The 144,179-nt window shown below is 44.1% G+C and overlaps 1 protein-coding gene and 1 long non-coding RNA gene across 3 annotated transcripts; one reads left to right on the top strand and one right to left on the bottom strand.

The window, feature by feature from the left end:
* Window positions 1-42,885: 42,885 nt before the first annotated feature.
* On the bottom strand, window positions 42,886-114,008 carry LOC141089428 (uncharacterized). 2 transcript variants are annotated; one of them, XR_012232282.1, is made up of 4 exons: window positions 113,787-114,008; window positions 55,736-55,835; window positions 53,223-54,250; window positions 42,886-43,431 (listed from the first exon to the last, which is right to left on the bottom strand). It is a non-coding gene; the product is annotated as an uncharacterized lncRNA (long non-coding RNA). The 2 variants fall into 2 exon arrangements; XR_012232281.1 differs by lacking the exon at window positions 42,886-43,431 and having other exon boundaries at window positions 52,803-54,250; window positions 113,787-114,006.
* Window positions 49,662-52,736, top strand: CCN2 (cellular communication network factor 2). Its single transcript, XM_073575823.1, has 5 exons — window positions 49,662-49,894; window positions 50,041-50,260; window positions 50,571-50,822; window positions 51,027-51,238; window positions 51,446-52,736. Exons 1-5 carry the CDS (start codon window positions 49,844-49,846, stop codon window positions 51,740-51,742), a joined length of 1,032 nt encoding a protein of 343 aa, XP_073431924.1. The 5' UTR covers window positions 49,662-49,843; the 3' UTR covers window positions 51,743-52,736.
* Window positions 114,009-144,179: the final 30,171 nt, after the last annotated feature.

Below are 144,179 nucleotides of genomic sequence, written 5' to 3'. Positions count from 1 at the left end.
AAGGGTGGGGTAAAGGGAAAGCGATCTCCTCACCAGCAGCTTCATGTAATGTAGGCGGCCACGATGCTCCTGTGCTGGTGGATGGGACAGATGGGTCGAATGTGTGGGAAGGCTGGGAAGGTGCAGATGTACCGGGGCGGTCGAAGTGTCCCTCGGTGCCGGTCTCCTCAGGGATCGCCTCAGAAGGGTCCAATCGTGCCGGCTCCCGAGTGCTGCTCACCGTGCTGTGGAATAAAGAGAAAAAAAAAACAATTAAAATACTGACATGGTATGGCCCTGGCTGAAAAAAAAATTTACATATAACATTTTTTTTCACATGTGGTGTGTAATATTTACCTTCTGGTGACCATTGTTTCCCGGAGGAACGACAGGGCTTCTGCGTACTTGTACTTGCTCCTGCGTCCTCCAGATCCACTCGGGGCCCGCATCTCTTTATTGAACTCCTTCTTGAAACGATCTCTCACAGACCGCCACCGATTCACAATTCTGTTCCCTGAAACGAGAAAGGAGTGGTTAGTATACAACATCAGTGTTTCCAAAACTCCAGTCCTCATGGTCCCCAGGGGTCATGTTTTCAGGATTTCCATAGTAAATAGAAATCTTGAACACATGATCCGTGGGGACCACGAGGACTGGAGTTCGGGAAACACTGGTTTACATCAAGCAACCGGTACTGTATATACTTACGCTCTTTAATCTGGGCCCGAGCTTCGAGGTCCTCCCAGCGGCCCACAAGGAGCGAACAGATTTCCTCCCAGAGTCGTCGGGTAACGATCAGGTCAGCGTGGCGGCGGTCAGCCATATTCCAGAGCGGCTCCCTTTCTCTGACGAGATCGATGAGGTGGTCCACATCAATCCCTCCATCCTCACCGTCAGAGTCGGGAGCACGCTGTGAAGGCTGTTAAAGAAAAAGACAAAAATAACATAATTAGCCTCCACAAAAGAAATGAAATAAAAAGTGCAAAAAAACAAAGCAAAAATATTTATACTTACACGCTGGTGACCGCCACGTTGCTGTCGCCGATGACCCTGGGAGGCACTGCGAGGACCTCTTGGCCAAGCACCAGATTGGGAAGACTAGAGAAGAAAACAAAAAATGTTATGTCTTTGGATGTAGGCATTTGTTTGCTGTGTGTGGTCTGCAGAACATTGTTTTCTATGTGTTGTGTGTAGTGTGATGTTGTGTTTCTGCGTTTGATGCAAAAAACTTACCAATTGTGAGCCCACTCCAGGTGTCTGTCCACCCCTTCCTTCTTCTTCTGGGAGCTCCTCTTCATCTTGTGATTCCTGTTTTGAAATAAAAGGCAATGAATAGACATATATTACAGAGAAGATGGATTTTGGAAATAAAAACTTACCGTCAAATGCTGACGATGCGAGGGAGGGCTCCCAGAAGATGATGTGCTGTCTTCCTGGTGGCCACACTCCATGCCTGTGGGTGGTGTTCCAGCTGCTGCCATTGCTGCTGCTGCTGCTGCTGCTGCATCTATTGGGCGGCTGTTGAATAAAGAGAAACAAAGGGCCAATGAATATCTTGATATTCAATAGCCCTAGTTTGGAGGAATGGGTTATTTGATAATTACCGTCTCTCATCTGCTGCTGGCCTCCCCTCCTCAGCATGTTCTATTTGCTGCTCCATTTGGGGTGGTGGTGGTGCGGATGGTGCTGCAGTGGTCTCCTGCCTTCTCCTGCGCCTGGTTGCTGTCTTGGGTGGCATGTTGGGTGTGGCTGTGGGTCCCACTGTCTTGCTTTTATATATGTCTTGTGGGCAGAGCTACTGAGCATGCTCAGACCAAAAAAACGGATCCGGCGCATTGCGGCGCTCATAGGCTTTCATTGTGTGAAAAAGCCGGACGCGCCGCATCCGGCGTGTCCGGCTTTTTCGCCGGAGACAAAAAACGTTAGTCACCGTTTTTTCCAGACGCCGGATCGCGACACATTGCCGGATCCGGCGAAAACCGGATGAAACGCATGGCCATCCGGCGCGATCCGGCGCAAATGCAAGTCAATGGGGGGGAAACCGGATCCGGCATTGCATTTCGCCGGATCCGGTTTCTGTCAAAAGCGCCGGATCGCGCCTGACGGCGAAAACCTGATGTGTGAAAGAGGCCTAACCCCCACTGCTTCTCCCTGCGAGGAGATACTATCTCTTGTAAATAAAAACTTTAACTTTTGGTCTATCTCTGATCCGTGGTGACATCCTCAGCTCCTGCTCAGTTATTACACCTGCACCAGTGACCCTATCCCCTCACAACTCCTCCAGTCCCTCTAACTGGCTGTCACTAGCCAACTAACTAAAATATTTAACCTCTCTCTTTTGTCCAGTATCTTTCCCTCCTCCTCCAATGTGAATACTTTTCTGCCCAGTGATGACAAAGGTATTTTCAGAATGATACCTTTATTGGCTAACCAGAAAATAATGTTTGCAAGCTTTCAGAGCACAGAGGCTTCTTCTTCAGGCAGGATTACAAATGGATTAATAAGAAAAAAAGCACAACGTTTAAGGGATGCTACAGTGTGATGCATCCTAAAGATAAGCCAAGGAAATCCTCCAAAAATGCAGTCGTAACACCTGTACTAAAAAATATGTCTTCCAGACCTGTTTCCAACCTATCCTTCATTTCTATGCTCCTGGAATGCTTGGTCTGCTCTAAAATTCCCTATTATTTAGAGAACCATCTTCTTGATCCTTTACAATTTGGTTTCCACTCTACTAACAGCTAAATCTAATGGCCACTACTCCTTTTTGATTCTCCTGGATCCCTCTGCAGCATTTGACATTGTGTATCACGAGCTACTCGTCACTATGCTCTGTTCTATGCTCTGTTCTATCAGACTTAAGGACACTGTTCTTTTGGTACTCATCCTACCTGTTTGATGGCTCCTTCAGTGTTTCTTCTAGTGGCTATTCTTCCTTTCTTTTCCCCTCCCTGTTGAGGTTCCAAGGGTTACAGCCCAAGTTTCCCTAGTCATTTCTCTGTACAACACACCTATTTCACACATCAGCTGAATTGGATTTTTAGTACATCTCGATACTGATGACACCCAAGCTTACACATCTTGTCCAGACATCACACCTGCATTGCGGCAAAAATACCAGTGAGTGTCTGTCCACTGGCTTTAACATCATTTCCTCCCTCTATATGAAAGTGAATATGTCCAAAACTGAACTTCTTGTGTTTTCTACCTCTACTCACTTATCTAAACCTGAAATTTCCTTTTTGTGGCTAATTCTACCATAACATCCAAGCAGCATGCTTGCTGTCATGGGATTATATTTGACTCAGAGCTTTCCTTCAACCCCTGTATCCAACCAGTCATTCACTCATGTTACCTGTAACTCAACATCCAACCTTTTCTAACTTTTTAACCTGCAAAAACTGTTATTGTTCATCTGATTAATTCACACCTGGACTATTGCAACTCTGTTAATTGGTCTCATCTTACTAAACCCCTTCTTCATTCTATCCTGAATGAAGCAGCCAGTGTAAAGTTTCTCTGTAGCCACTACAACGATGCCTCCACCTTGTGCTAGTCATTGCATCAGTTGACCATCCACTACAGAATACAATGCAAACTTATCACTCTCACCCAAAATGCTCTCCACAGGTCTGCACCAACCTACATCTACCAACCTACTCATGATTCCAATTCTGCTAGTGATCTAAGACTAACAGCCTCTATAATCCAAACATCACCCTCCCATCTCTTGTGCTGTGTAAGTTCTCTTGAATGCACTTGGATCGCCCCACGGGGCCTTGGGGTACTTGGTACCGGGCCCGTCGACTTCCATGGGGGACGGTGTCACGGCGGTGGCGACCCGGTCCGTGGCCCAGAGGCGTCCGGTAATAAAATAGGGGAAAGTTGTGTGGTATTTATTTGGTAAAAATGAAAATAAAGTTATTAGATGGTGAAATACGTGATGCCACCTGTGGTATTCTGGTCAGAGGTGACCAGCGCTGCGGTGTTGCTTCTCTGGGATGGATGTTGGGCGCAGCTATGATGTTGTAGCCCTCCACAGGTAGGGCTGTAGTCCCAGGGCAAAGATGTTTAATAAATAGTAAAAGTGGCTGTAAACGTTGGGGTGCAGATAAATGAGAGAGAGACACAGAGAGGTGCAGTTTCTTTACCTTTTACTGGTAATAGGTTGCAGTCCGGAGTACCACATACAGGTGATGTAATGAGTCCGGCTCGCCTGGAGGCATTCAGGGGATCCACCTTGCCAGGTGGGGATTTAGGACCTTCCTTTCTGCGCTTTGTGTGTGGGTCTCCGCTGTATATAACTATGCTGCAACCATCTATTCGTGATGGTTTCACTAACCTGTATGGCTGTCAGCGTGAGCCTATTCCACGGGTACCGTTCTCTTCATCGTCGGCCCCGGGCTCCTTATCCACTGCCGTGCCCTCAGGTGATCAATGTGAACAGGAATTTACAATCCCCTGTACTTTCAGATTCGGCTATCAGGGCGTACAGTTCCTGTCAGCCTATGACTCTGATGTCCCTTTTCTCTTTATCAGCGCTTCACTCAAGGGTCAGCTATATGCAATATTTTAGGTTCCCTAGAATCTCTTAGTCTCTGCTCGTGTCCATTTCCTCTTGTCAGATCAGCTACCTGTCTTCGTCTGACGGGATCTTCCAGAAAGATCTCTTTACCTCACATTTAACTGTCATTATCATTTCTCCTCACAGCTCACAGCTGTTTCGTTTCCATGACAACCCCTCAGCTGATTTCTAGCTGACTCACCAACCCCCTCTGCTGGCCAGAATTTATAAGGCATCTCCCTTTTCTGACTTGCAGCAGGAAATTGTGATTTAATGTATTACCTGGCATGGGGGCCCCTTTCTGCCTCCAAGCATGACTTTACCCATTAGAGGGAGGTAATGTCACTGTGACAACCGGACTCTGGGGTGTCACACACTACCCCAGAAAATCCAGTTAATTTCCAGTATTCACAGTTTTAAGCCTGTTCTAAAATCACATTTCTTTATACTAGCCTACTATATCATCTCACTAATGTAATTATTCCATGTTCTCAGTTCCTGACATTTCATCAGAATCTAGACCCTTCTATTATTTGTTCCTCCCATCCTCCTTGCACTCAATAGCACTTTGTAACTATAATTATATAGAAGTTGACTAATAACTGGGTTATGTAGCTTTATTTGAATACCCCCATTTATTATATTGATGACTGGAATATATATGAAAATAACTTATTAACCTTTTTTGTTCCCCCTATTTCCTCATAGATTGTAAGCTTGCAAGCAGAGCCCTCACTGTTCTTGTTTAAATTGTTGAATAATATACTGCTGTGTAATGTTTTATATAGTTTGTACAAGTCCCCTCTGATTTGTAAAGTGCTGGAGATTATGTTGGCATCGTAGAAATAAAATTGTTATTAATGGATGAACTTGTGCAGTGGGTTCAAACGATTTCCAATAGAGCTTGTAAGCACTGCTTTGAAGATGACAAGATAATTGGAGCATTCTGTTAGCTCTCAATGAAATCAGCTTCAGTGCAACTGCGATTCTCCGATGCTACTACAGTGTTTCCCCAAAAATAAGCCACAGCATAATTTTACAGTATTTTTGGAGTATGCTTGAAAAATATGCCTTAGGCTAGTTTCACACTTGCTTTTTTTTGCAGCACGTTTTTCCTGCAAAAAAACGCATTGAAAAAACGCATACAAAAGCATACAATTGCTGCGTTTTTTTCAAGCATTTTTATGAGCACGCATGAAAAAAACGCAGCGTTTTTATGCGTTTGTATGCATTTTTAGTGCGTTTTTACCGCGTTTGCGTTTTTTTCCAACATTAGGTGGCCCCTCACACTAACCCAAACCATGACTTTACTAACCCTAACCCTGACCCTGACCCTGACCCTGACCCTGACCCTAACCCTGACCCTGACCCTAACCCTTAACCAAACCATACTTAACCCTAACCCTGACCCTAACCCTTAACCAAACCATACTTAACCCTAACCCTAACCCTGACCCTGACCCTAACCCTGACCCTAACCTTAACCCTTAACCAAACCATACCCTGACCCTAACCCTTAACCAAACCATACCCTGACCCTGACCCTGACCCTGACCCTAACCCTTAACCAAACCATACTTAACCCTGACCCTAACCCTGACCCTGACCCTAACCCTAACCCCCTTAACTAACCCTAACTCTAACCCAAACCCCTAAATTCCATTGTCTAAACTAATGGTAAAAAAAAAAAACGCATGTGCAAAAAAACGCATACATAAGCATGCCAATGCGCACATATGCTCACCATAGACTTATAATGGGTGTCTTGCTGTAAAAAAACGCATTGCGCGCGCATGCATTTTTTTGAGGCAAGTCGGACGCTCAAAAAATGCAACAGGTTGCATTTTGTGCGCCCGAGCGCATACCGCAAAAAAAAACGCATGCGCGGTAAAACGCGTACAAACTCATGTGTATGCGCACATAAGTGCATCCCATGCAAAGTATAGGAAAAAAAAACGCATGCGCTATTTAGCGCTAAAATACCGCGAAAAAAAACGCAAATGTGAAACCAGCCTTACTCCAAAAATAAGCCAACAGACCAATATGAAGGTGAAGGTGCCACTCTCTTAAGGTGCCCCAGCATTTGTATTCAGAGATTAAGCCTGCTTAAGGCAATGTGACCATGATGTCACCAAATATGTACATGTGTGTGTGTGTGTGTGTGTATGTATGTGTGTATACTGTACATGTGTATGTGCAGTGTGTGATGACATGATTATATCCGCCTGAACAAATGTTTTTTGTTCAAGAATAAATGTGGATTGATGTTCACGTGGAAACAAGTAAGACATACCCTGAAAATAAGCCCTAAGCCAACTTTTGGTGCCAAAAATAATGACCCTGTCTTATTTTCTTGGAAACATATATAAGGCAACTTTCCTTCTGCAGCTTCAGAGGAACGCAAAATTTCAGTCAGCAATGCAAAAAATGATGCTGTCCTGTACTGTAATTCAAGCAGGTGTGCACGGCCTACCATCAAGCAGAAGACCTGGATGCTGGTGAGAAGTGCCCTCCTACTTGAGAAGATAAGACAACCCTTTTCACTGGGTAACACAAAAAAATCATCAGCAACGGTAATATGTCTGTTTTATGGAGTTTGATGTGATTCCAAAAATACGTTTAGTTTTGCTATATCACATAAAGTTTCTGAAATAGAAGTAATTTGGTTATTTATGTTATTTCTGAATTTTCAATGGATGTGGTTTTTCCTATGTTATTCCCATTCCTTTGCTTGTCTTATTTAATTGTGAATTTTGTTACAGGGACAACATCAGTAAAGGTTTTAGTGAGTTTTATGGGAAGGAGTATTGATAGTGCAGTCAACCAATGACTGCTTCTCGGAAAGTCACGTTATGGGGAGGATCTAACTGTTATGAGGCGATAAGATTTGAGTCAGTCAGAAAAGGATGGTGATGGCAGCAAGAACTGGAATGTGAGACTCTGAGAGGAGACATGCTTCTACAGGGATCTGAGCCCTGCCGCCGGGAGATAGAAGGGAAGGCAGTGGACAGCCTCCATTGTGAGAGGATTTTTAATGCATTTCTGGGAGGGCAAGTCTCCTCAGAGGGAAGAAAACAGCTCAGTCACTGAGGTGTAACTGAGTGAGGGTCTCCACAGAGAGAGAACCTGAAACCAGCTAATATCACACTGAGAAACTGCCTGTCTGCAAATGTTCATCTGTAAGGAATAGGCCGACCCGTTTACCTCACAACTGTATGTAGTTATCTACCAGATTACTTCCAGTAAAATCCGTTCTAAATACAAGCTGCCTCTGTGATCTCTGGGGAAATGTCTACATATAGTCGGTTGGCTCATCTTCTTTTTTTTTTTTTTTTTAGTTTGTCACCACCACTGAACTGAACTTTTTACACCAAAAGGCCAAGTATGTGCAATCACTCATGATATTAAAAAGATGTACCAGATGTACTTAAGTGTCCACTTGGTGATCAAGACAAAAGCCAGGACCCTCATGAAATATGCTCAAGTTGTTCAAATGGTCTTCGTGGCTGGGTGAATGAGGAAAGTGGCTATGCCATTTGCTGCTCCCAAGATTTGGAGAGAATCCAAACATCATAGTGATGACTGCTACTTTTGTTTTGTCAAACTGAAGGGCTTTTCTACAAAGAACAAACATAAGATTAATTACCCTGAACTTGAGTCTGCGATTAGGCCAGTTCCACATGATGGTACATTGCCAGTTCTTATGCCACCGATGTCTGGATTGGATGAACATGAAGTAGAATATGAAGACTATGGAGCTGAAGCTAGTGGCAAAGACCTAAAGTCAAGATGAGTATGTACCTGATGTAGCAGCCAAGCAGCCAGAATTCTTTGCTCAACATTGATGAGATCATTTAACATTTAATTAGAGACCTTTCATTGTCAAAAAATAAAGCTGAACTTTTTGCATCTAGGTTGAAACAGAAGAATCTTCTTCATGATGATGTCAAAGTGTGTTATTACCGAAACAGAAGTAACACTAACACAATTTTTCACAGTTGATGAACTAATGGTGTACTGTAACAATGTGAATGGCCTATTTGAAGAACTGAATCAAGAGTATTTTGTTGCAGATTGGCAACTGTTTATTGACTCATCCCAGAGAAGTTTGAAAGTAGTGTTGCTTCACAATGGAAATATGAAACCATCAATCCCTATTGCTCACTCATGTCATCTAAAGGAAAGTTATGAAAATCTGTCTGTTTTGGATGCTACACAATATAAGCATCCTCAATGGAATATTTGTGGAGATTTGAAAGTACTAATGGGAATGCAAGGAGGTTTCACAAAATATTGTTGCTGCTTGTGTTTATGGGACAGTAGAAATACAGTAGAGCATTATGTTCGTCATCATTGTGGACAAAGAAACATCTATGCTCCAGGCAGAGACAATGTTCAGCATAATCCTTTAGTAGCTTCAACATAAATCTTTCTTCCTCCACTACATATTAAGTTGGGATTGATTAAAAACTGTGTGAAAGCCATGGCAAAGACAAATTCACAAGGGTTCCAGAAATTCTCCATCATTTCACCAGCAAAACTGAAAGAAGGGGTATTTGTTGGTCCTCAGATAAGAGAGCTTATGAGAGATTATGTGTTTGAAGGAACTCTTAATGATACATAATTAAGATCTTGGAAAAGCTTCAAGTGGATCTGTGAAAACTTCTTAGGAAAACAAAAATCTCCATAATATTTTGAGGGTATTGAGGAACTGCTAAATGCATACCAGTGTCTTGGATGTGGAATGACTCTGAAAATGCACTTTTTGCATTCACATTTAGATTTCTTCCCTCAAAATCTTGGGGATGTAACCGATGAACAAGGCGAGAGGTTTCACCAGGACATTAAAGTAATGGAACACCGCTACCAGGGTTTTTGGAATGACTCAATGATGGCAGATTACTGTTGGATGTTATATAGGAACAACCCTGAAAAATCGTATCAACAACAGTCTAATGTCTAGCACTTTTAATTTCTGCTCATATTTTGGTTTCTATTTTACATGTGAAATTATTTTGGCTCAATAAAAATTGTTTTGAAAAATATTCAGAATGGAGAGTCCTCAGTGGTTGATACCATTTAATGGCTAACTGAAAAGATGGTAACACATTGCAAGCTTTCGAGACTACTCAGGTCTCTTCATCAGGCATTGACTAATACAAAATCTGAAGAGTCATATCCTTAGGCACAGCACAGAAAAAATGCAATAGATAAGACAAGTGACGTGAAGCAGAACTATCATTATGGGAGAGGGAGAAAGAGAAAAATATTGGACCAGTTCATAGATAAGGAATCTGGATGTTTTACTGTCCTCTGATTGGGGTCTCCTAATGTGTTGTGATGCCCCCACAAGGTCTTAGGAGCAAATTCCTTAATTGATGTAAAAAGACATAAATCCATGCGACACATTCATTCCAGCATTGAGAGTGTCAAAGGTCATCATGAGCTTGTACTCCCAGACCCTTCTCTCTCTCTGAGATGTGAAGTTACTTTTCAATACCAGTAATTTCATATCCATGGTGTTGTGATCAGGCATACAAAAATGTTTTACCTCAGGTAGATCCATTTTTTTTCTCTTAGTGTGTGATGATGAGAAATAATCCTTGTTCTAAGCTTTTGCCCTGTCTCCCCCACATACAGACCCCCAGTTGGACATTTAGTACAAATAATTAAGTACACCACATTAGATGTGATGCAGCTGAAAGTACCTGAGATCTTGTAGTCCTGATGTGAATTGGGGATCTTTATCTTGTCCGTGGTCATTATAAATGGACAGGTTTTACATTTTTTCTGGTTGCAAGGAAAGGTTACTGCAGCTGTTGGAGAGGACAGGGAGCTTCTGACAGTGATGCTTTTTAGATTTGGGGGCGTCTGGAAAAATGGATTGTAATCAGGCATCTTTTTGTAGTAAAGGTTGTAATTTTCATGCAGCTCCCCTTAGCACTTCCAGATTTGGGTTGAAGGTGACTACTAGAGGCACCCGGTTATTTTCTTCTTTAACTTTGTAATGTAGCAGGTGATTCCTTGACATTCTGCTGGCTTTTGTAATTTGGTTTTCAATTGTTCTTGGATGGTAGCCCTGATTCAAAAAGGTCTTTTTGAGGCAACCAAGGAGTTCATCTCTATCCATGGGTTTGGAACATAAATGATTGTATCTGATGACTTGGCTATAGATAATAGTTTTTTTCTGTGTTTTGGATGGTATGTTGGACGGTCGATTGGCTTCTGATACAGGTATGTCTCCATTTCATTGTTTTTTAGCTTAATGATGGTGTCCAAAAAGTTAATCTCAGTGTTGGAGTAGTTGAGTGTTAAGTTGATGTTGGGATGAAATTGATTAAACTGTTCGTGGAACGTCTGTAGCTGTTGCTCAGATTCCGTCCAGATGATTAAAATATCATCAATGAAGCGGTAGTAGGCCAGAGGCCTGATGGGACATGAGGACAAAAAGTCACTTTCAAGCTTGGCCATGAAAAGATTTGCATATTGTGGAGCCATTTTACTTCCCATAGCTGTGCCAGTCTCCTGTAGAAGATCTATTTTTCTATCTACTGGCTAACACGGTACAAAGATAAACATCTTTCCTGTAAAAACTGTTTTGCAAGGTGAAGCATTTTTTTCTGATGTGTACAGGGTGGGCCATTTATATGGATACACCTAAATAAAATGGGAATGATTGGTGACCCAGATCGGCGCAATAAATTTGCAGAATGGGCAAATTAAAAATTGGAACAGAACCCTCAGTTTACACAGGAGATTATGTTCAGTGATGAGGCAAACTTTTTTGGGTGGGCCATTTATATGGATACACCTAAATAAAATGGGAATGATGACCCTTTTCTTGCGTAGGGTGTCTTGCATTAAAATCTGCTGTAATGACCCGGGTACTTCGTTTGTAGGGTCGGTGGGGCGAGCTGGGGGGGTGGTCCCTCTTCTTACCGCGCAGAGATAAAAACAGAGACACGACGGAGGCAGATTCTGGGTGCAACAGGTCCAAGTTTATTCTCTGGCCGTCCACCTGACAGCCTTCACAGTACACCGCACTTCCAAGCGATACACTTTCCCTTGTCGGCCCTCCATTTCCAGAGCCGCTTCTCACATCGTACTTTATGCTGGGGACGTGTCTGCACACACCGTCCCCTCCTCACTCGTCGATGCTCTTGACGGGTCCGTCACTGTGGCCGCCTTAGGCCTGTAAACCAACAGCGCTTCCACTAATCAGTCGTCGTGTCAAATACGGTGTCTCACACCCAGTGCTTCGTCCCTTCTGCGGTTCTTCCTGTCAGGACCACCCCCCTGAGGTTCTCTCTCCTCAGTCCCCCTGGTCTGGATTCACCTCACAGCGCACAGACTGTCGCAGTCCTCCTGTCACTGGAGCTCCCCCTGGGGACTGGAACCTTCTGGAACCCTCCCTCAGTATTTATAGCTCTCCCGGTCCCCTGTCACTGTAACCCCGCCCCCCATGACCAACGGTTTCTAAAGCCCTAAGCTGATGTCAAGTCCTTTGCTCACACTCCTCCCTGCCATCTAATGGTCAACCCAAGGTACTGCACGTCCACTACACTTTCCTAGCTGTTTCCCCACTGTAATAACTGACACCAACCTACACTGTGCAAACCTTTCCTTCTTCACTCTGACTAGCCCGTCCGTCCGTCAGGTCACCTTCCCTACACGTTCAGCAGACATCAACACAATTTCTATCCGCTCCTCACGTGTTAACCTCTGCGACATGTCAATAGCTGTAAACAAAGAGAAACTTGTAATTAACTCATGAAAGAATAAAGTTATGTTAAAACCAAGCACACCATTGTTTTTATTGTGAAATTCTCAATAAGTTTGATGTGTCACATGACCCTTTTCCCTTTGGAAAAAAAAAGTTGGATCCAAAATGAACAACATCAAAATGGCAGCCATGGTCACCACCCATCTTAAAAAGTTTCCCCCCTCCCGTATACTAATGTGCCACAAACAGGAAGTTGATCTCATCAACCATTCCCATTTTATTTACATGTATCCATATAAATGACCGACCCTGTAGATTACTGTTTTCTTCATGTCGCCTGTATATTTCCTATACCTTATAATAATGATGCTGCTCCATGGAAACTATACATGCTACAGAAAAACTATATACATTTTTGAAATTAGGACAAAAAGATGATTCAGAAAATTACAAAGTCACCTGCGATGATTACAAAAAATATTTTTTTCTAGACCTGTGATTTGTCTAACTGTATGTCTACAGCATATGTTTGTACAAAAGCAAAATACCCAATGTGTCATATAGGAAGATCCATTTATTATCTGGTGACAATATTGTCCATTCAAAGAATAAAAAGCCAAGGCATAATATTTTCTTTTTTCTTCTTTTTTTTTTTTTTTTTTTAAATCTCGTATACATTTACACATTCTCCATACTGAAGACTTCCCATAAAGAAAGCCACAAGAATGCTGTAATCAGTGCTTGGTTTTTCCACTAAGAATACCACCATGAAGCACAAGTGTCTGCTCTGCAATACACAATGTTTTGCCTTTCACATAAACTACTTTCCTTTACAGGAACATCTGGTTTTTCTTGTATTTACTGGAGAACACCTTGTTCCAACCATACAGTGACTTAGGCTTGTATGTTATTCTAGTTCTGGTCACGTCATAAAATAATACTTGGCGAACTAAACTTAACTTTAGGAATTCAAAAATTTAGTACGACTCTTCCTGTGTAAAGTGATGGTGTTTCCTATGGTTGTTTTGCATGACGTACCAAATGGAAAAGTCCATTAAAAAAAAAGACAAGATAAAATAGTGCAGCGCTATGTGAAATGTTGGAACTTCAAAAGATCAGTAACATTAATTTTAGCTATCTTGGTTGTTTTTATAGCAACGTGCTAGTCATCTGAGTGTCATCTGTGCAATGGTTACCATCAGTCCTTGTCCTATGATACAAGTTTGATGAAATTTAAAAAAAAAAATATTAAACGTTCCTGCTTAATTATTTTATTTTTTTATTAAATCATGACGATTTGGTAGGGCATAAGTAGATTAGCTATTGACCAGTAGCATCTCTGACCTGCCGGCTCACACCGCAAGTAACTACTTACTTTTTAAAGGGGTTTGTTCCCTTTCAGTTAATCTACGTTCCTGGGTGCAGTTTGGTATAAAAGAATAATAAATAATAAAAAAAAAACGCTGTTCTCCCTGTCCCCGGCCCCACTGCAGCTCACGATCTCCAGCACTGACTGCGGTGCGGAAGTAATGTCGACTAAGCAGCAACTAATCAGTGAGATTTATGCTTTATAATATTCTATACATCATTTTTTCTGCTAAGAACTTTTTGATAATGCAAATTCTGTTCCTATGCTTCCTAAATTGGGCACAAAACAACTAAAGGAAGTGTCTGTGTTCACTTTCCCTTAAGCCACATGCAGTAGCAGATTTAGAATACTCTCTGATAAGGGAGAACACAGACGCATAGCTGCTATAATGTTATGACCTCATACTCTTCGTGCAGTGTTGGAGGTCAATACCTTGGAGTTAATAGCCATAACGTTGTAAACTTCCTTCCATGGCTCTATTTTTACCCTGGGTTGGTTTTGTGTATACAGTTAGTTTTAACCTGACCTGTCATTCTCCATAAATAATCACTGAAAGACACATGTTTTACAAATTGCTAAAATTGTTGTTTTAAGTGCAAGGCACCCTCAAAAAAGATTATGCATTTTTATAAGTATCTTGCATTGTCACAGGTGACTCACCGACAGTTAAAGAATCGGTACTATGAATATTTTTCTTTATTATATGTGTGTATATGTGTATGGTGGGTATCTCTTCAGGATCCAGCACTGTTCAGCTCCTTTTCTCAGTGATGTCACAACTCTGCAGTTTGGCCAGGTCTTGTGTGACCCAGAAGTGGCTTTTTCAATGTAAGCCTAGGGACCAACAGAACAAGATTCCATAGATTTACATTGTAAAAGAGACTTCCAGTTCATGCACAGAGCTTAAAGTGGGCTGGCTAGATGCAATTGTGATGGCATCACTGAAGAGGAGCAGAACAGAGATGGATCCAGGAGAAAGTTGTGGTAGGTGAGCATATTAATACACTCAAACTTCACACCACATACATGTACACGTCTTTAATGTAATCGAATATTCATGCGAGTGCTAATTTAAGCATCTGAATACACAATGGACTTTAAGATATAGTAATCATAAAGTAAATGCATATGTCTCACTGCAATACTGTCACGGGTGTGTCAGAGGCTGCAGACCGCTGCACTGCATCTGACTGCAGAAGGTCTCAGCAGTTTACTTTCTAGACTTCTTCCTGGTCCTTCTGTCTCTAGGACCCAGTGGCAACCTTCCTTCTACTCTAATGGACACATCTGAGACCGGGTGTTTATAACTCCCAGCTTGCTGTTGGAAGTTGCCAGTGATATTTCCATTTCCATTTACCCCTGTTGAGGTTTGGAGCTGTAGCAGTTGACTATCTTCCTCTTAGGCTTGTTGGAGGACGTCTGTGTTTCTCTCGGAGTCTACTCAATATATGTGTTTCCCTTGATTGTCAACTCCAGCTGTCTTTAGTGGTAGTGGGATTGACTGGTGGCTATCCTGTCCTTCCCTATGAAGGGCTTATTGCCAGGTTGAGGCAGGGATTAGGTATCCTGCTCGGCGATAGGTGCAGAACCTATATAGGGATGATAGGGCAGACAGGGTGACATTAGATCTGCCTAGGGGTCTCCACTCCCCACTAGCCTAGTATTTGGGCTCCCTTCCCCTTAACCCTTTGTGTTGCAATTAGTCTTTCCTACACCATACTTGACAAATACTAATTGCATTAAAGAATATACCGTATTTAAAGTAATGTACACATTGTTCTAATTGAAAAGACTATTTCCAGTGTACAGAAACTAATCAGGAGATATATTTTTGTAAGGTATGATCATGCTGACAAAAAATTCACAACTTACGGTACATGATTTACACATAATTATCTCATAGAGTGGAAACATGATTACATTTCATCAACTTACATTCCTGATGCATTTTCTTTAACTTGTCTTTCTTCGAGATCGACTTTATATTTTATTTTTATTCAAAAACAAAAATCACCTGAAAATTCTACACTGGTAGGCAGGTTTTGCTGCAGGAAAATCACAAGAGGATGAGTTTTTTACTGACACATATCTACACTCTGTGTCTTGTTCAGATTTTTTGCTAATTATTGAATAAAGTCATTCATTATTTTATTTGGCTTGTGGGAGCTGGAAGTTTCATTTTTTAAGGCCTTCCCATTACAGTCAACTGTTTTTTTGCTTTCGCTCTTTTCTTCTGCATCTTTGAAGAGCCAGAACTTTTTTATTTTCCCATCGACATATCCTTACAAGGGCTTGTTTTTGTTGAATGATTTGTAGCTTTATATAATAAATTTAAAAAGGGAAAAAAATGTACTTGAGATGAAGTGGTGAAAAAAAAAACAATTCTTTTTGGGGCTTTGATTTTACAGCACTCAGTGTGAAGTAAAATTAACCTAGTAAACTGATTCCAAGAGCCAGTAGCAGTACAATTATAGTACTATCAAACATATATTTTTTATAAATACAGAAGTTTTTTCAGAGGTAACATTTTTATATTAAATGAAGCTGTGTGAGGGGTTTTTTTGCAAGGAAAGCAGTAGTTTTATTATTAGCATCTTTTTGTAGAGGTAAGGTGATCAAAATGTTTTCTCTCTACAGGGTTTATCATATAGGTTAAATAGTTTTAGATTTTGACAGATTGGGTTTTTACTGATGCCAGATATGTTTGTTGTTTATGGTTATTTTATATAATATTTTTTAAATTACACTTTAAACTGCTTTTTATGTATTTTGTTTTATTAATCACCCAGGGTGACTTAAAATGGAGATCACTTGATTGCTAGAATAATACTTTTGTATTGTAAACTATTGTAATTTTAGTGATCTGCATGAGGAACCTAATTACTATAACAACCCAATAACACTTTTCAATCACATCACAGGGAAATTGTAATCTGGTCTATTTAAGACTAGGTTCACATTGTGTTAGGGGTATCCATTTAATAGAGCATCTGTTTAACGAATCCAATGCAGATGTCATTTTTGACATATGTGACTATAGCGCTAATGTATGCGCTAACGCATGGTAGCAGCTCTTTACCATGTGTTACCGTGCATTAGCCCATACAGGTCTATGCACAGCGAACACGTCCGTTCGCTATGCGCTAGACCCAACGCACCCCCGAATACTGCAGACTGCGTTCGAGGGTGCGACATGAATTAACTCATCATCGCTAATGCATGCCGATTTTGGCATGCGTTAGGATGCGCTACTGCTATTGCGGGCAATGGATGCATTAATGCATTCGTTACGTAGCGTTAGTGCCGCTATGTAACGGATCCCGTCAGCGCATTGCCCACAACGCAATGTGATTCCAGCCTAAGACAAGTTGGTACTGTAATCTAGTCTATTTGCTAAGATGTCACAGTAGCTATTGGGCTCTGAATCTAAAGGGTTAAACTGCTTTGATCACCACTGTACACGTCATGACATTTACAGTATAGTACCAGCAGACACCCATCATGTATAGAGTGGGCTCAGCACCTGAGCCTGCTCTATACACACAACATCCATCAAAAAGGATGTTATTTTACAAGCTTTAGTGGCAAGGGGATAGAAGTTTAATTTTGAATGTAAGAGAACTGAATTTGGCAAAGTTAGGCTGCATCTTTGTACTTATTGCAGTGGTAGATCAGAATAAAATTGCTCGTACATTGACAACTTAATATGAAAGCTTTTACCAGGTTTTTTCTCAGTGTGTGAGTATTATGGGAAAGGCTATGAATATGTTAAGTTGATGCCAATTTCAAGTTCTTGGAAGACCATATTGTAAGTCAACAATCCACAGAACATATAAAAAAAAACACCACAAGTAAATTTAACATAGCATTTGATTTTTTACTCATAAGTAGAGTTGAGCGAAACAGGTCGGTCAGATTCACAAATCGCCGACTTTCACCAAAGTCAGATTTCGCCGATTGAAACCCAACCCTAGCGTGAGGTCGGCCATGAGGTCGCCAATCAGCACGCCAAAGTCACGTTTCAAATTATGCTTTCAGCGCCTTTTCTCACCCAATGATGGAGGACGCACACTGTGGGCAATGCAGCAGCCAGCACCATCTTAGAGAAGGGCATTGAAGTGATTGGCTGGCTTTGTGTGGCATCACAGGGGGTATAAAAGGCTGTGAACGCCGACCGCCATCTTACTTCTGCCGATCTTACAATAGGGAGAGGTGCTGCTGCTGATTCTGAACAGGGAGAGCGTTAGGCAGGGAAGAAGAAAAAAAACTGCTTCTGCTGATAGCGCTTTTCACTGTACAGTTAGTGTGCAGTGAAAGGGAAGGATTTTTGTTGTGTGCAGCAGCGCCGGTGGTGATTAGGCTGCCTTTTAAGGCTACCTGCTAGCTGCATTGCTGTGTGCACACTGCTGTTCAAACTGCTTTTTTCAAAGCACTCCAAATTTTATTATTTTGTCCTGGTTAGTTACTGAGCATTCATTTTTTTCACACACCATCTAGCGGTGTACGCTCCTCACACACTACCATGTACCGGCTGGTATCACGGACAAATAGAAGCTATCTGAGTGTGACTCTGGAAGAAAAAGCCAAGGAGTTTGTCCATTTTTCCACACCTACACCTTAGAGTCGTGTCCATTTTTCAAACAGTTTCATATATCTGCTGTTTGGTTACAGTCAAAACTAGACAGACAGCGTGTGTCACTCCCTATCCAAATACACGGAGCTTGACAATTTTACATACACACACCGTCTAGCGGTGTACGCTCCTCACACACTACTGTGTACCGCCTTCTAGCACGGAAAAATAGAAACTACCTGTGTGTGACTCTGGAAAAAAAAACCAAGGAGTTTTTCCGTTTTTCCAGACCTACCCCTTAGAGTTGTGTCCGTTTTTCAAACAGTTCCGTATATCTGCTTGTTGGATTACGGTCCAATACATACAGTGATCGTATCCCTGGAATGCGGGACCAATGGTCAGGTAATCCACCGTCAGGAGCTCAAGGGGTGCTGAAGTCACAATTGTCTGTGTTGTGGCTCGCTGAGCGGGCGGTTTGGCCAATTCACATAAGCGGCATGTCCGGCAAACTTCGTCCACAACATTCGGCAAGCATGGGTGATAAGCTTTCTGTTGCAACCATTGCAAAGTCTTTTTAGCTCCAAAGTGGGCCCCTTTCTCGTGAGCCTCTCGAGCCAGTTGGTGTAGATGAGCTCCGGGCGTAACCACCAGCCAAACCGTCATTGAGGTTGTTTGCGATGTTACTTTACGGTACAATAATCCCTTTCGGATAACCAACCTCTCCCATTGTCGCAGCATAAGCAACAGGTCTTGAGTCAAATTTTGCCGTTGAGAGTCAGTGGGTAATTGCCCAGCGGCGACCCATGTCCTGAGAAGGCCAACCTCTTCATCTTCTTGTTGCTGTTGTATCCACTTATCCCGGGATTGTTCCAATATGTCCCTTGGGGTGTCAGAGGAAGATTTTTTTTATTGTCAGTTGTAAGTACGGCAGCAGTGAGACCGAGCGTTATTTCCTCTCCTTCTAATTCTTCGTCTCGATTCTGTCCTTGAGTTGTATGTCGAATCCTGGAGAGGGCGTCTGCATGGACATTCTCGGCCCCTCTTTTGTATATAATCTTATAATTGTACTTCGCCATCCGGGCCACCCATCGCTATTCCAGAGCCCCCAATTTGGCGTTTTCCAAATGAGCCAGTGGGTTGTTGTCAGTTTGCACTACCACCTCGGAGCCCGCTAGGTTCTTTGCGAATCTCTCCGTCATAACCCACACCACTGCGAGGAGCTCGAGCTTAAAGGAGCTGTAATTGTCAGGGTTACGCTCGGAGTCATGGAGTGAGCGACTTCCATATGCAATCACCCTCTCCCGGCCATCCTGAACCTGTGACAACACAGCCCCCAGCCCGTGAAGACTCCCGTCAGTGTGCAAGATGAACGGTTGAGAGAAATCCGTGTAAGCCAACACTGGGGAATCCGAGAGCGCAGCCTTGAGGTCTCGGAAGGCCTCTTCCTGAGGGTGTTGCCACTGGATTTTTCGCCCATTGGCCCCAGCGGGAGCACCCTTCAGCAGGACGTGCAGGGCTCAAGCTCGACATGCAAAATTCTTTACGAAGCGACGGTAATATCCGGCAAACCCCAGAAAAGCCCGCACATCTTTCACCGTCTCGGGGGTAGGCCATTCCTGGATAGCAGCCACCTTCTCCCGGGATGGCCTCACACCCTCTGCCGAAACGACATGACCCAGATACTCAATCTGAGAGCGAAATAGGTGGCATTTCTAAGGCTTCACCTTCAACCCGTACTTCTGCAACCGGCTGAGTACCTGTCTCAACCGCTTCAGGTGGTCCTCAAAGGTGGCGACATAGACGATGATGTCGTCCAGATAGATCAACGTAGCCTCAAATTTGAGATCTCCCAGACACCGCTTCATCAGTTGCTGAAAGGTCCCGGGGGCATTTGCCAGCCCGAACGGCATCCGATTAAACTCAAACAGTCCCATGGGCAATATGAACGCCGTCTTGGCTCTATCTTCTTCTGACATGGGCACCTGCCAGTACCCACTGGCCAAGTCCAGGGTTGAAAAATATGTTGCTTTTCCCAAGGCTGACAGGGATTCTTCTATGCGGGGCAGTGGATATGAGTCTTTAATATTCCAAGCATTCAGTTTACAATAATCCACACAGAATCATAGTGTACCATCTTTCTTCCGGACCTACACGATTGGGGCTGCTCGGGGGCTTTGACTTTCCCGTATCACCCCTTTTCGCAGCATTTGGGCCAGTAAAGGTTTCACCTCTTGATAGAGTTGTGGCGGAATCTGTCGATATCATTCCCGGATAGGGGCCGCTCCTGCTGTGGGAATTTCATGAATGATGGCGGTGGTACACCCAAAATCATCCTCATGACTAGAAAATACTTCATGGTACTGTCCCAGCAATGTTTTTATCTGTGAGAGTGGGGCTGCAGTTAATCCAGAAAGCTCAGCCCGCATCTGCTCCAAAATATTTCGGCCAGTCAAGGTGATGAATAAGTGGAACAGGCTGCCACGAGAGATAGTGAGTTCTCCTTCAATTGAAGTCTTCAGACAGAGGCTGGACAGACATCTGACTGCATCACTGGTAATATATTGGATGGGAGATATGTTTCATTGAGGCTATTTGCTTCAGTGATATGAACTTTTAAGTTTGCTCCAGCATGTTATTTGCTGAGACGGGTTAATCAGCCATGACAGGGCCAGGTTTTTGGTGAACAGCTAAAGTACAGTGCGGGACAGCTGTTCACCATAGCTCCACCCTAGGAAGTCATCCAGAAGATAAAAGCTTAACCTCTGGACCCATTCAGAATTTTGTTTGCTCTGAAAGTGAGCTGACCTCCAGAGCTATGCTTTTGCTAAAAGAGCTGAACCCAATTTTCTGAGCTGGTGTAACCCTCAGTTATGTGGACTGTAATGAGTCCTGTTACTTTATACCAACAAGACTGAATATGTCTATTTTGTTAAGGACTGGTTTATGAAGCATGTTTTAGAAACCAGTTGAAGATTTAAACTGAAAGCATTTCACTGACTACCTTCTTAAGCAGCCATGTGAACCAATCTACAACAGTTGGTGTTAGAACTGCGAGCAAGATCCCCAGGTAGCAAGTGTGATGGCTGTGGACAAACTACATGTCCTGGGTGAAATCAGCTATAAGGATAGAAGAGCGGTCAGACAAAGTGGAGGAACTGATCAAGCACCTGGTCCAAGTCCAGCAACAACAGTAGCAGCAGCAGCAATCTAGCAACAGCAACACCTAGCATAACAGGAAATGAATAAGCTGCTGCTGCAGCAGCTCCAGCAACAGCATCAGTAGCAGCGGCAGCAACAAAAGGTGCTTATGAGGCAGCTTGAACTCCTCCAAGATGCAGTCCATGGCAGGGTAACCACCCCACCCCCAAGTCCAGGTGTTGACTCCCACTGGCTGTGTGTCTGTTAGCTGGGTCTCAGTCTTTCTCAGCCATTATTCACATTAAATCTCTTGATATATGGTAAGGTTTTAATACTAGAGGTTTGAACAGCCCTGAATAGGGCCACCATGACATGGTGTGATGGTTTTTATGTTTTTTTAATCAAAATTATGTTAGCTAAGTACTGTACCCTATATTATTTTCATGCACTATTGCTATTTATTTATTTACTGCAGGGTAGTTGCTCATTTTGTTTTTATATTAGGTTTTCACCCTAATGGGCATGTGACAACTATTTCATTCTGACTTGACAAATCGTTGGATCTTTTACATGGACTGAAATCTCAGATCACTGAGAGCAGAACATGGAAATCAGACCTAATTTAACTCAGGGGTTCCAGGGAAAGAGCAATTCACACTTATAGGACATATTATATTTGACAAAAAAATACACAATCCAGTCATGCTGGGAATTTCGCTTAACTTTGAGCTACCCATTCATGTAATGGCATGTCTTTGATTTCTACTAGTAGGTTTTCTTCAAGGAGACAAGCAACAAGGTGAAATAAAGTAATCCTAGGGTAACTTAACAGCTCATAAAACAATAAGCAAAGGCTTCATAAAGCTTTAAAAACTCTGCTTCATTGTCTTGAAGTGTCTTCCTTGTCGTAATATTTTGATATAATATGTAATAGATAGCGGTAAATAAAAGTGTCCTTGTTGCCTCTAGTACCAAAACACGTTTCAACTCTGATTGCTGTTGGCAAAAAGGCCGCTCTGTCAGTTGTATGCATTATCCTCATGTTTTCACGTAAACCGCAATATCTGCACTTTAGAGTTTGCACTCTTTTTCATGCAGTGATTTATGTCCAAGGCCCACACATGAAGTGATACAAGTAGGCATGTGCCAGAAAAGTAGATCCATGGTGTTACTGTATGTGCCAATGTCTCCAGTAGACTTTAATCCAAACATTGGCAGATGCCAACTAAAGTTCTGGCTAGAGAAAAAAGTTGCTTTTGACTTTTTATATGCCTTCCTTTAATGCAGCTATCAACATTTGCCTTAAATCCCTATTTTCCTGAAGCATGTTAATTAATGGTTTAATAATTTTACCACAGTAAACTGGAGGCTTTATACCAAGAAACGACTGAATTGGAGAGTTGTCCTTGTAGAAAGTAAATAACCCCATGAACCATTAAAATCCTACTAACTTCCTTCAGGTATATGTTGTGTGATACTTCATCTAGCCTAGAAACATTCGCTTCCAGCTTGACATAATGGGATAAATATGTTGAGACTGAGTAAATAATATATTTGGCAATCGTCATCATTTTACAATTCCTATAATCTACATGACAAACTGAGTAAACCTGTAGAGACTTTCACTTACTGTATGTTAGCTGTGAATTATTATCGTCCCCCTATTGCCTCATGTAATGCGATGGGGCAGGTAGTGCTTCCTGCATAATATACAGCCGGCAAACAACAAATGCAAGTTTGGGGCAAGAATTGATCTAGCAAAAAAATTGGAAGTTTCAGCTCAGAAATTAGCAGCAATAAAAATTCCAAAAGACCTTAAGTCAGGATCAATCAAAGATTATGTAATGCAATTCATCCTCTCTATTCAGACAATTTTCTGAAGAGCTTCATTCTCTGGACCAGTGAAGGTCCAACTAGTTGACCCCTATGCAATTGTTACATTATCTCCTATACTCTATAACAGGGGTGAGGAATCCTTTTTTCTGCCAAGGGCTGTTTGGATTTTTGTCATTCATGTGCATACAGAATGATAATAAAAATTGGCTGGCTTTATTTGGTCAAGCATTTAATTGACCCCTCATGTTATGGCTTGTTTTTGCTGAGGCATGTGATGTTAGGTTGCATTGATTATGTTACTACTTGCAACTGCTTTTCCAGGTTTCCATCGGTATGGACTCAGTCGACTTTTTGCAGTGGTAAGTTTTGAAAGAAACTGCTAATGGCAATAAGTAATTCAGAACACAGATGCATATTTCAATGCATATCTCCTCAAAGTGAGAAATTCAACACTGCTCACATAATGTATATAGAAGTCAAGCAGTCTGAGTTCTGTTGTGCATATCACATAGGATACACAGAGACTGCTGTAAATACATCACAACTGAGACTGCTGTAAGCACATCACATACGAGACACTGAGACTGCTGTCTATACATCACATAGGATACACCAAGGCTACTGTGTACATTATACAGTATATGATTCAGAGAGACTGCTTTATATACATCACATAGGATATACTGCAACGGCTGTGTATTCACCACATAAATCACACTGAGAGTCTGCTGTATATACTTAAGATAGAATCATAGAATCGTAGAGTTGGAAGGGACCTCCTGGGCCATCTAGTCCAACCCCCTGCTCAAAGCAGGATTCGCTAAATCATCCCCATAGGATATACTGCGACTACTGTATATACATCACATATGAGACACTGTGACTGCTTAATTGCATCACATAGTATTCACTGAGACTGATGTGTATATATATCACCTAGGATTCACAGTTATACATACATCACTTACAAATACACTGTTATACATATATCACATAGGAGACACTGATACTGATGTATAGACATCACATAGGAGACATTGAGACTGCTGTGTAGACAACATATAGGAGACAGTGAAACTGTTGTATACATGTCATGTAGAAAAAACTGAAGCTGCTGTATATACATAAATTATGATACACTGAGGCACATAAGAGACACTAACATTGCTGTATATACATCATCACATAGGAAACGGCGTGACTGCTGCATACATCACATAGGCAAAACCCAAGAGAAAAACATAATGATAAAATACCCAGCAGTAAATAAATTAGAACAGTGCATGTAAATAATATAGGATACTTGGTTAACATATTCTTGATAAAAAAAAACATAAAAGCCATCCCACCATGTCACTGTGACCCTCTTTGTGACTGTCTTAACTTCTAGTATTAAAACCTTACCATGTGTCTAATGATATCTACCCGAAAAGAGACTAAGAGTATCTACCAGATTATAAAAAGTGTGAAATTTTATTAACAATGACAAGGTACAATAAAATAGCATAGAAAAATAATAGTACAAAGGCAAAGGCATATGGTATCAGGACACTACCTATAAGTGTGCAAAGCCGTAGAATGGGAACTAACATATAATCTAGGTACAAGTATAGCATATAATACTGCTTGATTATAATATGACCCAGATGTCAAAAATTCTAATAAAAAGAGAAGGTACACCCAATATAGGGTAATGGTAACAACCATCAAATATAAATGTGTAGCTTCATCTTTGATCATAAAGCAGTAAATAGCGAAGGTATCTTACCCATAGTAACCTTGGTGCACAGATGTAGGTAGGAGCAGCCCAATTATTTTGGGTGTTTAACATATTTCAACATTTCTATAAAGGAAAGGAAAGGCCCTACTCGCAAGCTGCTTGTATAGTAATCTAGTAGACTTACCACGTTAGCACTGGTCTACTTGGATTAACTGTTTGTTGTTTGTGTGTGGTAAAAAAACTTTCTTGCTACAGCTCTAGAGAGAGGAAACCCAGTGTAAAACCTTCCAAAGTGCTCCATTTACTTAAATGGCCAATTTTGGGCAAATTGTTCCAGTTGTTTTGCTGTAAATATATATCTGGGTCGTATTTTTTTTTTAGTTTTTTTGTAAAAATGTTGAAAATGGTGCATTCTAAACAGATGAAATCTGATATCAAAGGTTTGGAAACCCCTTTTTCACCTATATGCCAAATTTTATACACATTGGTTCAGTTGTTTGGCTATAAATTAATAGTCGCTTTCGGAATCCATTTTTTCAGCAAATATCTAGAAAAGTGGTAGGACCCAAAGATCTAAAACCCAGTGTAAAGCCTTCCAAAGTGCACACCTGTGTGACAGATTTGAAACAAGTTGGTCCAGTCCCTTAGCTGTACACTGATATTTGTGTTTCATTTTTTTCTGTTGAATATCTGGAGAATGATAGATGTGAAATCTTCCAGAGTGCCTGATTTACCTAAGTGGTAAATTTTGGGTAGAATTAGTCCAGTCTTTTGGTCATAAAATATTAGCATTTCTGTTCTATTTTTGAGCAAATATCTTGAGAACACTAGATCCGAGAAAGCTGAAAAGCCTAATTCACTTTTGTGAGAAATTTGGTGCGAATTGGTCTAGTCGTTTGGCCATTCATAAAGAACAGACATCAGAAAACAGGCGTCAGACACAAAGCAATGGAAATATCGGACACGTTAGAAGAAGAAGAAGGAAACAAAAGAAGTTCAGTTTTGGAAAAATTCAGGTGCAGAAAGGCAGGACATGAGGTTAGAAGCAGTCAATAGAGATGAGAAAATTGATTTGAAGCAAATAAAATTTCTATAAAATTTTTAGAAGTTTACTTAACCTAGCGACTTTGAACAATTTAATTTGATTTTTGCTTCCCTAGAATTTTCTAAAATAGCCATCACTATAGTTGAGCAAACTTGTTTGGGTTCCCTCTTATTCGGCAAGCTATAACGCTTACCGAATAAGCTGCAGAGGGAACCCGGCTTCCTGGATTGCGCCAGCTGATCAGCTGATCAGCTCCGCAACTGCATGTGTCGCAGCTAGGTCACAGTCACAGCACATGCATGGAGAACCCAACAAACAAACAACGCAGGAGAGGCTTTCTTCTACTGACTATTCCTTAAAGGCCATATTTGTGTAGGTATCAGGAACAGTAGAACAATGAACTTCAAAGTCTGCTAAATCTTTCTGATGGTCTTCTGTAGACAAGCGGAGGTTGTGATTTGCCGCCACTGGCGGATGAAGACAGAAAAGGGCCCCTGTGCAAGAGCAATATGTTGGCCCTTTACAGCCCAAGAGTTCCTAAAAAATGCAAAATTGTACCAGCTTTAGAAGTAGAAATGGGCCCTCTTACCTCTTGGGCCCTTATGCAGCCGCACAGGTTGCACCAATGATATGTCCACCCCTGTTTGCCTCTGTAACAATCCTACGAGCAGCTGTCACTGAAACTTTGCTTGGTCTTCCAGACCTTATCTTGACCTCCACAGTTCTTGTTAGCTGCAATTTCTTAATTACATTTCAAACTCAGGAAAGGGCAACTTGAAACCACTTTGATATATTTTTATAGCCTTGTCTTGCCTCGTGGGACTCCACCATTTTAATTTTCAGAGTGCTAGGTAGCTGCTTAGAAGAACCCATGGCTGCTGCTTTTTGACACAAGGTTAGTGGAGGCTGGATTTTTTTAAGGCTGGGAAATATGCATCACCTGGCCTTTTCTAACAATGACAGTGAACAAGCCATAACCCTAACAGGCTAATTAAGGTCTGCAACCTTGGTCAAAGTTATCTGAGCACACAAGTCTTTAAGGGTGCCCAAACTTTGCATCAGCCCATTTTCCTTTCTGTAATTTTTAAAAATGTAAAAAATGACTACATATATAATATATTTACATTTTTAACCTTTGACCAAGGTTTCAAACCTTAATTAGCCTGTTAGGATTATGACTTGTTCACTGTCATCGTCTAAAATACAAAGGAAATGTGTCATTTTTAACTTTATTTTAAAAATTTAGAGATCATTTCATCTTTAACTGTTCATAATAATATTAATTTTGACCAGGGGTGCACAAATTTTTACATGCCACTGTTAAAGGATTTGTCCAATGCTCAGACAACCCTTTCTAAATCCATATGTTTCCTACCAGTAAAATAATAACACTTAGGGTATGTGCACACATTGTGGATTCTACTGCGGATTTTTCTGCACAAAATCCACTGCATGCATTTTTGCTGCCGTTTTGCCGCGGATTTGATGTGGTTTTGCCTGCGTTTTTGTAAGCAAAATAAAGATATGTTATTTAACAAAAAAAAGATTTGCGATGTCATTTCTGTCCAACCTCCTCTTTTACATTTGTCCTACCCACACTCCATTACACACACACACACAGATAGATAGATAGATAAATATGGGATAGATAGATATATCTAGCTATCCCATATCTATCGATATATCCATAGATATATCCATGTTTATTAATGAACAATATTTTTGTTTAAAAAAAAAAAAAAATGTCTGAGAAGGGGGTAATACCCAGGGCCCCTTCCCAGGCTATGAATATCAGCCCGCAGCTGTCTGCATAGCCTTAACTGGCTATTAAAATAGGTGGACCGCCAAAATAAATGACGTAGGGTCCCCCTATATTTTATAGCCAGAAAGGCTGTGCAGACAGCTGCGGGCTGATATTCATAGCCTAGGAAGGGGCCATGGATATTGGGCCCCCTGGCTACAAATACCAGCCCTCAGCCGCGCCAGAAATGGCGCATCTATAAGATGCACCAATTCTGGCACTTAGCCCCTCTCTTCCCACTCCTGTGTAGCGGTGGAATATGAGGTAATAAGGGGTTAATGTCACCTTGCTATTGTAAGGTGACATTAAGCCTGGCTAATAATGGAAAGGCATCAATAAGACACCTATCCATCATTAATCTTATAGTAGTATAGGGTTAAAAAACACACATAAGAATAAAGTATTTCAATGAAATAAAACACAACACTGTTTTCATATTTTTATTGCATGCCCAGATCCAAGCGACGCCCTCGGTCTCCTATAATAAAAAGTAAAAAAATAAACCAACCGCATACTCCCTGTCCAGTGCAATCCAATTAATAACGAGTGTCCCACGACGATCTCCCCTATAGAACAGTGACATCATGTGATGTCACTGCTCTATAGGGCCTCCCAGTGATGAACTGACAGGAGAAAATGCCTCCTGCAGTGCATCACTGAGGTTACCTGAGTTCAGGGTCTCACTTTACAGCAATGCTGCGTGAGAATTAAGGTTAGGGTAAGGGTTATAGTTAGGGTTACGGGACCTCTTTCCTGGCAGCTGAGGGATACACAGCGGAGGATTACCTCCGCCTGTCATTTCATCGATGTAGCCCCTGGAGAGCGGTCGCATCAGCTGATGCAGATGGTCTACACGGAAGATCGTTGTGGAACCCTCATTATTAACTGGACTACGGTGGAAAGGTAAGTATAGGTTGGTTTATTATATTATTTTTATTAAAGGAGATGAGGGTATCGGGGAATTAGGTGATTGGTATGTACTAGAGTTGAGCGATACCGTCCGATACTTCAAAGTATCGGATCGGAATGGATCAGCCGATCTTAAAAAAAAAAAGTATCGGTATCGCCGATTCCGATACCGGAAGTCCCATTCAAGTCTATGGGACTTCCGGTATCGGAATAAGAAAAATCCTGTTTTTCCCTTGTACAGCCTCTCTGGGGTCTGTACGGGCCTTTCGGGGGGCTGTGCCGGCCTGCCAGGGGGTCTGTGCAGGCTCCGGTGGTCTGTGCCGGCCTGCCGGGGGGCTGTGCCGGCCTGCCAGGGGGGCTGTGCAGGCTCCGGTGGGCTGTGCCGGCCTGCCGGGGGGCTGTGCCGGCCTGCCGGGGGGCTGTGCAGGCTCCGGGGGGCTGTGCCGGCCTGCCGGGGGGCTGTGCAGGCTTCGGGGGTCTGTGCAGGCATCGTCCGATGGGACTACAAGTCCCATCGGGCGATGCCTGCTACCATGACAGTGATTGACACATTAGCCAATGATGGGACAGTAGTAGTCCCATCATCCGGCTAATGTGTTGAATGTAAAAAAAAAAAAAAAAAAAAATTACATGCTACATACATACAACATGCATACTACATACATGCTACATTCATACTACATACTACATACATGCTACATTCATACTACATATATACTACATGCAACATACATACTACATACATACTACATGCAACATACATACTACATATATACTACATGCATGCAACATGCATACTACATATATACTACATGCTACATACATACTACATACATACTACATATATGCTACATACATACTACATGCTACATACATGCTACATATATACTACATGCATGCTACATACATACTACATGCTACATACATACTACATATATACTACATACATACTACATACATACTACATACATACATACATACTACATATATACTACATGCATGCTACATACATACTACATGCTACATACATACTACATATATACTAGATACATACTACATACATACTACATGCATGCTACATACATACTACATGCATGCTACATACATACTACATGCTACATACATACTACATATATACTACATACATACTACATGCATGCTACATACATACTACATATATACTACATGCATGCTACATACATACTACATGCTACATACATACTACATATATACTACATACATACTACATACATACTACATGCATGCTACATACATACTACATGCTACATACATACTACATATATACTACATGCATGCTACATACATACTACATGCTACATACATACTACATATATACTACATGCATGCTACATACATACTGCATGCTACATACATCCTACATACATACTACATGCTACATACATACCACATATATACTACATACATACTACATACAATACATTCATACAATACATACATAGACATACAGTACATATAACATAGAGTAACATACTTACCAATACTTGTCACATTGTTCCCCGAAGCCATTGTCTTTTACGGAATAAATATTAACATAACAAACCACAAAAATACTCACCCACGATCCGAAGCAGTCCACGAGTGTGTCCCACGACGATCTTGGGTAGAGAACTGCAGCATCAGCTGTTGCTGCCGTTCTCTACGGGCTGCAGGAATCCAATGACGGAAGGTAGGTATCCTTCCGCACTGTATTCCTCCGCCACTTAAAAAAAAAAAAAAGTCCCTAGTCTCACTTTATGCCATTGCTGTGTGGGAGTATGTTACTCTATGTTATATGTACTGTATGTCTATGTATGTATTGTATGAATGTATTGTATGTAGTATGTATGTAGTATATATGTGGTATGTATGTAGCATGTGGTATGTATGTAGCATGTAGTATGTATGTAGCATGCATGTAGTATGTATGTAGCATGCATGTAGTATGTATGTAGTATATATGTAGTATGTATGTAGTATATATGTAGTATGTATGTAGCATGTAGTATGTATGTAGCATGTAGTATGTATGTAGCATGTAGTATGTAGTATGTATGTAGTATGTATGTAGTATGTATGTAGTATGTATGTGGTATGTATGTGGTATGTATGTAGTATGCATGTAGCATGTAGTATGTATGTAGCATGCATGTAGTATGTATGTAGTATTTTTTTTTTTTTTTTTTTTAACATTTAACACATTAGCCGGATGATGGGACTACTACTGTCCCATCATTGGCTAATGTGTCAATCACTGTCATGGTAGCAGGCATCGCCAGATGGGACTTGTAGTCCCATCGGACGATGCTTGCACAGACCCCCGGACATCAGCACAGCCCCCCGGCAGGCCGGTACAGACCCCCACAGGGTGCACAGACCGCCGGCACAGCCCCCCAGCAGGCCGGTACAGACCCCCACAGGGTGCACAGACCACCGGCAGGCCGGCACAGCCCCCCGGCAGGCCGGTACAGACCCCCACAGGGTGCACAGACCACCGGCAGGCCGGCACAGCCCCCCGGCAGGCCGGTACAGACCCCGGGCAGTCCACACAGCCCCCCGGCAGGCTGGCACAGCCCCCCGGCAGGCCGGCAGAGACCCCCGGAAGGCCCGAAATGAAGGCGCATCATGATGCGCACACACCGCGCATCATGATGACGTCAGGCTGTCAATCAACTTTGAACTTCCGATTCCGATGCCGACTTCCGATATTGAAAAAATATCGGAAGTCGGTATCGGAATTCCGATACAGCAAGTATCGGCCGATACCCGATACTTGCGGTTTCGAAATGCTCAACACTAGTATGTACTGTATGTACTCTATGTTATGTGTTGTATATTATATGTATGTTCTGCATGCTATATGTTGTATGTTTGGGGGTTTTTTTACATTCAACACATTAGCCGGATGATGGGACTACTAGTGTTCCATCATTGGCTAATGTGTCACTCACTGTCAGTGTAGCAGGCATAGCCCCATGGGACTTGTTGTCCCATTGGACGATGCCTGCATACACATACCCACACATACACACACACAGCCCCGCATACCCTGTCCCCCACACACAGCCCCGGCAGACCCCTGCAAGACCCTGGCAGACCCCTGGACAGCCCGATAACCCCCTGCAAGACCCCGGCAGACCCCCAGACAGCCCGATGACCCCCCGCAAGACCCAGGCAGACCCCCGCAAGACCCCGGCAGACCCCCAGATAGCCCCGCAGACCCCCACACACTCAAATATAGGCCCATACACGTACACAATCACTGCCCACACACCATACATGCACACAGTCACTGCCCACACTCCGCCCACACTCTTACCCCCTCCCGATCTGCAGCGTTTCATCCGCAGCAAAACCGCAGATGTTTTTTAGACCTGTGGTTTGGCTGTGGATATACCCGACTCAATGCAAGTCAATGGGTGCAGAAACGCTGCAGATCCGCACAAAGAATTGACATGCACAGCTTTTTTCAATTTACATTGGCTATAATGGTACTGTACAACACAGAAGATTCTTCTGTGGACCCGCAGGGCCAAATCCGCTGCGGATCTGCAGTAGAATCTGCAACGTGTGCACACCCTTAGGGCTCGCTGAGACGGACGCGTACTCTCTCATGCAAGAGAATTATGCTAATGACACTTGCATAAAACTCTGTCAGGGTGTGTGCAGACGCTGCGGAATCTACTGCGGATTAATCCGCACAGATTTTGCAAAAACTGCAGATAAAACCGCAGGTCAAAAGACCTGCGGATTATCTGCGGTTTATGCTGCGGTTTGGTCCTGCGGATTTACCATCTCCACAATGATGGAGATAGGAACCCGCTGCGGATTCCGCAGAAAGAATTGACATGTCAATTCTTTCTGCGGTCTCAAAACCGCAGGAAATCTGCGCGGATTTTTCCGCACCGTCTACACAGCGGTTTTTGTTTACCATTCATTTGAATGGTACTGTACACCGCAGCTAAAACTGCTGCGGGTCCGCAGCGTGTGCACATACCCTCAGAGTTTGAGCTGAGTGTCATGTAATTGTAATCCAATTTCTTTTGCATGAGAGAATCATAGAACAGGTGCAGAGAAAACGGACAACTTAATTTCTCCATTGTCTTTGTCCACATAAATCTGAGTGCAATCATATGTTTCATACACAACCATAGACTTGTATTGGTGTGCATGGTCCGATTATTGGATCCACTCACAGCATGCTTTGTTTTTTTCTCATGCTGAATTGGCATGAGAAAAACAGCACTCGTCTGCACTGTCCCATAGTGTACATTGGTCTGAGTGCTATCTCACAAAACATCAGAGAGCACTCGGCCATGTTATATGCTTGTGTGTGCGAGTGTAAGAGGGTCAGGGTCTAGCCCTGTAGAAGTTTATACTACTGTTTGCTGGAACATGTTTGCAATATTTGCATGTCTTGAATTTATGTATTTGTGCATTATTGTAGGCTGTATATATGTGTTTATTGCCTTAGTAGTATATGTAAGTAAGGGACGGTGTAGTTAGTAAGAAAGGACACAAGATGGGGGCACTGAGCACACTTGAAAATAGAGCTAAATTGTAGTTCACTTCAGGGTTAAATGTAGGTATGGTAGCCAGGAAACTAGTGAGAGACATTTCCTGATTCTAGTGAGAGTGGGGGGTGGACCCCTGTGCTGCTCGGGCGTTTCTGAGCTGTGGAGCTGACACCCAAAGTGTGAGGTGAATCCCAGGACATCCACAGTGGATGTGGGAGATTTGTGCAGAGCAGAGAAGAAGTGTATGGTACCTGCAGCAGAGAAGAAGCCAGTGGATGAGTCACTGGGGAGAAGTCAGTCTGTCTGGGAGCTGATGAAATAGAGAAGCCAGTGGATGAGTCACTGTGGAAGCATCAGCCAGAGTTTGGGTGCTGATGAAGTAGTCGAGCAGGCCACTAGTGAGTGCACAGAAAGGATAACCAAAAGGGGGTGGACGACCTAGTAGATGAGTACCTTCGTGGGCTGAAGTCGGTCACAGGAAAAGAGGTCGAAGTGCTGTTTTCACCGGGCTCCTCATTCCGCTGTCACTTTGTGGTCCATACTCATGTATGTTATGATTGAGTCACCGTAGGAGGCAAAAATAGAAATGCTAGCTAAGTCCAGAAAACCAGAGAAGTTGGCAGCTATCGGATTGCAGACCCCTGAACCTATCAACACAACTAGCAGTAGCCGTGGGGGGCTCCTACGATGCCCTAGGCCCCTCGATCACAGCCGGAGGACTACATAGCCTAAAGACAGAAAGGGAAATCTAAACTGCCCCAGAGCAGACCCCAAAGCAAAAGGCAGCCCCCACATATAATGACGGTGAAGCAAGAAGAAAGAACAAAACACAGACAGAAAGATAGACTGAGCAAAGATGGGGCCCAAACTAATTTAGAAAGGAAAGGACAGGAAGGCTGCTGTCTGCAAAAACCCTATGAAAATAAGAACCAACAAACTGACAGCAAAAAAGACCCTGAAGACGCTAGGCTTCAAAAAAGGCTATGTCAGTACTCAGGAATATTCTGAAGACAGAGCAACAGGCAAAAGGAGATTCTGCTCACCCCAGCAGGGAATGGCAGAATCCAGAAAAGCAGGGAAAACAAAACACTAATGCAAAAAGGCAAAGCAGAAATCTTAGCTTTAGAGGAGCAGGAATCAGACTGGTTTCCTAGAAGTCCACAGAGAAATCACCCGCAGGGAAAAAGGGTGTCGGCAGCCTTATATCCAGTCAGTAACTCCACTCAGCCAGTCATCATGATCAGACCCAGGTGTTTGACAATCAGGCTCACTACCTTTCTCTACCAGAAGAGGGAGTTCCTTGGGCCTCAGTAGTGAAGGGGAAAATGAACTCACAACACATGTAGCTGAAGAAGCTAAGTGTTGCTGTAGAAGATGTATTGCTGGCACCGTGTCGAGTGTGCAAATGGTGTACTGGAAGTTCTGTGTCCGGAAGAAAATAAAGCTGAACTGTTTGAAATTATTCTGGGCTCTGCCTCCCATCCTTTGATCCCCAGGGAAGAAGCAGCTGTCAGCACAGTAAGTACCAAGCGTGCTGAAGTGTCCACCCCAACAATGCTTTTACACGAGCACCATTCCTGCGATGTTGACACTGGCTCTCATGACCTTGCAGCCAATTAGCGATGGCTTCACTCGATGGGACAAATCAAGACATCCAGAGGAATTGAGAATTGCTACTGCCCTCCACTACATCCAGATGTCAATTATGTCCATAGGAGAGGGGAGTGAAGATAGCGCTGATTGGCCACAGGGTTCTTGTAACATAACATTGTGACACAAGCCCAAGGAGAGACAATGGCAACACTGCTGGAATGGCACTGGCACTGAAGGTCAGTATAGGTGTTGTTATTTTACTAGGAAGAAACATGGGGATACAGAAGGGGTTTTTTGAGTAGAAGACAACCCTTTTAAGTACAATATGGTAGTTTTTTTTGCTTTTGTTTTTTTTGTTTTTAACTGCAGTGTGTTTTCACCTTCCTGACCAGGCTAATTTTTTCAATTCTGACCAGTGTCAATTTATGAGGTAATAACGTTGGAACGCTTCCATGGATCCCACCGTTTCTGAGAATGTTTCCTCGAGACATATTGTACTTTATGATATTAGTTAAATGTGTTTGATACAACTTGCATTTATTTGTGAAAATAGCCAAAATTTGGAGAAAATTTGAAAATTTCACTATTTTCAAGCCTTTCATTTTTATGCCTTTAAACCATAATTATGTAACACAATAGAGTTAATAAAAACATTTCCCACATGTCTACTTTACATCAGAACAATTTTTGAATCTTAGCTTTTTTTAATTAGGAAGTTCGAAGGGCTAAAAGTTGACCGGTGATTTCTCATTTTTCCAACAAAATTTACAAAACTTTTTTTTGAGACCACATCAATTTTGAATATCACAGAAAATGCCCAAAAAGTGACACCATTCTAAAAACTGCACCCCTCAAGGTGCTCAAAACCACATTCAAGAAGTTTATTAACCCTTCAGGTGCTTCACAGAAACACAAATTTTTTTCACACTAATTTTACTTTTGACCGTATTTTTTATTTTTACAACGGTAACAGGAAAAAATAGACCCTAAAATTTGTTGTGCAATTTGTCCTGAGAATGCAGGTACCCCATATATGGGAGAAAACCACTGTTTGGGTGCCCTGGAAGGCTTGTATGGGAAGGAGCACCATTTGACGTTTTGAACGCAAAATTGTCTGGAATTGATAGCGGACGCCATGTTGTATTTTTTTGGAGAGCCCCTGATGTGCCTTAACAGTAGAAGCCCCAATAAGTGTCCATATTTTGGAAACTACACTCTTTAAGGAACTTATCTAGATTTGTGGTGAGCACATTGAATCCCCAGGTGATTCACAGAAATTTATTATGTTGAACCATGAAAATAAAAAAATTGCATGATCTTCTAGCCCCATTTTTTTTTTTTTTTTTTTTTCTTACAAGGGCAACAGGAGAAAATGGACTAAAAAAAATGATAGTGCAATTTCTCCTGAGTACGCCAATACCTCATATGTGTCGTAAAACCACTGTTTAAGCGCACAACAGGAGTCAAAAAGGAAAGAGCACCGTTTGACTTTTTAAGGGCAAAATTGTCTGGAATCGAGAGGGGACACCATGCTGTGTTTGGAGAGCCCCTGATATACCTAAACATTGAAAAAACACCACATGTGACCCTATTTTGGAAAGGAGACCCTCAAGGAATTTACCTAGATGTGTGGTGAGTATCTTGAACCTCCAGGTGCTTCACAGAAATTTAGACCGTTGAGCCGTGAAAATGAAAAAAAAACAAAACAATTTTTTTCCACAAAAATGTTTAACCCCAAATCTTTTTTTCACAAGGGTATCAGGAGAAAATGGACCACCAAAATTGTTGTACAATTTACTCTAATTACGCCGATATCCCATATGTGGTGGAAAACTACTGTACTTTTTGTCAGGGCTCGGAAACGTGAAAGTTGGCAGCGCAGACTTTGCTGGAACGGTCTGCATGCACCATGCATGTATAATAGAAATACCTTACAAGTGACCCCATATTGGAACTGTCACCCCTCAAGAAATTTATCAGGAAGCATAGTTAAAATAATGCTGATAATGCTTTGTTTTTATGGGTGTATGAATTTATAATGTAATGATATGTGTAAGTTGTGCAGAGTACATCAGATTATAAAATGTATTGTGTCAACAGGTTGAAAATAGATGTCATGAATTTTGGATGTTTGGCATGCTTTGAAGCAATCCTTAATGCAAAGGCCAGGGTTTTCAGGGTTGGTTTCACAATGGTAAATTGTGCCTTTTCTGATTCTCCTCTTGGAGCATACTCTGCACCTTTTTGTGTTCTTCCCTTCTTCGCTGTTTGGGGAACCTCTGCTGGAAAAAGTTGACATGGGACAATACGCACACTATGAGAAGCAGTGAGACCCTTCCTAAATGCCAAACATTAGGGCCTTCATGACAACCTTCTGAAAAAAAGGAAGGTCACCATATTAAATGAAAAAAGGTAACCAGCTCACCTGAAGCAGCTTGTGGTGTGTGGAGGCACGGAAGTCGCGTAGTCATCACGTGCAGACAATAGAAAAAAGGTAGAAATGCTCCAGCTTGCAAATTGATCCAAAATTTATTGATTAAAATATGGTGAAAAAAGTGATAAAACAGTTCACATGTACAATGGTAGCGTACATTTTGGATCAATTTGGAAGCTGGAGCATTTCTACCTATTTCTAGATCACCATATTGCCTGGACCACGAAACAGTGTAGGGAAGGTGACCTGATGAATGGACTTGTTAGCAAGTAGAAAGGAGGGTTTGCACATTTTAGGCAGATGGCATATACAGTATGACAGTGGGGAAACAGCTAAGAAAGTGTAGATGTGTAGTGTCGGGTCGGTGGTGGGGTGGTCCTACTTTTATACCGCGCAGAGATGACAACAGAGACACGATGGAGGCTGATTCTGGGTGCAACAGGTCCAAGTTTATTTCTTCACTTGCCGTCCGACTGACGGCACACCTCGCGGCCCTCCGTTTCCAGAGCCGCTTCTCACACCGTACACTGGAGACGTGTCTGCACACACCGTCCCCTCCTTTACTGTCGACGCTCCTGACAGTTCCGTCACTGTGGCCGCCTTAGGCCCATTAACCAACAGCGCTTCTACTGCTCAGTCGTCGTGTCACATACGGTGTCTTACACCCAGTACCTCGTCTCAACTGCGGTCCTTTCCTGTCAGGACCACCCCCCTGACGTCCTCTCTCCTCAGTCCCCCTGGTCTGGATTCTCCTCAGAGTGCACAGACTGTCATAGTCCTCCTGTCACTTGAGCTCCCCCTGGGGACTGGAACTTTCTGGAACCCTCCCTCAGAATTTATAGCTCACCCGGTTCCTTGAAACTGTCACTCCAACTGTCACCACGCCCCCCATGACCAACGGTTTCTAAAGCCCTAAGCTGCTGTCAAGTCCTTTGCTCACACTCCTCCCTGCCATCTAATGTCCACCCAAGGTACTGCACGTCCACTACACTTTCCTAGCTGTTTCCCCACTGTAATAACTGACACCTACCTACACTGTGCATCCCTTTCCTTCTTCTTCAGACTAGTCCGTCCGTCCGTCAGGTCACCTTCCCTACAGATGACGTGCAGTATCTTGGATTGACCACAAGAGGGCAGGGAGGAGTGTGAGTTCAGGACTTGACAGGAGCCTAGGGCTTTAGAAACCGTTTGTCATGGGGGCAGAGTTACAGGGAACCGGGAAAGTTATAAATTTGACAGGAGGGTTCCAGAAAGTTCCAGTCCCCGGGAGGTGCTCAAGAGACAAGAAGTCTGTGACAGTTTGTGCACTGTGAGGAGAGCCGAGCCAGGGGACTGAGGAGAAAGGAAGTCAGGGGGGTGGTCCTGACATGAAGTATCGCAGTACAGACGAGGCCCCGGGGAAATACATACCGAGTTGAAGACGATACCTGACCAGTAAAATTACTGTTGGTGTACGGGCCTAAGGCGGCCACAGTGCCCGAGCTAACAGGAACGTCACTACGTGAAAAGGGACGGTACGTACATTTACGTCCCTGGTGATAAGTACGGTGTGTGTAACGGGGACTGGACATAGAGGGCCGTGAAGAGAATTGCGGTGTATTGTGAGGGCCGTCAGTCGGACGGCGGGAAATAAACTTGGACCTGTTGCACCCGAAATCTGCCTCCATCTTGTGTCTGTACGTCACTGCGCGGTACACAGAGGGACTCTACAACAGCACAGAAGCCATCTGTACAATGTACACAGCCAATTTTTTGCACCATGCTTTAGCTTTTCGCATGGCACTGTATGGTTTGAGGACCTGTTCTAAGAGATCTACACCCTCATGTACTTATTATATTCCAAGATGCAATCTGGCTTAGCGACTTGTGTTGTGGTACCTCGGACAGCGGCAAGGGAGCTGTTGTCACGGTGTATGGTGGTCAAGATAAGGACATCCCTCTTGTCTTTATACTTTACCATCAACAAGTTGTCGCTGGATTGGGCTCTGCTGTCGCTCTTTCTCAGCAGTTGCCTAATTAGCGGCTTAGGGAGGCCTCTCTGATTTTTTTTTGCACAGTGCCACATGCAACTGTACCTCTGACAGAGAGGGTTTTGCAGCGTGGGATACTGGTGTAAAAGTTATCTAGGTAGAGGTGATAACCTTTATCGAGCAGTGGGTGAAGCAATTCCCACACAATTTTACTACTCTGTATTTCATGGGCAGCTCAGGAATCCAATTTGATGTTACTAAAATTGACTTTTTCATATTCTTTTCCAACGATGAAATAATAAACCTTATGGTGGCCCAGACAACTTTGTATTCCCATCAATTTTTCACCCAAAATCGCACGTCATCATACGCAGCAGAAACGATGACATTTTGGGACTTTGTGCTGCATATTGGCATAGTCAAAAAAAACAGAGCTTTGGCAATAGTGGAGTACCGATATACGACTCTGCTTGACAACCACGGACACCGCCAATATTAGGACACACTTCCTCATAGGACACCACTGCCTGGCTATTCATAAGACGTCCGGTGGAAACCGGGTCGAGTTTTACAGCAGAAACTTTTACCTTGTCATTTGACCTAGGACCGAGGTCTTACAACTCCCTCTGGCAGTCCTCCTCCATATGTGTCATTAGTACACTGAAGAAGGTCAAGATATGACCAAAACGTTTGTGATACTGATGTACTAAATCTTGAAATTCATTAAATCTTTCAAATATTTAAGTTGAGTGCCAAGTTTATTATATTATTTCTCTGGTTTGGAACCCTACTTGTGCACCTACTTGGTAGTGCCATGTTTTGCCTTATCACTAACACTGCGACGTCCACTGCTTTAATACACTACCTCGCTGGCTGTAAGGCTGCTCTGTATTATTTTTTTTTTCTAAAACAAAATCAGACGTCACTTACACTGTGATGTCCACTAGTCTAATATGCTACCTCACTACCTATAAGGTTACTATGTTCTAACTACCTATAGAGAAAGGCAATTCTTGAGAAATGTTACTTTGCATTGGTTCTCCTTAATATGGATCACTACAATTGTTGGAAATCTCTCTAAAGGGATTCTGTCACAAATCTTTACAGCCCTAAGAGCAACATGACATTGGGGTGATATATCATTTACTTTACTGCTGAAGATCGTCCAGCTTTATGAACAGTGAGCTCAGTATAACTCTAACCGCAACACTAATTGGCAGGTTTCTGTGTACCCTGTGCATAGGCAGACAGTTGCCAATCAGTGGTGGGGGAAGAGTTATACAGAGCTCATAGCCATGGAGAACTGTATGGCACCTAGTCATCTAGCGCTAATCTGCTGCTGGTAAAATAGTGATTTTCTTAAAAAAAACTACAGCAAGCAGCTTAGTAAGTGACACATCGCTGGAATCAGGGTGTCTGTCTTTACATTATGCTGCCTTCAGATTAGGTGGCAAACACCTAGTGAAAAATTCTCTTTAAGAACTAAATAACATAGAACAGAATCTAAAAGTGTCACCTACAGCTGAGAACATTAAATGTAAAAATGTGAAAGGCAAGAGACAAATGGCATTTAGAATACAATACTACGAGCTGCAATGGGTAGTACCCCCTCTATTGTCTTCTGTCCATACGCCTTCATCTCTCTCAGGGTCATCAAAAAGAGTTGGATTTACATTAATATATTCATTAGCCGCAGGTAATAAACAGTGTTAAAGTGTTGTTGTTGTGAGCAGCTCACATACCAGTCATCTACATCAAATATGGAAGGAAATGGAACACAACACGGTTTCTTTCATTGGGTTATTTTAGAATTTCCTCTCTGGGTATCATGGTGTTGCCTGACGGATCCTGACAGCACATATGTCTCTACATTACTATAAGCCATGGAGTGAACCCTCTTTTTGTTCATTTTAACATGTCAGAACATCCAAAAATATGTTAAAGTGTATGCTTCGCTTCAATGAGGTCGCATGCATTAATTACAAGATGTGTGTGACCCATGCAGAACGTGGTTAGGATCCTGTCTAGCTTTCAGTTCAGAATACAGTCCCTTTCAGGTCTTCCCAGACGAGCCTGTTTACCTGTTCTAAGACAGGCTGGCCTTTATGTGACGGCTAGAACTTCCTAAGCCTGCACTCCCTCTTCTGGTAGATTCATAGCACATTTTTTTCATGGGAACAGGGAAAAACATTGAGCAGCAATAATTTCTTTATAATAATAATCTTTGTTTTTATATAGCGCTAACATATTCCGCAGCGCTTTACAGTTTGCACACATTATCATCACTGTCCCCGATGGGGCTCACAATCTAAATTCCCTATCAGTATGTCTTTAGAAAGTGGGAGGAAACCGGAGTACCCGGAGGAAACCCACGCAAACACGGGGAGAACATACAAACTCCTTACAGATGTTGGCCTTGGTTATGTACTATATATACTTTATATACTACATAGCATATGTTACAGAAGGGCAACTCCGCCAACAGTAGGAATGGCATGGACTATGTTTTGTTTTCACCTTTTGGCCACTAGGATCATGTTAAGGCCCCATTCAAAAGTCATTTATTCAAAAGTCATTTTTTCACATTTATCATTGTTCTAAATGGATATACAGTGTATATATATATATGTGCAGTTGAAACAAGAAGTTTACATACACTATATAAAAAAACACATGCATGTTTTTGTGCTGAAAATGCAGGTGACAGCAAGGCGACCTATAATTCTGGATCATTTACATCAGTTATGTCAGGAGGAATGGGCCCAAATTCCGACCAACTCTTGGGAGAAGCTTGTGGAAGGATATCCTAAACGTTTGATCCAAGTCATTCAGTTTAAGGTCAATGGCACCAAATACTAATGAAATGAATGTAAACTTTTGACTTTACAATAAGTAATAAAAATGACTTAAAACATTCTCTCTCTCATTATTCTGGCATTTGGCAAATATTAATAATTATGGTAATCCTAATTGACCTAAAACGGCAAAGATTCATTCTGATTTCATGTCAGATATTGAGAAAAATATGCAGATTTGTATTTTTGTATAGTGCAATATATATATATATATATACACTTCGTATTTTGCAGACTATAAAACCCACTTTTTTGGGGATTTGGGAGAAAAATGGGGGTGCATCTTATAGCCCAAATGTAGCTTACCTGAGGGGGCAGCGGTGGCATTGAAGAGGCGGCACAGGAGGCAGGGTTGGTGGAGGCAGGAGTGGGGTAATGCTGCAGGCCCTGAACTGGGGAGGGGGGGATGTCCCAGCCGTGGGCTTAAAGAAAATGTTCGCGGTATGAGGCAGGAATGGAGTCCCCACTCTGCACATTGATCTCCTGGTGGTGGGCTTCAGGAAAATGACCACATCTGGCGTCACTTACGAAGATTAAGATCTCAGCTCAGTAATGGGCCAAGATCTCAACCTGCGAAGGCACCGTCAGAGGCGCCCATTTTCCTGAGGCCCACCGCGGGGAGATCAATGTGCAGAGTGGGGACTCCACTCCTGCCTGCACTGCCGACATTTCCTTGAAGCCTACCGCCGGGACACCCCTTCCTCCCTGCCCAGAGTCGGCATCATTTTCCCACTCGTGCTACCACCAACCCTGCTTCCTGTGACCCCACTCAACAACCACCGCCCCCAGCAAGCTAAATTTGGACCATAAGATGAACCCCCATTTGACACATTAAATTTTTTTATTTTCCTCCTGAAAATTTGTGGTGCGTCTTCTGGTCCGGTGCATCTTATAGTCCAAAAAATATTGTGTGTATGTATATATATATATATATATATATATATATATATATATATATGTGCGTACATATACACATGACAGCTTCCTGAATAACATCCTAAATTTGTTAACATGTTACTACTGCAAACAAATCTCTATATTAGAAAGTGACAGGTATTCCCTATGTACACAATAAGGATCATACTGGGCAGTATATTCTTCACAGTTACGTTTTCACATCTCCTCGAGCCACAGCACTTGACATGGAGAATTTCTCAACAAGATGTAAAAACAATATAATCTTATGATGGGGCTCAAACTCATAGTTGTTACTTTTCTCAGGCGCTACTAGATAAACAGGAAGCCCGGTACTAAGTTAGCCTTTTCTGTATTTTATGAATCTTGGTTTCCCATTTGCGTCATCAGCTTCATCACTACTCTTCTACAATAGCCATTTCTTACATAGAAGCTAGGAGACGATGTAGTCATCAAGGTGGTGAAGAACTGTCTGAAAAGAAGAGCAGAGTAAATAGTTATGGTGTTTGCTTGACTTGCCAGATTCCTGTCTTTACAATATTGAATGGATGGAGGGACAACGAGATTTATGTATTTAATATACATGACTTTTAGTTACTTTCATGTTCAGAGACTAAAACTGTATCTCTCCTAGAATACTTTTGTCTTTTTTTCTAAAAGTATTTACACCGATGTTCAGAGACTGGAACTCGTATAACGTTTCACAGCAATAACAAATTTTTTTTTTTTTTTTTATAAGGAGCTGAAAATGATGGGTTACATAAAGTCAGGACTAACAGAAAAGCCACAGAATACCTTTTACAAGGCAAACTTGGATAAAATGTCTCTCTGTATACAAGCAAACATTCGGCATCAAACTCTGCAAGAAGACAAAATGTACCCCAACACCGTCCAGTTTAATGTGTTTTTCTCTATGAATATAAGTACGAGAAAAAGGTTTTATTGGCAAATAAAAAAAACAACCCTTCTTCTAGTAAATAGGCCTTGAGCAAACATTCTTTGGGTTGAAAGGCGTTGGTTTTGGAAGCCAGAGTAAGAGACCAAATATGTTCCTGTGGCGCATGATTCTCCGTGAGTCAGGGACAGTCTAAAATGCAATATAATTTCCCAGGAATTGTGAATAAGGGACTGATGGTAATTACTAGTAATATACTTTTTATATGCACATCAAAATTGAAAGCTGTTTTTGGCAGTACAAAAAAAGATGATAACTATGTGATGTCGCGGTTATGGTGTGTTTACATGTTTGCCGATCGGCAGTCATTTGTAGCCTTTTAAAAGACAGTCTAACGGCACTTCCACCGTGCACGAAATGGTCAGTAGATGCACATAGATTGTCATAATTCTCGGCAGCACATGTTCTTTTATACAGAACTACGTGCTGCTGAGAATATTAATTTTGAAGTCAACCAAAAGATCATTTTAACCTAAATGATTTGCTCATTTGACAAGTGACTGGCAGCCTGTTTACACTGCATGGTGATTAGGAAACAAGCAATCCTAAGATCATTCGTTCACCATAATCGGCCAATGTAAATGCACCTTTAGAGAGGGCAAATGCTTCAAACCGACGTAACGTTTCGATACCATACCAGATATTTCTAAACATACAGATGCCCAAACTTAAGCCATATTATTTAGATTAAGTTTTAAGAATCAAGTATTTGAATAATTTGGTAAAAAAAAGTCAACATGTCAGAGCAGACGCCTTGGAAGTGGAACGTGATGTTAATGTATTATGCAAGCCAATGTTAATAGGTGTAATTACTTCAATTATTGCCCATTGTTATGTAGTACTCACAATACAAGATGAAGTGATTAAGCCACTATGTTCACCCTAAAGCCTTTTTGTTTGACTTGTAGTAAAGATTCGCTGTTATTATACAAATTAACACTGATCCAATGTTGACTTGAAAAATACTCTAGAGGTCATTTGTCTCGTTAGTTTACATTGAAGTAGAATTAGTTTTGTACTTTTTACCACTGCTATATTACAGGATGGGGATAGCAATATGAAGCAGCAAAACTGTAAATGTGGATCAATGAAACATCCATTATACACATTACCTATAACTCAAAGGGAAAAAAGTGCAAATCATAAGACATATCTACTTGTGTATGCCCCTTTCCAATCGGGATTCCAATACAAACAATAAGGCTTTGTCTCTGCACACCCCACCAATGCCAAAACTAGCAGTCTGATATTCACTGTTTGAAGGGGGTCAGTAGCGCACCACTTCTCCAATACTATGAGTGGTGGTCACAAATGTGAACATGCGCTCACATAGACTTATAGAAGTGAATGGAGTGGCAGTCAAGGGTGTGCACCACTGTTGCATTTATGCAATCTGTTGTACTCCCACTGGCATCATAAAATTAATCTGTCATGTTAACAATTTGGGTCATCAAGAAATGCAAATTATTGTTAGAGTCTCTACCAATTGTTAATATTGAAATGACAGCTTTTGACATTAATGAGACTTAATTCATTGCCATCTTAGACAACCATCATATGAATTACTTTGCAGGTTGAATTGTGGTACGTAAAACCAAGTAATAGACCCATGTTTACATATACGCACTCATGGACAAGTTAAGATTCTCCCCTTGTCTTATCAGCAACTGTAGTCTTCTCTGACAGGAATTTTGTCAATTTACTCCACCATCCAAAACCCACCATTACATTAAAGACACATCATACAGCTCTGCTCAGTTCCTGTCACCAGTTGGGGGTTGGTGTTCATGTCCTATCACCAGTTGGTGGTTTCTTCAAAGGCATCATTTGAATCTGCAGCAACGACTAGGCCTCACTTCACAACATAACGTGTATTGTCCCATGCTACCTTGATGTCACGTGAGATCTTTTTAGAGCTGGAGGCATCTAAGATGTCTTTGAAGAGACCGCAGTGGTGACAGGAAAGAAGAATTGGAGCACAGCTGTTTGTTGTGACTTTATTATTAAGGATGGGTTTTAGATGGTGGAGGGAATGTACAATACTCTTGTTTTCTTTGCTGGTAAGACTGAGGCGGATGAGTGGGTATATGTAAACGTGGGTCTAACAGTGGGTTTACATGTCACAATTAGATGTAGATTCAGGACAGGTGAGAGCCACGCAAATATTTATTATGCTCCAGGGTCTGGAGAGTCTTTAATAATGCACATTCGATTCACATCGAATAAATTCATTGTGAATTGAATTCCTGCCCTAATTCATGCGAATCTGCCAAATTAAAAGTTTGTGAGATCTACTCATTCCTATTTAATACCTATCCTATGGATAAGTTACACATATATTTTCTGCAACGTCAGCCAGACTGGAGGTTATATTAAAAAGTGTATTCAATAATTTCCATGTCCTAAAATTATCCTTATTTCAAATGTTACTTCACTTCTTTATTCCAAAGAGGGAATCTTGTGAAAGATGGGAGAAAATGACCTGTCTGGAAATTAGCCTTTTAGCTTAAGCAGGGCCTAAAGTAGACACCAGTGTCTGCTTTCAGGGGGTTAGCTTAATCGGAAGCCTGGAATAAAACACTCACTTCATTCAAGACATTGTGAAAACCTTAAGACAGCTAGAAATAGTACCTGCTTCAGCATTTGGGCTATCACGGAGATAAATAGCACACTGTGCAAATTTCCATATAGGGCCAGACTTCCTCTGTCTGTGCATTGCGTACAGCTTTTGGCTAAAGTCTCGCATTCCTTCGGTATGTTTCTCTGGGAGCTTTTGATTTCCGTTTTGAGGGCTGGCACAGACCTTCAATTGCTCTAATAAGAAAATGTCTGTGACTGAAAGCTGAAAATGTGCAAGATTCCTTCTTTAAGTATACAAACACTTCGAGTCTAGCCACTTTCCTGTAGTTTGTCCAGATTTTCGGTACAGTATGTCTGATACCTGATCAAATGACTTAGAAAAAGCAGGAAAAAACTTAAAGGGAAGGAATGTACTAAGATCTCCACCTGTACAATTTACAAGACCCGACTAAACCAACTGCTGCATTTGAAGCAGATGTAAACCTACTGTATATAGCTGTGTAAATATACGTGTGCTGCCAACGGAGCTAAATTCCTCATTTTACCAGAAAAATATGGGCTTGTGAAGGAATTCTCTATATAAACACCTGCAGGAAAGTCAGGAATACGGAACATTAACTCTTACAGGTATCGATAACACTGTTCCTATGGTAAGCAACCCTAATAAATGGGAATTACTAATGGGGTCTCATTGTGCGCTCTAAGCTTTGGGACCACAATTCAGTGCCTAAGGCTGATCCCAGGAGCCATGGCTGGTGGAACTGATGTGTTAGTGCCCATCCAGGATGCCTATAGACATACATTCGGTAGATTGATTATGTGCCGGAGAATATCTTAAACCAGATCCATTTTATATACAGCAATGAAACAGTGGCATTGTTGACCTAGATTGTGACATTGGGTTACATCATATTGAACGCTGTTATCGTTACATTCCATTTCTATTGTTGGACAGTGAGAATTTAGACTAATATGTACTTTGTACTAGAAGAAGCAATATACATGGCATGTGCTCGTCCTTGCTCCCCTCCCTCCAGCAAGAGAACTGCTGTGTATCAATCAATGGCCGGTGGCTAGTATCCCCGCGTGACCTTATCTGGCTAGTGAGTGACATCATACCTATTAGCAGATATTAGGAAAGCTCCTGGGTATGTTCAGTTCTATTCTCCTCCTCACACACATTATCCTGCCCATAAATGTATTTAGAGAAAAGTATGTGAGGGTTGGAACCTTTTGTGCACCAAACCCTCTGTAGCATTCATAGTTAATTGGCAACCAAAGCCTTCCATCAAGTGCGCGAACACTGTCTTGACATAAGCAAGTGCAAATATTGGAATAGTCTTTCTCATTTTTTTTTTTGCATCTGGATATCAAGTTGGACCATGTTTTGCATGAGAAGTAATTCCAAAGCATTACAAGTGACCGTAAATATAATAAATTCGGCATTATGCTATATTTCATAAATTCCTGCCATAGATGTGACACCGTGTTTCATTACAGTAATACTTGTTACTTTATCCAATTCTAGAATTATAAAATTCCAAAGAGTTCTATAACAAAGAAGACGTGTCCAAATGTAAACCCCATAAACACACATATATAATAACAAGCTATGTATGATCAATGTGCAGTCAATATATAAAAGTATATTTACATTCATGCACATACAAGGTAACTTGTAAATTGTAAATGAGATGCACATAGAAAAATGTAAAAGTTTATGGGTAACATTCCTTGAAATTTTCAATGATACTATGCTTTTTCTATGGTACAATTTCCAAACTTGGGTTATTACAGGCACGGCGGTGCACCGTGCAAGAGTGTAGTTTCTTTTGTTTACTTTTATATAAAACAGCTATTTTGGTGGCAATACATTTTTCTGTTATTTTTTCAGATTTTACATTTTTTTTAATGTTTAATTTTTTTTTTAACTCTTTTGTACTTAGTCACTGTAGGCATTAAAGCTACTGTACTTGCCTGATTGCTGCACTACAGGATATTAGATGTCAATTTTACACGGACACTTTACCTGTTAGACCCAGCTCTTTTCAGGAACTTACAGGCTACCATAGCAGGTTGACGCAAAGACCACAACTTGCCTCTGGGTTGCTGATAGACTTAAAGAAGGAAGCCCCTTTCTTAATTAACCATCTATTGACAGCAGTCTCTCAGGAGCTACCAGTCGCGATCGGTGCTAACACCAATTGTGGCTGTTGCAGCAGGGTGTCAACTATGATATACACTTGGTACTGGATTTGCCTCTCATGTACAGCACCATGGAATCAATGGTGCTATATAAATAAATAATAATAATAATAATATATGGCAGTTTGCAGGAGCTTCCGTACCATTGCACCTTACAAGCATAGTGGAAGGAGTTAAAAAAATCCTCCTTTCTATATTCACCTACCACCATAGATCCAGCGTCGTGAGAAGCAGACTCCTCCTCTCCGACACACGGTGCTTTGACACACTATGCTCCTGTGTGATGTCATTAGGGGGCGCCGGCGTGCTCGCTCTTTGGCCTGCTCTCTGCTATCCTAGAAATTTCTCAGGGGCTTCAATGCCCTACTATCTACAGATGACAGCCTCAGGGGCTGAATGTGCCCCATGGGCCACCTGTTTATCACCCCTGCTGTACACCTTTTACATTAAATAGTATTAAAACCATAGGTTCCTTAAGAAATAATGCAGATTAAATTCTTCCTTCCTTACGCTGCCCCTCCCTGGTGTAGATTGCTTATGAAACAAGAAAGAATGTATTTTTACATTGTGGTTACATCTCTCAGTTGGATGTATTAACATGATTATCGTAACATGAAAGTGGAATGGTGAGGCTGTCTGGAACAGAGGTTAGCCATAGAAAAACAAGGCTGAAACCTCCTTTTCATATAAAATTATAGAAGGGAGAGTGGAAATTATATAAAAGCAAGGAGAAAATCCTATTTGATGGCGAGGATACAGCATCTTTTTTGTGCTGCGGAGTGTGCCAGTTTTTTCAGACAGAAGGAATGCAGAGTGTCAAGGGGTCAGGATCAATCCGGAGTGAGCTGATGGGGCAGGAAGGTTGGGAGGAATGTAAGGAATGTCCCTGCTTGTGTAGGACTCCATTCAGCTCATTGGCCTGTCCCTACAGCCAGCAGGGTATAAAAGAGCAGCAGCTCCCTGCTAGACTCACACAACAACTCTTCCAGAACCTGAGAGAGGAATCATTCAGCAAACAGGGGCTGAGGAAGGAGGCTTAGAAACTCTGAAATAAAGCAAGCAACCCTAAACGAGATCCCACTGAGATCTACAGGCTGAGAACGACAGAAGGAGACTTTCTTTTGACTTTGAAGAATATTGGACAATGGCTTCCGGAAAAGTGACAGCTGTGCTCTTCATCGTTCTGCTCTCCTGGGTAAGTTTACATCTATTTAATGGGAACTGGGTTATTTATTTGGTATTAAGATCGGGAAATGCCATACCTATGTAGCTGCAGACCATTTTTGTACTCTGAGAAGTATAATTTTCAGCTTACTTATATTTTTCTCTCCTGCATTACAGGTATGTGATGCCCAAGATTGCAGTGGAGAATGCCAGTGCCCACACAGGGTACCTGAATGCGAAACTGGTGTCAGTCTGGTGCAAGACGGATGTGGATGCTGTAAAGTTTGTGCTAAACAGCTGGGTGAACTTTGCACTGAGAAAGATGTATGTGACCCCCACAAAGGACTTTTCTGTGATTTTGGGTCAAGATTGAACCGAAAAATTGGAGTTTGCAGTGGTATGTATCTAAATATCAATAATATTTGCTTTACTAGTAGAAAGACTGTGTAGCCATTAATAAACGATAAATTAGTAAAAATTCTATAAATTATACTAGACTGTTATCTAATAATACCTCTGATTAATTAAAAATCCAATATTATTAGTCTCAACCTTACACAATTTTACTATTTCATTAATGACAGCACTTGCATACATATAGTGAACATGTACAGCAGGTAGAATCAGCACTTGATAAACAGTAATCTGCTTGGTGAAACCTCTTAATGCGAGAATCCTGAACTTTATTCTTATTTTTCTCATTCTAGCTAAGGAAGGTGCCCCATGTGTATTTGGAGGCATGGTCTATAGAAGTGGAGAGTCTTTCCAAAGCAGCTGCAAGTACCAGTGCACTTGTCTGGATGGAGGAGTGGGCTGTGTTCCTCTGTGCAGCATGGACATCCGTCTCCCAAGCCCTGACTGTCCATACCCAAGAAGGGTAAAGATGCCCGGCAAATGCTGTGAAGAATGGGTCTGTGATCAGCCCATGGAGAGGACTATGGTTGGACCTGCTCTTCCAGGTAAGCTGTAATCTATATCAGCTGTTATGTCTTTGTGTTACATGCTAGCATCCTAGGGTAAAAACATAGTTTTGCAATTCATGCTGCCATCCATAGATTGCAGCATAAGTAATAAAGCTGCTGCCCATAATTTCTAACATATAGGGGATGGGCATTCATGTTTTTAAACAGACTTTTAATGTGTCTTTATTTTTGCCTCCTCAGCTTTCAGAATGGAGGAAACTTATGGTCCTGATCCATCTTTGATCCGTGCCAACTGCTTAGTGCAGACCACTGAGTGGAGTGCTTGCTCCAAGACCTGTGGAATGGGAATCTCCACCCGTGTGACCAATGACAATGAGTACTGCAGACTTGAGAAACAGAGCCGACTCTGCATGGTCAGACCTTGTGAGGCCGATCTTGAGGAAAATATTAAGGTGAGACATGTTTTCAATGTCATATATGAATATATTCTATATTTTATAGCCTAAGGATTCAAACACATTCATCATTACCTGTGCTACTTAGTAAAGATACAATACTGCAATTTTAAAAAATAGTTAATTGAGGGTCCTCTTTTAAAGGAAAATGTAAACCAATGCTATAGATTTCTAATGTTCAAACTTTTCATTTCTCCTCAACAGAAAGGAAAGAAATGTATCCGCACTCCAAAGATCTCCAAACCAGTCAAGTTTGAACTTTCTGGCTGCACAAGTGTGAAAACCTACAGAGCCAAGTTTTGTGGGGTATGCACAGATGGCCGTTGTTGCACTCCTCACAGAACAGCCACCCTTCCAGTAGAGTTTAAGTGTCCTGATGGTGAGGTCATGAAGAAGAAGATGATGTTCATTAAGACATGCGCATGCCATTACAATTGCCCAGGAGACAATGACATCTTTGAGTCCATGTATTACAGAAAAATGTACGGAGACATGGCATAGATCCATAGGTCTACAGAGAAAAGACTGTATCACTTGAAATGACTTTGCATCTCATTGCTAAACATAATTTTATAGCACAAGAACGTATTTAAGATTGTTTAAAAGAAAGTCTTTGCTTTTAAGACTTGATTGTTGAATGACCCCAGCCACTGGTTTGAAGAAAGCAAGACGAACCAGACTGCCAAAGCTTCCCTGGGTACGATGTAATGTCACCGTACATTTGCTGGCACCTTGCTGTATTCACTGAGTATGGTGATCTATATTGTACCCAGTAATGCAACTGGAAAAATCTCTTACTATTTTTATATACAATATATAATGAACCAGCACCGTGGTAGTGACAGCTGGGGTTCACACTCCGGCTCCATTCTGGTGCTAAGTACAGTAAGTTGTCCTTGTGGGATGACTCATTTTTAGCAAATCCTAAAAAAAACATATTGAGTGGAATGGAAACTATGTTTGTAACAAGACTGGAAAGTTTGCAGCATGCTGTAAGGCGTGTTGTAATCTTGCTTTTTATAGTGATTGTATATAATGTATATATATTTTTGTACAGTTATCTAAATTAACTTAAAATTGTTTTGTTCCCGTTTTTCATTTTTATAATGCTTAAATATTTTGATAATCTGTTTTTTGTATTATTATTATTGTTATGTCATTGGTTCCCGATAAGTAATTTGTAATACTTGTCTGAAGAAATACAAAGTCTAAAATAGATTATCACTTAAAAATGATATTCAGTTCCAAGAGACTAACTTTGAAAGCCCAGAAAGTAATAGATACCATGGACACATTTGTTTTAGTCAATCTTTAATGAAAAAAATGATGAAAATCTTGAAACGGTTTGTGATTTTCACTAGGATAATCTGTTTTTTACCTTGTTTATGACTGTACTTTTGTTTTCAACATTTTATATTTGTTGGGAAGTGTGACCAAAAGGTACATGTTTGCACTTTTCTAGATGAAAAATAAAATATTTTATTTTTTATAGAAATCCTCTGTCTTTTGCTTTTCTTTCTTTAAAAATTGCCACATTAATAGAAGCAAACACAGCTACGCATTTCATACCACTATAGCAAACAAAGTTTATTCTTTTTGCATAAGGAAAAGTTATACATTCTTTTTAATATACTTTCAAGTATTGAAAAATGTGTCCTAATCATGTGATGGAGATATGCAACTCATTGGAGTAAAGCCAGCTATACACATTGGACAGCTATAGGATGAAAGATGCTCCAGCCGATCATTCATCCGACAGCCATCTTAGTCAACTCTCCCATACACAGGAGCGCTCATGTGTTAGCTCACTGTAGGACTCTATACTTATTTATGTTAAAATGTAGCTTAATTCATATCAATAAAATATAGAAAACCTACATAACGTGAAACCAAACACCATCACCAGGAAACTACAATTGATAAGATACAGATACCACAGGGAGGTGCCTACCCCTGTACAGTGCTGAACCACCCTACCTACCAGCGGAGGTTGGCAGCCTATACACCTGCGCAATGGCACCCCTGCTTGTCGACAGCTCACACTGCTGGCCCTGCTAGGCCCTAGTCAGGGCAGGGAAGCAGAAAAATTCTTGATAGGTAGAGACTAGAGGATGAGAAAAAGATGTAATGGTATGTAAAGATTGATTACTACCATCTTAATGGTCTAGATAGGTGGGATGTCCGCTGACACATGGGTCATAGCGTATGATAACATAAAACGGGAACAACATGTGTAGATGTTACCAATCTGTCCCTATGTTATGGTTGCATACCTAGCAGCAGGGGTTGGCACCATATGATGATGAGATTGGCATCCCAGCTTGTCAGCGGCTGTATCAACTAGAGTAAAGAGATGAGGGATAAGACAGTAAGGACTAAAAGTGCTTAGTGCTTTAAAGAATGAAAGGTACTACGGACATCCTCATAGTGGCTCAGTTCAGTAGAAAGATGCATAACATTTGTGCTCCTGTGTTCTCTAGGAAAAAGTCATCGGCTTACACGTTGGCTGACAACTTATTTCTGGGAGAGCAACCTGATTGGCAGTCCAAAATCAGACACCTGCAATTGACATATCTCTCAACCATCAGTCGGATGGCACTCACGTACATATTAAACCAGTTTTCCCCAACTCCGGTCCCCAAAAGCCACCAACAGCTCATGTTTTCCGGATTTACTAGTATTGATAATTGCATCACCTGGACAGGCAAGAATTCAGTCACTTGTACAATATTAAGGAAATCTTGAAAACATGACCTGTTAGTGACTTTTGAGGACCAGAGTTGGGGATCACTGCATTAGACCATCGGCTGAAACCGTCGAGATCCACGAGTTTGGCTGACATTAGTATAATATACATGGAGGCGATAAGTTATCAGAAATCCCTCTTGTGAAACTAAAGCTAGAACCATGGCTTTCTTCAGGACTGAATCATTTTCTGTTATCCATAAAATGATCATCCAAGGGAAATGAAGAATCGTCTGTGCACGCCATGGTCAGCTCCGGCCTTCTCTGCAAGAAGAGGACAATGCAGCAGCTCAAAGAGGACACAGCAGTGACAAATATATTCAGGTGATGACAGTTGCTAATAATATACACTCGGATCAAAGAAAAAATGGAATCAAGAGCAATGAATAAAATATAAGATTTTTTATTTATGCTCAGTAGAAATATACCATATGTAGATAAAAATACCAAATAAATACAAATAAGGGAATCAGCGACATCCAATTACCACATATAAATAAGGGTCAAGGCACTAATGTTAATCCATACATACAGGCAGATAGCAATAACATAATCGGTTCTCTAGATTATCTTTTGAATGTATTGGTACATAGCATCTCCCATAAAGTGCATAGTGCATATGCTTTCTCTATCTTTTAAGTATAATGGTAAATAGCATCTCCCATAAAGTGCATAGTGCAAATAGGGGTCTAATAACCACCAGTGTGCGAGATTGTAAGCTGGTATAGAAATAGCATAGATAAGTAAAGGGGAGAGAAAGCCAATTTCATAAACAAATGCCTAGGGTTCAAATTAAAAAGTACCAACCTATATAATATGTGGACAGCGGGACCCCCCCCGATGAAGCAAGAAGCGAAACGCGCGTAGGGGTCCCGCTGTCCACATATTGTATAGGTTGGTACTTTTTAATTTGAACCCTAGGAATTTGTTTAAGAAATTGGCTCTCTCTCCCCTTTACTTATCTATGCTATTTCTATACCAGCTTACAATCTCGCACACTGGTGGTTATTAGACCCCTATTTGCACTATGCACTTTATGGGAGATGCTATTTACCAATACATTCAAAAGGTAATCTAGAGAACCGATTATGTTATTGTTATCTGCCTGTATGTATGGATTAACATTAGTGCCTTGACCGTTATTTATTTGTGGTAATTGGATGTCGCTGATTCCTTTATTTGTATTTATTTGGTATTTTTATCTACATATTGTATATTTCTACTGAGTATAAATAAAACATCTTATATTTTATTCATTGCTCTTGATTCCATTTTTTCTTTGGTTTTAGCTTCAATGGATGAGCTCCAGTATTGATAGTCGTTTTTGTGGTATTAATATATACTCAGTTGGTAACTGTGGCTAAATTTATTTTCAAGGGGCACATCTGCTAATTATATTTATATTTTCTGGGGAGCAGAGTGACCTAGCTTATATTTGGTGGGGTGAACATAGTGGGCAATTTTATATTTTATGGGGCACAATTATAAATTTAGTGGCTACATTGGCTAAATATATATTCAGGGTATCCCCAGGTCAAATTATATTTTCGGGGGTCACAGTGATTACATTTATATTCATAGGGCACAGAAGCTAATAACATTTCCAGTGGGGCACAGTGCCTAATTATATGTTGTGCTAATTTTATTTTCAGTGAGCTAAATAGTTACATTTTAGAGTGGTACATGGCTAATTATATTTCTAATACCCCTATAAGCTGCCTCTGTCGGCAGGGAGTTAGTAGTTCTCACCTCAAAATGACAAAGTGCCTCCACCCAAATCTTGCTGGGAGCGGTAGTGGGATGCAGGAGGGTCTTCCTCTTCTGCCAGGGGTTGACTCGGCAGTACAAACTATAAGAGATGATATTGAAACACTTAACAGGTTTATTAATAGGGGGATAAATGGTGAAAGATTCAGGGGGGAATAACAAGGTACAGCAAAACAAGTAATATTATGGAATCTACAACACATGTAGGATGTAATTTGCAGTAAGCCTTTATGGTGAGTATGACACGTCCCCTTTAAATAACAGCAGACACACTCCTAACTAATCACACTTAACTCACAAATGGCTGAGGCAATGAAAATAATACAGTCTAAGGGTATGTTTCCACGTTCAGCATTTGCTGCGGATTGGACGCTGCATACAGCCGCAGCGTCCAATCTGCAGCGTCCAGGTGTTACAGCGTAGTGGATGGGATTTTATGAAATTCCATCTCCACTATGCATTGAAAAACGCAGGTGGCAGACCTGCATATTCGCACATGCAGCACGTCTTTATAAATATCACTGTCTATGTATAGGATGCGGTGATTCCGCGCCGTTCAATGAATACATGCGGAATCACCGCGCGTACAAAAGCCGGCAGCACTTTGGAAGCAGCTGCATCCAGTCCGCAGCAAATACTTAACGTGGAAACATACCCTATCATTGGGACCTATTTGCTGTGGATGTTGGTGCGCTTACAAGAACTAATGCTTCTCCTACTCTTCCATGATGCAGGGAAGAGCAATGTGTGCTGGGAGTTGAAGTCCAGAGCAGTGCAGCAAGAGAAACATGCCTGCTACTGTCAAAGACTGTGGGATCCCAACAACCGTAGTCTCCACACTTTTGCTTCCACTGCAGGTGTTATGCAGTGGATACGGAAAGTATTCAGACCCCTTTAAATATTTCACTCTGTTTCATTGCAACCTTTTGGTAAATTCAAAAAAAATTCATTTTTTCTCATACATGTATACCCTGCACCGCATCTTGACTGAAAAAAAAAACAGAAATGAAGACATTTTTGCAAATTTATTCAAAAAGAAAACTTAAATATCACATGGTCATAAGTATTCAGACCCTTTGCTCAGTATTGAGTAGAAGAACCCTTTTGAGCTAGTACAGCCATGAGTCTTCTTGGGAATGATGCAACAAGTTTTTCACACCTGGATTTGGGGATCCTCTGCCATTCTTCCTTGCAGATCCTCTCCAGTTCCGTCAGGTGGGATGGTGAGTGTTGGTGGGCAGCCATTTTCAGGTCTCTCCAGAGATGCTCAATTGGGTTTAGGTCAGGGCTCTGGATGAGCCAGTCAAGAAAGGTCACAGAGTTGTTCACAAGCCACTCCTTTGTTATTTTAGCTGTGTGCTTAGGATCATTGCCTCGTTGGAAGGTGAACCTTCGGCCAAGTCTGAGGTCCAGAGCACTTTGGAAGGGGTTTTCATCTAGGATATCTCGGTACTTGTCCGCATTCATGTTTACTTCAATGGCAACCAGTCATCCTGTCCCTGCAGCTGAAAAACACCCCCATAGCATGATGCTGCCACCACCATGTTTCACTGTTCGGATTGTATTGGGCAGATGATGAGCAGTGCCTGGATTTCTCCACACATACCACTTAGAATGATCACCAAAAGGTCTATCTTTGCCTCATGAGACCAGATAATCTTATTTCTCATAGTCTCTGAGTCCTTCCGGTGTTTTTGTACCAAACTCTATGCGGGCTTTCATATGTCTTGCACTGAGGAGAGGCTTCCGTTGGGCCTCTCTGCCATAAAGGCCCGACTGGTGGAGGGCTGCAGTGACAGCTGACTATGTGGAACTTTCTCCCATCTCCCTACTGCATCTGTGGAGCTCATCCACAGTGAACTTGGGGCTCTTCTTTACTTCTCTCATTAAGTCTCTTCTCCCACGATTGCTCAGTTTGGCCAGGTCTAGGAAGACTTCTGATGGTCCCAAACTTCCTCCATTTAAGGATTATTGAGGCCACTGTGCTCTTAGGAACCTTGAGTACTGCAGAAATTATTTTGAAACCTTGGCCAGATATGTGTCTTGCCAAAATTCTGTCTCTGAGCTCCTTGCCCAGTTCCTTTGACCTCATTTGGTCTGACATGAACTGAGAGCTGTGAGGTCTTATATAGACAAGTGTGTGCCTTTACAAATCAAGTCCTAGCAGTTTAATTAAACAAAGCTGGACTCCAATGAAGTAGTATAACCATCTCAAGGAGGATCACAAGGAAATGGACGGCATGTGACTTAAATATGAGCGCCTGAGCCAAGGGTCTGAATACTTAGGACCATGCAATAGTTTGGCCTTTCCTTTTTAATAAGTGCGCAAAAATTTCTACATTTCTGTTTTTTTCGGTCAAGATTTGGTGCAGACTGTACATTAATGAGAAAGAAAATGAACTTTTTTGAATTTACCAAATGGCTGCAATGGAACAAAGAGTGAAAAATGTAAAGGGGTCTGAATACTTTCTGTACCCACTGCATATTTAGGGACCACAGTGACTAATATTTTCAGTGGATAACTATAAATTCAAGGGGGCATAGTGGCTTAAGGCCCTGTCACACACAGCGATCTCGCTGGCGAGATCGCTGATTTTGTGACGCCACAGCGATCTTGCCAGCGAGATCACTGTGTGTGACGGGGATCAGCGATTGGCCCCCCCGCCGGGCATCGCTGATCATGCACTATCGTCCTGGGCCATTTTTGATCGTTGCTCTCCCGCTGGCCAGCGCGCATCGCTGCTTGTGGCAGCGGGAGCCAACGATCAGCGAGGCTCCCAGCACTCTAAGCAGGCGCTGAGAGCTGGTATCTAAGGCAAATATTGGGTTACTAAGTGGCGCGCGTCACTTAGTTACCCGATGTGTACCTTAGAAACCTGCGTACTTGCACCGGGAGCTGCGAGTACGCAGGTTTCTAAGGTACACATCGGGTAACTAAGTGACGCGCGCCACTTAGTAACCCGATATTTACCTTAGATACCAGCATCATCGCTGGTGCTGATCGCTGGTGAAGCTGCCTGTTTAGCAGCTCACCAGCGATCATGTAGCGATGCACCAGCGATCCTGCCAAGGTCGTATCGTTGTCGGGATCGCTGGTGCATCTTTAAGTGTAACGGTTCCCTTAGGATGAGCACAGTGGCTAATTATACATTTCTAAAGAGACAGTGGCTAATTATGTATTCAGCAAACACAGCCTCTAACCATTTATTTAGAAAGCACAGAGTGTGACAATGTTTATTTAGAAGCACATTGTTGTGTGATCTTTATCAAGGTTCCCATTTTTATGGTTTATTTATATTCAGAGGGCAGTGAGATGATTTTCTTTATTTAGGTGCCTTCTTGATGCATATTTCTAATCAGGGCACAGGGTTAGGCAGTTTTCATTCAGGGACACCTTATGTGACATTGCTATGTCCTGGAAAATGGTGGGCTTTTTTACAGGCACCGCTCACTATGTACTGAATGGTGACTAAAGCCGCACCAGCCGAACCCCTGTGACTGAAAGCCCAATGGCTTCCGTGGGGAATAAGATTAGTTTGCTCCTGGCAGCGTGGCTTTCAGTGCGGGTGCTGGACATCTTCAGAATGCTATTTGTCATGATCCCAGTGCAGGTTTTGACCTGCACGTCAGGGGTTAATGTCTTGAGCTCAGTGCAGGCTTTGACCTCCACACCTGGGGTTAATTATTGTGGCCTCTCTTTGGTTCAGGCAGAGCTTTTTATTGCCCTGAGATACTCCAATCCCTGTCAGTTATACTTTTGCCTTTGGCCGAGTGTTGTGACCCCTGTGCGCCTGTTCGTTGTCTTATAGCTTGCTTATATGGTTCTGATCTGGTTCTGTCCCCGTTGTGAGTTTGCCTGTTGATTCTGTACTGTATATCTGCTTCTCTGGTTTCTGACTTCTTGGCTACATCTTGACTATCCGTTCTGTCTTGCCCTTTAGTAATTGTCGTGCTATCCCGTGCTTTGACCCCGGCCTGTTCTGGTTTATTTCCCTGTCTATGCCAATTAGTAACTTTGTTCCGTAGTTACCATTCTAGGAGTTTTCCTGCAGCTCCTAGCTCTCTGGAGTTTAGGCCACGTCCCCAGCAGTCACATGCTTCAGGTTCTGTGGGTCTGAAGCATGCATCTTCTCTGCTGTTGTCCGCTCCACAGGTATCTCTGAGCACAGGTTGTTTTACTCAGGACACGCACACTGGCTCAGTGAGCAAGTGCAGTGCGGTGTTCCTGACACTATTAACCTGCAGATTAACCCCATATCTGCAGGTTCGTAGTGTTTTTTAACATGACAGGTCCTGTTTAAAGGCTTAGACTTCCTGATATTTTGTCATGTAATTGTACAACGTGCAGCATTGGTGTTTTCAGGTATCAGCCATTTTCTGTACAGTTCCTTAGTCAACCATTTCACTGAATGTTAAAGGAAAATAAGCTAAACTGGACTAAATACATTTCCATATATTATATATATATCTCTATATATAATAATAAATTTTATTTTTATAATAATAAATTTTATTTTTATAGCGCCGACATATTCCGCAGCACTTTACATTTCAGAGGGGATTTGTACAGACAATAGACATTACAGCATAACAATAATCACATACAGTAGATTATAACAAATGCCAAGAGGAATGAGGGCCCTGCTCGCAAGCTTACAGTCTATGAGGAAAGAGGTAGACACGAAAGGTGGGTGGTAACAGTTGCCCTGATTGTATGGACCAGCCATAATGTTAAGTGTGTAACAGTACAAACACAGAGGGCTAATGGATGCATAAAGCATGTGGGAACATGATGCGGGAAATCTGGTTATGGTAAAACTTTTGGCTGTGCCACACAGGGATAGATTAGGTTAATGTGTTGAGGCGATAGGCCAGTCTGAATAAATGCGTTTTCAGGGCACGCTTAAAATTGTGGGGATTGGGGACTAATCGTATTGACCTGGGAAGTGCATTCCAAAGAATTGGCGCGGCACGTGTAAAGTCTTGGAGACGGGAGTGGGAGGTTCTGATTATTGAAGATGCTAACCTCAGGTCATCAGCAGAACGGAGGGCGCGGGTAGGGTGGTATACTGAAACAAGGGAGGAGATGTAAGGTGGTGCTGAGCTAAGGAGGGCTTTATGGGTGAGGGTAATAAGTTTATACTGAATTCTGGAGTGGATGGGTAGCCAGTGTAATGACTGGCACAAGGTAGAGGCATCGGTGTAACGATTGGCGAGGAATATGATCCTGGCTGCAGCATTCAAGACATATTGGAGAGGGGAGAGTTTGGTAAGAGGGAAACCGATTAGAAGAGAGTTACAATAGTCGAGACGAGAATGAATAAGAGAAACAGTAAGAGTTTTTGCAGAGTCAAAAGTAAGAAAAGGTTGAATTCTAGAAATGTTTTTGAGGTGCAGATGACAAGAGCGAGCCAGTGATCGAATGTGGGGGGCAAAGGAAAGCTCGGAATCAAGTATGACCCCAAGACAGCGGGCATGTTGCAGGGGAGTAATAGTAGAACCACACACGGAAATGGCAATGTCGGGTATAGGTACATTAGTAGCGGGAGGAAACACAAGGAGTTCGGTCTTTGACAGGTTCAGGTTCAGATATAGTGAGGACATGATATTAGACACAGCGTTTAGACAATCGCCGGTGTTTATATAAAATTGAATGAGTGTATGTCACCAACCAATCACGAAGCATCTTTCATTTCACCAGCGCTGTTTAAAAGAAGCTGAGCTGTGATTGGTTGCAAAGAAAACTGTTACTTATAGCAACCAATCACAGCTCAGCTTCTTTTAAACATTTCTGGTGAAATGAAAGATGCATTGCTTAGTGATTGGTTGCAAAGAAAACTGTTGCTTATAGCAACCAATCACTAAGCAATGCATCTTTCATTTCACCAGAAATGTTTAAAAGAAACTGAGCTGTGATTGGTTGCTATGAGCAACAGATTTCCCAACTCGACAACACCTCAGCAGACACTGCCATGGTAGGAGAAATCTAGCATCCCTGGGAACATAAGCTCCCAGTCATTGTCTGCCCCCCAGAAAGGAGCAGAGAGCACATGACAGAAATGAATCCCCCCCTCCCTGCCCATATACCCATCACACATCCTCCATTCCATAGGCACATCTTCCTTCTTAAAAGGGATCCGTGGTACGGAAATGAGGGCAAATCCACTCTGCGCTTTGGTACTGACCCCAGGCCTCTCTTAAAAGGGATCATTGGTATGGAATTCAGGGCAAATCCACTCAGCGCTCTGGTTCTGTTGCCAGGTCTCTCATAAAGGGATCTCCAGTATGGAAGTCAGGGCAAATCCATCCAGCACTTTGGTTCTGATGCCAGGCCTCTCTTAAAGGGATCCCTGGTATGGAAGTTTGGGCAATTCCACTCAGTGTTCTGGTTCCCTCTTAAAGGGATCCTCGGTACGGAAGCCAGGGCAATTGCCTTCAAATGCTCTGGTACTGACCCCAGGCCTCAATTAAAGGGATCATAGGTATAGAAGTCAGGGCAAATCCATCCAGCGCTCTGGTTCTGAACCCAGGCCTCTATTAAAGGGATCTCCTGTATGGAAGTTAGGGCAATTCCACTCTGTGCTCTGATTCTGACCCCCCTCTTAAAGGGATCCCCTATATGGAAGTGAGGGCAAATACACTCTGCGCTCTGATTCTGACCCCAGGCCCCTCTTAAAGGGATCCCCGGTATGGAAGTGAGGGCAAATCCACTCTGCGCTTTGGTACTGACCACAGGCCTCTCTTAAAGGGATCTCCGGTATGGAAGTTAGGGCAAATCCCTCAGCGCTGATTCTCACCACCCCAGGCTTCTATTAAAGGGATCACCGGTATGGAAGTCAGGCCAAATCCATCCAGCACTTTGGTTCTGATGCCAGGCCTCGCTTAAGGGATCCCCGGTATGGAAGTTTGGGCAATTCCACTCTGCATTCTGGTTCTCTCTTAAAGGGATCCCCGGTATGGAAGCCAGAGCAATTGCCTTCAAATGCTCTGGTACTGACCCCAGGCCTCTGTTAAAGGGATCATAGGTATGGAAGTCAGGGAAATTCCACTCAGCACTCTGATTATGACCCCAGGCCCCTCTTAAAGGGATCCCCGGTATGGAAGTGAGGACAAATCTCCTCTGCGCTCTGATTCTGACCCCCCCTCTTAAAAGGATCCCATGTTTGGAAGTGAGGGCAAATACACTCTGTGCTCTGATTCTGACCCCAGGCCCCTCTTAAAGGGATCCCCGGTATGGAAGTGAGGGCAAATCCACTCTGCGCTCTGGTACTGACCACAGGCCCCTCAAAGGGATCTCCGGTATGGAAGTTAGGGCAAATCTCTCAGCGCTCTGATTCTCACCACCCCAGGCTTCTATTAAAGGGATCATTGGTATGGAAGTCAGGGCAAATCCACTCAGCGCTCTGGTTCTGATGCCAGGCCTCATTAAAGGGATCTCTGGTATGGAAGTTTGGGCAATTCCACTCTGCGTTCTGGTTCTCTCTTAAAGGGATCCCCGGTATGGAAGCCAGAGCAATTGCCTTCAAATGCTCTGGTACTGACCCCAGGCCTCTGTTAAAGGTATCATAGGTATGGAAGTTAGGGCCATTCCACTCAGCGCTCTGGTTCTGACATAAGACTGATGGGATGATATGGGATATTAGGGGTAGTAGTCCGGTGGCTCTGGCTGACGGGATGATGTGGGATATTAGTGGGAGTAGTCCGGTGGCTCTGGCTGAAGGGATATTAGGGGTAGTAATCCAGTGGCTCTGGCTGACGGGATGATGTGGGATATTAGTGGTAGTTGTCCGGTAGCTCTGGCTGATGGGATGATGTGGTATAATTATAATTTGTTATGACTCACCATAGTTAGTTACTATGCCCGGGCAGCGCCTGGCTCTTCAGCTAGTAATAATATATTTTTTAAACTGTTCTATAATTTTTTATCCATTTTTCCTGCATGTAAGTAATTGAATTTGCATACAATATAAATGACTATATCTTATCTTTGCATAATATTTCCATTCTATCTTTCAAAGGTGACATTATTTTTCTCATCTTGGTGTTGGGCATCCTACATTTGTGATGTAGGATTCTCTAATAGGGCACCCATAGACGTCAGATGGTCTAGACTGTACCTCTGTATACCTTTATTTTTCCCAGAATCATATGAAACGGACAAACAGGGCAATTTATAAAAGACAACATATTGCTCATGTTCCTCAGGGCAGAGGAGGACAAATGACTGGTGCAACCTATGCAGTTATACAGGGGCCCAGTAATTAAAGGAGTCTTCTCACCTTTAAAGAAGCCTACTATCTGCAAGTATATGGTTATGCTAATGAATTTTATCAATAAAGATGATTTGTGAATTGTTAGTGAGGCAAAAGTGGGTGCTATATAAAAAGATGCTGGATACCAAGATGCTCATACTTTGTCTTGCACAGGGGCCACCAGTGGTCTGTGCCCTCCTCTGCTTCAGGAGGAAGACTAAGGTGAGCTTTGACTGGAGTTGTGTTTTTAGAGTGCGGTATAGGGTCTAAGTAGTCGTGTCGTTTTTGTGAGTTTGAATTAATTCACTTAGTTGCATATGAAATACTAATGTAAATGATGTCATTTATTTTTAAAATTGTTCTAAAGCTACTGTTTTTTTCTTCTTGAATAAACTAAAACATTTTTCACTAATGTTACTTATTCCTAGAGATAGAGGGGAGATTCGATTTGCATTGAATTTAGCCCTAATTGCCAAAAAAAAGCCATTTTTTATGCTTTGTGGTCTCCAATGCCAAGGAATAAAAATGGATGAGTCGAGAAGGGGTTAAAAAGCAATACACTTTCATATTTACCTAATCTTTAACCTATTCATAGTGTCAGAGCTTTCTACTTGTCCTCCGCTGGCTTCCTAAAGCCCTTGCTCTGCTCCTCTTCACTTTTCATCTCTACTTCCACTTCTGGCTAGACCTCAGCACACGTCACGACATCATGATGTGCAGCGCCACACATTACCCCATTGGACAACGCACTTAAAGGAGTTTTCTCATGAACAAATTTTTTTTTTTTTAATTAATAGATCTTGGAATAAAAATTAATTCTACAATTGGATGTGTTTAAATAAATTGTTCCTGTGCTGAGATAATCTTTTAAACGTGACTCTGCTGTGTACAGTGCAATGGCTGTGTCTGTCCGTGCAGGGACATGGTCTGATCATACCACATCTCCTGGGCAGGGGAGGAAGGAAAAGAGAGTATACAGACAGGACGGCAGTGGATCACAGCTGATTCTTTTGTGAGGCAAAACATTTCACTGCCTGTTTTTAAGCAATGCTTTACCTAAAAGAGAGAAATGTTTGTGATCCCCTGCTGTCCTGTCTGTATCCTCTTTTTTTCCTCCATCCTTGCCCATGAGATATGATATGATCAGACCATATCCCTGTACGGTCAGACACAGCCATTACACAGTACACAGCAGGGGCACATTTATAAGGTTATCTCAGCACAGGAACATTATTTGTAAAAACATCCAATTGTGGAGCTTAATATTACTGTATTCAAAGATTTATTGATTAAAATTAACTTTGTTCATGGGAAAACCCCTTTAATGACACCATAACAGAAGAACATGCGACAAGCCACAGCCAATGCTGGAAAGGAGTGGGCAACTTGCAATGCCAGTTTAAGACCATAACGGAGCTGTAGAGGCAGGGATAGGTGAAGTGAGTGTAAAAAATGTATTGTTTTTAACCCCTTCGCACCCCATTTCAATCGCGTAAAATTTGCTACTATTTTGCTGGATTTTCACAAATTGAACTCCCAAAAAATCTAGAATCTGCAAATGTAGGGAAATTCTAAACAAATTTGATAAGTGTACAATTTGCCCATCTCTAGGCTGTTCCTTGCTTTAGTTAAATTTCTTTGCTGCTAAGTGGGTCGTTGCCAATGAAATATACCTAGCCAATGCTGTTAGGTTAAACCTTCAGATTATTTTTATTTACCTATTTTCATCATTTTAATTGAGAAATAATTTGGCATAATTCATTTTAAAGTGGAATTTTGCTCTTAAGTATCCCCTTGTCGCATGCCTTCCTTCTCAGTTTTCCCTTCACAGGCCTAAGTAACATTGGATTTGGAAGCAATTACTTTACTCCTGCTGCTCGTTGTGTGATATTTCCATCCCTTACGGCTGGAACAGTTTTAAATATCACAAATATTTATGCTACGTTTCAGTAAACAGCTTCGTTGTCCAGGTGAACGATTCTGACGACCCCCCGGCAGCGAGGATCACATGACTTGTGTACAGGCTCCTTCTAGCTTTAAATGTCGTCTTACCTCATTGAGGGCTAGCATAACATTTTCCCTGGTAACCATCAAAATATTGATTTCAGGAGAAATTATTAATATGACATCGCCACCTTTTGACACTTGTCACTCCAGCTGAAAAAGAAATGTTTATGGTAGGACTGAATACTTCTTTCCCTCAACAACAAAATCATGGGGAGTTTTCTCAATGTTCCAAAATTTACAAATAAATTTTAATGCAGAAACTCAGCCCCAAAATGACAGAAAACAGAAAGTTACAAAGCCAGGGTGCAAGTGCTTAACCCCTTTACCCCCATAGCCTGTTTTCACCTTCATGACCAGGCCAAATTTTACAATTCTGACCATTGTCACTTTTTGAGGTCATAACTCTGGAACTCTTCAATGGATCCCAATGGTTCGGGGACTCTTTTTTTGTGACACATTGTACTTCATGGAAGTATTAAAACTTGTTTGGTATGACTTGCATTTTAAAAATTTAGTAATTTTTACCATTTTATTTATATACGCTTAAACAAGGGAGGTCCGATAAAAAGACTGGGAAACAGAATAGCGCAATAATGTCTTATCCGATGATAACAGAATCTAAGAATAAGGAATTCAGTCACCTGGTAAGGTTGCACTGAGGCAACATATGATATGCGCGTAATATCACTTGCTGCGAGACATCGATCACGAAGAGACCAAGAACAATATGGAACAGGATGAAGGTGTCTTTCACTGTGCTGCTGATGAAGACTCAATGCAGATTAAAACTTGAGAAAGTTTATTTCCCAGGTATAGAGTGTCAACGCGTTTCGAGGCTACACACAACCCCTTCATCAGGATGAAAACCTAACCTTTTTAAGACAGAGAGTTATGTCACACAAAATAGTTAATAAACATTTCCCACATGTCAACATTACATCAGCACAATTTTTGAAACATAACTGCTTTTTTAGTTAAGAAGTTATAAGGGTTAAAAGTCGTATTAACCTTCCAATTACTTCAAACGGATTTTTGCAATGTGGAAGGAAAAAATGAACATTTAACTTTTTCACAAAAAATTTAATCTAGACCCAAATTCTTTATTTTCGCAAGGGAAAGTAGAAAATGCACACCAAAGTTTGTTGCACAATTTCTCTGGAGCATGTCTATACTGCATATGTGGGGGTAAAGTACTATTTAGGCTCAAGCAGGGCTCGGAAAGGAAGGACCACCATTTCACTTTTTGAATGCAAAATTGTCTGAAATCGAGATTGGATGCAATGTCCCGTTTGGAGACCCCCTGATGTGCCTAAACAGAGGAAACCCAACACAAGTGACCCCTTTTGGAAACTACACCCCTCAAAGAACTTATCCAGATGCGTGGTGAGCTACTTGATACCCCAGTTTCTTCACAGAAATGTATAACGTTGAGACATGAAAACCAAAAATAAATCACATTTTTCCACAAAAATGTTCTTTTAGCCCCAAACTTTTTATTTCACAAGGAAAAGAGTAGAAAATGGACCACAAATATTGTTCAACAACTTCTCCCAAATACGCTGATCCCTCTTATGTGGGGGGAATTTACTGTTTGGGTGCACGGCAGGGCTTGGAAGGGAAGAAGTGGTGTTAGACTTTTTGAATGCAAATTTAGCTGGAATCATTAGTGGAAGCCATGTCCAATTTGGAGAACCCCTAATGTGCCTACGCAATATAAACCTCTCCCATGTGACCCCCAGATGCTTCAAAGAAGTTTGTAATGTAAGCTGCAAAAAAAAAAAAAAACATTTCTTCCACAAAAATGATATTTTAGCAACAATTTTTTATTTTCACAATTGTAAAGGAAAAAATGGAACCCGAAATTTGTTTTGAAGTTTCTCCTGAGTACACAGACACCCCGTATGTGAGGGAAAGCTACTGTTTGGATGCAAGCTAGGGCTTGGAAAGGAAGGAATGACATTTTGGAACACAGACTTTGATGGAATGGTCTGTGTGTGTCATGTCGCGTTTGGGGAGCCCCTGATGTACCCTCCACAAGTGACCCTATTATGGAAATTAGACTCCTCAAGGAATTTATTAAGCCTTGTGGTGAGCACTTTGAACCTCCAGAGACTTCACAGAATTTTACAAAGTTGATGTGTGAAAATAAAAAAAAAATTTTCCCACAAAAATGTTGGTTTAACCCCTTCACTACCAAGGGTGGTTTGCACGTTAACTCCCGGGCCAATTTTTACAATTCTGACCACTGTACCTTTATGAGGTCATAACTCTGGAACGCTTTCATGGATCCCGGTGATTCTGACATTGTTTTCTCGTGACATATTGTACTTCATGTTAGTTGTAAAATTGCATTCAAATAACTTGCGTTTATTTGTGAAAAAAACGGAAATTTGGCGAAAATTTTGAAAATTTCGCAATTTTCCAAATTTGAATTTTTATGCCCTTAAATCACAGCGATACGGCACACAAAAAACTTAATACATAACATTTCCCACATGTTTACTTTACATCAGCACAATTTTGGTACCAAAATTTTTTTTTGTTAGGAAGTTATAAGGGTCAAAAATTGACCAGCGATTTCTCATTTTTGCAACACCATTTTATTTTTAGGGACCACTTCACATTTGAAGCCACTTTGAGGGGTCTATATGATAGAAAATACCCAAAAGTGACACCATTCTAAAAACTGCACCCCTTAAGGTGCTTAAAACCACATTCAAGAAGTTTATTAACCCTTTAGGTGCGTCACAGGAATTTTTTGAATATTAAAAAAAAATGAACATTTAACTTTTTTTCACAAAAAAAATACTTCAGATTCAATTTTCTTTATTTTACCAAGGGTAACAGGAGAAATTGTACTGCAAAAGTTATTGTGCAATTTGTCCTGAGTATGCTGATACCTGATATGTGGGGGGGAACCACTGTTTCGGCGCATGGCAGACCTCAGTAGGGAAGGAGCGCCGTTTGACTTTTTCAATGCAAAATTGGCTGGAATTCAGATCGGACGCCATGTCGCGTTTGGAGAGCCCCTGATGTACCTAAACAGTGGAAACCCCCCAAGTGACCCCATTTTGGAAACTAGACCCCCCAAGGAACTTATCTAGATATGTGGTGAGAACTTTGAACCCACAAGGGCTTCACAGAAGTTTATAACATACAGCGGTACAATTAAAAAATCATATTTTTTCCACAAAAATGATCTTTTCACCCCCAATTTTTATTTTTCCAAGGGTAACAGGACCCTAAAAGTTATTGTGCAATTTGTCCCGAGTACGCTGATACCCCATATGTGGGTGTAAATGACTATTTGGGCGCATAGCAGAGCTCGGAAGGGAAGCAGCGCCATTTGACGTTTTTGGCTAGAATTGAGATCGGACACCATGTCGCGATTGGAAAACCCCTGATGTACCAAAACAGTGGAAACCCCCCACAAATGACACCATTTTGGAATCTAGACCCCCCAAGGAACTTATCTAGATGTGTGGTGAGAACTTTGAACCCCCAAGGGCTTCACAGAAGTTTATAACGTACAGCAGTACAATTAAAAAATCATATTTTTTCCACAAAAATGATCTTTTCACCCTCAATTCTTATTTTTCCAAAAGTAACAGGACCCTAAAAGATATTGTGCAATTTATCCTGAGTACGCTGATACCCCACATGTGGGTGTAAACCACTAGTTGGGCGCATGGCAGAGCTCGGAAGGGAAGCAGCGCCATTTGACGTTTTTGGCTGGAATTGAGATCGGACACCATGTCGCGTTAGGAAAGCCCCTGATGTACCTAAACAGTAGAAACCCCACACAAATGACACCATTTTGGAAACTAGACCCCCCAAGAAACTTATCTAGATGTGTGGTGAGCACTTTGAACCCTCCAGTGCTTCACAGAAGTTTATAACGACCAGGCGTGAAAATAAAAATATCGTATTTTTTCAACAAACATCATCTTTTAGTCCCCATTTTTTTTATTTTCCCAAGGGTAACAGGAGAAACTGGACCCCAAAAGTTGTTGTCCAATTTGTCCTGAGTACGCTGATACCTCATATGTGGGAGAAAACTACTGTATGGGCACACGTCGGGGCTCGGAAGGGAAGTAGTGATGTTTTGGAATGCAGACTTTGATGGATTGGTATGCGGGTGTCATGTGCGTTTGGAGAGCCCCTGATGTACCTAAACTATTGAAACTCCCAACAAGTGACCCCATTTTGGAAACTAGACCCCCCACGGAGCTTATCTAGATGTGTGGAGAGCACTTTGAACCCCCAAGTGCTTCACAGAAGTTTATAACGCCTGGGCGTGAAAATAAAAAAAACATTTTTTTCCGCAAAATTATATTTTTGCCCCCAATTTTTTATTTTCCTAAGGGTAACAGGAGAAATTGGACCCCAAAAGTTGTTTTGTAATTTGTCCTGAGTAGGCTGATACCCTACATGTGGGGGTAAAACACTGTTTGGGCACATGGCAGAGCTTGGAAGGGAAGGAGCACCATTTGACTTTTTCAACGCAGAATTGGCTGGAATTGAGATCAGACGCCATGTTGCCTTTGGAGAGCACCTGATGTGCCCAAACAGTGGAAACCCCCAATTATAACTCCAACCCTAACCTCAACACACCCCTAACCCTAATCTGAGCCCTAGCCCTAACCCTAACCCTAGCCCTAGCCCTAACCCTAACCCTAACCCTAGCGGGAAAATGGAAATAAATACATTTTCTTTGTTTTATTATTTTTCCCTAACTAAGGGGGTGAAAACGGGGGGTTTGATTTACGATTTATGGCGGTTTTTAGGTTTGGCGGCTGTCGCACGCTAAAAGACGCTTTTTATTGTAAAAATAGTTTTTGCATCACCACATATTGTGAGCTATAATTTTTCCGTATTTTGACCCACTGAGTCATGTGAGGTCTTATTTTTTGCGGGACGAGTTGACGTTTTTATTGGTACCATTTTCGGGCACGTGACATTTTTTGATCGCTTTTTATTCCGATTTTTGGGACGCAGAATGAACAAAAACCAGCGTTTCATGAATTTCTTTTGGGGGGTGCGTTTACACAGTTCCGCGTGCGGTAAAATTGATAACGCATTTTTATTCTTCGGGTCAGTACGGTTACAGCAATACCTCATTTAGGTCATTTTTTATGTTTTGTCGGTTTTTTGCAATGAAAACAATTTTATATAAAAAATAATTATTTTTGTATCGCTTTATTCTGCGAGCTATAACTATTTTATTTTTTGCGGATGATGCTGTATGGCGGCTCGTTTTTGCGGGACAAGATGACGTTTTCAGCGGTACCATGGATATTTATATGCATCTTTTTGATCGCGCGTTATTGCACTTTTTGTTCGGTGGTATGATAATAAATCATTATTTTTTGCTTCGTTTTTTATTTTTATTTTTTAAGGGGTTCACTAAAGGGGTTAACTAATGGGACAGTTTTATAGGGCAGGTCATTACAGACGCGGCGATACCAAATATGTGTACTTTTATTGTTTTTGTTTTTTTTTATTTTGAAAAAATGGATTTATTGGGGAATATTTTTTTTTTTTTTACTAATTTATTTAGCGATTTTTTTTAATTATTTTTAACACTTTTTTTTTTTTTTACTTTATTACCTTGTCCCAGGTGGGACATCACTGTCCTGTGACAGATCGCTGATCTGTCACATCACAGATCACTGTGACAGATCAGTGATCTGTCACAGGCACTGCTGCAGACTTCCTCATGCCTGCGCTTTGCAGGCAGTGAGGAAGTCAGCTCCCTGCAGGCCCCCGTCGCCATCTTGGATCCGGGGGCCTGTAGGGAAAGAGCCCCCCGCAGCAGCGCTGCACTTTGCGCTGCCGTGGGGGGCTCAGGGAAGCACGGAGGGAGCCCCCTCCCTGCCGATGCTTCCCTTTAACCCCCGGTACACCGCGATCGCGTTTGATCGCGGTGTGCAAGGGGTTAACGTGTCGGGGAGGTCCATGACCGCCCCTGACACATTGTGCCGGGTGTCAGCTATGATAATTAACTGACACTTGGCCGCGATCAGCGGCGCTCACCACGTGGGCACCGCTGATCGCGATGACGTAATATTCCGTCCATGGTAATTAGGTCCATGGTCACATGGACGGAATATTACGTCAATTGTAGGTAAGGGGTTAACCCCATATTTTCAGTTTCAAAATTTTTTTGTGCAATTTCTCCAGAGTATGCCGGTACCCCGTATATGGGAGAAAACTACTGTTTGGGCACACAGCAGAGCTCATAAGAGAAAGAGCGCCATTTGACTTTTTGAAAGCAAAATTTGCTAGAATCATTAGTGGATGTCATGTCACATTTGGAGTGCCATTGATTTGCCTAAACAGTGGAAACCCCCCACAAGTGACCACATTTTGGAAACTAGACTCCTCACGGAATGTATCTAAATCTGTGATGAGCAACTTGAAATCACAGATGCTTCAATGAAATTTATAACGCTGAGCTGTGAAAATAAAAAAAAATAAAAAAAAAAAAAAAAAAAAAAAAAAAATCACATTTCTCCCACAAAAATGTTATTTTAACACCAATTTCTTCTTTTCACAAGTGTAACAGGAAAAAATTAAACCCAAAATTTGATGTGAAATTTCTCCTAAGTACACAGATACCAGATATGTGGGCAAAAGCTACTGTTTGGGCGCATGGTAGGGCTCAGAAAGGAAGGAGTGACATTTTGGGAAGCAGACTTTGAGGGAATGGTCTGTAGGTGTTGTGTTGCGTTGGAGAGCCCCTGATATGCCTAAACATTGGAACCCCCCACAAATGAACCCATTATGGAAACTAGACTCCTCCAAGAATTTATCTAGACATGTGGTGAGCACTTTGAACCTCCAGAGGCTTCACAAAATTTTAAAAAGTTGATGTGTGGAAATAAAACAAATATTTTTCCCATAACAATGTTGGCTTAGCCCCAAATTTTTTCATTTTCAAAATTTGTTGTGCAATTTCTCATGAGTATACTAATACCCCATACGTGGTTGTAAACTACTTTTGAGGCACAGTGCAAAGCTCAGAAGGGAAGTAGAGCCATATTGGATTTCAGATTTTGCTGGAATGGATTGCGGGTGCCATGTCACTTTGGCAGACCCCCCTGAGGTGCCAGAACAGCAGAAACTTCCCATATACTGTATAACCTCATTTTACAAACTACACCACCCAATGAATTCATCGAAGGGTGACGTGATCATATTGACACCACATGTGCCTCACAGAATTTTATACCATTTGGCAGTAAAGAAATAATTACATTTTTACCACAAAAATGTTGTTTTAGCCCCAAGTTTTTAATTTTATTAAGGGCTAATAGGAAAAAATTGACCTCAGTTTGTTGTTAAAATTTCTCCTGAGTATACCAATACCCTACATGTAATCGGGAAATACTTTTCAGGCATAGTGCAAAGCTCAGAAGGGAAAGAGCGCCATATTATAGGGCAGATATTACTGTTAAGGTTTGAAGGTGCTATGACCCACTGGAAGACCCCCTGAGGACCAGAACAGCAGAAATCATGATATGTGACCCCATTTTTGAAACTTCATCTCTCAATGAATTACCATATATACTTGAGTATAAGCTAACCTGAGTATAAGCAAGGCACCTACTTTTGCCACGGAAAACTGGGTAAGCTGATTGACTTGAATATAAGCCGAGTACGCATTGTTCTCTCATCCCTGTCCTGGCATGCATAGCTCTCCCGTCCCTGCATTGTATGCATGTCTCCCCTGTCCCTGTCATTGTATGCATGCCTCCCCATCCAGTCATGTATGCATGGCTCCCCCGTCCCTGTCATTGTATGCATGCCTCCCCCGTCCCGTACCTGCATGCATGGCTCCTCGGTGCCTGTCATTGTATGCATGCCTCCCCCGTCCTGTCCCTTTTTGCGTGGCACCCCATCCTGTCCCAGAATGCATGGCTCCCCACTCCATCCCTGTATGCATGGCTCCCCCATCCAGTCCCTGCGTGCATGACTCCTTATCCCCTATCCCTGTTTGCATGTTTCCTATTGAAAAAAAACAAACATCCTACTCACTCACCTACCTGAGAGCCCTGGGTCCTTGCACTGCATCTCATTCCGGCCACTGGTGCCTGCAGCTCTTGCTGCCGTGCGGTCACGTTGCACCGCTTATTAAGGTAATGAATATCCACTCCACGCCTATGGGAGTGGAGAACAGAGCAGAACGAGATGCAGTGCCAGCACCCAGGGCGCGCAGATAGGTGAGTATGATGTCTGTGTGCTGAAAGCTGGCGGCTGCAGCTGTCACTGTGCACTATTACAGCAGCGGCACAGGCTTTAGCTACAGCCGCAGGCTCCTGTCTCTGTGACCCCCCCCCGCAAGCTTTCAGGGACAATGACTCGTGTCTAAGCAGAGGGGAACATTTTCAGCACCAAAAAAATGTTCTGAAAAACTCAGCTTATACATGAGTTTATACGGTAATCTAGCGGTGCAGTGATCATATTGACACCACAGGTGTGTCACAAAATTTTATACCGTTTGTCAAGGGAGGGACAGGACTGTAGTCCTGACCTGAATTACTGCAACATCTACGGTCGCCCCGTCGCTGGCTTCACCCAGGGCTGTGGGCTACTCGGTACTGGGCCGGTGTCAGGGGGATGATGTGTCACAGCAGTGGTGACCCGGTCCGTGGCCCTGGGCCCCAATATCAATGGCGGTGGTGTTTGGTTGTAAAATAAAGTTTGTGACGCCACCCGTGGTATTTGGCAAGCAAGATAGTAGCCAACGCTGCTTGCAGATCCACTGGAACTGATGGTGTGATGCAGCTAAGATGGTGTAGCTCCCCACAGGTGGAGCTGTAGTCCCAGGGCAGTGTGTAGGTGCGATGGAGGAGTAGGGGCACAGGATGGTGTAGATGTTGATACCCCCAATGTAGCGGTGCTGATGCGGGAATGAATGGAGGACACCAGGGCTTGCCGTTTCAAAGCTTTACTCACAGTTCGTAGTGCACACAGGTGCCCGCTTCGGTACCGTGTCCTCCGGGACAGAGGCCCAGCCGACCTCCAGGCAAGATAGGGCTCTCCCCACCAGCACCCCTCCAACATGTGCCTTTGCTGAAAGACTCCTCTATAGCGCCTATTGGTGTGAAGAACTCCAGCACCGTGGTTTTCTGAAGTTCCTCCTGTCAGATGTTCCTAACAACTCTCTCACTTGTATGACAGACAGCTGTAGCCTGCTTCGGGGACACCCTTCTCCTGAGTCCCAGCTCTTTATCCATTTCACTGTTGTGTCCCAAGTCTTGGATGGGAGTAGTGCATTTACAGCCAACTACTCCACCGGTGTCTGCTGCAGAACAATAAGTGTCCATACAACCTCGGGGACTGGGCCCCGGCCATGCGCTGAGAACCTATAGACAGGGTTCCTATCCAACCCACTCCTCCTCTCTGTTCTCCTTCCACTTTGTTCCGTACTTGTCTTTCTCTCTCTCTTATGGAAATGCAGGTTACAGTTCTACGTCTCTCTCTCTTCCTCCCAGGGACCCTCACTCCTGTCTGAGTGGCTTCCGTCCCGGCTGACCTTCTGTCAGCCTCTCCTAACTCTCTCTGTCGGCCCCCTAAGGGACTGACCTCTCCTTCCCCTCCGGGAGACTGAACTCTAATTCTATCTTTCCCATTCTCTTTACACTAACTCCACCCACCTCCCAGCACATCTCGTGTTACGAAGCAGGGTTCCACGAAGGGTGCTCTGCTACCCCCAGCCTGAAGCTTCTAGGTGTCCCTACTGAACTATCCTGTGTGTGGGATGCAGGTGTTGGAGTGTGGCAGGGAGTTCCCACCTTATCTGGATGGTGGGAAACTACACCTTTGGAGAAGGTGCAGTACCTCTGTGGCGACTGAGCCTCAGGGGCGCCACATATGTCCAGTCCTTCCCCTACAAAATACTATACTCTTCTCTTCAGCGTACCTGCATCTCCAAGTTCAGGTTCCTCTGGGCACTTCCCAGATGATGACAGTCCCTCTTCCAGACGACCCCCAGCAATGGAGACACAGTCCAAGTTAACTTTAACATTTTCTTTACTGAATACTTCACACGTTACATCCACAGTTGGTACATTGACATTTACTTGTTTCCTCATCTTTCCCTTTCTGGCTGTTGATTCTGTGCAGTACACGCCCGGACTGACTCGTTCTAGACTGCTCCCCAGTTCCTACCTGGCCTGGTCTCGCCATGATGACAATTCCTTCTGCCTATTTCGCCCCAGACTCAAAATCATCAGTCACCAGGTTTGGTGGCCTCTGGTAAAGCATCCGGCCCGTCTGTACCAATCTCGTCGAAGCTCGAACTTCCTTCATCTCCTCCATCCAACCAACTCCTGCCCTAAAAGCATCTGCCCAGGCAATAAGTCACCACATCTTTCCTGTTCTGGCCCACTGCTATGACACACAGTGGCCGTGGGTAATGTGGGCTGCAGCACTTTAATGTTGCGTGGCTGCCAGTCTGTCGGGGCCTATAGTCCATGTGGACACTAGAGCACCCTGGCCCCGTCTGACTTAACTTGCTACCAACTTCTCTTTAACTACCCGGCAACCCCTCCTAGAATTAACCCTCTATAAACATCCTATCAGCTATACCTATAAAGCCCCACTAGTATGCCCCCATTTAGTAGCCCACAACAGAGCTACCCTGAACTGTACATTACTTTACAATATATACAATATAACATTAAGAAACGCAGTCTCAAGAGCATGGTAACACATATTCAAATGTGGCAGTACCAGTAAAATGAGCGGTAATACATCTTCATATGTAGCAGTACCGCAAGCATTCAACATATACATTATCAATATTAGCAAAATGTAAACATTAACAAATCAACAGCAATTAGAGGAAGGGAAGCAAGAAGGACATCTCACCCTCTTATAACAGTGAAGAAAAAGTAATTACTTTTTTACCACCCAAATTTTGATTTTACATTTTCACATGGGGACGTGTGTAATAATGACACCAAAATTTGTGCCACAATTTCTGCTGAATGTGAAAATACTGTGGCTGTAGAGTGCTGCTTAACCATACGGCAAGACACAGGAAGGACAGGGCTCCATTTGCCTCCAGGAGAGCAGATGTCAGAGCGCAGGATAAATGTGCCTTTTTTTGGCTTCATAAAAATATTTTTTGTGGGTAAAATATATTTTAAAAAAAAAATATATATATTTTATATATATATATATATATATATATATATATATATATATATATATATATATATATATATATATATATATATATATATATATATATACAAGTTTCTTTTGACTTTTTTTTTTTTTTTAAACTTTTTTACTTATTCCCACTATAGGACTTTGACTTTTATGCAGGAGCATTGCAACTGTCAGTACTACACTGACACAAGTTAGTTAGATCACGCACTGCGCATGATATAACTAACTTGCTGGAACCTGGTGACAAGGATGCTGTCATGACAACATCAGGTCCCAAAGCATCGATCGGGCCCTCGCAATGATGTGCAGAATGGGTTTTTGACCCTCTCTTTGCCTTCTAAATGCTGCAATTGATATTGATCGCAGCATTTAGGGGGTTAAAGCGTCTGGAGTGGTACTGGCATCGATCCTGGCAGTGAGTGCCACATGGCAGAATTAGCGAACTCCTGGCAGCGATCATGCACGCACATCTCATGTGCGTGTAAAATCGTTTGGAGGTATGCATTTGTAAAGGAGTGAACAGGAATAGCATCATCGGACAGAAATACACTCTGGAGCCGGAACGATCGGGGCTGTCACCACTGTTGCAGGGGGATGTCTTGCCTGATGTGCCTGACTTGACTGGGCGGGAAGAGCTCAATCAACTGACTGAAGGGGGCGTGGGGGACTTAAAAGGAGTGAAGTGCGGGAAGGAGAGAGAGTTGGCGGGAAGGCGACTGCAGAACAGGACGAAGGTTGACTCCCTCTCCTAAACTACCACCACTGACACCAGCCCTTTGGAGACTGTTCCCCTCTCGTGTACTGTAACCAGTGCCTCCCTACGAACGAGACCCATAATGGGTAGTGCAGCAGACTTACCGACCTTTCCTGGACGTTGTGATTCTGTACGAGGCCTTGTCATCCCTGCGGCCTGTACTACATCGTGCTCCCAGCATGTTGAGCCACGCTTCAACAATCCACAGCAGGAACTTTATTCCAAGTACAATGGACCCAAGTTCAATGGACCCAAGTGCAACGACCCCAAGTACAACGACCTTAAAACTAACAGATCGGGATACTTCGGCACGGTCAGGAGACAGTGCATCTTGTTTTTACGCCACAGAGCCAAAGACTTTGTTCACGGACTGCAACGTCGTCGGGAACTATTCCAACCGCTCTCCAATAAGATCTTCAATTGATAAGTCTTTATCTTCACTTTTACTCTTTTGTTGTGATATATTGTATATTTCACTGTCTGTCTCAATACCTCCCTGAGCAGAAAGTTTCCATGAATTCATATCCGTTAATTGCTTAGGTAAACTTTGTTAACCCCATCTCCGCCTCCTGTTGTTCACTGCATCCGACGAACCTGTACATTTCGGCGTAGTCGGCAGGATGCAGTCTGGCACCATGGATTTGGCAGCCTGGCCCAGGACCAGTATCTCCTTGGGGGCCATGTTAAGCAATTTGCCCAAATTCACGGGGTCCAACACCATGTCGTGGAGCCAGTGGCGTAGCAACTGTTTGTGGCACCCGGGGCGGTCGAAAAATTTGCTGCCCCTTTGGTCGTTGATAATCCGGAAGCATCCGAAGAGCCCACACTACACTCAGAGATCTAATTTTTAGTCTGCTACTAACTCTGCTGTTATTATTTCTAAATTTCAAGACTTTAATCTTCTTGCAGTTCTCTCTATCTATATATATATATATATATATATATATATATATATATATATATATGTGTATGTATTAGCTTGATGATGCTGGATGAAGACCTAATGGCTTTTTTAATAATAATTTTTAATAATGTGACAGAAAAAAAAAACAGAAAGTACAAATTATTTTCAAAACTTGGGTAAAGTTGTTTTATTATCTTAGCTCAACCCAGGTTGATTACTGGTGTCCGCCAGAGCGGTGCTGCGCACACTTGCACGCTATATCTGTAGTGCATCTACTGCTGGCCTTGCAGTTGAGGCGCCGCTCGCTTTGCAGGTCTAGAGGGACTCTAAGCCTATGTCCTTGGGGCTGAGTTCTGTGACCACTTGCAGAGCGCTCCTCATTGCCGAGCTCTGTGAGCTTGAACAGGCTTCGGCATTTATGTTTACCGGTAGTGTGGCTCTGTGAGGTAACAGAGCCCGCTTTTGTACACACCGGGTCAGCGGTTAAGCCGCCGGTGTCTAGTTAGTACAACACCATATAGTTTCCGCCATTACTGAGCAGCATTACTCTGCACGGTGGAACCCGGGCTGCGAACGCACCTTATACCATCTTTATTATTTGGTGTGTTCCGCCAGCCCCTAACACCATCAGCTGCTACCTGATCTCACTGTTATTAGCGGTAGATGTAGACTTATGGGAGGAGTAGTCCCGTCAGTCACCCCTGCTCTCGCTATTATCAGTTCAAAGCAACTATCAACATTCTCCCTTGCTAGTGCTGATCGGCAGCAGAGCAGGGGAGACTGATGAGAGCGGTCGTCAGCACCTGGCACCAGGGAACAGCGAAAACAGTACTGCTGCTTCCCAGGCACTGGTACGTGTAACACTGATGTAGCACACGGGTGGTGCATGTATTACACACACACGTACACCGATATCTCTGGTACTGTTATTTCTGGTACCTGAACTGTGAGGATGTGTGGAAGATCCCTTAGACTGGTTCTGCAGCATTTCGATAAAGACTTGAGAGAATCAGAGTATCAAACGTCCTTTTATTGTCACCAGAAGCACTGAAATATTCTGTCTTATCCATGTGATGTACTTGTTGTACTTAAAAATATTCTTCATGACTGAATGAATTCAGAAATTTATAGTGAAGTTTGAACCATCACAAGTCAACAATGACACCTTATTTGCCTCAATATGCGGACACTAGCAGGTGCATGAAGGAAACACATTTTTCCCTAAAGCGTTTTCCAATACACATTTATGACCTTCCTACAGGATAAATTATAATATGATTGTGGGGGGGGGGGTCTAACTTTAAGGATCCCCACTAATCTCAAGAATAAGAGTCCCAAAATCACCAGTGTGAATGTCAGGGCAGCTGAGACATAGATTTCTCTGATAATGATGCTGCAGTTAACCTTGAAGTGAAGAAAAAAAAAATATTTCGGCATCGACTGATGACTGCCAGTGGATGTGAGATGTTCAGAGAAAGGATTAAAAGTTTTATTGAAGCAATGCCTTTTGGAGCTGATCCAACTCCTTCATCATGTACATTTAAACAGGATGACACCTCTGCCCTTTATCAATACATGTTATATAAATACTTATTTCTAAATCAGAGCTGACATTCTGTTTAATGTAACCTGATAAAGGAGTTAGATCAACTCCAAAACGTGTCGTTTCAATAAAATTAATTTTTTAACCAGTCTCTGGACACATTACACCCACTGACAGTGCAAGTCTATGCAGCAAGGCTGTCTTCTTCACTTAGCAGTATACCTTCAGCTCCAACACTTACGAGCCTTGGAACTAGTGGTCGTAGTGGTTGGAGCTGCATTGTGGATCCAGTGTTGTGCCTGTACCACACAGACAAATTAGGTGAGCGGTGCACAATGATTCACCCCACGTGCACATTCATGGGCAACGCCGAGCCACGCACGGGGCACTTACCGTTTATTTTCATTAGATGACGCTGCAGTGGCACAAGCGGGAAAATGTACATTTGCAGAATGATGGAATCACACAACATGAATATATACAGGGAATGGTGTGAACATCATATCTACTAAGGTCCAAAGGAAAAGGCAGAGTAAGCCCCACTGGGTGATACCCTTACATTATGCCACTCGCCCCCAGACTGAAGACCACTCAGCCAGCACACCAGCCCCCCTAATACCACACACACTGCTGCCCAGAATGCACATCTGCCAGTGCAATGTAAGTACATGGCAAAACTGCTAGCAAGACAGGGCACAAGCCTGGGGCATACGGGCACCCTGACTCTAAGTACCGGGCACAGGCCCAGCTACTACAACAAGAGCCCAAACTGCATCTTCAGCTTCCCACTGACGGCTGCAAACCTCCCTAATACATCACTTGCTGGGAATATACCCTAAACCAGGGAGCCCCGGACCCACTTACCGGAAAAAGCAGCTATCGGTGCTCTTGTTATTCCCTGTCCCACGCTGTACACAGATCCAGACGTGAGCAATCGAGCTGAATCAAGCAGGCGCGTGTAAACGAAGGCAGAGCAATCGATAAAGCAGCTCTCGCATTGTGATGAAGAGACAGGACGCTTAGTAGATCACAGCAGCTCTGTGCTGGAGCAACGTTACCGGCTGCTGGGGGTCAGTGCTATACATATTATACATGTGCTCCTGCCGCGCCGCCCCCACACACGTGCCGCCTGGGGCGTGCCGCCTGGGGCGGGCCGCCCCCCCCCCGCTACGCCACTGCGTGGGGCTGGACCGAGCATATGAGGGGTATGTTGAGAATGCACCCGAAGACTCCCGTGCTAGAAGCTGAGGTGGCCACTATGGCCCTGGATGGAGAAGCTAGGGACTCCGTGATGCTGCGTGCCACCCAGGACCGTGACACGTTGGCTAAAGTAGTGCAGTTTCTGAAAGCAACCCACGGGGACCCCATTGATGTAGGGGAGCTCAGGACTCCAAAAAAAGTCAATGTCCAGCTCCAGGAATAAAATCAATAGAGCTTTATTGCAAATCTAGTATAAAAGTTAAGAAGGCTGAGATGTTCATAGAAGGTATACCCCACGAAGGGGATTACCTAGGACTGGTCTGCAGGGCAACTAGACGCGTTTCGAACAGCTAGTGTTCTTGAACTCAGCTCAGGACTCGCCTGTTTAGTTGTATGCAAAGGGAGGGGGAGATGGTGACGCAGTGTATGAATGCCATACAAGAGTGGCATACCACTATTGTCAGAAAGGACGGAGTGGGAATAGGGCTGACTGACGTCGTACTACGTGATTTGTTGGTGACTGGGTTACGAGATGTCCTGACCAAACAGACCCTGAGGGAGTGGGTATGGGTAGACCCCTGCATCACTTTTGCTGACATAAGAAGTGAGGATTACGTGAGCAAGAGCAGAAGGTGGCGGTCCCAGTAGAGAAGGTCCAAAGTGGGGAAGCAACAGTGAATGCTGTCACTGAACCCCCTGGGTCGAAGAGATGAGGAAAGAGCTGCTGAATATCCAAGGAGAATTGGCCCAGATGAAGGAGAAAGTGGACCTGGTCCAAGCACCAGTAATGAGGCCAGAAGATCCCGATGGCTGAGGTCTGTCACCTGCTTCAACTATGGAGAGATAGGACACTTTGTTCAGAAATGTCCGCGGCGGGGCAGACCTCACCCATGTCGGCTATGAACCACCAAGCCACCGTGCCACCCATACATATTAATCAATAAAACATTTTGCTGTACAGCACACCAAGAATCATTAACAAGATCTCATCTTAGATGGTACTATGCTCCTTACGGAGTCCATCATATATACCTCTCATTAAACCTACGTTGGATGAAATATGGTCAAGTAGGCTGTTCATTTTGGGGTGCTGTAAGGAGGCTGGTACCTGTATTGAGCCAAGTCCAGAACTGTCGAGGCTGAGTCCCATGTTGACCTGGGGAAGACAAAGGGGACCAGACAGTCCCCATGACCCAGGACGAGGGGGCATGGTTTAACTGGATGCAGAGCCGAAAGCGTGTGAAGCTGGAGTCAGTTTCCCGCCATCGGGGAGAGCGCAGCAGGGTGAGCAGCGCGCTCCACACCCCAAGCATCAGCACCGCAACGTCCATTAGACACTCGGGTGGAACGGTGAGATTGGACAGCACCGTGCACCCGGCTGAAAGTGAGACCGTGCTCGCGCAGAGAGGTGAGAGTGGCTGCAGGACATTAAGTTGCGATCTTCTCTGCTGGCAAGAGCTCAGCCGCACACACTTGACACCGGGACTTTGACAGCTCTCTTTGCTTCATCTGCACAGGATTATAGACTTGGGGCTCAGCGGGTAATACCGTTGAGCACCCGCTGCTGCCATAAGTTGGATCGCTATCTTTTGGACCTCATCTCAGGACACCCCACCAGCCGTTTTTGGGACTATAACCCCCTTCTGATCAATTGCGGTGGAGGACCATAAAGAGACACTAAGTTTGATTACTGGACTGTTGTAAAAAATATATATAACAGTATTTTTGCACGTTTGTTATACTGTGTTTTTTCTGTGTTTCAGGCTTTGGGTGGTGTGAACACTGTCCTACTGACTTGTTCACTTTTGTGCATGTCTCATGTGTTTTTAATCCATTAGTTTCTTGCTTATGCAAGTTTTGGGAGATTCCCGCCCCTCTCTTGTGAGACATGCACATAAAAAGCAGTCTTGCACCGCGTGTCCACATTGGGCAGCTCCTTTCTGAATCCTGCTCATATTGGTACTGTTCACATGATCAGGTTTTAAATACATTAGATAGGACTGCTCCGAGATGGGTATACAGTGACGTTGGTGAAGTGGCTTAGTATACATTTTTTGCAAAAAATGTATCAGCTAAATACCCTGTTTTTGTTATCATCTTTTTACTAGCACTTGCTGTTTACTGTTACATATTTTTTACAACAGTGTATTTTTGCACATTTGTTATACTGTGTTTTTTCTGTGTTTCAGTCTTTGGGTGGTGTGAACACTGTCCTACCGACTTGTTCACTTTTGTGCATGTCTCATGTGTTTTTAGTTTTTAATACATAGTATGAGCACCAAAAGCAGTTTAAACTTGTTGTGGGAGGATGAAGGGAACAAGATTATGCTTTCTACAGGTTTTGAGTGTAATGGAATGTATCCTGTTACATCCTCTGGGAAGTAGTAATCAGTATTACATTGGTGGGCTATGTAGAATGTATGGAGCTTTGCAGTTCTGGTCCCTTATGGTGTATTTCCAGTGCCTGTAAGACCTGGTAACAGCAGTATACTGGGTGTCAGACTCCCGCCTATCCTATGGATGGATCATCAATATCTTACTCCTGGACAACCCTTTTCACACATCCTTATATGGTCCATAAGCTTCTTTATCTTTGCCAGAAGTAAACAGAACTGAATTATGATTATTTTATCCCGAGAAAGGAAATATTATCCAGATGGAATTTTGATAGATTTGTTGCAACTTGCAAAGATAAAAAAGACACAAGTAAAGGAAACTTTTTCCCAAAAAAAAAAAAAAAAAACCAGCCACTCTTAATGATCTGAAACCACATAGACGTTAGCCGTTTGAATGTATTCCAGTTCCTTTTTACTTACAAAGACAGGGATTTAATAAAGCTATTGGCTTTCTGTCACACTCCCAGAAATAATAAACTGTAGCTAGCCTTCTTACATTCCTTTTAACGGGCAGAACTGTATTCTTGTTATTGCTTTAATAATGTACTGTCAGCTAGAAAGTACTGGCAAGTGATCCTAGAAGTTCCTACTGAACTCACCCATACTTGTAATGTTATGATTCTGTCTTATTGCACTTTCCTTCAAATGGTTTATAGTGTGGTTATTGTTCCACAAAATAAATGTGGCTTTTCATTAAACTGTAGCAGTCTGTACTTATATATTGGTACTTATATTGGTCTGTACTTATATAGGAACATTTCACCTTATTGTTGCTGTATTTGGTCATCAAGACTAGTTATTTACTTTTATGGACATTGCATGTGTATCTATTGTACTGTTTATTAGATTCCCTGTGTTTTTGTGGGTTTACTCCAGGTTCTCCGGTTTTCTCCCACACTCCAAAGACATACTGATAGGGAATTTAGATTGTGAGCCCCAATGGGGACACTTATGATAATGTCTGTAAAGTGCTGTGGAATTAATGGTGCTATATAAGTGAGTAAAATAAATTATACATGAAGGGTAACATAAAAAATTAAGAGGTCAACATCATGGCGTTTTTTGCACTATGTCGAAGAGGACCTTCTGGAGCAAAGAGAAGGGGAGCTGAGTGATATTGGGCATTATCTATTGGATTTAGCCATCTGATAACAGGTGATATAAAATATAAGAATGAGAACTCAGCAGCTCCTTCACTGGTCCGATTGGTATTCCTACTTATGCGCATTAGTTGAGAAAAAAAGTAGTATTAGCCCAGGGCCGTAAGGTTTGAGATTTTTTCAAAACAGGTACAAATGAAATATGGAGAAGTTGCACATAACTATCAATCAGGTTCCTCCTTTCAGTGTTCTGAGGCCATAGGAAAAATGTAAGCATATACTGTACCTAAAAGATTGCTATGGGCAAAGTCTACATTTTTATTTTGAACCAGTTATTTCCTATTCATGGAGGCTCTGTCTAGTTGTACCATTTGCCCGATTATTAAAACAGTCCTAAAATCTAATGGAAAAAGTTGACACCATAATACAGTGTCAGACATTTCTGAGGATCCACCCATCATCTATACAGAACATGTGAACATCCCCTTTACACCAGCATAGGGGCTTCAAAACTGTTGTCAAGTGTCATTATTGCAGTCAAAGGCTGGACAAGAATAAATTAAGTTAAACCTGTGTTGCTGAAAGATCAGTAATGAGCAGGAATCAGATATCCAGGAATGCTGTTTGTTTGTCCACGCGTTTTGAAATATCACACTTCATCAGGACAAACCACACAGTATAGCTGATAAAAAACAGCTGCATTCTGAAACTACACAGCATGGCATTCGATTTTTATGGATACACTGGCTGAAGAGCCCGACGTTGCCTGGGCAGAGTAACCAACTGTGGTTAGTTAGAACAAATTATAATGATTATATTGCACATAAAAACCATGCATCTAATCCTATCCTGTGTGATACTGACTGCTGAGCCGTGTATCTAATCCTATTCTGTGTGATACTGTCTGCTGAGCCGTGTATCTAATACTATTCTATGTGATACTGTGTGCTGAGCTGCGTATCTAATCCCATCCTGTGTGATACTGACTGCTGAGACGTGTATCTAATCCTATCCTGTGTGATACTGACTGCTGAGCCATACATCTAATCCTCTCCTGTGTGATACTGACTGCTGAGCTGTGTATCTAATCCTGTTCTGTGTGATACTGTCTGCTGAGCCGTGTATCTAATACTATTCTATGTGATACTGTGTGCTGAGCTGCGTATCTAATCCTATCCTGTGTGATACTGACTGCTGAGACGTGTATCTAATCCTATCCTGTGTGATACTGACTGCTGAGCCGTACATCTAATCCTCTCCTATGTGATACTGACTGCTGAGCTGTGTATCTAATCCTATCCTGTGTGATACTGAATGCTGAGCCGTGTATCTAATCCTATCCTGTGTGATACTGGGCTCCCCCTGCAGTCTGTGTCAGAGGGTGGTCTGTGTTGGCATGGTAATAAATTGTGTTATTTCCAGCTTTACAGAAGGACGATAACACCATAGAAATGATAAGAATAATAGGCCTCAGTTACCACAACTGTCTACAAAGAAAACTGTTGCTAATAGCAACCAATCACAGCTCATTTTTCATCTTTTAAACAGCTCTGGGACAGCGTGGTGAGTTTTGAGTGGCGACTTTTGTGTTTTGACTTTTATGTGGCGAGGTTGGTGTATGTGTGGTGAAATGTGTGCTGAGGGTGGTATATGTGTTGAAGCACATAGTAGTGTGTGGTTCCTTTTTCTGTGTGTGTTCATATCCCCGTGTGTGGAGAGTATCCCATGTCAGGGCCCCACCTTAGCAACTGTACGGTATATACTCTTTGGCGCCATTGCTCTCATTCTTTAAGTCCCCCTTGTTCACATCTGGCAGCTGTCAATTTGCCTCCAACACTTTTCCTTTCGCTTTTTCCCCCCATTATGTAGACAGGGGCAAAATTGTTTGGGGAATTGGAACACGCGGGGTTAAAATTTTGCCTCACAACATAGCCTATGATGCTCTCGGGGTCCAGACATGTGACTGTGCAAAATTTTGTGGCTGTAGCTACAACGGTGCAGATGCCAATACATAAACACTTTTTCCCCCATTATGTAAATATGGGCAAAATTGTTTGGTGAATTGGAATGTGCAGGGTTAAAATTTCACCTCACAACATAGCCTATGACGTTCTATGACATCATTCCGTCAGAGCCACCGGACAACTATCCCTAATATCCCACATTATCCCATCAGCCTGGCATCAGAACCAGAGCACTGAGTGGAATTGCCCTAACTTCCATACCAATGATCCCTTTAAGAGAGACTGGGGTCAGAATCAGAGTACTGAGAGATTTACCCTAACTTTCATACTGGGGATCCCTTTAAGAGGGGCCTGGGATTAGAACCAGAGCGCTTAGTGGAATTGCCCTAATTTCCATACCAATGATCCCTTTAAGAGACCCTGGAGTCAGAACCACAGCGCTGAGTGGAACGGTCCTAACTTCCATACTGGGGGATCCATTTAAGAGAGGCCTGGGGTCAGAACCACAGCGCTGAGGGATTTGCCCTAACTTCCATACAGAAGATCCCTTTAAGAGAGCCTGGGGTCAGTACCAGAGCATTTGAAGGCAATTGACCTAACCTCCATACCAAGGATCCCTTTAAGAGAGGCATGGGTTCAGAAATAAAGCACTGGATGGATTTGCCCTGCCTTCCATACCGGAGATCCCTTTAAGAAAGGCCTGGGGTCAGCACCAAAACACTAAGTGGATTTGCCCTAACTTGCATACCAATGATCCACGGGAGGGGGGCGATTCCTTTCTGTCATGTGCTCTGTGCTCCTGTCTGGGGGGCAGACAATGGCTGAGAGCTTATGTTCCCAGGGATGCTAGATTTCTCCCATCATGTCAATGTCTGCTGAGGTGTTGTCAAGTGGGAAAACTTGCTCATAGCAACCAATCACAGCTCAGCTTCTTTTAAACAGCTCTGGTGAAATGAGAGATGCTTAGTGATTAGTTGCAAGGAATCTGTTGCACATAGCAGCCAATCACAGCTCAGCTTCTTTTGAACAGCTCTGGTGAAATGAAATATGCTTTGTGATTGGTTGGTGATACACACATATGCATACATTCACTTTTATATATTGAGATTGCAAATCTGTAATATAATGTTACAGATAGAAGCTGCACTGTTGATTTAGAATCATCCAGCAACTATAGGGATTAAAATGGTTATAGCAGATGGGGTGGATAGCTCAGCCCCAGGGGATACTGTGAAAGCTGTTATTGTGTCTTAGACATCCAAGAGTATGGTGTGTAATATAGATTCTCCTGTCAGACTGAAATCAAACAAGCTTTATAGACCAGTTCTTCATGGGAAGCGATTGCTGTAATCGTAGAAGCAGCCAGGACAGCCAAGAGCATCTTTATTGCCTCAAGATATAAGTGAGAGAGAGCTACAGCACCAGACTCATCCCCCTCCTCCCCACCTCAATGCATGAGCAAGGTACAATTCTGCTTAGGTTAAGACACTGTGTGTAAAGGGAAGTTATCTGTACTTTCATATATGTTGATGAAGCATTGCACAAAGAGAAGTGATTCTGTGTAATGAAAAGAAGCTTGAATAAAACCCCTGTGATTAAATTCAGCTCAGAACTGTGTCATAGCTGTACGCCATAACCTTTCCTCTGCTGTGAAGACTAATTATTAATGGTCACCCACCCTGAGTAAGATTTACCCAAGAGTCCAAAAAGAATTCATGTTTCCTTTGTATTGTCTTCATATACTGATTGGTGTGCATATAACAATTGGAAAGTGTAATTGATCTTGTAAATATTTAAATAGCTGCTGTACAAACAAACAGACTGAACATGGATGACAAGCGGAAAAAAGGCACAAATTTCTGGATGAAATTTGGACCAATTTTTTTTTAGGACTGACAACTGAGGTCCAGAGACTTAGGCCTGATTCAGACAACAGTTTTTTTCATGTACAAGAAAAGCTAACTAAGTTTAATCAGTGATTTTCACCAGAGTTCCATTTTCATCAGAGAGTCATCAGATTTTTATAAGCTTGGTCATAGTTTTAGTTTTTCGCTAAGGAGAAAAACAAAAAGTTTCTCAAACTTCTATCAGTCAGTGAAAAACAGACAGCACAGTTTGCTCTGAAGCTTCAGATTCTGATGCTAGGATGTCTCCGTGACTTTGCAAGGGCCATTCAGTCTTCAAAAAAAATCACTGATATGTCGACAGCCCCATAGACTGTCATAGGTACAAGTGAAAAAAATGGATAGCACTCGTACGTGAAAAACAGACGAGTGAATGAGCTCTTAATAATAATAAATTTTATTTCTATAGCGCCGACATATTCCGCAGCACTTTACATTTCAGAGGGGATTTGTACAGACAATAGACATTACAGCATAACAATAATCACATACAGTAGATTATAACAAAATACCAAGAGGAATGAGGGCCCTGCTCTTACACAGTTTAAGAGTTTAATAGTTCAATACACAGTTTAATATCTTAATCTTTAATCTTTTAAGAAACTGCCCATTTTTCATATTACACTTTCATTTTTGTTCTCCCCTTCTTCCCAAAAGCCGTGATATTTTTCTGATCTTTCCATTTACAGGCAGTCACAGACTTACGAACATCCAACTTACATAGTTACAAGTGTAAAAAAAAAAAAAAAAAAAAAAAACAACTAATACTCATTGCTCACCTCTCCTACAACCCCTCTGCTGGCTATCCGCTGTCACATCTTCATCTTTGTGCCATAGCGCTCCACATCTCCGGCCTTTTCACTACAGGCTAGGAATTCCAACCACACCTACAGTGGGGAAAAAAAGTATTTAGTCAGTCAGCAATAGTGCAAGTTCCACCACTTAAAAAGATGAGAGGCGTCTGTAATTTACATCATAGGTAGACCTCAACTATGGGAGACAAAATGAGAAAAAAAAAAAATCCAGAAAATCACATTGTCTGTTTTTTTTCATTTTATTTGCATATTATGGTGGAAAATAAGTATTTGGTCAGAAACAAAATTTCATCTCAATACTTTGTGATATATCCTTTGTTGGCAATGACAGAGGTCAAACGTTTTCTGTAAGTCTTCACAAGGTTGCCACACACTGTTGTTGGTATGTTGGCCCATTCCTCCATGCAGATCTCCTCTAGAGCAGTGATGTTTTTGGCTTTTCGCTTGGCAACACGGACTTTCAACTCCCTCCAAAGGTTTTCTATAGGGTTGAGATCTGGAGACTGGCTAGGCCACTCCAGGACCTTGAAATGCTTCTTATGAAGCCACTCCTTCGTTGCCCTGGCGGTGTGCTTACATCATTGTCATGTTGAAAGACCCAGCCACGTTTCATCTTCAATGCCCTTGCTGATGGAAGGAGGTTTGCCTCAAAATCTCACGATACATGGCCCCATTCATTCTTTCATGTACCCGGATCAGTCGTCCTGGCCCCTTTGCAGAGAAACAGTCCCAAAGCATGATGTTTCCACCACCATGCTTTACAGTAGGTATGGTGTTTGATGGATGCAACTCAGTATTCTTTTTCCTCCAAACACGACAAGTTGTGTGTCTACCAAACAGTTCCAGTTTGGTTTCATCAGACCATAGGACATTCTCCAAAAACTCCTCTGAATCATCCAAATGCTCTCTAGCAAACTTCAGACGGGCCCGGACATGTACAGGCTTAAGCAGTGGGACACGTCTGGCACTGCAGGATCTGAGTCCATGGTGGCGTAGTGTGTTACTTATGGTAGGCCTTGTTACATTGGTCCCAGCTCTCTGCAGTTCATTCACTAGGTCCCCCCGCGTGGTTCTGGGATTTTTGCTCACCGTTCTTGTGATCATTCTGACCCCACGGGGTGGGATTTTGCATGGAGCACCAGATCGAGGGAGATTATCAGTGGTCTTGTGTGTCTTCCATTTTCTAATTATTGCTCCCACAGTTGATTTCTTCACTCCAAGCTGGTTGGCTATTGCAGATTCAGTCTTCCCAGCCTGGTGCAGGGCTACAATTTTGTTTCTGGTGTCCTTTGACAGCTCTTTGGTCTTCACCATAGTGGAGTTTGGAGTCAGCCTGTTTGAGGGTGTGCACAGGTGTCTTTTTATACTGATAACAAGTTTAAACAGGTGCCATTACTACAGGTAATGAGTGGAGGAAAGAGGAGACTCTTAAAGAAGAAGTTACAGGTCTGTGAGAGCCAGAAATCTTGATTGCTTGTTTCTGACCAAATACTTATTTTCCACCATAATATGCAAATAAAATGAAAAAAAAACAGACAATGTGATTTTCTGGATTTTTTTTTTTCTCATTTTGTCTACCATACTTGAGGTCTACCTATGATGTAAATTACAGACGCCTCTCATCTTTTTAAGTGGTGGAACTTGCACTATTGCTGACTGACTAAATACTTTTTTGCCCCACTGTAGGTCTCTGCGTGTTGTAAGGTTGTATCAAATGGCCAAGTTCTCCAAAAAATATGACATAGTTGTCATGGGAGATTTCAACTATCCAGACATTTGTTGGGAATCTCTCTCAGGCAAAACTAACAGGTCAAGGAAATTCTTATCTTCTCTTGCTGACAACTTTATCTTCCAAAAGGTAGGGGAGAAAACAAGGGGAACTGCTACCTTGGATCTAATCCTTATAAACAGGGAGGAAATGGTTGAGGAGGTAAAAGTTGCTAGGACCCTAGGAGGCAGCGACCATGCTATTTTAGAATTTTGGATAACTAGAGGAGGAAGACCTGTGAAGACTCAGACGTCAAGGTTTGATTTCAGAAATGCAGATTTTAAGGGATTCAGAAAGAGAATTGGAGGGATCCAATGGCTGGATATCCTTAAAGACAAAAATGTCCAGGAAGGATGGGAAATCTTGAAAAATGAAATTCTCAAAGCACAATTGTTAACAATTCCGAAAAGAGGGAAGAATAGGAAGCATTTAAGGAAACCAGGACTTAAGCACATGCTAAAAAGGAAGAAAAAAATGTTTATAAAATGGAAAGAGGGAGGCATATCTAAAGAAGAATATAATGCTGTCTGCAGAACCTGCAGGGCACAAATCAGATTATCTAAAGCTGACAATGAATTGAGGCTTGCAAGAGATGTCAAAAGCAATAATAAAGGATTTTGGGGATGTGTCAAAAGTAAAAGAAAAGTCAAAGATGCTATAGGATTTTTACCGCATGAAAATGATGAAATGGTAAGACAGGATGTTGAGAAGGACGAACTTTTAAATTCCTATTTTGCATCTGTTTTCTCTCAGAAAGGAAATGTAACATCAACTGTTCTTCACTGTCCTATTAAGGGAATAGAAGAATCCAGGATATCTATAAACAGAAAAATAGTGAGGAAACACTTAGCTAACCTAAATTAATTCAAGTCTCCAGGTCCAGATTAATTACACCCCAGAGTACTGAAGGAGATAGCAGAAGAAATTTTTGAACCCCTCTCCATAATCTTTGAAAATTCTTGGAGAACAGGAGAAGTCCCAGAAGACTGGAGAAGACCAAATGTTGTTCCTATCTTCAAAAAGGGGAAGAAGGTGGACCCTGGCAACTATAGGCCGGTGAGTCTGACTTCTATACCAGGAAAGATCTTTGAACAAATTATTAAACAACATGTATGTCAGTACCTGGATAAGGATGAAGTGATTAAACAGAGTCAGCATGGGTTTGTAACTAATAAGTAATGTCAGACTAACTTAATTTCCTTCTATGACGGAATCACTGATTGGGTGGATCAAGGAAATGCTGCAGATATAGTATATCTTGACTTCAGCAAAGCATTTGACAAAGTATCTCATACAATCCTTATTGAAAAAATGACTAAGTATGGAATGGACAAGGCAACTGTTAGGTGGATTCATAACTGGCTTAGTGATCGGACCCAAAGAGTGGTCGTAAATGGCTGCATATCCAGTTGGAAGAATGTCTCAAGTGGGGTACCACAGGGCTCTGTCCTGGGCCCTGTATTGTTCAACATCTTTATCAATGATTTAGATGAAGGAATTGAGGGTAAACCGATTAAATTTGCTGATGACTCAAAGCTAGGAGGGATAGCTAATACTAGAGAAGAGAGAGAGGATTCAAAAAGATATAAATAAACTGTAGAAGTGGGCAGAAACTAACAGAATGGTTTTTAACAGGGAGAAATGCAAAGTACTACATCTGGGCAATAAAAATGTAAAAAGCATATACAGAATGGGAGGAATAGGGCTAAGCAACAGCACATGTGAAAAAGACTTGGGTATACTAATAGATCACAGACTGAATATGAGTCAACAGTGTGATGCAGCAGCAAAAAAGGCAAATGCAATTCTAGGATGTATTAACAGAAGCATACAGTCTAGATCACGTGAAGTCATTATTGCCCTCTACTCCTCTTTGGTCAGACCTCATCTGGAATATTGTGTCCAGTTTTGGGCACCACATTTTAAAAAAGACATCAACAAACTGGAGCAAGTTCAGAAAAGAGCGACCAGAATGGTGACCGGTCTGCAAACCCTGTCTTATGAGGAAAGGTTGCAGGATTTGGGAATGTTTAGTTTGCAAAAGAGAAGACTGAGAGGAGACTTAATAGCTGTCTACAAATATCTAAAGGGCTGTCACATTGTAGAAGGATCATCTTTATTCTCATTTGCACAAGGAAAGACTAGAAGCAATGGGATTAAACTGAATGGGAGGAGACACAGATTAGATATTAGAAAAAACTTTGACAGAGTGATCAATTAGTGGAACAATCTGCCACGAGAAGTGGTGAGTTCTCCTTCAATGGAAGTCTTCAAACAGAGGCTGGACAGACATCTGACTGGGATGATTTAGCTAATCCTGCTTTGAGCAGGGGGTTGGACCAGATGGCCCAGGAGGTCCCTTCCAACTCTACGATTCTATGATTCCATATCATGACATCAAGATGTGCAAAGTGACCTTATGACGCGCAGTGACTTCCGAGGCCTGATTGCGGCTGGTAGTAATAGTAATGAGGCTGGAAATACAATGGAAAGAGGAGGAACATACAGTGGGCAATTAGCAGGATGGCATCCGGAGAAGTGAACTATGCGGTATTAGCTTTTGTTTGTTTTTTACCCTGTACCAACTTACATACAAGTTACAAACAAACCTACTGAATCAGTCTAGTAACTGGTACATAGCCGTATAACCATATGATGGTGTAAGCAGGTGCGGGAATGCAGTCACACTGGGATTGCAGAACAAGGCTGTATAATAAGGTTGTTTATTTGGCTAAAAGAATAGAGTGACAATGGTCTCCTCGCAGGGAGCTAATAACATTAACCAATGGAGCAATGCAGCAAGATGAGTAAACAAAGGGTTAACGCGACAGTGATATGTAAACGGCACTTATTGTGGTCTTCTCTGTTCCTCATTCGAATACAGACTGATGAGGGTTGTAGTATTGGCAATGGCCGGCGTGGCGTCCTTAGGTGGATCAAGCCTAGCCGGGCACAGCGCTCTGCACACTCACTGTCTGTCTGGAGCTCTCGCTTAATCTCTGCCGCTGCTCGTCTTCGCACTGTCTGTCACCCTGTAGATCGAGCCGCACGCTTCCTTCTGCTCTTGTTGCCGGCGCCAGACTAACTGCTGCTTCATGCTCTTTCAGCTCTGTTTCTGGCTTAGACCCGCCCCCTTTTCCCAGGTCATGGGACCTGTCGGTCCCCTATTCTTTCCCCCGGGCAACATTGGACGCAGCCTCTACAGTTCCGGACCCGGCTCAATGCAGGCACACACAGCCTGGTCTTCCTCCTTACAATGACTTGTTTTAATAGATAAGGTGTAGTTTTGACCATTCACTTTATCATGTATATGGGTCGCCCTCCCAGGGCTGTGGGGTACTTGGTACCGGGCCAGTCTCTCAGAGGGAGGTGTCACAGCAGCGGTGACCCGGTCCGTGGCCCTGGGCGCCCATGCAAAAGGAAGTTGAGAGATGGGAATAAATTTTATGAGTGAATGATTCATGACGCCACCTGTGGTGTTCGGCAAGGAAGGTGTTAAGCCGACGCTGCAAACAGATCCTCTGGGACAGATGGTGTGGTGCAGCAATGATGTTGTAGCTCTACACAGGCAGGGCTGTAGTCCCAGGGCAGTGTAGATCGGTGTTGGGGAAGAGGATGCAGTGTCTGGCACAGATGTAGCAGTGCTGGAGAAGTTGCAGAAAGAAGGCAAGGACACAGCGGAATGTAGTTTACCTTTACTTTGTAGGTGCAGTTTGGGTCACCCTCCCACGGCCGTGGGGTCCTCGGTACCGGGCCGGCGGGATGTGTCACAGCAGCGGTGACGTGGCCCTGGGCGCCGAGTGTAAATAGGGGAAGTTGAATGGTGGAATGTAGTTAATGGAATAGTTCGTGACGCCACCTGTGGTGTTCGGCGAGTGAGATGTTGAGCCGACGCTGCATACAGATCCTCTGGGACTGGTGGTGTGTTGCAGCCAAGATGGTGAAGCTCCCCACAGGTGGAGCTGTAGCCCCAGGGCAGTGTAGATGTAGGGGGAGAGGAGAGGCACAAGCGGTGTAGAAGCTGGTACCCAGATGTAGCGGTGCTGGGTACGTTGGCGCAAGAATGAATGGAGGACACCAGGGCTTGTAGTTCCAAAGCTTTACTCACAGTCTGTAGTACACATACAGGTGCCTGCCTCCGTACTGTGTCCTCCGGGTCAGGGGCTCAATCAACCTCCAGGCCAGATGGAATGCTCCCTTCCAACACTCCGCCAACATGTGCCTTTCTGAACGTCTCCTCTTATAGCGCCTTTAAGTGTGAAGCACTCCTAGTACTGAGTTACCCTGGAGTGCCTCCTGACAGATGTTCCCAAGAACTCTACTTGTATGGCAGACAGCTGTAGCCTTCTTCGGGGACTCCTTAATCCTGAGTCCCGACTCTCTATCAATGTTGCTGTTGTGCCCCCAAGTCTTAGATGGGAGTAGAGCATTTACAGCCCACTAATCCACCGGTGTCTGCTGTAGAACCATTAGTGTCCATAAAACCTCAGGGACCGGGCCCCGGCCTTGCTCTTAGAACTTCTAGGCAGGGTTCTTCCTCTAACCCACGTCCTCTGTTCCCTTTTACTCCTAAGTTCCGTACTAGTCTTTCCTTCTTATGGAAGATCAGGTTTCGGTTCAATGTCTTTCTCCTTTCCTTTCCCGTGCCAGCAGACCCAGGTCACTGAGGTCTGCTGCAGCACCTCCTTCCTCCATCCCTCTCTCAGGGATCTTCTTTCCTCACTCCTCTCTGAGTGACTGACTTGAAATTCTAAACCTTCTAGCTCTTTTATGTATTCTAACTCCACCCACCTCCCAGCACATTTCATGTTCCAAGCAGGGAGCCACCAAAGGTGCTCTGCTACTCTCCAAGCATAGAGCCGCAATGTGGCTTTGCTGAACTACCGTGTTGTGTGGGATGCAGGTGTTGGAGCATGGTCAGGAGCCTCCAACTTACCTGGATGGTGGGGCACCACACCTCAGGAGGAGGTGCAGTAGCTCTGTGGCGACTGAGCCTCAGGGGCGCCACACAGTCCAGGGTCCAGATTACAGATGGCACAGGAGCCGATTAGCCTGGAAGCAACTCCGGAATCTCTCTCTATGCATATAGGTTGTGTAGTCTCCTTCCTAGCGCTTACTTGAGGTACATGCAGTACTGTGTTACACTGACGTTCCTCCTTCTTGTTTCCTTTTAGATCTACCTCGTATGGCAGACAGCTGTAGCCTTCTATCTCCTTTGGCTCACACGTCACTGTTATGCCTCCGAGTCTTAGATAGGAATAGAGCATTTACAGCTTCCTATTCCTCTGGTTTCTGTTGCAGGACCTTCAGTAACCATACAACCGTGGAAACCAGGCTCCAGATCATGCGCTCCAGCTGGGAACGAGCTCTCAACTCTGCTCAGTCCCCCAGCTTCTCTCTCCACGTCTACACACTTCGGCCTCCTCACACTAACTCCTCATTTCCCTTCCTGGCCCTCAGAGAGCACTCATCCCTCAATTCTGGTTCAGAGCTCCCTCTGCTGGCCCGGAGTGGGAACTGTGTTGCATGTTATGGTTAACTGCCAGAGAGACCCTTCATTGCTTCCAAGCCTGACATCACCCTCCCTGGAGGAAGGCAATGCCACTGTGGCGACCATACTCCTGGGGGCGCCACATATATGCATAATAAATACTAAGTGTAGTGAAATTGTGAAAATAAAATCAATTCTGCCATAGTTTTTGGGTTTCAAATGACCCAACATTACTTCTCAGGTCAGTATGATTATGACAGTACCATAATTGTATCATTTTTTATAGGCTTCATGGATGTAGTATGAAGGGAGTCTTCAAAAGGTCCTCGACTGACAAGGCAACACATCGGCAACACGCATTTGTGTCACGGCAGGCTGATGGATGCCCAAACAGGCAAGCCCCCACCTAGCAACCAATATTGTCAGTGCCATCTAAATGGCTGTAGAGCTATCGGAGTTAACTCTGGTCTCTTCTGTTAGAGGCAGGTGGAGGCTGTTTATCAAACTCTTGAGCTCACTCAATACATACACAACTGCCTTGTGATAAAATGTTAATGACATGTGACCTATATTTTAACAGTTAAATTATGGATGCTGCATAAAAGTTATGTTTTGATGAAACTTTCTGTAATATCAATGTCCTTTGGTTATTCACTTCTGTTTTTAAAAGGCTGATTACTTTGTATTTGACCATTTTAATCATTAGGCTGGAGTCACACTAACCTGCGCAAAATACAGTCAGTATTTTACATGCGTAATACGGATGACAGACCCCTAAATAGTGCACCGTAGGTCATCCGTAATCAAGGTGTGGTCGTGTATTTTGCGCATGTCAGCATCCGTATGGCGAGATTTTCTCGCAGGCTTGCAAAATGGACATATAATGGAGCCCTATGACAGGGTTTCTAAAAGACACCTGGTGCGTATTTCTCGCAAGTCACATGTGTGGTCCGTGTGTAATCCGTATTTTTTGCGCACCCATAGACTTGCATTGGCGTATTACTGGCGTAGTACGCTGACAATCGCAGCATGCTGCGAGTGGCACGGAGCGTAGGATACGGATGAGAAATATACGCCTGGTGCGAGTGACCCCATAGAGAATCATTTGTCCGTGTCTAATGCGTGCTTTTTGCGCCTCTTACTCTCCCGTATTCCTCTCCAGTGTGACTCCGGCCTAAATGTTATGCACCCATGTCTTTAAAATAGCAGCAAGTCTATGTACTTTTTTTCTGACACTAGGTTTTCTTGTACACTGGCATAAATGTAATGTTTCACTCTGCATGCACAAGTTAGAAAATATTGACACCCAGTGGCCAGTACCAGAACCTAAAAAATTAATGAAAGTCAAAGCAAGTTTATTAAAAAAAAAAAAAAAACCACTTGTCTTATTGTCCACAGCAACCAATCACAGTGCCTCTTTTCTTTCAACAGAGCAGTTTATGAAATGAAAGCTGAAATTTGATTGGTTGGTATGGACAACAAAGACAGTTTTTCCTTTAGTCTTTTTGATATGCAAGAACCATTGTGTCACTCTAAAAATCAATACTCTCTGTGGAATGTGAATTCTGGACAAACTGTTTTTTTTTTTTTTTTTAAATATATGGTCATGTTGGTAGTATGCCTCCCAATTTTTGAAGAACATAAGTAAAAGGGACAAATTATGCCTCGTGCGTAGTGCATCATGGCAAGTTTTGTCCACGACCCTGGCCACACCCCAATGCACACCCATACACCATTTCTTTCTACTCTGCCAGGGGGAGATGTCAGAGGGGCAATGGCAGTGAGGGACATTCAGAGACTGCAGGGTGTAAACCCAAATCAGGGACTGTGCACTGTGTCCGGGACTGCTGGGTCTAGAGATGAGTGGATTGATTCACGGGATTCTGGTCTAGCATCCAGATCAGTGGTACTTGGTGGCTGGAAGGGATCTCACCTTCCAGCATCCCCCGCGCGAGTTTTGATTAGTCAGGGCTAGTGCAGCGTCAGCTGTGCCTCCTGCTCATCACTAAAAGAGACATGTGGATTTATTTTTTGATTCTTCATTTAAAGTTGGAGCAGCCAGAACGTTCTCATCTTTATGTAGTTTCACTATATACAATGGGTACAAAAAAGTATTTAGACCCCTTTAAAAAAAATTCACTTTGTTTCAATGCAGCCATTTGGTAAATTCAAAAAAGTTTTTTTTCTCATTGATGTACACTCTGCACCCCATCTTGACTGAAAAAAACAGAAATGTAGAATTTTTTGTAAATTAAAAAAAAGAAAAACTGAGATAGCACATGGTCATAAGTATTCAGACCCTTTGCTCAGTAATGAGCAGAAGTACCCTTTTGAGCTAGTACAGCCATGAGCCTTCTTGAGAATGATGCAACAAGTTTTTCACACCTGGATTTGGTGATCCTCTGCCATTCTTCCTTGCAGATCCTCTCCAGTTCCGTCAGGTTGGATGGTGGACAGCCATTTTCAGGTCTCTCCAGAGATGCTTAATTGGGTTTAGGTCAGAGCTCTGGCTGGGCCAGTCAATAATGGTCATAGAGTTATTCTGAAGCCACTCCTTTGTTATTTTAGCTGTGTGCTTAGGGTCATTGTCTTGTTGGAAGGTGAACCTTTGGCCAAGTCTGAGGTCCAGAGCACTCTAGAAGAGGTTTTCCTCTAAGAAATCTCTGTACTTGGCCACATTCATACCTCCTTCAATGGCAACCAGTCGTCCTGTCCCTGCAGCTGAAAAACACCCCCCATAGCATGGTTCTGCCACAACCATGTTTCACTGTTGGGATTGTATTGGGCAGGTGATCAGCAGTGCCTGGTTTTCTACACACATACTGCTTAGAATTATCACCATAAAGGTCTATCTTCGTCTCATCAGACCAGAGAATCTTATTTCTCATAATCTGGGAGTACTTCATGTGTTTTTAGCAAACTCTATGCAGGCTTTCATGTCTTGTACTGAGGAGAGGCTTTTGTCAGGCCACTCTGCCATAAAGGCCCGACTGGTGGAGGGCTGCAGTGATTGTTGACTTTGTGGATCTTTCTCCCATCTCCCTACTGCATCTCTGGAGCTCAGCCACAGCTATCTTGGGGTACTTCTTTACCTCTCTCACCAAGGCTCTTCTCCCACGATTGCTCAGTTTGGCTGGACGGTCAGGTCTAGGAAGACTTTTGGTGGTCCCAAACTTCTTCCATTTAAGGATTAAGGAGGCTACTGTGTAACCTTGAGTACTGCAGAAATTCTTTTGTAACCTTGGCCAGATCTGTGCCTTGCCACAATTCTGTCTCTGACCTCCTTGGCCAGTTCCATTGACCTCATGATTCTCATTTGGTCTGACATGCACGGTGAGGTCTTACATAGACAGGTGTGTCCCTTTACAAATCAAGTCCTATCAGTTTAATTAACTACAGCTGGACTCCAATGAAAGAGTAGAACCATCTCAAAGAGGATCACAAGGAACTGGACAGCATGTGACTTAAATATGACTGTCTGAGCAAAGGGTCTGAATACTTATGACCATGTGATTTCAGTTTTTCTTTTTTAATAAATTTGCAAAAAATTCTACATTTCAGTTTTTTTCTGTCAAGATGGGGTGCAGATTGTACATTAAAAAAGTTCATTTTTTTTCCTCATTAAATATACCAAATGACTACAATGAAACAAAGAGTGAAAAATGTAAAGAGTCTGAATACTTTCCATACCCACTGTAACATCTGGCTTTTTGTTGTCTGTAAGGCCATGTTCACACGAAGCAGAAATCCTGAGCTTTTTGTTTTCTGCAGGTGTCCACACCAAACTACACAAAAACAATTTTCTCTAATTGACTTTTTTATGCCTTTTCAACTTATTTGATGCGTTTCTCGTGCAAATGTGAAGCTGCATCTTTAAGTGTTTTTTTATAGTGGTTTTATACTAAAGAGCTTTGGAAAAAAAAAAAAAAAAAGTGTCTGCAGTTTTTTCTACATGTGTATTTTTTAATGCTCCACATACAAGACAAATGAAAAAAAAAAAAAAAGCACCAAACCTGCACAATTCAGCAGCGTCTTTAGAGGCACAGGGAGCGCAAATATGGTAATCACAGGTACGCAGTATGCAGTGATGAGCCGGAAACAGAGCAAGGGTTAAAATCAACTTTTATATATTGCATATGGATAATGAGTAAAGCTGACAACAGTTTTCCACACAGGGAAGCCAAACAAATACACAGGTAACACAATACTAAATGGTACAGCGAGAAGAGGCGGCTATGTGGCCACGGTATGGCCGGCTACGGGTCCTTGGACTAAATATGAACAAACGAAGTGTCACTTATACAATACCATAATTTCCCTCGGGATCAATAAAGTGTATCACAGCAGCGTTACAACAGCATTACTACATTATATTACAAACAGCATTACATAGAGTAATTACTAGACACAGATCCAGCACATGACTAAATACAATACGTAACAAACAAAGGTACACAAATCTCTGATCCTTTACATTAGTGCGCCGGCCCTAGGTCATAGCCATCTTTCACCCTTAGTGTAAGATGGTTGACGTCCTGCACAGTTGGTATCGGGGGGGAATGTCCGGGCGGCGCCTTAGCTGCTGGGTCCAGCCAAGGAAGAGTTGACAAAGGCTTCGGAAGTTCTTACACCCTGGTGCTGGGTGGCTGATACAGGCCCCTTGCCGGTCCCCCACCGCCGGGGTTGTCTCGTCGGGAGGCAAGGCAGAGGCGGCCACGGGTCTCGCCATACAAGCCACAGCATGGAGCGGGGCAGTGGCGGCCGCGGGTCTCGCAGTACAGCCCGCAGCTGCGGTATAGAGCGGGGCAGTGGCGGCCACGGGTCTCGCTGTACAGGCCGCAGTATGGAGCGGGGCAGTGGTGGCCGCGGGTCTCGCTGTACAGGCCGCAGTATGGAGCGGGGCAGTGGTGGCCGCGGGTCTCGCTGTACAGGCCGCAGTATGGAGCAGGGCAGTGGTGGCCACGGGTCTCGCTGTACAGGCCGCAGTATGGAGCAGGGCAGTGGTGGCCACGGGTCTCGCTGTACAGGCCGCAGTATGGAGCGGGGCAGTGGTGGCCACGGGTCTCGCTGTACAGGCCGCAGTATGGAGCGGGGCAGTGGTGGCCACGGGTCTCGCTGTACAGGCCGCAGTATGGAGCGGGGCAGTGGTGGCCGCGGGTCTCGCTGTACAGGACACAGTATGGAGCGGGGCAGTGGCGGCCGCGGGTCTCGCTGTACAGGACACAGTATGGAGTGGGGCAGTGGCGGCCGCGGGTCTCGCTGTACAGGACGCAACCGCGGTATGGAGCAGGGCAGGGGCGACCGCGGGTCTTGCTGGGCATCTTCCTCGCGCTGCTCGGCACCATCCACTCTCGAAAGTGCTGACTCACTCTTGCTCCTGGACGCCACTTAGACTCCTCCCTCCTGTCTCTCTCCCCACCTAGTCTCTCCTGCTGGTCTCCACCGCTCGTTTTACAGTTTCTCCACCCCCTTTCTTTGACCCGCCCCCACATTTTCTGGTCAACTGTCAGTCCTGGCCAGCAATTGTTCTCCCCGGCAACGTGCCCCCTGGGGACCCGGGTGACAGTCCTCCTAGTTGCAGCCCGGACACACAACGGGCCCCTTTTCCCCCTTCTCCCCTACACAGTTATCAGGTAGTTACATCCACTTTGCTTGGACAGTTAAATGCAGCAGAATTTCTGTGCAAAATAAAAAAGCAGCAGAAAATATGCAGCATTTACGCTACATGTGAATATGGCATGAATCTCTAAGCAAAGTGCATGTGATGTCATGAAAACTATGCCCTCGGAGCGTCTAAAGATGCTGCAGAACTATGCGGTTTTGGTGCATTTTTTCTCTATAGTTTGGAAGGTCGGCTCACTTAGCTGCTCCTTGAGGTAGACACAAGAACACTTTAGGTTAACCCCTTAATGTCCATTGACATGCATAGTCCGTCATAGTCCGGTGGAAACTTACCGCACCTGGATGGACTGTGCATGTCATACCTTTGAACGGTCACTGCGTTTAAACACGCAGTGACAGTTCAGTGCTAACAGCTGTGTATGACAGCTGACAGGCACGGGATGAGGTGTGGGGACCCTTGCAGTCAGTCCCCACACCCAGAGTGCTGTGATTGGTCAGGCAATCTGACTGACCGAACACAGCAGCGATCGAGCAGGAGAAATTTCAGCCTCTCCTGCCTGATCAGTGCAGGAGCTCAGTGCTGCAGTGGCTGAGCTTCCTGCACTGACAGCCAGGAGCAGCGCCCCCTCGCCCCGCCTGTTAACCCCCTGAGTGCTGCGATAGAGCGCAATCGCAGCATACAGGGGGAGAGGCAGAGGATAGGGGGCTCCCCGCGATGTAATCGCGGGGCCCGACCTGTGCCATGATGACCCGGAGGTTATCATGACAACCTTTGGGTCATTCAGCTACGGAAAGCTGCCAAGACCATGCTCGCAGTATGGTGTCAGCAGCTTTCTCCATAGGCATAATACATTCCAATGCTGGAGCATTGCAATGTATTATACCAGCAGTGAAAGTGAAAGTCCCATAAAAGAACAAGTAAAAAAATATTAATAAAAAAATCCCCTAAAAACACATTTTTATGTAAAAAAAAAATGAAACAAAAAATACACGTTTCGTATTGCCGGGTCCGTAAATATCCCATCTATAAAAGCGTCACCCTAGTTAACCCCTTCAGTGAATGCCGTAAAACAAAAAAAAAAACCCACAAAGTAGCAAATTATACTTTTTCTAAGCGGTATACCGCTTGGAAAAAGTGCAATAACACGCCATCCGAAAGACGGATATAATTAAACATGGTACTGCTGAAAACGTCATCTTGTCCCGCAAAAAACGAGCTGCGATACAGCTCCATCAGTGGAAAAATAAAAAAAGTTATAGCTCGCAGAATCAAGTGATGCAAAAATAATTATTTTTTCTATAAAAGTTTTTATTGTGTAAAAGACACCAAAACATAAAAAAACATAAATGAGGTATCGCTGTAATCGTAGTGACCCGAAGAATAAAGCTGCCATTCTAATTTTACCACACGCGGAATGAAGAAAAAAAAAAAAAAAAACCAAAAACACAATTCCTGAAATGCTAGTTTTTGTTCTTTTTGCCTCCACAAAAATGGGAATAGAAAACAATCAAAAAATGTTGTGTGCCCAAAAATGGTACCAATAAAAACGTCAGCTCGTCCCGCAAAAAAAACGAGCCCGCACATGACTGTTAGCCGGAATATGGAAAAATTATAGCTCTCAAAATACGGCGTTGCAAAAATTTCTTACAGAAAGATTCCCCCCAAAAAAGTGTATTTTAGTGTGCGACAGAAGCTAAACATGAAAAAAGGTTATAAATCTGGTATCGCTGTAATTGTACCGACCCGAGGAATAAAGTCACCATATCTCTAATACCGCATGAGGAACGACGTAAAAAATAAAACCAATTCTTCACCTTTTGTGGATTTGGGCATTCTGCCTCCAAATGATCGCAGTAAGGCGATCGCAGTGGTTTATCCCCACATATGGGGTATCAGCGTACTTAGGACAAATTGCACAACAACTTTTGGGGTCCTATTTCTCCTGTTACCCTGGTGAAAAAAAATGTGTGCAAAAAGATCATTTTTGTGGGAAAGAAAAAGTATGTGATTATTTTCACGGCTCTACGTTATAAACTTCTGTGAAGCACTTGGGAGTTCAAAGTGCTCACCGCACATCTAGATAAGCTCCTTGGGGGGGGGTCTAGTTTCCAAAATTGTGTCACTTGTGGGGGGTTTCCACAAGGCACATCAGGAGCTCTCCAAAAGTGACATGGCGTCCGATCTCAAATACCGCCAATTTTGCATTGAAAAAGTCAAACGGCCTTGCTTGCCTTCTGAGCTCTGCCATGCGCCCAGATAGTGGTTTACCTCCACATATTGGGTATCAGCGTACTCAGGACAATTTGTACAATAACTTTTGGGGTAAAGTTATCCTTGGGAAAATAAAAAATTGGGGGGTGAAAAGATCATTTTTGTGGAAAAAAAATATGATTTTTTAAATTTTACAGCTGTACGTTATAAATAGAGTTGAGCGAAACGGGTCGAAAAAAATTCAAAAGTCGCCAACTTTTGGCAAAGTCGGGTTTCATGAAACGAAACCCGACCCTAGGATGAGGTCGGCCACGAGGTCGGCGACTTACGCGCCAAAGTCGTGTTTCAAAAGTTTGTTTTGCGCTCTTCTTCAGCCAATCAGGATCCACGGACACTGTGGGCAACGTGATGACCTAGGCACGGGTCACCACCATCTTTCAGAAGGGCATGCAAGTGATTGGCTTGCTTTGGTGGGCGTCACAGGGGGTATAAAAGGGCGTGCATGCCGACCGCCATCTTACTTCTGCCGATCTTAGTATAGGGAGAGGTTGCTGCTGATTCTGTAGGGAGAGCGTTAGGCAGGGAAGAAGACAAAAAAACTGCTTCTACTGCTAGCGATTTGGCCTGCACAACACACAAGTCACTGTGTGTGCAGTGCAAGGGGAGGCTATATTGTGGTGTATCAGTGGTGTTGGTTGTTGGGCTGCCTTTTAAGGCTTCCTGACACGCTGGCATTGCTGTTTACCCACTGCTCCGCAAACTGCTTTTTTTAAAAGCAATCCAATCTCCCTTATCCTCTAGTCACTTTTGTCACAGCTGTGCCATCGAGCCTGTCACATAGCGCTCAGATATCAGTGGGCCTCACACAATCCACAAGTGTCCAGTGTCCAAAAGTGTGCGCAGAGATTCAAAATCTCCATTATCCTCTCGTCACTTTGGTCACAGGCAGCTGTGCCATCGAGCCTGTCACATAGCGCTCAGATATCAGTGGGCCTCACACAATCCAAAAGTGTCCACTGTCCACAAGTGTGTGCAGAAATTCTAAATCTCCCCTGTCCTATAGACACCTTGTTTTACATTACTATATAGTTTGTTGGATTTTGTCTACATTTCTACCAAAAATGAGGAAGGCTGGTGGAAGAGGCCGTGGAATTGGGCGGGGGTTGGCAGCTGGTAATGATGGTAGTGGCAAGAGCAAAATAGGACCGAATGCAGGAGGTGCTGACCCTGCGTCATCTTCTGGCTACATAAGGCCTCGAACGCTTAGTTTTCTAGGAGTTAGCAAACCGCTTTTAAAGGCAGAGCATCAGGAAAAAGTTTTGTCTTACATTGCTGACTCAGCCTCCAGCTCTATCACCTCCTCTTCTTCAGTTGTAAAAAGTAAAAGCACTGAGTCGTCATTGGAGGCTCATGTTCATGAACCACACCTTTCCTTGTGTCCTTCACCCCAACCAAGATTGAAGGATGACGCAGGCCATACTACTGATTACTCCATGGAGCTGTTTTCACATACCATGCCTGGATTATCAAGTCAAATGGTGAATTACCCAGGCCAAGATGAATCTGACATGGAGTGCACTGATGCACAGCCGCTGATGGATGATTCTGCCTGTACATTCACTCAGAGCACTACATTGTCCTCGCAGTGTACAGAGCCAGATTTTGACCCTGATGAGACTCAGGTGCCCCTTCCCGCACACTATACCACCATACACGGTGACACAGAGAAAGGTGCACATGACATAGAAGAGGAGGTGATTGATGACCCAGTTGTTGACCCAGATTGGCATCCATTGGGGGAAGAGGGTGCTGCTTCCAATAGCTCAGATGAGGAGCATCCACAGCAGACATCGACATCGCAACAGCTGTTATCTGGCAGGCCCGGAGCACTCCAAAGACAGGTTCCAAACATCAAAAGAGTTGCTGGACAGCTTGTCCAGAGGGTCAAAAGATCACAGCGTGCTAGGCCGCAAAATGTCTGCCAAAGTAGGAAGAGTGCAGTGTGGCACTTTTTTGAACAAAATCCTCATGATCAGGCCAAGGTTATCTGTAAGAAGTGCGCAAAGACCTTTAGCCGAGGGAAAAATCTGAAAAATTTGAATACCAGTTGCATGCTTAGACATTTAACCAGCATGCACTTGCAAGCGTGGACACAACACCAAACCTCAAGTGCCACATGTGCAACTGATCACAACGAAGGTAATCAGCAACGCTACATTGTTTCCCCCACTGTAAGCCCACCGGTTAGCACAGCAGCAAATGTTGAGGTGTCGTTGCAAGACCACAGCAGTCAGGGAATCCCACTGTTATATCAACGAAAGACTGATTCTAGGCCATCAGAAAGAACACCAACTCCATCACCATCATCAACCCTCTCTCAGTCCGCCCTGTCCACCGCTACTTCCACCATATGCAGCTCTCAAGTCCAGCTCACCCTCCCAGACACTATGAGTAGGTCAAGAAAGTACTCAGTCTCTCATCCGCGTACACTGGGTTTGAACGCCCACATTGCCAAACTAATCTCGTTTGAGATGATGCCCTTTCGGTTGGTGGAAAGCACAGCTTTCCGTGAACTCATGGCCTATGCAGTACCACGCTATGACCTACCCAGTCGCCACTTCTTCTCTCGCAAAGCCATCCCAGCCCTCCACCATCATGTGAAAGACCGCATTGTCCATGCACTCAAGCAGTCAGTGAGCGGAAAGGTGCACCTCACAACTGATGCATGGTCCAGTCGGCATGGCCAGGGCCGTTACGTGTCCATCACTGCGCACTGGGTTAATGTGGTGGATGCAGGGTCCACAGGGGACAGCGGTGGTGGGACAGTGCTGCCTAGCCCACGGTATAGGAAACAGTTGGCTGTAGGCGTTCGACCCTCCTCCTCCTCCTCCAGAAGCGAAAGCTCGTCCACAGAGCGCAGTCATACGAGCACTCCATCTGCAGCTGCCACTGTTGCACACGATGTGTCCCCCTATCGAGCAGCTAGTGGAAAGCATCAGCAGGCTGTGTTGCAGATGATGTGTTTGGGCGACAGACACACCGCCGAGGTGCTGGCCGAGTACTTGAAGCGACAAACTGAGTCATGGCTGGGCAGTGTACATCTTGAGGCAGGCAAGGTAGTTAGTGATAACGGCCGTAATTTTGTGGCAGCCATAGCCCTTTCAAAACTCAGCCACATACCTTGCTTGGCTCACACCTTGAACCTGGTGGTGCAGTGCTTCCTCAAAAATTATCCGGAGTTAACAGCCCTGCTCCAGAAGGTGCGAAGACTGTGCGCGCACATCCGCCGGTCGCCTGTACACTCCGTTCGTATGCAGAAGCTGCAGCGATTGCTCCACCTTCCCAACCACCGCCTCATTATCGACATTGCAACAAGGTGGAACTCCACCCTGCACATGGTGGAGCGGCTGTGCGAGCAGAGGCAGGCCATAATGCATTTGTGGGAGGATACACGGCCAGGCACTTTGAGAGCAGACATGGAGTTGACAGGCGTGCAGTGGTCGAAGCTGAAAGACCTTTGTAAAGTCCTTCAGTGTTTTGAGGAATGCACACGGCTGGTAAGCGCAGACGACGCCATCCTAAGCATGAGCATCCCACTTATGCGTCTGCTCATGCAAACTTTGACGCACCTTAAGGAGCAGGCGTCTGCAGCCAATTTTGATGAGGAGGAAGAGGAGGAGGGAATCCTTGATGACATTCAGCCATTGTCTGCTCAGGGGACGAGGTGGAGGAAGAAGAGGAGGAGGATGATGGGGATGATTACTTAGGGGAGGAGGATGCATCTCGTGGGGCAAGTGAAAATGTTGGCGTGGCAAGGTCTGGTACAGGGTTTGTGCGTGACTGGAGGGATGTGGATTTGCCAGAAAGTGCTCCTCCACCCAGCACTCGCAGTGCATCATTGACACCGGGAACATTGGCCCACATGTCAGATTATGCCTTGCGGATCCTAAAAAGGGACCCCCGCATTGCCAAAATGATGAACGATGACGACTACTGGTTGGCCAGCATCCTGGATCCACGCTATAAAGGCAAATTACAAAACATCATGCCACAGGAGAACCTTGACCTAATATTGGCTAATAAACAAGCAACTCTGGTAAATCGGTTGCTTGAGGCATTCCCAGCACACAGCAGCGGTGATGGTTCTCACACGAGCCGTACGGCCAGGGGCAGCTTGGCAGAGGTGTTCGTGGTGCACACAGCAGAAGTGGCGTTGGAGACAGGGGTTTCATGACAATGTTGTGGACTGATTTTTCAAGTACCGCTCACACAACTGGTAATACTGCAGCGATGGAAAGTGACAGGAGACAGCAGTTGTCAACTATGGTTACAAACTACTTTTCCTCCCATATCGATGTTCTCCCACACAGGTCATTCCCCTTTGACTATTGGGCCGCTAAACTGGACTCCTGGCCTGAATTGGCCCAATATGCCTTACAGGAGCTCGCTTGCCCAGCTGCAAGTGTGCTATCGGAAAGAGTCTTCAGTGCAGCTGGATCAATCCTGACAGAAAAAAGGACCCGTCTGTCAACCCAAAATGTGGATGATCTAACCTTCATTAAAATGAACCACGCATGGGTTTCCAAGGATTTTGTCCCACCTTCCCCTGATGACACATAGGGTGACAGAAAAATGGCTTGCTTTGGTCCACCTCTTCCTGGTACTTCACCTATTTCGCCTTTTGCATCAGCTGAATGTCCAACATCAAAACATATGCCACTTTCTAAAACTCCCTAACTGTGCTGCCTCCCCCCCCATGGCCGGGGTCACCACCTACCGCACGACACCGTGCGAGTGCCGTTGCCCTGGACAGGTGGGTAGGCCGACTCTTGGGCGCGGGCACTGGCACAGGGTCCCTCATAGTGCAATCAAGTGTCTCTGACGGTGGTGGTGCACACCCGCCGTCAGACACACCGCTGTACTATGAGGGGCCCAGTGCCAGTACCGACGCCCACGAGTGGGCCCCCCTTGCTTGGGCAGGGCCCCAGCATTTGCAATCTTTACCTCTCCCTGCTCCTCCGCTGTGTAATCTGGGCCGTCAAATCCATACTGTGCCTGACACCGTCTGAGCCTGCCTCCTGAGACATATATTTTGAATGTGTACGCTATCCATACATGTTATCCGGGGATACGGTACCCTTTCTAACCTTTGTGCAATCCATACTGTGCCTGACACCGTCTGAGCCTGCCTCCTGAGACATATATTTTGAATGTGTACGCTATCCTTACATGTTATCCAGGGATACGGTACCCTTTCTAACCTTTGTGCAATCACGTGCAATCCATACTGGGCCTGACACCGTCTGAGCCTGCCTCCTGAGACATATTTTGAATGTGTACGCTATCCATACATGTTATCCGGGGATACGGTACCCTTTCTAACCTTTGTGCAATCACGTGCAATCCATACTGGGCCTGACACCGTCTGAGCCTGCCTCCTGAGACATATTTTGAATGTGTACGCTATCCATACATGTTATCCAGGGATACGGTACCCTTTCTAACCTTTGTGCAATCACGTGCAATCCATACTGGGCCTGACACCGTCTGAGCCTGCCTCCTGAGACATATTTTGAATGTGTACGCTATCCATACATGTTATCCGGGGATACGGTACCCTTTCTAACCTTTGTGCAATCACGTGCAATCCATACTGGGCCTAACACCGTCTGAGCCTGCCTCCTGAGACATATATTTTGAATGTGTACGCTATCCATACATGTTATCCAGGGATACGGTACCCTTTCTAACCTTTGTGCAATCACGTGCAATCCATACTGGGCGTGAGAACGGCTGGCGAGCTGTTAAGCAAGCTACAGCACCTGTCCAGACAAGTACAGGGATTCCCTAGCGAGGAGACTTATTTGATTGTTTTCAATGTTGGGACAGCAATTTTTGGGGATCACTATACTCTGGAGAATGATAGATGGGGCCCACCATACACTGGAACATTCCAAAGGTGGACATCAGACACTGGAGCAGCATTTACAGGGCCCATTATACACTAGAGCATTAGAAATGGGGCCCATTATGTTTGGAGCATTATTTGGGCCCATAAGACAGTGGAGCTTCATCCATGGGGACCAACATATACTGTAGCATTATGTGGAGCTCATCATATACTGTTTCAAACATTATATGGGACCAATGATTCTGTATGGAGAAATAGATGGGCCTCGTCATGAGATGTAAAAAGTGAGGTATTTTTCATTGTACTATACCGCTATTTATCTGCCGTATCGGAGCATGATGAGTTGTGGTATGTGTTAAAGGGGCGCTCTTTCGCCCAGGGCACATGAAAACCTGGAGCCAGCCCTCCCCCCCACAACTTTAGCCAAATAACCCCCATTTTTCAGTGCGTAACTTGTATTATGAAGTTAATTAAGGTTGACAAGCTTAAGTAAGAAGAATTGATGCTTTTGGCATTCAAATGGGCACTGTAGGTGTGTTTCCTGTCCTCCTCTCACTGCCGACTTTTATTCCCCATTGACTTACATTGGGTTTCGGGACGACCCCGACTTTTCCCTATAATCGGACGATCTTGCTCGACCCGACTTTTGGAAAAGTCGGGTTTCACGAAACGAAACGCGACCCTAAAAAACCAAAAGTCGCTCAACTCTAGTTATAAACTTCTGTGAAGCCCTTGGGGGTTCAAAGTGCTCACCTCACATTTGGATAAGTTTCTTGGGGGATCTAGTTTTCAAAATGGGGTCACTTGTGGGGTTTCCACTGTTTAGGTACATCAGGGACTCTCCAAACGCGACGTGGCGTTCGCTCTCGATTTCAGCCAATTTGGCATTCAAAATCTCAAATGATGCTCCTTCCCTTCTGAGCACTGCCATGCGCCTCAAGATTGGCCTTCCTCCACACATGGGGTATCAGTGTACTCAGGAGAAATTGCACAACAAATATTGTGGTTCATTTTCTTCTGAAGCCCAAAAAAAAAAAAAAAAAAAAATTATATTGTTTCCAAATATAAATTTGGGAAAAAAAAAAAAAAGAAAAAAAAAAAAAAGTTAAATGTTCAATTTTTCCTTCCACATTGCTTCAATTCTTGTGAAGTACCTAAAGGGTTAATAAACTAATGTGGTTTTGAACACCGTGAGGGGTGCAGTTTTTAGAATGGTGTCACTTTTGGGTATTTTCTGACATATAGACCCCTCAAAGTGACTTCAAATGTGAGGTGGTCCTTAAAAAAAAAAAATGGTTTTGTAAATTTTGTTGTAAAAATGAGAAGTCGCTGGTCAACTTTTAACCCTTATAACTTCCTAACAAGAAAATAAATTTTGGTTCCAAATTTGTGCTGATGTAAAGTAGACATGTGGGAAATATTTATTAATTTTTTGTGACATATCTCTGATTTAAAAGCATAAAGATTAAAAGTTGCAAAATTTTAAAACTTTTCACCATATTTGTTTTTTTATATATAAACGCAAGTCATATTGAAGAAGTTTTACTACTAACATGAAGTACAATATGCCTCGTAAAAACGTTCTCAGAATCAGCGGGATCCATTGAAGCATTCCAGAGTTATAAGCACAAAGTGACAGTGGTCTGATTTCAAAATGAAGGACTGGTCTTTAATCTACAAAATGACTTGCTCGTTAAGGGGTTAGTCTCCGAGTGGTTTATTACTTCATAAACCATAAATCCCAAAATAGTAACAAAAACAGCCTTTCTGGCACAAATGAAAATAAAAAGTCCATACAAAGTCCTTCCCAGTATGTCTCCTGTCTTCTGGGACAAACACGCATGGCAGCTTCCTTCCTCCAAAACAACACAGACAGTAAAAAAGCAGTGGATGGACATTTAACTCCCTCCAACCACACCCTTGAGGTGGCGATATGGTGATTAGACGTCCCACCCATCTCTTATCTTATCAAGTTATGCTGGAGGGAAACGTATGGCTTTCTCATCTTGCAGGATAATAACCTTTGCAACACATATCTCTGCTCACATATGGTTCTAGTGACCCGGTCACAATAGGCTCTATCTGAATTAAACACATGAAGAGTGAAAAGTGGTTACATTTTCAAGCACACAAACAAAACTTTTCTACAGTACTTAAAAAAAATTAAAAACGTGAATTCACATCTGCACCAAAAATGTGTTAAATATGGGGAACTCGCATAAAAGATACATGGAAGACACGCAATAATCACAAAAAGATTGGAAATGTCTTCACCACAGAGAGCAATAGCGGAAAACAAGTAGTAGAAAAAAAAATGTAGCATTTATGAACACAGCCTCAGCATTACATTTTTATGGGTTTAATAGAGAAAAAAAATATCACACCATTTTTTTACTCCAATAATTTTTTTTTAAAAAAAGCCTTAAAAATTGTAGTATTTTTACATGTTTTCACTATTTTTTAGTAATTTTATGGGATAAAAAAAAAAAAAAAAAAAATCTTTTAGACCCCCTCTACTGTAGAATACGGAGTCATAGAAATACTCTGCTGTGCACAATGTATCAGTACAATCTGCCTGTGAAGTCAAAACTTCTCTCCATTACATCACCAGAGCCTGTCACTCATTACCTTTAGCTCCTGCCTGTAATGTTGAGGGAAGTGGGTTCAATTACAGGGGAGAGTCACAAAAAGAGCCACTTTTTGTAATTGCTTTAAATTACTTTTATCAGTTTTACAGGAACAAAAAAAGTCTGACTTTTCTTCAACTCAGTATACAAGAAACATAAAAATACATTGAAGTATACAACGTATCTCTAAGAACATATACAGAAGAATATGCTTCTAGGCTCACTGGCTGCAAGACAGGTCAACATTACCAAGTTCTCCTATGTTTATCATTGTGAGCAGTGACTCATAGATAAATCTTCTGCCTATTGCATTGCAGCGATGAGGCAATGACCCATCATAGTTCAAAGCAGAGTCTCTTTTAATGTTCAGCATACTCACAAAAATGCACAGCACACAATATCCTCTGGTTTGCAGCTGGGCACAGGACACTCTACCTCCGAGACCAGTTGCCGTGGACGAATGCACCACCATGTACGCTGAGAGGTACCAGGCCTTTTGGCTCCACTTGCCTGTGTTATTTCACACAGTTGGAACTCTGCAGAACCTTCTGCTCTGCACACTTGCAAGACCAAACTGACACACCCAACCCTCTGCTGCAGGGGGTTTTACAAGCAACCTGTGGCTGTAAGCCACATGGAGAACACGTTCGGGAAGGAAACGGACTGCCCCACTACTATCTTGTAGTATGCTTTAAAAACTAAAGCCCAGAGCAGATTTTCTTAAATCTGCCTTGGACAAATAGCTTGCCCAAGACCAACATTTACTTTTATTTTGCATTGCAATCACAGCTATGCCTGTGACTGCAATGCACTCCCACTGCCTCAATACACCTCTGTGCGCATCCTGGGGGGGGACTCGTAGCGACCCTCGCATATGATACCAGTCACTGCCTCACACTATGAACATTGAAATGTGAGTCCAGGGAGACCTCATCACAGGAGAAAAAGCAGTGAATCTATAATTGAGTTTATGCACTGAACAGACACAAGCGGCCCTGTCCCCCCGAGAAAAAGAGGAGCAACGGAGCGATGAAGACGTAGTAATGCGATGAAAATTTAGAAGCCTGGACAAAGCTCGTGGGGAGATATGGGAAAGACGTGGCAGGACAGTTCATCTGAATCATTTCTATACAGGTATGCAGTAGATATGAACAGAGCATATCAACTTCAAGAATCGACAGCTTACTTGCTATTTAAAGCAAACCTGTCAGCAGGATTTTGCTAAGTAAACTACAGACATTGTCTATTTGGCATTGTTACACTGATTAAAATGATACTGGGGTGACAAAATCTGTCTTGTGGTTTTTGTGCCTATAGTCCCACCTCAGAGCACGAGCAAATCATAAAACGTCTAACACTGATTATACAAGAACTACAAGAAAGATTATTTCACCCCAGGTATCATTTTAATCAGTCTAAAAATGCCAACCTGACAATGCCTCTAGTTTACGTAGCAAAATCCTGCAGACAGGTTTGCTTTAAGGTTTTATTCACAGGTCAGTAATTTTGATCAGCATTTCTATGCCTAAACCAGGAGTGGCTCTAAAACACAGAACAGGTGTCACTCTTTCAGTAATTGATTTTCCTTGTAACTATCACTCCTGGTTTTGGCTTGCAAATACTGACGCAAAATGCTGATGCATGAATAAGCAATAATACAGAGTAGGCGACGAAAATCAGCCCTGATGCCTTGATGTGGCTTGTTCTGAATAATCACAACTTTCTTTGATGATGATAGCAAGCACTCCTGGCTCAGATTAAATGTAAGGAAGCACTTCCTTCAAAGTGTTTCTGCTCTTAATATATTGCAATAATTATATTATATAGCACTATGTATTTACAATTGCTCATTTTGCCTTTCTACCCAGATAATTCTGCTTTATGTAGAAACAGGAATTCTCTTGTCCCTGCAGAAATCATTCCTCTCTTCAACTCCTGACCCAGATGCTACACTCCTCCCCCATACCATTGCCTTTTCCAGTGACTTATTCTTCATACAGGCTAAATCGACCTCCTGTTTCTACATAGAGCTTATAAGGCTCTAGCTAGACAGTTTTTAATCATGTGATGTTACAGACCTAATGGAAAAGAGAACAATTAACTGGGTAGAGGAACAAAATGAGCAATTGTTCTAAATAATATGATTGCAATATATTAAGAGGATAAACATTTTGATGGGAGTGTATCTTTAACAGAGCAGATTATGAAATGACTGGGGCTCATTGTATCCTTTCCCTGTCAGTCAAGTAGCACTCTACGTAGAGCAGCCATGTTGTGTGTGAGTGTTCCACATGCAATATTCCCTAAAATGAAGAGTCATCAGTAGCAGTCATTTCTGAGGCTCGGATAGTTCCTGTGCACTGTGCAATGTGCACAATCACATTGTCAGCTCAAATTAGTAGTAATGAGCCGCCAGCAGAGAGATACCTGACATGCAGAGACCAGCGTTGTCCCCGCAAGGGACTGTTCCTGCTGTGTGATTGTTCAAATGTCTTGTTATCACTGCATGTAGACATAGAATAAGAGATTGGTAGTTGAATGTGTTATAGCAGAAGTTGTGCTGAGATTCATAGTTTTACTAATACTATAGTTTCTTTTCACCATATCTGTCGCTCAAGGAGTAGAGACAACCCTGCTTCAAATCAGGAAGTAAGGAGACTGCAGTGCTCTTAGCTGCTCAAGAGACACCTTGTGAATTACCTTTAATTCACCAGAAGATAGTTATTGGCACATAAAAAATTCATACTAGCTGCACCAATGACCACTACAAGATGAAAATAATTTGCATTTGTGTGTGATGTAGGTATGTGAATTGTGGGACCATTCAAGGGCAGATATACCAATGGTGCAACCTGTGCAGCCACACAGGGACCCAAAAGGCAAGGAGGCACACTTACTCTTCAAAAGCAGGTAGAAATGTGCATTATGATAAGCTAGTGGACTACAAACTGACCATTAATTGTTTTTGCATAGAGGCCATCTTCTGGCTGTGCGCTCTACAGCGTCCAATATTTTAAAATAAAAATGTACTAATAACAATGGATTTTTAAAAATTCTAAGCAAAAGCAATTTTTTTTAGAGCAAATGTTATTTTATTAAGATTTTTCAAAAGTAAGGACATCACAAACATGTGGGGAGGAGGACTCCTATATAGTGATTGGAACCAAGGGGACCGCCATCAGGGTTCCTGAAGGAATCACACCAGGGGGATGACAAAGGGAGAGACACGACTAAGGGTGTCAGGGCAACAGGGGGCCGGGCTAGGATAAAAGGAGCAGGGGGCGCGCTAAGGTGTCAGTTGACAGAGAGCGGGACAACAGGCAGAGAGCCGTGTGAGACAGAGAGGACCGAGGGAGCGGACGGTGTATTCTGGAGAGACAGACAGGGGTCTGTGAAAGGAAAGCTGCGTACTCACTGACAGGTGACGCGTGGGGGACTTTCACCGGTGGCCGCTCCCCTCATACGGTCGCGTGCAGCCAGGGCTGCCACTAGGAATTTCAGGGCCCCATACTGGCAAAATTTATGGGGCCCCCTTGAGACTCCGCCCAGGCTCCACCCCAGTTCCGCCTCCACCGCGCGGATTTTGTGCAGAATTAAAAGAAGCAGCATGTCACTTCTTTTGGGCGGTTTTGCTGCAGTTTTCCACCTGCTCCATTCTTGAAATCCGCAGGGAAAAACTACACAAAAACTGCAGTAAATCTGCACAAAATATGCAATAAATCCACAGGAAAAATGCTGGTCATTTGACCTGCGGATTTAGTAAAATCTGCACAGAAAAATCCGCAGCAGAATCCGCACCGTGTGCACATAGCATTATACAGTCAGAATTCAAAAACTCTTTTGGCTATGTTCCCACGGTCAGTAAACGTTGTATAATACCAGAACAGGGAGGGCACCATCAGGAAAAACAGACCAAATATATCGGGGATCCAACCGCTGTATGTCAAAAAGTAGATCCAAATAGAAAAAAAGAAAGCAAAGTAGACATACACACATGCAGGGATCACCCTTATAAAGTTAATTTTTAGTACATACAGATGTGCAGGAAAACACCACAAACGATATAAACATGTAAAATATATGCAGGTGTCACCAAACGTGACCTGTATATAAGGGAGCGGCTAGACGGTCCTGGGCAATATATACAGTAAATGTTCAACAATATTCAATAAAAGTTCAGTATTCTATGTAGCATGCCAGAGCAACAAGTATATAATAAACACATATATTCAGTGTATTCGTTGTGGCCAATGAAATCCTCCGAATTTCAAATAACTCTACAATCAAAAAAGTCTTAAGCTTAAACAAGAAATATTGATGATATTACAACAAGCCACCTTATAAATAACAAACAGCCATGTTAGCAATAGGATTGGCACCTAATAAAAACCAAGTACAAGTGGATAGTATGTTGATCAAAAGCCCAAGACAATAGAAAAGGCCACTTTGTAATACCCTTTTCTTATGATAAGCCACCCTTGCTACTAGCAGAACAAAGACATGCTCACTGAACATGACCAGCCATAATGAATGCCCTGGTCCCAGGAATGGGATGCCACTCTTGTTACTTGACACGTTTTGTCACTAACGTGACTTCATCAGGAGTGGAAGAAGTCACTTTTCATAAGAAAAGGGTATTATCATAGTATTTCTAGTAACCCCTTTTTTTCTACTCTAACTTTAACCCTGTTTACAAAGCAGCCTTTTCTATTGTCTTGGGCTTTTGATTAACATACTAACCGCTTGTATTTGATTTTTATTAGCTGCCAATCTAAAATCTAATTTTATTTTCACAAAAATGATCTTTTCACCCCCAATGTTTGTTTTTCCCCCAAGTGTAACATGAGAAATTGGACCCTAACAGTACTTGTGCAATTTGTCCTGAGTAGGCTGATACCCCATATAGGACTACAGACTGAGCTGCAGGTGGAGACAATGTGCCTACTAATCTTGGCACTGGAGATCTGTCCCCCTGGGCCCTGGCTCACCCCATCAGCCAGGCCTCCTGGGTCCCCCCCATCATCAGCCCCTCAGACCCCCCCTGTGAACAGCCAGGTCCCCCCATCATCAGCTGGGCCCCCCAGACCCCCCCATGGACAGCCGGGCGGGCCCCTGGGTGACCCCCCACGGACAGCTGGGCGGGCCCCTGGGTGACCCCCCACAGACAGCCGGGCGGGCCCCTGGGTGACCCCCCACAGACAGCCGGGCGGGCCCCTGGGTGACCCCCCACGGACAGCTGGGCGGGCCCCTTGGTCCCCCCCACGGACAGCTGGGTGGGCCCCTGGGTGACCCCCCACAGACAGCCAGGCAGGCCCCTGGGTCCCCCACCATCAGCCGGGCCCCTGGGCCCCCACAGGACCCCCAGACTCCCCCCCATGATATGACACAACCGGGCTACCAGAGACTCCCCACAACAACCGGCCCCCGGCGCTGGGGCCCCCAGAGACTCCCCCCCCAACTTCAGACTGAGACAACAGGCCCCCCTCGGCCCCCAATGTCCCCATCCCCATGAATCATGATCAGCAGGCTGCAGCCAGACAGACATAAAAAGAATTCACTTACCTGCTTACTCCTCCACAGCAGCGTCAGACCGTGACCCGCCGTCCCCGGGACCCGACGTCTTCTTCTGCTCTGGTGCAGGCCTGCAGCCGCTCCCACGCTGATGCCACGTGCACACAGCTCTTCAGCTTTCTCAGGAATGAGGGAGTGAAGAGGCAGCGTGTGACGTCACATCATGTGGTGAGCCGGGGGCGGTGCTGGGACTGACCATGATCCAACCATGGTGCACTGGGGACTGGGGAGGAGGAGCCAAGCGCTGGCCGGCTGTCCTGTCTGTCACAGTCAGACTGAGTGAACTGAATGTACAGGCACAGGCGCAGAGGCCTGGGGAGAACGGGGGGGCCCGAACCGCTGAAATATTTGTAGGGGGGGCCCAGCCGGGACCCAAGCGGCGAGCGCGGACCAGGCTGCAACGCCCAGCTTGCTCAGGCGCCGCCGCGGCTGCCGGGCCCGGGCGGGCCCCCGGGGTGGCGGGGCCCCATACAGGTGTAATGCCTGTCATGCCCTGATGGCGGCCCTGCAGCCACCCCTGCTTTTTCCCTCCCTGCTGTGATGGGCCCGCGACCTCCAGTGACCGCTGCGACTACAGACCGTTCCGTTACAGCGGTCAGGACACTGCCCCTATGCCTTCTCCCCCAGTTGCGGCCCCGTCATCACCGGACCCTGGGGACGCGATCCCGCTACAGGCAGCCGTAGAGGCCCCCATCCGGTTTGCTCAGGGACCCTGAGCAGAGGTTGGTGAACGGTTATATTTTGAGACTGCGTCATAACCCCGCGGTGAGACGAAAGCCGCAAGGAGATGCCTGTTGCGCCCATCGACACAGTTTCTTCAGGGCCTGTTGCACCCCACTATCATCGTTTCTTCAGGGCCTGTTGCGCCCCACCATCACAGTTTCTTCAGGGCCTGTTGCGCCCCACCGTCATTTCTTCAGGGCCTTTTGCGCCCCACTGTCATCGTTTCTTCAGGGCCTGTTGCGCCCCACCGTCATCGTTTCTTCCGGGCCTGTTGTGCCCCACCGTCATCGTTTCTTCAGGGCCTGTTGCGCCCCACCGGCATAGTTTCTTCAGGGCCTGTTGCGCCCCACCGGCATCGTTTCTTCAAGGGCCTGTCGAGCCCAGCTCCATCCCGGAATATTGAGGCGTCAAGGCAGCCACATCAGCGACCTCTACGCGGCCACGCCTGTGATCCTGACAGACCCCTGGAAGGATAAGTTTATTATAAGAGATAAGGACCCCCCAGTTTGGTCATACGTGGCCTATAGCACCCGGGCCTACCGGGTTAGGCGCATTACCCATAAGAAAGTGTTGTTAGGTTTGTTGAGTCCCTGAGTGGACTGGTTGCTGTTAATACTTTTTTTTGGTTGCTCAATATAGCCCCAGCGGGCTACAGTTTATAAAAGTTATTTCAACAAACCACACTCAGTCTCGTGTCTCGTCACTGCATCCTTTGAACCTGCTCTGACCCTACACTTGGCATAGTCGGCAGGATGCAGTCTCCGAGCACAGACAGTGGTGGCCCAAATCAGGGCAGGGCTGTAAATTCTATGACTAATGAGGGTCCCCGTACCAGCATTTCATTCGGGGTCATGCTGAACAACCTGCCCAGATTTTCCGGCTCCAATACTATGTTATGGAGCTGGACAGAGCGGATGCGGGGGCTTTTTCAGATGCACCCAATGACCCCTGACTTGGAAGCCGAAGTGGCACTCATGGCCCTAGACGGGGAGGAGCGTAGGTCAGTGATGTTGAAACCTCCGGGGCACCGCAACACTTCTGAAAAAGTGTTACAGATAGTGGAACAGACCCACGAGGATCCCACTAATGTGGGAGAGTTAAGGACCCGTCTGTTTAGTCGGATGCAGGCAAAAGGGGAGACGATCACTCAGTACATGAATGTCCTCCAAGAATTACATACGGCTATAGAAAGAAAAGACGGGGTTGGAGTAGGACCTGTTGACATTACCCTACGTGACCTACTGGTGACTGGACTGCGAGATCCACTAATAAAGCAGGCATTACGGGAGCAGATCAGAATGAACCCCCAAATGGACTTTTCAGAGGTGGGAAGTCAGGCACGGGTTCGAGAGCAAGAACAGGGGATGGCGATCCCCGTGGGGAAGGTCCGAGGTGTGGAGGCCTCCTCGAACGCAGTGGAGGAACCTCAGTGGGTGGAGGAGTTGAAGCAAGAAATGAAAAATATTGAGAGCGAGTTGGCCGAAGTAAAGAGAAGAACTGAAACTGGGACTGAACGACCTAGCTCTAACCCCGCCCCTGGGGGTCACGCTCCCCGCGGGGTGGTCAGTCTATGCCGGCCCGGTGTTATGAGTGTGGAAAACCAGGTCACTTCGCCCGAGAGTGTCCGCGGCGTGGGAGATATCCACCCCAGCGGCCATTAAACTAAAGGGCTCCGGGCTGGAGGGACGCCGCTCGGAGCCGAAAACCACAACTAGGGGTGGTGGAAGTCCCGAAGATTTGGCAGCAAAATGTCCGGTGGTTTGGGCAGAAGTGGAGGGCTGGGCTGTCCAGTGCCTGGTGGACATGGGGTCACAAGTAACCACTATGCCCGTAACGTATTTTCAACAGAACTTCCCGGAAGCAGCAAGGCCTCAGTGGGGTTCGTGATCAGACTAGTAGCTGCCAACCAACTGCCGGTCCCAGTTGCCGGGGTGGTGTGTGTGCAAGTCACGCTGTACGGTAAATCCTACGGTCGCAGAGGGGTGGTACTGGTTCAAGGAGAAGCTGATGAGCAACACCCCGTAACCCTAGGCATGAACGTTCTACGAGAGTTCGGAAACCTACTGCTCAATGACCCTACACAGAGGATTCTGAAGCAGTGGGGTTCTCGCACAGCCCAGGGACAGGTATTCCAGCAGCTGGTGCAGGGAGCACGGGTATATCAGGACTGTCAGGAAGGCAAGGCTCTGTGTAAGATCATCACGCCAGCGACTCCCCTGCTTGTGTTACCTCTTGGACAGATGGTGGTAGCCCTGCCAATTCGAGCCCCAATACCTTTGGAGGGTGTGGAGGTGCAGGTGGAGCCGTGTCACTCAGAGCGCTTACCTCCTGGCATACTGGTGGCTCGTTCCCTGGCTACGGTGCAAAAAGGAACCGTCCTGGTACGGTGCGTTAACCTTGAAGACCAAGACACCGTTCTGAAAGCATGGACTGTACTTGCCAAACTAGTAAGGCCTTTAGAAGAAGTGCTGCCAGCTCCTGCGGTTCAATTACGAGTACACCCCGAGGATCCGTGGGAAGTCACGATTTGAACCTTACAGGTCCACGAAGTCTCGGCACAAGAGAAGGGCCGAAATATTTTGGAGCAAATTCGGGCCGAGCTTTCTGGATTAACTGCAGCCCAACTCTCACAGATAAAAACATTGCTTGGATAGTATCATGAAGTATTTGCTAGTCATGAGGACGATTTTGGGTGTACCACCGCCATCTCTCATGAAATCCCTACAGCAGGAGCAGCCCCTATCTGGGAACGATATCGACAGATTCCACCACAACTCTATCAGGAGGTGCAAATGTTGCTGTCCCAAATGCTGCAAAAAGGGGTGATACGGGAAAGTCAAAGCCCCTGGGCGGCCCCAATCGTGTTGGTCCGGAAGAAAGATGGTACACTACGATTCTGTGTGGATTATCATAAACTGAATGCCTGCACTATTAAAGACTCATATCCACTGCCCCGCATAGAACAGTCCCTATCCGCCTTAGGAAAAGCAACATATTATTCAACCCTAGACTTGGCGAGTGGGTACTGGCAGGTGCCCATGTCAGAAGAAGATAGAGCCAAGACGGCATTCATATTGCCCATGGGGCTGTTTGAGTTTAATCGGATGCCGTTTGGGCTGGCCAACGCCCCCGGGACCTTTCAGCGATTGATGGAGCGGTGTCTGGGAGATCTTAATTTTGAGGCTACGTTGATCTATCTGGACAACATCATCATCTATGCCGCCACCTTTGAGGACCACCTGAAGCAGTTGGGACAGGTACTCAACCGGTTGCAAAAGTATGGGTTGAAGGTGAAGCCTCAGAAATGCCACTTATTTCGCTCTCAGATGGAGTATCTGGGTCATGTCGTTTCGGCAGAGGGTGTGAGGCCATCCCGGGAGAAGGTTGCTGCTATCCAGGAATGGCCTACCCCCGAGACGGTGAAAGATGTGCGGGCTTTTCTGGGGTTAGCCGGATATTACCGTTGCTTCGTAAAGAATTTTGTATGTCGAGCTCAAGCCCTGCACAACCTGCTGAAGGGGGCTCCCGCTGGGGCCAATGGGTGGAAAATCCAGTGGCAACAACCTCAGGAAGAGGCCTTCCGAGACCTCAAGGCTGTGCTCTCGGATGCCCCAGTGTTGGCTTACGCGGATTTCTCTCAGCCGTTCATCTTGCACACTGACGGGTTGAAGGTGAAGCCTCAAAAATGCCAAATTGGGGGCTCTGGAACAGCGATGGGTGGCCCGGATGGCGAAGTACAATTATAAGATTAACTACAAAAGAGGGGCCCCAAAATGTCCATGCCCTCTCCAGGATTCGACATACAACTCCAGGACAGAATCGAGACGAAGAATTAGAAGGAGAGGAAATACCGTTCGCTCTCACTGCTGCCGTGCTCACAACTGACAGTAAAAAAATATCTTCCTCTGATACCCCAAGGGGCATATTGGAACAATCCCGGGATAAGTGGATACAACAGCAACAAGAGGACGAAGAGGTTGGCCTCCTCAGGACTTGGGTCACCGCTGGGCAATTACCCACTGACTCTCAACGGCAAAACTTGACTCAAGACCTGTTGCTTATGCTGCGACAATGGGAGAGGTTGGTTCTCCAAAAGGGATTATTGTATCGTAAAATAACATCACAAACAACCTCGATGACGGTTTGACAGGTGGTTACACCAGGAGCCCAACTTCACGTACTGGCTCGGGAGGCTCACGAAAAAGGAGCCCATTTCGGAACAAAAAAATTTGCAATGGCTTTGCAGTGGCTGCAACAGAAAGCTTACCACCCGCGCTTGCCGGCTGTTGTGGACGAAATTTGCCGGACTTGCCGCTTGAGTGAATTAGCCAAACCACCCGCTCAGCGAGCCGCAACACAGACTATTGTGACCTCAGCGCCCCTTGAGCTCCTGACGGTGGACTATCTGACTATTGGGCCTGCATTTCAGGGATACAAACACTGTCTTGTTATGGTAGATCATTTCACCAAGTTCGCTGTGGACACCCCCACTCGGGATCAGACCGCAGAGTCAGCTGCCTTCGCAATCTGTGGAAACTTTATACTAGTATACGGCTGTCCTCAATGAATACATTCTGATCAGGGAGCAGGTTTTTTGGGAAAAGTCATGGAAGAACTACATCACATCTATGGAAGTGACAAATCCCGGACCACACTGTATCACCCGCAAGGGAATGGGGCTTGTGAACGATTTAATCGGACATTGATTCAGATGTTGCGCACTCTGGAGAGTTACAAGAAGGCCCGTTGGCCCGAATATGTTTCTGAATTAGTTTGGGTCTATAACAATAGTGTATATCGAGTGACTGGCTATACCCCCTATTCCCTGTTGTTCGGACGAGAAGGAAAAGGGATCACGGAGGTGTAGTTAGACCCAGAAGAGCCTCAGCCTTGGACTGGAGTGTCGTCTTGGGTCCGAAATCATCGTCACCGGCTGCAAACTCTTCACCGAATTGTACACACCAAGCTCCGAGACTGGGAGCACCCAGGGAAGAATGCAACCCCACCTCCTCACCTCCAAAGCGAGGACCGGGTGCTTGTACTAGATCAACGCCCCCAGAACAAACTGGAGCCGCGTTGGGAAGAAAGTCCTTATCGGGTCTTACGCCGTATCCATCCAGACGGACCGGTGTACGAAATACGACCTGAGGAGGATGAAACACTGCCCACCCGTATTGTGCATCGTAATATGTTACGCACAGTACTTCCTCCAACCCAAAGCAACCGGAGCCTACCCCGTCGACATCCGTACCGTCTTCCGTATGTTGGAACCCGGACGACAACGAAGATTGTCTCCCAGGACCCGGAGGCCCTCCACTCAGCAATGAATCATCTGACACAATTAGCCCGCCCGCGCCAACCAGCCCACCGATGTCCACCACCCCAGACGACTCTACCCCAGTTGAACTTAGACGCTCCGAGCGGTCAACAGCCGGTAAACCCCCTGAATGTTATGAACAAGACCAGTTTGTATGGCAACGAACATTGATACCTCCGCAGATTCATTTCAATAGACTAAGGCCCTCGCTCGAGGACTGGTGAGCTTACAGGGTGGAGGAATGTGGGGAGGAGGACCTCCATATAGTGATTGGGCCGGAACCAAGGGGACCGCCATCAGGGTTCCTGAAGGAATCACACCAGGGGGATGACAAAAGGAGAGACATGACTAAGGGTGTCAGGGCAACAGGGGGCCAGGCTAGGATAAAAGGAGCAAGGAGCGTGCTCAGGTGTCAGTTGACAGAGAGCGGGACAACAGGCAGAGAGCCGTGTGAGACAGAGAGGACCGAGGGAGCGGACGGTGTATTCTGGAGAGACCAACAGGGGTCTGTGAAAGGAAAGCTGCGCACTCACTGACAGGTGACGCGTGGGGGACTTTCACCGGCAGCCGCTCCCCTCATACGGTCGCGTGCATCCAACCCCGCTGTTTCCCTCCCTGCTGTGACGGGCCCGCGACCTCCAGTGACTGCTGCGACTACAGACCGTTCCATTACAGTGGTCAGGACACTGCCCCCCTGCCTTCTCCCCCAGTTGTGACCCTGTCATCACTGGACCCTGGTGACGCGATCCTGCTACAGGCAGCCGTAGAGGCCCCAGTCCGGTTTGCTCAGGGACCCTGAGCAGAGGTTGGTGAACGATTATATTTTGAGACTGCGTCATAACCCCACCGTCATCGTTTCTTCCGGGCCTGTTGCGCCCCACCGTCATCATTTCTTTAGAGCTTATTGCGCCCCACTGCCATCGTTTCTTCAGGGCCTCTTGCGCCCCACCGGCATCATTTCTTCAAGGGCCTGTCGAGCCCAGCTCCATCCCGGAATATCGAGGCATCAAGGCAGCCACATCAGCGTCCTCTACACGGCCACGCCTGTGATCCTGACAGACCCCTGGAGGGATAAGTTTACTATAAGAGATAAGGACCCCCCAGTTTGGTCATACGTGGCCTATAGCACCCGGGCCAACCGGGTTAGTCGCATCACCCATAAGAAAGTGTTGTTAGGTTTGTTGAGTCCCTGCGTGGACTGGTTGCTGTTAATACTTTTTTTTGGTTGCTTAATATAGCCCCAGCGGCTACAGTTTATAAAAGTTATTTCCACAAACCACACTCAGTCTCGTGTCTCATCACTGCATTCTGTGAACCTGCTCTGACCCTACAAACACACCCCCAAACACAAACACCCTCCACTCTTCAACACAGTGCAACACATAAGATCAACTACAGTAGTAAATGTAATGGTACAGAAAACTATAAATTTGCATTAGAAAATTAATAACCTTCCTGCTGCTGGAAAATTGTTGGGGTCCTGGCTGGGTGTTGATGTTGGTGTTGTGTGGGCCTTACACCCATGCAGGCTACCTTTAGCTGATGGTATTGGTTGGCCAGGACCACGACTTCCACAGATCAATGAATGAGACTTCTGTGCAAACATGGGAACTTTACTGAGCTTAGTAAGGGTTATGTACAAGGGATTGCATGTACACAGCCTTAAGCACGTTTTATTCACAGCAAGATGCCTTTTCACAGACATTGTTTCCTTCCACTGTAGTCTTCTCCATGGTTCGTATAGCACACTGTTTTGCCCTACTTTGTCACAGCCTAACTTGTCACCACAGTACAGTTCAGCGAGTTTCTCTACACCCGCTCAGCGGTTCCATGTCCTGTCACTATAGACTCCCTGGATCTATCGCTTGGGACCCTAACTAGTCCCACAGTCTCAGTCCTCTTTTGGTCCGTACCTTCAGTGTTCATCAATCTCAGGGTTTCTCATTATACATCATTCTATCCAAAGACTCCTTCAAGGTGGAAGACCACTCTGTCTTTTCTGTCAGTTCCCATCTCCTTCTAGCTGTGGATCACCCTATGGCAGCACTGCACACTTGTTGCTCTCCATCTTATCACTGACGCTATCCCGGAAGTAATCTGCTTTCCCTGGCACTATCCTTTCCCACTCTGGGCTGTTACCAATCATTAACTGTATCATAACTATCCCTGTCTCTGCCAGCTACCTGTGGCTGTGCAGACTACAGATTCATACTAACAATGTAAAATATCTTTATACATTAAGCTTATTACATTTGCAATGCTTATCCTATGCTATCACACGCTACACTATACAGTACATTGCTTAAGTTACTACATACAATACATAGGCAAACGTCTTACACTTTACATGACACAATATGAACTCAAGTCACAGGACATTATTCAGATTACACATCACATTATACACAGCAATGATGTCATCAAGAGGAGCAGTTCAATATGTCTATCTCCTCACAGGTCCATACAATAAGTATAGATAGTTTGAGTAACTAGGTGAATATAATAAAAATACGTCTTTATTGGTTAACATGTATATCATTCAATACAAAAATACAAAGATTAAAATGACACCACAAGATGAAAGAACAGAATAACCCGGGAAAAACACCCAGCCACAGGATATCAAGTGATATAACAATATATATAGAGAGTAACCACATCTATATAGATAACAAATATCTGCTAGTTCCCCATCCCCCGAATTGGGGGTCACTGCGCCACATTATCAGTCCATTGTGACCACCTAGTGTGCATAGGTAAATTTAAAGTGGCCAGTTTAAGGAGATATCTTACCAGATATGCATGGAGGCTGAGTAGAGCCCAGGACCAGGTAGGACAAACGCCCGACGCGCGTTTCGCGTGACTACAAGCACGCTTTCTCAAGGGCAGTATACCGGGGAGTGCGCACAGAACCTTCTTAAGCCCATGTGACAAATCACATGGTTTCCAATCGGCCAATCAGAGCGGTTTGGCGCGGCGCATGCGCACTGTCCACCCAAAGGAGTGCGCACAGGACCTGCTTAAACCCATGTGATAAGTCACATGGTTTCCAATCGGCCAATCAGAGTGGTTTGGCGCGGCGCATGCGCACTGTCCACCCGAAGGGCAGACAATGCAGAGAGAGCGTCATGCGTTGCCCCGGGCATCAGGGGAGAAGGAGTCCCCGGAAGCCCGGAGGAAGGCAAAAAGACACTCCTCCACATATCGGCCACAAACAGGAACAGTGGGCATGCGCACAACCACTGACACCAATGGATGTAAATATATATCATATGAGACAAGGAACACTGGGCATAGATCAAAAATGAACAAAGATGTAAAAAAGCAACTAAAAATAGAGAATACTCAAAAATTCAGAATATGACATCACAATACATGTTGCTCTCTTCAAATTAAAGCGTCCCAGAATCGTCCATAACCACCGATGTCTGAAATTTATGAACATCCAATGTAGATATTGAAATTAGGGCCAGTGGGATCGCCACATATAATGGAACAAATAAATCCAATTGATGAGTAGAGAAGAGGTCTCACATAGACTAAGAGGGGAAATAAGTGAAACATATATCAAAAATACACATATACAATACAAAATAAAAATTAAAAAAGTTAAATAAAACAAAACACACCCCACTCCCTGGGATATGAGGGAACAAGTAAGAAAAAAGGGGCAAAAGAATAAATAACTAAAAAGACCAAAAAAGGCTCAGTATATATTTTTCAGGATATCCTACAGGAAAGATGCAAAGGATAATGATTCATTAAGTCCTTTAGGAGCCATTGTATCAAGTGTAATAATCCATTTAGTCTCAATTTGAGCCAACCTACGTTTATAGTTCCCCCCCCTTATCCCTAGATGTACTTGATCAATCCCTCTAATTTTAAGGGAAGTTGATTCCCCATTGTGATATTGTCGAAAATGGCGGGGCAGGGTTTTCAGGAGGGACATATCGGCCACTGTCTTGGATGCACAAATGTCCCGCACATGTTCACGCACCCTCATCCTCAGCTCCCTCGATGTTAGTCCAATATAGATTTTTGGACAGTCGCATGTAGCATAATAGATCACGTTCATACTGCCACAAGAAATTCGATGGCGTATATTGAACTGTCTCCTTCCATCTGAGGTCTTAAAGGTGGTGCAGCGCAGGACATTTGTGCATGCAAGGCAGTGGCCGCAAGGTATGGAGCCAGGTGTAGGGCCCCTAGAGCCAAATGGATTGACTTGTACATGTCGATAATGGCTCTGCACAAGGAGGTCTTTAAGATTTTTCGATCTTCTTGGGGCCATTGACGGATATGAACCCAGAGCAACTCCCAGGGAGGGTTCGGTACCCAAAACATGCCAGTGTTTCATAAGGATCTGTCTCATATCCTCCCATTGATGGTTAAAAGTAGATATAAATCTAATAGGTGCCTCCTTATTTGGGTAAGGGGACCTCTTCGAGGATCCCAAAAGACTGCCGCGTGGTGTTGCCCTTGCTCTTAAATAACCTTTTTTAATGCTTCTATTTGAATATCCACGGTTAAGGAATCGCTCCTTCAAATTCGCCGATTGGATCTCAAATCTAGTATCCGAAGAACAAATCCGCCTCGCCCGTAGGAACTGTCCGACCGGAACAGCTCCTATGGTGGAAGGATTGTGGGCAGAGGACGCATGAACCAAAGAATTAACGGATGTCGGTTTACGATAAACATCCGTCTGGATATAGCCTGAGTGATCAACACTCATGGCAATATCCAGAAAACTGATTTCAGTGGCATCATAGGAATAAGTCAGATGGATGTTAAATTCATTATGGTTCAGCGTCCTCATGAACTCCCCGAGCTGCTGCACCGATCCATCCCACAAAAAGAAAATATCATCTATATATCTATACCAACACAGCACATGGGAGGCGGCCTGTACGCCTGCATCGCCAAAAATCAATCTCTCCCACGAACCGAGGAAGAGATTAGCATACGCAGGCGCACAGGCCGCGCCCATGGCTGTGCCGCGCTTCTGTAGAAAAAACTTATCTTTAAAAGTAAAAAAATTGTGGGTAAGGATAAAGCGCAGCAGCTCGAGGATGAGCCCACACAAGGGGCCACCCAGATCGGAAGCGCCCAGGAAGAGGCGGACTGCCTCCAGACCGTGAGAATGTTCAATACACGTGTAAAGACTTTCCACATCGGCAGTCACTAATAAAGTCCCTTGGTCCACAAAAACACCATCAACCCTAGCCAGGGCGTCCGTAGTGTCACGTATGTATGATGGTAAAGTTTCCACCAAAGGTTTTAAATAAAAGTCAATAAATTGACAAATAGGATCACAAAGTCCATCAATGCCTGACACTATAGGGCGCCCTGGCGGGTCAAGGGCGTTCTTATGGACCTTGGGCAACAGGTAAAAGGTTGGGATCCTCGGATACTTAATCACAAGACCATCAAAGACCTGCCTTGAGATGACATTGTTATCCAGTGCCTCCAGGAGGATGCCCTGGAGGTCGAGAGAGAAGGTCACAAGTGGGTTGGACGGCAGACATGAGTAGGTATTTAAATCTCTTAGTTGACGAAAGGCCTCACGCTCATATTTATCGTGAGGCCAGACAACAATATTCCCCCCCTTGTCCGCCGGTTTAAAGACCACATCAGTAAGCTCTTGTAGCTCTTGTATAGCAATACGCTGAGCATGCGTCAGATTATCATATCGACGCTTGGTCGATAGTTCTTTGAAGTCCTCATAAACCAATTTAGTAAAGATCTCAATAGCTGGACATAGCGACAAAGGGGGGAATTTAGTTGACTTTGGAAGAATAGACGTTGGAAACCTACTTGTTGACGGAGCTGCTTGCTCATCCAATAGTTCCTCCAAATTGCGAAGAGCCTCTCTCTTGACCTCACTGATCATCTCCCTGGAGGTCCTCCTGGCGTGTAATTTACGCAATAAAAGTTTGCGTGAAAATAAATGCAGGTCCTTTATGGCTGTGAAGAAGTGGAAAGAGTTAGTTGGACAAAATGACAATCCTCTAGACAACACTTCCAATTGTACTTTGGACAACACATGTGTAGATAGATTAAGTACCTGTACACCTCCCTGGGATTGAAGCACCTTTCCTGTGTTAGACTTATTCTTAGTGATTTGTCTTGTCATGATACGTTTAGTTGTAGAGACAAAACCTGAAGAGCCCGTATTGGAAGAATTTTTTGAACCATACTCATTCTCTCAAGAAGTATTTGACCTCATGGAAGCAGACCTTGATCGAGAGCGTGAAAAACTCCTAAATTGCGATCTAGAACGGTCTTGAGGATTCCGCCATTTATACATTCGTGCTAATTTTTTATCCTCCACATCTCTCTGAAATTTTTTTGCTTTAGTGGACTGAATTTCTTGAGCCCACTTCTGTGAAAGGTCATCCATTTCCTCATTAAATTTTTTTAGGAGATCACTAGACATATCTCTACGAAGAATAACCTGTAGGGCTTCCATCTCAGTTTCAAGTGACACCAAAGAATCCTGGTTCATTTGTTTCAAAAGTTCCATAAAGCCTCTAGAGCATGTGTTAATCAGGGTTTCCCATTTATTCATGAAATCATCATCCTGAATGGGGAACGATGGAAAGACCTGTATACGTAGACCACGTGGTATTAGGTCTTTATGTAAATATTTTTCTAAAAAAGCATGGTTCCACCAAATACGGGTTCGTCTACGAAGTAGATCCTTAAACTGTTTTGTGGTCTCCTGAATTGCCCCCCTAGTCCCGCCCGCATCTGTATCATCCTGTAATGTGTCATTAATAAGTGCACGCCATGTCTGGTCACGAGCACGAAAGTCCATATTAGGGCTGAGGTAGGCTGTGAAAAACACAGAAACAATTATTAAATGCAAAAACCTCAGTGACATTATCACTATGTCAAAGAATAGGGTTTTAAGGCTATAAATAGCCACCCTAAATCAGGAAGAACACCTGAAACACCCACTCCAATAGGTATGCATGCAAAGAGAAAGATTGAGTAACTAGGTGAATATAATAAAAATACGTCTTTATTGGTTAACATGTATATCATTCAATACAAAAATACAAAGATTAAAATGACACCACAAGATGAAAGAACAGAATAACCCGGGAAAAACATCCAGCCACAGGATATCAAGTGATATAACAATATATATAGAGAGTAACCACATCTATATAGATAACAAATATCTGCTAGTTCCCCATCCCCCGAATTGGGGGTCACTGCGCCACATTATCAGTCCATTGTGACCACCTAGTGTGCATAGGTAAATTTAAAGTGGCCAGTTTAAGGAGATATCTTACCAGATATGCATGGAGGCTGAGTAGAGCCCAGGACCAGGTAGGACAAACGCCCGACGCGCGTTTCGCGTGACTACAAGCACGCTTTCTCAAGGGCAGTATACCGGGGAGTGCGCACAGAACCTTCTTAAGCCCATGTGACAAATCACATGGTTTCCAATCGGCCAATCAGAGCGGTTTGGCGCGGCGCATGCGCACTGTCCACCCAAAGGAGTGCGCACAGGACCTGCTTAAACCCATGTGATAAGTCACATGGTTTCCAATCGGCCAATCAGAGTGGTTTGGCGCGGCGCATGCGCACTGTCCACCCGAAGGGCAGACAATGCAGAGAGAGCGTCATGCGTTGCCCCGGGCATCAGGGGAGAAGGAGTCCCCGGAAGCCCGGAGGAAGGCAAAAATTAGAGGGATTGATCAAGTACATCTAGGGATAAGGGGGGGGAACTATAAACGTAGGTTGGCTCAAATTGAGACTAAATGGATTATTACACTTGATACAATGGCTCCTAAAGGACTTAATGAATCATTATCCTTTGCATCTTTCCTGTAGGATATCCTGAAAAATATATACTGAGCCTTTTTTGGTCTTTTTAGTTATTTATTCTTTTGCCCCTTTTTTCTTACTTGTTCCCTCATATCCCAGGGAGTGGGGTGTGTTTTGTTTTATTTAACTTTTTTAATTTTTATTTTGTATTGTATATGTGTATTTTTGATATATGTTTCACTTATTTCCCCTCTTAGTCTATGTGAGACCTCTTCTCTACTCATCAATTGGATTTATTTGTTCCATTATATGTGGCGATCCCACTGGCCCTAATTTCAATATCTACATTGGATGTTCATCAATTTCAGACATCGGTGGTTATGGACGATTCTGGGATGCTTTAATTTGAAGAGAGCAACATGTATTGTGATGTCATATTCTGAATTTTTGAGTATTCTCTATTTTTAGTTGCTTTTTTACATCTTTGTTCATTTTTGATCTATGCCCAGTGTTCCTTGTCTCATATGATATATATTTACATCCATTGGTGTCAGTGGTTGTGCGCATGCCCACTGTTCCTGTTTGTGGCCGATATGTGGAGGAGTGTCTTTTTGCCTTCCTCCGGGCTTCCGGGGACTCCTTCTCCCCTGATGCCCGGGGCAACGCATGACGCTCTCTCTGCATTGTCTGCCCTTCGGGTGGACAGTGCGCATGCGCCGCGCCAAACCACTCTGATTGGCCGATTGGAAACCATGTGACTTATCACATGGGTTTAAGCAGGTCCTGTGCGCACTCCTTTGGGTGGACAGTGCGCATGCGCCGCGCCAAACCACTCTGGCCGATTGGAAACCATGTGATTTGTCACATGGGCTTAAGAAGGTTCTGTGCGCACTCCCCGGTATACTGCCCTTGAGAAAGCGTGCTTGTAGTCACGCGAAACGCGCGTCGGGCGTTTGTCCTACCTGGTCCTGGGCTCTACTCAGCCTCCATGCATATCTGGTAAGATATCTCCTTAAACTGGCCACTTTAAATTTACCTATGCACACTAGGTGGTCACAATGGACTGATAATGTGGCGCAGTGACCCCCAATTCGGGGGATGGGGAACTAGCAGATATTTGTTATCTATATAGATGTGGTTACTCTCTATATATATTGTTATATCACTTGATATCCTGTGGCTGGGTGTTTTTCCCGGGTTATTCTGTTCTTTCATCTTGTGGTGTCATTTTAATCTTTGTATTTTTGTATTGAATGATATACATGTTAACCAATAAAGACGTATTTTTATTATATTCACCTAGTTACTCAATCTTTCTCTTTGCATGCATACCTATTGGAGTGGGTGTTTCAGGTGTTCTTCCTGATTTAGGGTGGCTATTTATAGCCTTAAAACCCTATTCTTTGACATAGTGATAATGTCACTGAGGTTTTTGCATTTAAGTATAGATAGTTACATGCACCTAAAAGGTACAGACAAGTCTAAATACCAAGACCGGCACATAAGCAACTAGTTATAGTGATGAGAAGAGATCCAAGCGATACCTTAGTAGTTCTCTTGATGACACATCCGATCTATCAATACATGAGGTCCAGAGTTTTTCAAAATTAGTAATAAGATTAGATTTTTGATAAATATCCTTTGCTAAATTTTATAGCCAGATCATTTTATTTATGAAATCCAGAATAGTAGCCACCTGATCGGAAGTCCAATATTGGGCAATTAATTTACTGGCTGTAAACCACATGTGGGACATGTCTGTCTTGACAATCTCATCTGTGGGTAAGTCTTCAATGTACCCCAAAATACAAACAAAGGGTGAGGAAGTTATATTGACTAGGTAAATTCCATTCATGATTTTTAATATGCCCTTCCAGAACAGTTCCAAGTTAGGAAAAGGCCACATCATCTGTTTGCTGAGTGTTCTTTGAATCTAGAGCATAAAGGATTTGGTCACAACTCGTGATCAGCGAGTATGCTCATTGCTCGGGTGATCTCCGAGTATTTGGAAGTGCTTGGAGATTTAGTTTCTGCTGTGCAGCTGCATGATTTGTGGCTACTTGACAGCCTGAATACATGTGGGAATTCCCTATCAAACAGGCATTCCTCACATGTATTCAGGCTGTCAAGAAGCTGCAAATCATGCAGAAACTAAATCTCCGAGCACTTCCAATTACTCGGAGACCACTCGAGCATGCTCAGGGAAACCCGAGCAATGAGCATACTCGCTCATCACTAGTCACAACCCTACATCAAACAGGAATCAAGGCATTCTGTATACCTGGTGTAGCAGATACAAGTGGGACAACCTATGGGATCCACTTTAAGATAGTTGTGGGACCCTCTCCAGAATTTCCTGTCCTTGACCTTCTTCAATGGAACCTATTTCGATCTACCACTTGGCTTTGGAGTTGTCGTAGCTGCTTTTCGTTCTGACCAAGAGTCAGATCTGCCAGATCACAAGTGAGGCCAGATTAGGAGTTTTTGCCCTTAATTTACAAGCGCTTGGAGACAAAGAGACTGAACACACACAGGCCGTGGTCAAATCACTTTATCTGACGTAATGAAATACAAGGCAATCTTTTATACCATTTACGGCAATATGTAATTCTATGGAGCTCATGTGGCCCCCACCATCACCTTCAGGGTCATACCATGTTTACAATGTACCCAGAACACGTTGTGGCTGACTATTGAGAACATATATGATAGGAAGCATTTTTCCCTTGAAGAGGAGACAGGCAAAACTGCAGTGTCATAAGAATAAATGAAAGGCAAATGGAGAATTAAAGGCAATTAAAGGGATATGAAGTCAAACCTTCTATATCAATTTCCCCCTTTTGTAAATGGTATAACCTTTGCCACAGGGTCAGCTGATGTCCACAAAGGAGCTACTGTCTCATGGGTCTAGTACCAATAAGGGGGCTTCCTACCTGCTTCGGCCATCCATCCTCAGTGTGAACACTCACTTTGCCCATCAGCAATGGCTACCTGGGGTCTATGATACACTACAGAAGGTTCAGTCTTAGGCTAGTTTCACACTTGCTTTTTTTTGCAGCGCGTTTTTCCCGCAAAAAAACGCATTGAAAAAACGCATACAAAAGCATACAACTGCTGCGTTTTTTTCAAGCATTTTTATGAGCATGCATGAAAAAAACGCAGCGTTTTTATGCGTTTGTATGCGTTTTTAGTGCGTTTTTACCGCGTTTGCGTTTTTTTCCAACATTAGGTGGCCCCTCACACTAACCCAAACCATGACTTTACTAACCCTAACCCTGACCCTAACCCTAACCCTAACCCTAACCCTGACCCTAACCCTAACCCTACCATACTTAACCCTAACCCAAACCCTAAACCCTAACTAACCCTAACCCTAACCCTGACCCTAACCCTTAACCGAACCATACTTAACCCTAACCCAAACCCTAACTAACCTTAACCCTAACCCTAACCCTGACCCTAACCCTAACCCTGACCCTAACCCTTAACCAAACCATACTTAACCCTAACCCAAACCCTAACTAACCTTAACCCTAACCCTAACCCTGACCCTGACCCTAACCCTTAACCAAACCATACTTAACCCTAACCCAAACCCTAAACCCTAACTAACCCTAACCCTAACCCTAACCCTGACCCTAACCCTAACCCTAACCCTTAACCAAACCATACTTAACCCTAACCCAAACCCTAACTAACCTTAACCCTAACCCTAACCCTGACCCTAACCCTAACCCTTAACCAAACCATACTTAACCCTAACCCAAACCCTAACTAACCTTAACCCTAACCCTAACCCTAACCCTAACCCTGACCATAACCCTTAACCAAACCATACTTAACCCTAACCCAAACCCTAACTAACCTTAACCCTAACCCTAACCCTAACCCTGACCCTAACCCTTAACCAAACCATACTTAACCCTAACCCAAACCCTAACTAACCTTAACCCTAACCCTAACCCTGACCCTAACCCTTAACCAAACCATACTTAACCCTAACCCTGACCCTAACCCTTAACCAAACCATACTTAACCCTAACCCTGACCCTAACCCCAACCCTAACCCTGACCCTGAACCTAACCCTAACCCCCCTTAACTAACCCTAACTCTAACCCAAACCCCTAAATTCCATGGTTAACAAAAAAAAACGCATGTGCAAAAAAACGCATACATGAGCATGCCAGTGCGCATGTATGCGCATCCATAGGCTATAATGGCCATTTTTAGCGCAAAACGTGCGCATACGTGCGCATGCGCTTTTTTGCAGGGCCAAAAAATGCAACATGCTGCGTCTGGAAAATACAAACGCACACCCCAAAAAAACACAGCGCATGAAAATCGCATACATGCGCTTACCAGCGCGCAGGTATGCGCACCCATGTTAAATATAGGGGAAAAAACGCATGCGCACGTATGCGTTTTTTTCCAGCGCAAAAAAACGCAAATGTGAAACCAGCCTTAGATTCTTTTTTCACACATACATTTTTCAGTAGCTTAAGTAATACATATATTAGCGCTTTTACGGCTACATAAAACAATAAGCAAGACAACAAAATTTGCATACAAGTCTGTACAATGCCAAAAATCCTTCCTGCTACGCCATTAAACCAATTTGCTGGATTTAAAAAAAAAAAAAAAAGAATGTGCTACCCCACCAGGAGTCTCTGTTTGCACTGTGTTGTTTTAACCATTGGTCTCTAAGTTCACCTATTTTGTCTATACTGGCCCTTATCTGGAGATTGCCAGCAGGGCCGATATAATTACAACAGGTGGGACCAATTATTTGACACATTCGTCCATCACAATTGCACCTTAGGCCGCGTTGTATTAAACTGAAACCAGGGATTAGCGGCCCATCCAATTATAGCCAATGAGGCAGATATATCATGGGGCACATCTTTTCCCCAAAACCTAGATTGAGTCCAAGTCTCATTGTGTATGCAGTGTGGGGTTAATACCTTCCATGGCTCCAGAGGTAAGGCTAAGTACAGCATAGTCCTTGCAGATACTTGGCTGTGTGTACAGATCCAACAGTCTTTCAGTTTTTGTCCTTCCATGTCCTTTATGAGAAGAGCGTGATGCCGAATATGTTTGTTGTCCCAGTCAGCATTTAAGGGTTTGTCCTGTGTCTCTGTAGGGTGCAATAACCCTGTCACTGCCAGCAAGGTGATTAGGAGAACAGTCATTCTACTATTGAAAGGACCTTCTTGCAGTCACTGGCGTGGATCCAGGTGGGCTTTCCCTCAAATTTTACTGAGGTGGATGTGGTAAGCTGGACTTGGAAGGGGCCGTCAAATCGTGGGTCCAGGCTCCTTCTCATGTGTCTGCGTATAACCACCCAATCACCTGGATTCAGCTGATGCACATCTGCACTTTCATTAGGATCTGGAATGGATGAAAACACATGTTTATGCACCACATTAAGTCATTTCTGCAAGGTCTGGACACAGGTTGTTGGGTCGCCCTCCCGGGGCTGTGGGGTACTCGGTACCGGGCCCGATGAGCTTCAATGGGAGATGTCACGGCAGCTGGGACCCGGCCCATGGCCCTGGGCGCCCATTGTAAAAAGGGGAAAGTTTATAAGTGATTAGTGACGCCACCTGTGGTGTTCGTCAATGTAGATGTAAGTCGACGCTGCAGACAGATCCTCTGGGACAGATGGTGTGGTGCAGCAGTGATGTTATAGCCCTCCACAGGCAGAGCTGTAGTCCCAGGGCAGAGTAGGTGAAGTGACACTTAGATGATGCAGTGTCGGGCGCCAGAGATGTAGCCATGCTGGAGTGTTGGCACAGGAATAAGTGGAGGACACCAGGGCATGTAGTTCCAAAGCTTTACTCACAGTCTGTTGCAGGTACAGGTGCCCGCATCCGTGCCATGTCCTCTGGATCAGGAGCTCAGCCAACTTCCAGGCAATATGAAGTACTCCCTTCCAACACTCCTCCAACATATGTGCCTTTTCTGAATGTCTCCTCTTATAGCGCCTTTGAGTGAAATACTCACAGTACTGAGTTACACTGGAGTTCCTCCTGTCAGATGTTCCTATGAACTCTACTTGTACGGCAGACAGCTGTAGCCTGCTTCGGGGATTCCTTACTACCTAGTCCCGGCTCACTATCGCTGCTGTTGTGCCCCCATGTCTTGTGTGGGAATAAAGTGGTCACTACTTCTATTCCTCCGGTGTCTGCTGCAGGACCATTAGTATCCATACAACCTCGGGGACCGGACCCCGGCCTTGCGCTTAGAACTTGGGAAGGGTTCTCTCTTCCAACCCTGATACTTAGTCCTCCTATTCTCCTTATGTTCTGTACTAATCCTTCTTTGCAATGGAGAATCAAGCTTCCTTTCTCTGTCTCATTCCTGTGCCAGCAGACCCAGATCACTGTGGCCTGCTGCAGCACTTCCTTCTTCCATCCCTCTCCCGGGGATCTTCTCTTTCTCACTCCCTGTCCTTCCACATCCTCACTCACTGACTGAATGAAAGACTGACTGACTGACTCAACTCTTCCTGCTCTTTTATAAGAACTAAACTCCACCCACCTCCCAGCACGTTTCGTGTTCCAAGCAGGGAGCCACCAAGGGGTGCTATCAGGGCCGCAGCTATAATGAACCAAGTTGAGCCAGGTGCTGAAGCGGCAGGCAGCAGGGGGCGGCATTATGCGCTCCTCTACCCGCAGCACCTACAATTTAGCCTCTGCACGCTGGTGCTGCGGTCGTGCAAGAGGCTGTAATTGATGAGATCATGTGACCCCTGACTCCTCCCCTCCTGTGACCTCATCACAGGTCCTATAGTCGCTCCTCTCCTCATCTGTAGCATCTTCAATCTGGATATCGTGTGACCCTGACTCCTCCCCTCCTATGACCTCATCACAGGTCCTGTGCGCATCAGCCCTTGTTTTATGCAGGACTCTGCTGTTTCTGCTGGCTGTCATCGTCCTGGATGAGGAAAGTTTATTTGTGGGGTCAGGGGGGTTTACAGGGTGTATGTGGCAGAGCCGTGAGTGTGTGAGGTGTACGGAGCAGAGCTGCAAGTGTACGAGGTGTACGGAGCAGAGATGTGTATGGAGTGGAGCAGAGATGTGTACGGAGTGGAGCTGTGTGTGTACATGGAGTGGAGCCATGTGTGTGTACGAGGTGTACGGAGCAGAGCTGCGAGTGTGTGAGGTGTACGGAACAGAGCCGTGTGTGTGCGAGGTGTAAGGAGCAGAGCCGCGTGTGTATGAGGTGTAAGGAGCAGAGCTGCGTGTGTACGAGGTGTAAGGAGCAGAGCCGCGTGTGTATGAAGTCTAAGGAGCAGAGCCGCGAGTGTATGAGGTGTAAGGTGCAGAGCTGCGTGTGTACGAGGTGTAAGGAGCAGAGCCGCGTGTGTATGAAGTCTAAGGAGCAGAGCCGCGTGTGTATAAAGTCTAAGGACCAGAGCCGCGTGTGTACGAGGTGTAACGAGCAGAGCCGCGTGTGTACGAGGACTGAGGTGCACGGAGCAGAACTGCATGTGTACGAGGTGTACGGAGCAGAGCCGCATGTGTACGTGGTGTACGGAGTGGAGCCATGTGTGTACGAGGTGTACGGAGCAGAGCCTCGAGTGTGTGTGGTGTACGGAGCGGAGCCGCGTGTGTACGAGGTGTACAGAGAGGAGCCACGTGTGTACAAGGTGTACAGAGAGGAGCCGCATGTGTACAAGGTGTAAGGAGCGGAGCCGCGTGTGTACGAGGTGTAAGGAGCAGAGCCGCGTGTGTACGAGGTGTACGGAGCGGAGCCGTGTGTGTGTACAAGGTGTACGGAGCGGAGCCACGCGTGTGGGAGGTGCACGGAGCAGAGCTGCACGTGTGCGAGGTGTACATTGTAGAGGTGTGTACGGAGTGGAGCTGTGTGTGTGTACGAGGTGTACGGAGCAGAGATGTGTATGGACTGGAGCTGCGTGTGTACACGGAGCGGAGCCATGTGTATGTACAAGGTGTGCGGAGCAGAGTCACGAATGAGTGGGGTGTGCAGAGCTGTGTGTGTGCGAGGTGTACGGAGCGGAGCCACGTGTGTGCGAGGTGTAAGGAGCAGAGCCGCATGTGTACGGAGCAGAGATGTGTACGGAACAGAGCCGTGTGTGTGTATGGAACGGAGTCGTGTGTGTACACGGAGCGGAGCAGCGCGTGTGCGAGGTGTACAGAGCGGAACAGCACATGTGCGAGGTGTACAGAGCAGAGCAGCGCATGTGCGAGGTGTACAGAGCGGAGCCGCATGTGTACGGAGCAGAGTCGCGTGTGTTTGAGGTGTATGGAGCGGAACCGCGTGTGTACGAGGTGTATGGAGCAAAGCCACATGTGTACAAGGTTTACGGAGTGGAGTTATTTGTGTACAAGGTTTAAAGAGCGTGGCCACGTGTGTACAAGGTGTACGGAGCAGAGCCGCATGTGTACGAGGTTTACGGAGTGGAGCCATGTGTGTACTGAGTGAAGCCGTGTGTGTGCGAGGTGTACAGAACAGAGCCGTGTGTGTATGAGGCATAAAAAGCAGAACCGTGTGTGTATGATGTATGCGGAGCCATACGTGTTCAAGGTGTATGGTGGGGAGCATTCATACCTCCCAGCGGGACAGTCCCGATTTTGAGAGAGATTCTGCCCCACTACCCCAGCTGGGAGCTTACTTTTCCCGCGGACAAAGGAGTACACGGCGGAGCCCCGAGGAGCACTTTATAATTCGCACGTGATGTTCCACCGGAAGTGACGTGCTAGAAGCTGACTCGAAAAGAGGTAATTTCGGGAGGAGATTGTGACAGAACCATGGAGGCACTTCAGGGAATGCTTCAGATCCATCACCGTGTCCTCCCCAACAGCGCAGACAGCAGGATCGCCGTGGACTCGGGATGCCGGCCATGTGAGCGGATCATGATATGTCCTGCATCGGGAGGCTCAGGTGGGCACTACAGTGGGAGCCGGGCAGCTGTAGTATCTTTATAGAATCTTTCTTTCTCTATCTTTCTTTCTTTCTTTCTCTGTTATTTCTTTCTTTCCCCTCTTTCTTTCTCTCTCTCTTCTTTCTTTCCCCTCTTTCTCTCTCTGTTCTTTCTTTCTCTCTCTGTTTTCTTTTTCTCTTTGTTCTTTCTTTCTTTTCCTCAGTACAAGTCAGTGTGCCCACAGTACCAGTCGAATAAGAGGGGTAAGAAACTAGGTGGCACTGGTCACATTGAGCCTCTCATACTTTTTACTGGTGTATAATCATATGCCCTGAGCACCCCCATAAAGTCCAAGTGGACAATTATATAGGTAAAGTTAATGATGTCCCTGTGCCAAGCACTGCGGAGGATCAGAATACACTGAGGAGAACAGAACAGCGGGGTTTGGGTAGAAGAATTATATGGGGCCCATTACACTGTATGAAGTAATTTATGGTGCCCATTATCCTGTATGAAGTAATATATGGTGCCCATTATACTGTATGAAGTAATAAATGGTTCCCATTATACTGTATGAAGTAATATATGGGGCCCATTATAAGATAAGATAAGATAAGATAATCCTTTAATCGTCCCACCATGGGGAAATTCAGAGCATTACAGCAGTAAGGCAGGAACAAGTACAGATACAGATGCATAAAGGCATTACATTGACAGTAGGTAGGTACATATACGAAAAAAAAAAAATGTAACCGGACTGTCACAACTTTGGATCTATCAGTTCTCTGTTTGGGTCGTTCTCCGTTTTGGACAGTGCTGGCTATACAGCCTAACTGCAGCAGGAAAGAAGGACTGTCGATAGCGCTCCATCTCACATTTAGGATGAAGTAGCCGGTCACTGACAGTACTGCACATCTTTGTCACGGTCTCATGCATGGGATGGGAATCATTCTGCACCATGTAGCTCACCTTGGCCAGTATCCTCCTGTCGCCTACTTCCTGAACTGGGTCAAGGGGGCATCCCAGGACAGAGCTGGCCCTTCTAATCAGTTTGTCCAGCCTATTCCTGTCCCTGGTTGATATGCCACTACCCCAGCACGCCACACCAAAGAAGATGACTGATGCCACAACAGAGTTGAAGAAGGATGCAAGGAGTGCCCCTCTAACTCCGAAGGCTCTCAGCCTTCTGAGCAGATAAAGCCTGCTTTGGCCCTTCCTGTACACTGCATCCAAGTGATGGGCCCAGTCAAGCTTATTATTGAGGATCACACCAAGGTACTTATAGGTGTCGACTATCTCAATGTCATTTCCCTGAATGTTCACCACTACTGGTGTATTTTTGCCCTTGCGAAAGTCCACCACCAATTCCATGGTCTTCCCGGAATTAATCCTAAGGTGGTTCCTCTGACACCACTCGACAAAAGCTTGGTTAGTATCTCTGTACTCTCTTTCATCTCCTCCTGTGATGAGGCCTACTATTGCAGAGTCATCAGAATACTTCTGCAAGTAGCAGCTAGATGAGTTGCACCTAAAATCCGCAGTGTACAGTGTGAAGAGAAAAGGGGCAAGAACTGTACCTTGAGGTGCCCCTGTATTGCAGATCACTGTCTGACACACTGTCCCGAACCTTTACAAACTGAGGTCGGTTCGTGAGGTAGTTAAGGATCCAGGTGGAGAGATAGAGGTCCACACCAACAAGGCCCAGCTTGTCTCTCAGTAGACCTGGCTGTATGGTGTTAAAAGCACTAGAGAAATCGAAGAACTTTATTCTCACAGTGTTCCCAGGTTTCTCCAGGTGAGAGAGAGTCCTATCTAGAAGGTGGATAACAGCATCATCCACACCCATGCCTGGCCTGTAGGCAAACTGGAGAGGGTCCATATCCGAGCTCACTAGAGGACGGAGACGTGTGAGAACCAATCTCTCTAATACCTCATCAGGTGTGATGTCAATGTTACAGGTCTATAGTCATTAAGGTCTTTCGGATAAGGTTTCTTCGGAACTGGTACCACACACGATAATTTCCACAGTTGTGGTACTATACCCATTCTCAGGCTCATATTGAACAGATATGTAATGATCTCACTCAGCTGGTGCCCGCAGGTTTTGATTAGCCTTGCACTGATGCCGTCAGGACCTGCAGCCTTCAAAACTTTGATCTTATTCAGTTCTTTTGCAACCTGGGTACTTGTGAAGAACAGACCCTGGCTCAGTTGACAAGTTGCAGCAAGGGGTGAGGTTATTGTAGCTGAGAGGTGTGAATGGTATGCAGGGGCAGGAGAAGCCAGTGTGTGATTAAATCTGTTAAACAATAGATTAAGTTCATTAAGCCCCTCTTTATCTACAACCATCCTGGAGACAGTCTGTCTATGCCCAGATATAGACTTTAGACCCTCCCAGGCTTCATGGATCCTATTCTGTGACAATTTCAGTTCAATCTTTCTCTTATAATTAGCCTTTCCCTGCCTTATTAGATACTTCAGATCCTTCTGAACC

The sequence above is a fragment of the Dendrobates tinctorius genome, unplaced genomic scaffold (assembly GCF_039654945.1).
Source record: "Dendrobates tinctorius isolate UK_male_01 unplaced genomic scaffold, ASM3965494v1 ptg000046l, whole genome shotgun sequence".
Lineage (NCBI taxonomy): Eukaryota > Metazoa > Chordata > Amphibia > Anura > Dendrobatidae > Dendrobates > Dendrobates tinctorius.
The sequence above is the reverse complement of the archived record's forward strand: the minus strand, read 5'-3'. Positions and strand labels throughout refer to the sequence as shown.

Excerpts from the sequence above, each read along its gene's own strand:
- CCN2 (XM_073575823.1), top strand. The coding sequence starts at position 49,844 with ATGGCTTCCGGAAAAGTGACAGCTGTGCTCTTCATCGTTCTGCTCTCC. Across the intron at positions 50,823-51,026 it reads GGTTGGACCTGCTCTTCCAG|CTTTCAGAATGGAGGAAACT; the intron begins GTAAGCTGTAAT and ends TTGCCTCCTCAG. Across the intron at positions 51,239-51,445 it reads ATCTTGAGGAAAATATTAAG|AAAGGAAAGAAATGTATCCG; the intron begins GTGAGACATGTT and ends TCTCCTCAACAG.